At 36.9% G+C, this 102,853-nt stretch overlaps 2 protein-coding genes across 8 annotated transcripts; one reads left to right on the forward strand and one right to left on the reverse strand.

Moving 5' to 3' along the window:
* Positions 1-30,681: 30,681 nt before the first annotated feature.
* Positions 30,682-60,509, reverse strand: PUS7L (pseudouridine synthase 7 like). Of its 4 annotated transcripts, none has more exons than XM_029205309.1 (10): positions 60,451-60,509; positions 58,386-58,513; positions 55,793-56,721; positions 48,722-48,881; positions 46,800-46,992; positions 43,522-43,620; positions 39,627-39,708; positions 37,793-38,073; positions 34,361-34,414; positions 31,854-32,792 (listed from the first exon to the last, which is right to left on the reverse strand). In XM_029205309.1, the coding sequence occupies exons 3-10, from the start codon at positions 56,703-56,705 to the stop codon at positions 32,466-32,468; spliced, it is 2,109 nt and encodes a 702-aa protein (XP_029061142.1). In that variant the 5' UTR covers positions 56,706-56,721; positions 58,386-58,513; positions 60,451-60,509; the 3' UTR covers positions 31,854-32,465. The 4 variants fall into 4 exon arrangements, with proteins under 4 accessions (XP_029061143.1, XP_029061142.1, XP_029061141.1 ...); XM_029205308.1 differs by lacking the exon at positions 60,451-60,509 and adding an exon at positions 59,906-59,922; XM_029205310.1 differs by lacking the exons at positions 58,386-58,513; positions 60,451-60,509 and adding an exon at positions 53,378-53,505 and having other exon boundaries at positions 30,682-32,792; positions 55,793-55,979.
* Positions 60,154-90,066, forward strand: IRAK4 (interleukin 1 receptor associated kinase 4). 4 transcript variants are annotated; one of them, XM_029205312.1, is made up of 12 exons: positions 60,154-60,225; positions 67,263-67,432; positions 69,567-69,712; positions 70,495-70,677; positions 71,167-71,327; positions 72,475-72,539; positions 81,112-81,226; positions 81,652-81,761; positions 85,067-85,250; positions 86,171-86,233; positions 88,632-88,790; positions 88,920-90,066. In XM_029205312.1, exons 2-12 carry the CDS (start codon positions 67,272-67,274, stop codon positions 88,953-88,955), a joined length of 1,383 nt encoding a protein of 460 aa, XP_029061145.1. In that variant the 5' UTR covers positions 60,154-60,225; positions 67,263-67,271; the 3' UTR covers positions 88,956-90,066. The 4 variants fall into 4 exon arrangements, with proteins under 4 accessions (XP_029061145.1, XP_029061147.1, XP_029061148.1 ...); XM_029205314.1 differs by having other exon boundaries at positions 69,570-69,712; XM_029205313.1 differs by having other exon boundaries at positions 60,215-60,364.
* The last annotated feature ends 12,787 nt before the right edge of the window (positions 90,067-102,853 follow it).

Below are 102,853 nucleotides of genomic sequence, written 5' to 3' on the forward strand. Positions count from 1 at the left end.
AAAAGTTGATTTGTGTGTAAGAGAAGAAAGTACAGGGTGTTTGGGTTGCCTAGAAGAGGAGGCTCTCACCGTCCAGGGTTTCAGGGTTTAAACATAAACTGAGGTCCTGAAGAGTAAGGGTTCTGTAGGAAGAGTGAAAACAATACAGTTAATGAAACAGGGGCAAGGTAGGAAATAATTGGATTTCTATATTATAGGAAATAAATGGAGTTGAATATGGCTGCTGTATATGTGACAGATAAAGGTTCATGTTCTCAATACGTGAAGAATTCTTATAAATCAATAAGTGAAAGTCGAACATATCAGGAGAAGCAGACAATTCACCAAAAAAGAAACTAAAATATCAGATATTTTAGAAGTTCAGTCTCATTGGTAATTAAAGAATGCAATTTAAAAAGTGAAAAAAAACTTAAAATATGTTTTGCTTGGTATACCAACAATGCTTTAAAATAACTAGCATCTATAATTGGCAAGGGACACTGTGGGTAACAATGCATGATGCTTAAGAGCTTGGGTTGGGAGCCACATTGCCTAGGTTCAAAACTCGCCTCCACCTATCAACTGTAAGAACTTTGGCAAGTTACTTTATCTCTCTTAGTTTCAACATCTATAAAATAGTCCCAGTACAACCTCACAAGGTTATTGTGAGGTGAGGATTAAATAATATGTGTCAAGTGATTAGAGCAGCACCTGGTATATGATGAATGCCCTGTAAATGCTGTTATTATTTTGTGACCCTGCCCAATGATTTTATGTGTACTGTATCCATATACTGAATCATAACAGATACCTGGGCTCATTTCCCATTGACTTGCCTAGTCTGACACCAATACAATACCACTTAATTACATAATACATATTCATATAATACATTTTAATTGCTGAAGTATTATGTCAATATATTAAAATATATGTTAATGACAGGATAAATTCTCTGGTTATTACTCTAATTTTGAAAATTTTCCTGGCTATTTTTGCATGATTTTTTTTCCTAAATGCACTTTAAAATCTTTTTAAAATTTTCAAATTCCAAAGTAAAATGCTCCAAAACAAGGCTTGGAATTCCACTTAATTAAATGGCATGTTGACAATATTGAGTCTTCCTATCCATGCATATGCTGTTTCTCTTTATTTTACCCTTTCATCTTCCCACATAAATAAATACAACAACAGTTTTGGAAATTTTTTCACATAGGTCATGCAAGAGACAAAACTTTGTGTGTGTGTGTGTTTGTGTACATGTATGTACATATTTATACACAAATACAATGTATTTATAAAACAAATTCTATAGGAAATTCCAAAGCAAGTAATTCAATAATGTAGGAATAAGCATATAACTTCCCAAAATAACTCCACTAAAGGGGAAAAAGATTTATTTTAAAATATGAGTATATTTATCTAAAAATTAATCCCGTTTCTTTATAGTTAAATTATGTATTTTAATAACCTATATATATAAGGTGCTAAGAAATTCTGTTTTTTAAGTGAAAATCCTTGCTGGTTAATCTGACAAAATTATCATATACATCCACACACAGAAACACGCCCAACTTTGTATTTCCTAATCTAGCTGATGGGTGCTCACAGAAGTTGTACACGGATTATAGTCATTACATTTCATGGCATTTGGATTTCTGCTTGAAATATTTTGATTACACCGGATAATCAATGCATACAGAATGAAGGGACAAAATTTATCACGGTTCTTTAAGAGAAGAAAATTCATTAATCATTCTCCTTCCAACAACAAAAAAAAGGAAACTCTAACCCTAACCAAAAACACCTTATGATCTCTTATTAGAGAGAAAACAAAAGGGCAGTTTCTAGGTTCCAACACATGGACCAAAACAGGCTCTGCAGGAACAGTCCTAAGCCTGGGCCAAACTGCCCAACTTCTATTCCGTGAAATAACAAATCCACGAAAAGTCCGTTAGGTCAAATGGGGGACCAGGTGAAATGTAACACAAATCAATGGCAAAAACACCACAAAGTATATATAAACACTGTAGAGCAAGCAGAGGCAAACTTACCAGGAAGCTAAAGACACTTCAGGGCCTCTCGCCACCTCCAAGATCCCGGAAGCGGCCCAATCAACGTGGCCACTTGTTCACTTGTTTTAAGCTTGTAAAGATAATTTTTATTCCAATTCTTAAAGAAGAACCCCCTCCCTCCCATATTACATATCCTTTTTAGGGAATTCCCTGGTGGTCCAGTGGTTAGGACTTGGCGCATTTGGGGAGAAGCCTAATTTTATTGCACAAAATGTTAATGACCAACAAATAATACTTGTGTACTACAAAACACATACCAACATTATAAATTCCTAGCGATGGTAGAGGAAGAGACCAAGAAAGCTCTCTTTGTATTATCATCCCCCCTCGTTCTAAAACACAGCTGTTTCCAGAGGCAAAGAAAGGAAGGGAGTGGGCAGTAGATGCCTCAAACTATCCCTAAAGTTTTATTTTGGTTACATTCTCATAGCATGACAGAGGAGAAAAATGCTAAGATTAATGAGAAAACATAACCATTTAATAAATGACATCTGTTGGAAAGTAACCTTAGAGAATTCAATCTTTTCAAGTGAAAAAGCATTAAGAAAACCTCTAAGCTTCCCTCCACAAAGTAAAATATAAATCGAGCAGAGTGCTTCTGGGGGGGAAAGAAGAGTGTAGCACATTTTTCTATTCTCTTTAAGCTTACATAGAATATAAGGTTCTGGACATTTCTTCCTCATTTTATAATTTATTCAATCACAATATGCAAATAGCAAAGAAATGCAAAATCTAACATTGTTACGTTCAGTATTTATTGCAAAGATTGGTCTGCAACATGTTTATGCCTTCCTAATTCTTTTTGTGTTTTAATTGAGGTATAGTTGATTTACAATATTATATTAGTTTCAGGGGTACAACATAGTGATCCAAAATTTTTAGAGATTATACTCTATTTAAAGTTGTTGTAAAATATTGGCTATATTTCTTGTGATGTACAATATATCCTTGTAGCTTATTTATTTTGTACATAGTAGTCTGTACCTCTTAATCCCCTACCCCTATCTTGCCCCTCCCTGCTTTCTTCTCCCCTCTGGTAACCACTAATTTGTTCTCTATATCTATGAGTCTGTTTCTTTTTTTTTATTCACTAGTTTGTTTTATTTTTTAGATTCCACACATAAGTGATAACTTACAATATTTGTCTTTCTCTGACTTATTTCACTAAGCATAATACCCTCCAGGTCCATCTATGTTGTTGTAAATGGCAAAATTACATTTTTAATGGCTGAATAGTGTTCCACTGTGTATATATATGCAACACCTTCTCCTAATTCTCTTTGATACTAGCCCAACTAGTCCTGACCTTCTGTTAAATGGTGTTCATCAGGATTTCTAGTTCAGCTGATCTGTTTCAAGCAGCTATCCTGTTCTCTTTTTCTTTTCCACACTCAAAGTAATAATGTAGGAATATAAAATTACTAAAATACTACTTTACTAAGAAGGTTTACTTTAACTTCAGATAACCTTGAACAATTCTTTATATTTGACCTGGTTTGGTAAATTAACAGTTAGAACTTATGGCTAATGTTTTACTTTTACTACTTACATTTTTTTTCTATGTCTTATTCCAAGTATATTTCAATTGTAAAATTGGCAAGATGCATAGTAGGTTATAATATGTAAACACATTGTGATTTTTATATTAAAAATTTATGACACCCTTGCAATAATCTCCAGTGACTAATCAAAGTAATTAAATATTTCAATCTTTATTGTTTCCAGGGCATCCTTAACCTAAAGTAACTCACATATGGTGTACCCTTGTTGCCCATTCAATGTCCTCTCCTTCCATAGTTAAAGAGCTTCTGACATTTTAGTTGGACTTATGGATGCCCAGAATATGAACTACATTTCCTGGTCTCCCTTGTTGCTCGATGTGGTATATGACTGAATTCTAGCTAATAACATGTAAGTTTCTTTACAAATACTTGGCCCACACCTTTTGCTCCTTTATTGGTCCTTTTTTCCCTTCTGCCTTAAAAATGTGGGTGAGGCAGCCAATTTGAACCATGAGTAGACCTTGGGAATGGAAATCTGTGTATTACAAAACAAGATAGGAAGAATCTGGTTCCCAAGGACTTTGTGGGATAAATCTCTTCTACAGCATTGTACTGTCCATTTTGGAATTTTACTTGAGAAGTAAATAAATTGCTCACTTATTTAAACCATTGTTATTTTGCGTTTCTGTTACTGGCAACTGAACCTTACCATAACTGATATATAATACTGCACCAGCTAATTTTCTTGGACATTTGTGCCAAGTACTAAGATCTCTCTCTAGCATGTATATCATATTAAAATCTCAGTACAGATAAACAATTTTTGTACACTACTTACAAGGTTTATAATGGTAATGAATTTGTATTTATACCTGATAGTAAATAAGGCATACCTGAATTTACTACTGCTAGACACAGAAAAAGCAGCAAACACATTCAACGTAAAAACTTCCTCAGACCTGTTTTGGGAAGTTAAACTCTGCACATAAATTCCAATCAGATATGAGTTTTTAAAATCACCTTGTTATCAATTGTCCAATAATTTAGCTGCATCATAATTTTGAGGAAAGAAACCAGATATATTGGAATAAATAAAATAATCAGATCCAAAAACAAGCCATGAAAAATAAATAGATGGTTGGTTGACCCATTTATTCATTTATTTGATCAACATGTATTAAAATTCTTCTTTGTATTATTTCCCATGCTGATTTATTCTTATACATATAAATAAGACAATTCTCTACCAGGACATTGCATTTTTATCTTTAAAAAGAAATCTTTGTTTCATTATTGTAATAGAAACTATTACATCTTGCCCTTTTTAACTTATAACTAAAAATAAATCAGCCTTAGCAAGATCTGTTGAAAGCCTGAGGTAATAGTATAGTGAGTCTATTTAAGCCATTTCAATTCATATTTTGAATGAAAATTTCGATAGTTACATTCCTCTTTCATAATTGTAAATAATTTAATGTATTAATTCATTTGACAAAGTGTGTTGACACGTGAGCATTCATCATTCTTTTGATTTACTACTTGGTGTTATATTTGATTACATTGCAAAGCTGTGCTTTGAGAAAGACAGTATTTCTCTGTACACATAATGTGCAAGTTGCAGAATGACTAACTGGGGTATTTAGCCAGAGTTTAGATTGAAATAAAAAAGGATGGAGGTTACAAAGGCAGAATTAGGAATGTGGCCATAAGAGTTGTTAAGGTTGTGACTAGAGAAGATCTAAGCAGGCAAAGATCCAGGTCAAGAAAATTAGCAAAGGCTGGAGTTGGCAAGTACCTTGCACCCTGATTAGAAATCAGTAAATCAGGAATCAGGGTTGATCTGAAACTCTGCTAGAAGACCGAGACCAAAGATTAGAGATTCTGGGCAATACAAGATCAGAAACTCAAGCCAAATAGCTTAGCAGCAAGGGCTTAGGTTCCCATTAGAAGGCTCTGAGCAAACAGGCATGGGTAATCAAAAGTAAAAATGAGGTTTATCATTGAGCCAGGGAGTCTGTAGGTTTAGGGCTCCCCATATGTTTAACCCAGGGCTAGAATATATCTTACAGCAAGAGACTGGCCTGAAACTTCAGATACCCTTGGCTGGGAAGAAGGAGTGAGGGAATTGAAGAATTAGGAAATTCTTGATATAGGGATCCAAACCCCAGATATGTTAGACTTTCTCAAGCTAATTTATGAGCATGATAGAGTTTTATCAAATACAAGATCACATCAGTTGTCAAATTAGGATCCCTTAAAATCAAGGGGTGGGCCAATTTAGTGAAGACCCTGGTACGACATTCTTCATCTGGTAGAATTAAGTATTGCTGACTAGTTTTGTACTTTCTCAAGCATAATGCATAAACTATATATATTATTGGGAACCTGAAATACGACATTTGGTTTCAAATGTGGAGTTTTTTTCAAATATGGAGTTTTTTTCTTTTAGGCTCTAGGCCTGATAGCTAAACCATGAAAGGGAAAACCCAAGAGGCTGAGGCACCTTGGATCATCACATCCACTGTGTTTTCATCCTACTGTGAGAAAAAAGCAATCCGTATACAGAGATAGGCAGTATCATGAGTTTCCTACATCAACAGAGAGAGAGAGAGAGAGAGAGAGACAGAGACAGCAAGAGACAGAGACAGAGAGAGAGAGTCTCAAATCTTTTACAGACACTGAACCACACATTTATGCCAAAATCAGCTTATTTATCCCAATGTAGGATTGTAGTCTATCCAAGTTTTCATAGAAATTTCTATCTTACCCAAATTTTACCTGCTCCTGAAATTCCCTCATCTTTAAAACAAAATAAAATCCTAGTTTTTAAAATTCAGATTGATAAAAAAGAGGCAGAGGTAGGGTTTTTTTTCAATCTACATAGTTACAGAGTGAACTCTAACAATATGTGTGTGATTATGAACAGATAAATTTCAACTCATTCTGCTATAGTGAGCAGAGAAAAATAGTAAAGTTTGAACAAGCAACAGGTAAAGGGACAATACTATAAGAAAATCAATAGAGCAAGATTCCTAAAAGGAAAAAAGAAAGAGAAGAAAAAACTCTAAAGTAAAGGGGTAAAATTACAAATGGGCTTTCGGACAAGCTGTAAGTACTCCAGGCAATGAAGGATGATTGAAGACTGGAATTAAAAACAGATTCAACCAACAAGAAACATATTTTCTAAGGAAGGACAGATGTAATGGCTTGAGGGGAAGAAAGGAAGTAAGCGATGGAGCAGTGAACATAAAAGAGTGACTCAGCTCTGCAGTCACAGCAAGGTGATCAAGAGATGAGGTTGGAAAGTACAAAATGACTTTTCAAGTCAAGCAGGAAATTTCAAATTAATATCAGAGTCTGATTAGACATAGCGAAATGGTAGCTGATACAAAACTAACCCTCTCCTGTTCTTAAAAGTCTTGAGGTAGGAAGAGGGAAGTTTGCAGGGAAATGAACAGGGAGAAATTCAAAGAAATTAACAGCTGTTTACATGTAAGAAAAGCCCAAGTAGGAAAAGATTTTAAGCAAGAGAAAACTCATCCATCACCTAATTTAGTACCATCAATGTGCAAAGAACTGTGGTGTAGATGAACACCCTTAGGTTCAAGCCTTTGTTCCACCTCATACATTATCATCTTATGCAAGATTCTCTCTTCTTTGAGCAAAAGGATCTTTGTCTATAAAGTGAGGATAGTAACACATATTTAATAGAATATTATCAAGATTAAATCCAATACATCGTGCTAAAGTGCTATGTAAATGATACTTATTATTGAAAAATAGGAGTGGACGTTTATTTTACAGTAGTTTCAAGCAGAAGAGGAAACTGCTTAGAAAAGTTTTCTTATGCCCACAGGGAAACAGTAAGAGTGCAGGGATTCACCCAAAGCAATCCACCTAGAAAGTATGTGATCCTAAAATACTTAGCTGTACTGCCTCAGTCCCTGATTTCAGAGAATTTGCAATCTAGTTGAGGGGGAAATATGTGGAATGTTAAATAATAAGACAACAAAAAAATGATCACAAAGGAACCCATGATCCATGTTAGATGAATGTTAGAGATACGGCGGTTTATGCTGGAACATTCTTAGAAGAACTTCTGGAAGAGAAAAGACTTGAGTCATGCTTATTAGATGATTGGAATTGGCTAATCAAAATGAGGAATAAGAATAGAAGAAAACAGCAAAATAATAAGACTAAAAATATAAAGCACAGATATTCAGATTACTTAGTCCATCTATGTTAAAGAGCTAAAAAATTAAAATGTAATAGAAATTTTAAATGCTGCTTACATATCATTGAAACAGAAGAAAATAAGCTGCAAATAATGATACAACTCCAATATATAGAATATACTGGCATACTATTCGCTATTTGAGGGATGTTTAAAATAAATGACTGTAGTACACTACATGCTAACCAGGGACCAAAAAACAATAAAAGAAAATGTAAGCCAAAATAAATACAGGCAAAATAATACTATTAAGAAATAACCTTATTTTAAAATATTGCTTCCTGATTTTAATGCTTATTTTAGATTTAAGGTTTAATAAAATTATATTCAGTTTCATAAATGCTTGTTGTCATTGGCCTTGAAAAAATTTAGAAAGAGAAAAATAAAATCTTAGGACTTTTTTTATACTATTGAAAAAACTGATAAGTCTTTCCACAACATGGTCCGACTAAGTATAAAACTACAGTGTATCATCTACTTATTTTGTGGGAATTTTGAAAACTCTAAGTTGAAACTCAAAGTGGAAACACAAATATAAAATATATAAGAGAAAAGGAAAGTGTGCTTAAGTTACAAGACCTTTAAGGTGCTCTTAGGGAGCACAGGTCTAGAACAATTCCTGCTCTCTTCATCTCTCTTCATCCCTCTTCTTCGCCCTTTTGACTCCTACCAAAAGTGTCAACTGGGAATGCTGTCTATTGTGCTAGAAATGTGAGAAATATTGTTCAAGTCGTCCCTGGACAACTTTGGGGTAACACCCTACCACGTTATTTCCAAAACATTTCTTCCATTAAAGCATTTCTTATGAAAATGCAAACAGTATCTGGCAGGAGTAATACATTCCACTATTAAAACTGTGATGAGCATTTCATTATCAGCTTAGCTATCTATATTCCTAGTGGGACTTATATCCTTAGAGGATTTATTTGAGGGAATGGGAAGTTAAGATAGGCCTTGGCATGATTCATGTATTATTTAGGATTCTTTAGTAACAAGCAACAGAAACCAAACCTGGCTAATTTAAGTCAAAAGAAAACATAATGATATGAGCAGCTTACATGCCCTAAGGGAGAGCTGAACAACAAGGTTGGAAAAAGTGGAACCAGAAAACCCCAGAAGGTCTTCCCAATCCCATGTGACCACAGCTGATCAGATATAAACAACAGTTTCTTCTATCTCTCATTACCTCACTCAAGTGTCAGCGTCCCAGGAGAGCAATTGATTAGTCATATTTAAGTCACTTACCTTACTGTTGACACTACTGGGGAAGGTTAGAGGAAGTATTTGGCAGGAATAGCCAACAAACTTCTCTGGTTTTGGTAGAAGCAAATCAAGCACTTGGATTTCCATCATGTCAATACTGCACACAGCAAAAGATAGCTAATTTGGAAAGAGCAAATCAGAGTGCCATTAGGAAAGGGCAATGGAGTCTCGGCAGCCAAAAAAAAAAAAAATCAAATATCAAATGAGTACAACAGACAGTCTTTATGGAGGGTTCTCAAGTGAAGCAACCCTGTGTACCAAGAAATAACAGCTTCAAATGCATATTCATTCAATACATGGAACATACGTTATTAAAACAACTCATTAGCTACTGTTTGAGCAGTGGCAAAAATGACTGAAATTAGAATGTACTTAACCAGAAACCAAAATCTGATAAAAAACGGTATGCTAAATAAAGACAACAGCATTAAAAAGAAATTTAATGGATAGTCCAAAAAAAATAAAATAAAATAATAGTGGATAAGAACAAACTCTGGAGCTAGCCTGTTTTTGTGACCATAAAGGAGCTACTAAATCTCAAATAATTCATGTAACTTTGCATGCCATAAACTTTTGATCCCACAGACAAGCCAAAATTCTGGTGGCGTATGTAACATTTACAAATTGCCACATAAACTTGGGGTACACATGAGATCACTTCTTTATTTTTCCAGTGAATTGCTTAAGCCCACACCTGCCATTTTAGTAGTAAGTTCAGCATCTCTCTTTGGGCTTCCTATTTCCCCTGATTTCTCCAAGATCCCTGGCTTTACCCACAAACTCAAAAACTCTGATTACATCCTTTTCCTCCTGACAAGAAGTCTTCTCAAAAATTATCCTAAGGAATGATATGCTCAGGTCTCGGTGATTCACTGGTGTAAGGGAAACTCCCCAGCTGATTGTAAGATAATCACTTTCAACTTCTCTACTGAGTCCACATTTTCTTTGAAATCAGGTTTAAGCACAATTTGCTTACTTTATACTTGCTAAGAAATCCTCATCTGTGGGCTTCCCTGGTGGCACAGTGGTTGAGAGTCCGCCTGCCGATGCAGGGGACACGGGTTCATGCCCCCGGTCCGGGAAGATCCCACATGCCCGGAGCGGCTGGGCCCGTGAGCCATGGCTGCTCGGCCCACGCGTCCGGAGCCTGTGCTCTGCAATGGGAGAGGCCACAACAGTGAGAGGCCCGCGTGCCGCAAAAAAAAAAAAAAAAAAAAAAAGAAATCCTCATCTGTGAGTACCCATGCTAAGTAAGTTATATGAATTCCCATTAGCTTCTCAATACATGCAGAATAGAATCCATGGCCTGTAAGGCCCTGTGGGATCTGGCTCATATCGTCCTGAATCTTACCTCATACCCGTAACCCATTGCCCCAATAACACCAGCCTTTTCCCCCCTTGAATATGTCAAGCTCACATCCTGCTCATTGCCTTGGACTTGGCGCTCCCTTTGATGGCTTTCCCATGACCCTTCAAATGTCTGATCTAACTCTTCACTTCTTAATTTCAGTATCACCACCTCAGAGAGTCTTTCCTTAAATTCCCTATCTTCATTCTCTAATTGCATCACTTGATTCATTTCTTCTGTAACACTATTAAAATATACTTTTTTGCTTCTTTATTGTTTGCCACCTCCCACTAAGAAGGGTCCTTCTCTGTCTTATTCATTGTTCTTTCCAGCTCCTAGAAAAGTTCCTGAAACATAGTAGGCACTCAATAAATATTTTTAAATGAAATGAGCTAATCTATACAAAGCATAACTTGTTAGTATCTGTGCTTTGAGAATCAAATAAGAAAAGAGCTTAGGAGAGCTCTCTGATACAGTACTATTACAAATATATAATTACAGTTGTACATAAAATATTAGAAGTAGAGAATTAATAAGTTCTTAAGCAGTTACCAACCAGGCTGTGAGCTCCTCAAGGGCAGGAATTATATTATTATATAATTAAATATAATTATTTAATTATAAATAAAAAATACACCTATTATCACTGTGTATTTCATGCTTGGCATAGTGTCTGCCATGTAAATAAATATTTGTTGAATGAATAGATGAATCCATGAATGAGCACAGCATCTCTCTACTTCCAGAAAGACTTGCATCTAGAAGGAATAAATTTAGCTGGAGTCCTTCAAAAGAAATTATACTGATGTTATGTTCATTTATTCATTCATAAGAATTGTTAAGTACCTACTATGTGCCAGACACTGTGCAAGATGTGGAGGATACAATAATAAAACAAGTAAACCAACCAATCAACAAAAAGTAATGTTCCTGCCTTCATGGATCTCATTGCATGGTGAGAGAGACATTAAGCAAGTAATCACAGAAATAAATTTATAAAGTTTCAACTGAGACAAATGCTAGGAATGGATTTGAATTACTTTGGAAATTATTATCGATAACTACTTAAAAAGATGTTATAAAGTTTCTCAGACAGAACGTATATTTTGGTTAGTAAAGAAAATAACTTTTTGGAGAGCTAGGTACAAGAATATATGAAATAAATTAATATTTTCGGCTCATCCACATAGGTTTACTAAATTAAATTAACTACAGAACGATTCACATGTTCAAATATTTGTTTTCAGGGGAAATTTCCTCTTACCCTCCCATCCTTAAGTTTGTCAGTTGCCTTTAAAGTCATCTGTATCTGAAATGTCACTTCAAGCTGTCAAAATGAATATTTCCTCCTCTTGATGTGTTTTGGCTTAAATTCCTCCTAATTTGATATTAAGACCATGACTTCCACTCTCTGTTTGCATTTGCCTTTATTCACAGCCTTATATTCAACCATTAAATATATTTGTTTTAGGTGAACTTGTTGCATATAGCATAAAGGCATAAAAAGTGATTTCTTTCTGGGAAAAAAAAAACTTTTCTGGAATTAAGCCAGTATAAATGTATTGATATGACATATTTCGGTTCTCATTTCTATCCCAGATTATTTTCTAATTGAAAGTTTGTGTCCAAAGCCAAGATGGAGTTAGACATGCAAGAATCACTAAGAATAATGCCTGTGAAACTAAAGGCAAGAGGAAGCAGCAGGAGGATGGAAAAGCATTTGGACCCTGGTATGGGTGGGAAACTTGAGAAAAGAGAGGAGAAAGCAAGGACAGCTGGGTAGCAAGAGCCTCAGACTAGTGCAGCTCTGAAAACATTATGGCCAGTCTGGAGCAAGAGCTCTAGAGCAAAGACTGCCCATTGAGGGGGCTCTCCTTGGGCAGAATGTCCAGGCTCTGCTACCCATGTCATAACAAGCCACTGGCTGGAGTTGCAGAGAGAACACGTCAGCTCCAGTGCTGCAGCACATTCTGAAGACGCTACAGCTGGAGGCTATAGGTTAACAGCACGCCACGTGGCAGGGTCATTTTTTTTTTTTTTTTTGCGGTACGCAGTCCTCTCACTGTTGTGGCCTCTCCCGTTGCGGAGCACAGGCTCCGGACGCGCAGGCTCAGTGGTCATGGCTCACGGGCCCAGCCGCTCCGCGGCATGTGGGATCTTCCTGAACCAGGGCACGATCCTGTGTCCCCTGCATCGGCAGGCGGACTCTGAACCACTGCGCCACCAGGGAAGCCCCACAGGGTCATTTTTGAAGGAATATCTGAGTGAAAGAGCTCCATGGCTACCACAGACGCATTATAATATTTTACTCAAGTATAATCTACCTACAGTGAAATGTACAGATCTTAAGTGTACACAGTGTAACAAGTTTTAACAAACTTATAAATCCATTTACCCCATCCCAAACAAGACGTAGAATATTTCCTTCGCACAAAAATTTCCCCTCCAGCCCTTAGATCCAACTCCCCTTGCTTCTGCCCCCACCGTACACACATACACACTGAAGCAACAACTGTTCTGATTTTTATAACCACAGTTTATTTTGCTTTCTTTGAATTTCATATAAATGGAATCACAGCACATGTCCTCTTTTTGTTCCTGGCTTCCCTCATGCAATACAATATTTTTGATATTCATCATGCCATTGCATGTATCTAAAATTTTTTCTTTTATTGTCTGAATACACCAACCATCTCTTATTTTTTATTTTTTTTTATTTTTTGACATCTTTATTGGGGTATAATTGCTTTACAATGGTGTGTTAGTTTCTGCTTTATAACAAAGTGAATCAGTTATACATATACATATGTTCCCATATGTCTTCCCTCTTACGTCTCCCTCCCTCCCACTCTCCCTATCCCACCCCTCCAGGCTGTCACAAAGCACCGAGCTAATATCCCTGTGCCATGCGGCTGCTTCCCACTAGCTATCTACCTTACTACGTTTGTTAGTGTGTATATGTCCATGACTCTCTCTCGCCCTGTCAAAGCTCACCCTTCCCCCTCCCCATATCCTCAAGTCCGTTCTCCAGTAGATCTGCGTCTTTATTCCTGTCTTACCCCTAGGTTCTTCATGACATTTTTTTTCCCTTAAATTCCATATATATGTGTTAGCATACGGTATTTGTCTTTTTCTTTCTGACTTACTTCACTCTGTATGACAGACTCTAGGTCTATCCATCTCATTACAAATAGCTCAATTTTGTTTCTTTTTAAGGCTGAGTAATATTCCATTGTATATATGTGCCACATCTTCTTTATCCATTCATCCGATGATGGGCACTTAGGTTGTTTCCATCTCTGGGCTATTGTAAATAGAGCTGCAATGAACATTTTGGTACATGACTCTTTTTGAATTTTGGTTTTCTCAGGGTATATGCCCAGTAGTAGGATTGCTGGGTCATATGGTAATTCTATTTGTAGTTTTTTAAGGAACCTCCATACTGTTCTCCATAGTGGCTGAACCAATTCACATTCCCACCAGCAGTGCAAGAGTGTTCCCTTTTCTCCACACACTCTCCAGCATTTATTGTTTCTAGATTTTTTGATGATGGCCATTCTGACTGGTGTGCGATGATATCTCATTGTAGTTTTGATTTGCATTTCTCTAATGATTAATGATGTTGAGCATTCTTTCATGTGTTTGTTGGCAGTCTGTATATCTTCTTTGGAGAAATGTCTATTTAGGTCTTCTGCCCATTTTTGGATTGGGTTGTTTGTTTTTTTGTTATTGAGCTGCATGAGCTGCTTGTAAATTTTGGAGATTAATCCTTTGTCAGTTGCTTCATTGGCAAATATTTTCTCCCATTCTGAGGGTTGTCTTTTGGTCTTGTTTATGGTTTCCTTTGCTGTGCAAAAGCTTTGAAGTTTCATTAGGTCCCATTGGTTTATTTTTGTTTTTATTTCCATTACTCTAGGAGGTGGGTCAGAAAGGATCTTGCTGTGATTTATGTCATAGAGTTTTCTGCCTATGTTTTCCTCTAAGAGTTTGATAGTGTCTGGCCTTACATTTAGTTCGTTAATCAATTTTGAGCTTATTTTTGTGTATGGTGTTAGGGGGTGATCTAATCTCATACTTTTACATGTACCTGTCCAGTTTTCCCAGCACCATTTATTGAAGAGGCTGTCCTTTCTCCACTGTACAATCCTGCCACCTTTATCAAAGATAAGGTGTCCATATGTGCGTGGGTTTATCTCTAGGCTTTCTATCCTGTTCCATTGATCTATCTTTCTGTTTTTGTGCCAGTACCATACTGTCTTGATTACTGTAGCTTTGTAGTATAGTCTGAAGTCAGGGAGCCTGATTCCTCCAGCTCCTTTTTTCGTTCTCAAGATTGCTTTGGCTATTCGGGGTCTTTTGTGTTTCCATACAAATTGCAAAATTTTTTGTTCTAGTTCTGTGAAAAATGCCAGTGGTAGTTTGATAGGGATTGCATTGAATCTGTAGATTGCTTTGGGTAGTAGAGTCATTTTCACAATGTTGATTCTTCCCATCCAAGAACATGGTATATCTCTCCATCTATTTGTATCATCTTTAATTTCTTTCATCAGTGTCTTATAATTTTCTGCATACAGGTCTTTTGTCTCCTTAGGTAGGTTTATTCCTAGATATTTTATTCTTTTTGTTGCAATGGTAAATGGGAGTGTTTTCTTGATTTCACTTTCAGATTTTTCATCATTAGTATATAGGAATGCCAGAGATTTCTGTGCATTAATTTTGTATCCTGCTACTTTACCAAATTCATTGATTAGCTCTAGTAGTTTTCTGGTAGCATCTTTAGGATTCTCTATGTATAGTATCATGTCATCTGCAAACAGTGACAGCTTTACTTCTTCTTTTCCGATTTGGATTCCTTTTATTTCTTTTTCTTCTCTGATTGCTGTGGCTAAAACTTCCAAAACTATGTTGAATAAGAGTGGTGAGAGTGGGCAACCTTGTCTTGTTCCTGATTTTAGTGGAAATGCTTTCAGTTTTTCACCATTGAGGATGATGTTTGCTGTGGGCTTGTCATATATGGCCTTTATTATGTTGAGGAAAGTTCCCTCTATGCCTACTTTCTGCAGGGTTTTTATCATAAATCGGTGTTGAATTTTGTCGAAAGCTTTCTCTGCATCTATTGAGATGATCATATGGTTTTTCTCTTTCAATTTGTTAATATGGTTTATCACATTGATAGATTTGCGTATACTGAAGAATCCTTGCATTCCTGGAATAAACCCCACTTGATCATCGTGTATGATCCTTTTAATGTGCTGTTGGATTCTGTTTGCTAGTATTTTGTTGAGCATTTTTGCATCTATGTTCATCAGTGATATTGGCCTGTAGTTTTCTTTCTTTGTGACATCCTTGTCTGGTTTTGGTATCAAGGTGATGGTGGCCTCGTAGAAGGAATTTGGGAGTGTTACTCCCTCTGCTATATTTTGGAAGAGTTTGAGAAGGATAGGTGTTAGCTCTTCTCTAAACGTTTGATAGAATTCACCTGTGAAGCCATCTGGTCCTGGGCTTTTGTTTGTTGGAAGATTTTTAATCACAGTTTCAATTTCAGTGCTTGTGATTGGTCTATTCATATTTTCTATTTCTTCCTGATTCAGGCTTGGCAGGTTGTGCATTTCTAAGAATTTGTCCATTTCTTCCGGATTGTCCATTTTATTGGCATAGAGTTGCTTGTAGTAATCTCTCATGATTTTTTTTATTTCTGCAGTGTCAGTTGTTACTTCTCCTTTTTCATTTCTAATTCTGTTGATTTGAGTCTTCTCCCTTTTTTTCTTGATGAGTCTGGCTAGTGGTTTATCTATTTTGTTTATCTTCTCAAAGAACCAGCTTTTAGTTTTATTGATCTTTGCTATTGTTTCCTTCATTTCTTTTTCATTTATTTCTGATCTGATTTTTATGATTTCTTTCCTTCTGCTAGCTTTGAGGTTTTTTGTTCTTCTTTCTCTAATTGCTTGAGGTGCAAGGTTAGGTTGTTTATTCGAGATGTTTCCTGCTTCTTAAGGTGGGCTTGTATTGCTATAAACTTCCCCCTTAGAACTGCTTTTGCTGCATCCCATAGGTTTTGGGTCGTTTTGTCTCCATTGTCATTTGTTTCTAGGTATTTTTTTATTTCCTCTTTGATTTCTTCAGTGATCACTTCATTATTAAGTAGTGTATTGTTTAGCCTCCATGTGTTTGTATTTTTTACAGATCTTTTCCTGTAATTGATATCTAGTCTTATGGCGTTGTGGTCAGAAAAGATACTTGGTACAATTTCAATTTTCTTAAATTTACCAAGGCTTGATTTGTGACCCAAGATACGATCTATCCTGGAGAATGTTCCATGAGCACTTGAGAAAAATGTGTATTCTGTTGTTTTTGGATGGAGTGTCCTATAAATATCAATTAAGTCCATCTTGTTTAATGTATCATTTAAAGCTTGTGTTTCCTTATTTTCATTTTGGATGATCTGTCCATGGGTGAAAGTGGGGTGTTAAAGCCCCCTACTATGAATGTGTTACTGTCGATTTCCCCTTTTATGGCTGTTAGTATTTGCCTTATGTATTGAGGTGCTCCTATGTTGGGTGCATAAATATTTACAATTGTTATATCTTCTTCTTGGATCGATCCCTTGATCATTATGTAGTGTCCTTCTTTGTCTCTTTTAATAGTCCTTATTTTAAAGTCTATTTTGTCTGATATGAGAATTGCTACTCCAGCTTTCTTTTGGTTCCCATTTGCATGGCATATCTTTTTCCATCCCCTTACTTTCAGTCTGTATGTGTCTCTAGGTCTGAAGTGGGTCTCTTGTAGACAGCATATATAAGGGTCTTGTTTTTGTATCCATTCAGCCAATCTGTGTCTTTTGGTGGGAGCATTTAGTCCATTTACATTTAAGGTAATTATTGATATGTATGTTCCTATTCCCATTTTCTAAATTGTTTTGGGTTCGTTATTATAGGTCTTTTCGTTCTCTTGTGTTTCTTGTCTAGAGAAGATCCTTTAGCATTTGTTGTAAAGCTGGTTTGGTGGTGCTGAACTCTCTCAGCTTTTGCTTGTCTGTAAAGGTTTTAATTTCTCCATCAAATCTGAATGAGATCCTTGCTGGGTAGAGTAGTCTTGGTTGCAGGTTTTCCTCCTTCATCACTTTCAGTATGTCCTGCCACTCCCTTCTGGCTTGTCGGGTTTCTGCTGAGAGATCAGCTGTTAACATTATGGGGATTCCCTTGTGTGTTATTTGTTGTTTTTCCCTTGCTGCTTTTAATATGCTTTCTTTGTATTTAATTTTTGACAGTTTGATTAATATGTGTCTTGGCGTATTTCTCCTTGGATTTATCCTGTATGGGACTCTGTGCTTCCTGGACTTGATTAACTATTTCCTTTCCCATATTAGGGAAGTTTTCAACTATAATCTCTTCAAATATTTTCTCAGTCCCTTTCTTTTTCTCTTCTTCTTCTGGAACCCCTATAATTTGAATGTTGGTGCGTTTAATGTTGTCCCAGAAGTCTCTGAGACTGTCCTCAGTTCTTTTCATTCTTTTTTCTTTATTCTGCTCTGCAGTAGTTATTTCTACTATTTTATCTTCCAGGTCACTTATCCGTTCTTCTGCCTCAGTTATTCTGCTATTGATCCCATCTAGAGTACTTTTAATTTCATTTATTGTGTTGTTCATCGTTGCTTGTTTCATCTTTATTTCTTCTAGGTCCTTGTTAACTGCTTCTTGCATTTTGTCCATTCTATTTCCAAGATTTCGGATCATCCTTACTATCATTATTCTGAATTCTTTTTCAGGTGAACTGCCTACTTCCTCTTCATTTGTTAGGTCTGGTGCATTTTTATCTTACTCCTTCGTCTGCTCTGTGTTTTTCTGTCTTCTCATTTTGCTTATCTTACTGTGTTTGGGGTCTCCTTTTTGCAGGCTGCAGGTTTGTAGTTCCCGTTGTTTTTCATGTCTGTCTCCAGTGGCTAAGGTTGTTTCAGTGGGTTGTGTAGGCTTCCTGGTGGAGGGGACTAGTGTGTGTGTTGTGGTGGATGGGGCTGGATCTTGTCTCTCTAGTGGGCAGGTTCACGTCTGGTGGTGTGTTTTGGGGTGTCTGTGGCCTTACTATGATTTTAGGCAGCCTCTCTGCTAATGGGTGGGGTTGTGTTCCTGTTTTGCTAGTTATTTGGCATAGGTTGTCCAGCACTGTGTCTTGCTGGTCGTTGAGTGAAGCTGGGTGCTGGTGTTAAGATGGAGGTCTCTGGGAGATTTTTGCCGTTTGATATTATGTGGAGCTGGGAGGTCTCTTGTTGACCAGTGTCCTGAAGTTGGCTCTCCTACCTCAGAGGCAGAGCCCTGACTCCTGGCTGGAGCACCAAGAGCCTTTCATCCACACGGCTCAGAATAAAAGGGAGAAAAAGTAGAAAGAATTAGAAGTATGAGGAAAGAAAGAAGGAAAGGAGGAAAGGAAGGAAGGAAGAAAGAAGCAAAGAAGGAAAGAAAGGAGGGAGGGAGGGAGGGAGGAAGGAAGGAAGGAGGGAGGGAAAGAAGGAAAAAAGACAGAAAGAAAGAAGATACAGTAAAAATAAAATAAAGTATAATAAAGTTATTGAATTAAAAAATACTTATTTAGAAAAAAAAAAGGGATGGATAGAACCTTAGGACAAATGTTGGAAGCAAAGCTATACAGAGAAAATCTTACACAGAAGCATACACATACACCCTCACAAAAAGAGGTAAAGGGGGAAAAATCATAAATCTTGCTCTCAGAGACCACCTCCTCAATTTGGGGTGATTCGTTGTCTAAAGGAGGGAAGGAAGGAAGGAAAGAAAGAAAGAAAGAACGAAGGTAAAGTATAATAAAGTTATTACAATTAAAATTATTAAGAAAAAAATTTTTTTTAAAAACCATGGACGGATAGAGCCCTAGGACAAATGGTGGAAGCAAGACTATACAGACAAGATCTCACACAGAAGCATACACGTACACATTCACAAAAAGAGGAAAAGGGAAAAAAAAATCATAGATCTCGCTCCTAAAGTCCACCTCTTCAATTTGGGATCATTCCTTGTCTATTCAGGTATTCCACAGATGCAGGGTATATCAAGTTGATTGTGGAGCTTTAATCCACTGCTTCTGAGGCTGCTGGGAGAGATTTCCCTTTCTCTTCTTTGTTCTCACAGCTCACAGGAGCTCAGCTTTGGATTTGGCCCTGCCTCTGCGTGTAGGTCGCTGGAGGGCATCTGTTTTTTGCTCAGACAGGACGGGGTTAAAGGAGCTGCTGATTCGGGGGCTCCGGCTCACTCAGGCCGGGGTTGGGGGGGGGAGGGAGGGGCACTGCATGCGGGGCGGGCCTGCGGCGGCAGAGGCCGGCGTGATGTTGCTCCAGCCTGAGGCCCGCCGTGCGTTCTCCCGGGAAAGTTGTCCCTGGATCCTGGGAACCTGGCAGTGGCGGGCTGCACAGGCTCCGCGGAAGAGGGGTGTGGAGAGTGACCTGTGCTCGCACACAGGCCCCTTGGTGGCGGCAGCAGCAGCCTTAGCGTCTCCCGCCCGTTTCTGGGGTTCGCGCTTTTAGCTGCGGCTCGCACCTGTCTCTGGGGTTCGTGCTTTTATCTGTGGCTCGCGCCCGTCTCTGGAGTTCCTTTAAGCAGCGCTCTTAAACCCCTCTCCTCGCGCACCAGGAAACAAAGAGGGAAGAAAAAGTCTCTTGCCTCTTCGGCAGGCGCAGACTTTTCCCTGGACTCCCTCCCGGCTAGCCGTGGTGCACTAACCCCTTCAGGCTATGTTCAAGCCGCCAACCCCAGTCCTCTCCCTGCGCTCTGTCCAAAACCGAAACCCGGGCCTCAGCTTGCAGCCCCGCCCACCCCGGCGGGTGAGCAGACAAGCCTCTCGGGCTGGTGAGTGCCGGTTGGCACCAATCCTCTGTGCGGGAATCTCTCCGCTTTGCCCTCCGCGCCCGTTGCTGTGCTCTCCTCTGCGGCTCCGAAGCTTCCCCCCTCCGCCTCCCGCAGTCTCCGCCCGCGAAGGGGCTTCCTAGTGTGTGGAAACTTTTCCTCCTTCACAGCTCCCTCCCACTGGTGCAGGTGCCGTCCTTATTCTTTTGTCTCTGTTTTTTCTTTTTTTCTTTTGCCCTACCCAGGTACGTGGGGAGTTTCTTGCCTTTTGGGAGGTCTGAGGTCTTCTGCCCGCCTTCAGTAGGTGTTCTGTAGGAGTTGTTCCACGTGTAGATGTATTTCTGGTGTATGTGTGGCGAGGAAGGTGATCTCCGTGTCTTACTCTTCCGCCATCTTCAAGGTCCCCCCCAACCATCTCTTTATCCATTTTCCTTTTATAGACGTTTGGGTGGTATCCAGTTGCTGAAATAAATTGTCACTGTGAACATTTTTGTACAACATTTTGTACATTTTTTGTGCACGTATTTTTCATTAATCTTTGATAAATAAATACTTAGGAATAGGATTGCTGAGTCATATGGTAGGGTATGTTTAAATATATGAAAAACTGCTAAATAGTTTTCCAAGTCATTTGTACCATTTTTCACACAAACAGTTGGCTGTGTTTTGTTATTTAATTAAATATACATACCGATTTGGGGTGAACTGACTTAACAATATTGAGTCTTCCAGTCAATGAACAGCATATCTGTCTCAATTTTCTTAGGGTTTTTCTTTCCTTCTCCCAGAAATGTTTTAGTGTTAATGGTATAGGGGACATGTAAGCCTTTGTTAAGTATGTTCCTAAATATTTCATGTTTTTATGCTATTGTAAATAGTATTGTTTTTAAAATATCATTGTTCAATTATTCATCCCTATTATACAGAAAGTTGACTTTTGTACATTGACTTTGTAAACTGGCTAAAATCATTTATTAGTTTCAGCTGTTTGTTTTGTTCTTCTTGTAGATTCCTTTGTATTTTCTATGTATAAAATCATATTGTCTTCCAAAGATAAAAATTTAATTTTTCCTTTCTGAACTTTATGCATTTAATTTCTTTTCCTTGCTTACCCTAGTGGCTAGAACCTCTAATATAACAGAATTGATGAGTGCAGACATCATTGCCTGTTTTCTGATCTTAAGAGAAATGGTTCTGTATTTCACTATTAAGTTTACTCTTCATTATGGATCACATTTTCTTGCTTCATTGAATGTTTTATTGTTTTAAATTTCATTGCCAACATTAAGCATAAAGGATCAGTATTATTTTAATTATTTCCCAAACAGTACAAGTGTCTTCCTAATTTGGCTGTTGGAAAGAAAGGTTGTTTATTCTGATTCTCTCTAGGAGTTGAGTTGCTTTGCAGCTGGCCCAGTTTTTAGGGTGGGTTTACCTACCCTCAGATATGGAAGCTAACATGGTTCTCTGCTAACTATGAAGAACCCATCTCACCCCAGTACTCAGTCCATCATGCCTTCCTTGCATCCAAGACTATTTTGTAATTCTATATAAAAGTATAATTTTTATTTTGTCCCAGATTTTCTTGTTTCCACAAACACAAAGGTCTTTTGTATCCTTTTACATCCTAACCATTAATATTTTGTGATTTCTTGTGTGTGTGTGTGTGTGTGTGTTTAAATCTTCAAATATTTAGGAGAGTTCAATTTCGTTCTCCTTACCTTTTTCGTCCCTTGTATTCTTCTCATTGTCTACTGCTTTTTGTGCTTGCTTCAATTTCATCTTCATTTCTCTGATGGTTTTGTTTGTCTTCTGCACCTTTCTTGAAATCTGCTGTCTCAGGTTTCCTCTCCTCCCTCCTTTATCTTGTGTTATATTTCCTACGTTCTTTTCTTTCTTCTTCCATTTCTTTTTTGTCTTCTTTCACAGAAGTGATTTCTTTACCAAAAAATAAAATAAAAGCGTGTCACAATTTTTATCTTCATGGCCACCTTTTTGCAGGCTGTTGGTAAATTTTGCTGCTCTTTTCCACAACTTTATCTTTTTTTCCCACATGTTTATCTTTGTGTTGACACTGTGCCAGTTTCCTTTGCTACTCATTGTTGAATGACTTGAATTTTCCTGGGCCAGCTATTTGCAGGAGGTTCTTGGTTAGGCGGGAGAGGCCAGGATAATCTTCCATGATTTATAACTCAAAGATGCTCTCTTCTGTTTCCTACAAATACATCATCATTATTGGAGATGCTTCGTTTGGCCTCAAACCACGTTTGGCAGTGTTTTTGCCACCAGCCTTACCTACCAAAATTTTCTCTTCAGGGTAGACCTGTCATATTTAGGAAAAGCCTTTCTTGCTGCTTCTGAGATCTGCTGTTACTGAACCCTCTTGCCACTTTTTTCCCCACGTCCTACCATGCAACCTTTTTCCGGTCTCAGCTGCTCTTGGCAGTTCTTACATGCACTTAAAATTTGCTTATCATATTGTTTGCTGGTTTAAAAAAAATGCTGTTTTCCTTATTGCTCTTATATGATTTCCATTCAGGAAAAGGGGTAAAAGCCCACTTGCACAACCACATTCATATCACAAGTCACCTGAAGGTGTTTAGACCAGAGACCTAAGTTTAAGACTTATAAGACTTATTGTCTCTTGGATGACATTAAACTCAATTATAAAAACAGTAACCAAGGATTTAAACGTTAAGTTCTCTAATTTGTCTTATTAAACACATGTGGAATATTTCCTAATAGCTCCTATTAGGAGAAATTCTATTCCACTGCAATTACTAGAGCAATTAAGCTGATTGCCAAAATACTTTACTTGATTTGTCACCTAGAAAGTGACTGTATGATAAAAATAAGCATTCTAACACTCCAGAAATAGGCAGAGAAAATTCTAAGATAGCCCCCCAGTTTTCCTTAGAGCATTAAAACATGGAGAAGAATACCTAGCAGAGTTAGATGAGCAAGGAGTGGGTTATAAGTACAAGGATATATTTCACTGTGAAATTAGAGTAGGCATTGAAGTTGAAGGCTGGCTCCTAGTGAGTTTTCTTCTGGGAACACTAAGAAACCATCAGTACAAAGGTCACAGAAGTATTTTATGAAGCCAACTACTTATGACTTTTTGTGGCTATGGAACTGATCAAGTCAGTTGTCAAATGCAGACTGAGAGCATGGGGGCATGAACAAAGAGAAAGAAAAGTAAAGGAGAAACACACAAGGAAATAAATATGAGTAGTCATATTTATTATGCATGTATTTTCTAATATTTTTTGTTTTTAATATAGCCTTAAAAATGCAGAATGCAGAATGATCATACTCTCCTCCACTCTATCTGGCTCTATATAATGTAGTGTTCTCCAGCCTCTTCCCTCACATGCAGAAAATGATATTTGTATCACACTAATGTAGGCTGGAAAGAATTTAGGGGTATGCGTTAGTGAAAAACAATATTGCTTTTATATAATTATGATAAGAAAAATAAAACAGACCTACTATGGAAGATATTAAATACTGAATACATATGAAGTTTCAAAATAAAGTATTTTCAAAATTTTAATAAGAAATTTGAGCTTGCTTCTCTGACCATAATGTTTTAATCATGGATTTTGTGTGTGAAATAGCAACATCTGCACACCTCCTGGTCAAAACTTATCAAGAGAATAAGTGTTTGTGACAATGCCTAGAAAATAGTAAATACTATATATACATAACTGCATAAAATTTTGTGGTAAAAATTTTAAATCTTTTTTTTACAATCATTCAAAGTTTACAACACCTGAAATTATGTTTGAAGAAGCTAACTCTTCCTATTCTTCTTGAAATATTCAATGTTAAAATTTTTCATGACAATGGAAATGATTCTTGTATTGAATCAAATGTCTGTTATCAAGTATATCAAACTAATCACAAAACTCTAACCTGTAGGGAACACATTGTTAGAGCAATCATCCTGCACCAAGTTTGGATGTTATAACTTTTCATTCTTTTACTATTATAGATATTATACCACACCGTTCCAATTTATCAAAGATTAAAATTAATCAATGTTTATCCTTTTTTACAGCTAATACCACCTTAGATCATTAACCCCTTTCAGTTCCCTCCCAGGTGCTATGTTTCAATTTATCATCCTTATTTAACCCACAAGATATTGTGGATATTATCATTTTATCAAGGCAATGTTTGTTTATATTTAACCACATATTTACCACTTTTCCTGTTCATCATTCATTCCTCCTCCCTAGGCTTTTGATTTGAGATCCTCTACCTTCTGCCTGAAGCTTGTTTTTGTTCTAATTTCCTCTGGTGAGAGTCAGTACTTAGTTGTAAACTTTCTCAGTTATTTCATTATATTCCATTGTTGCTCTGGAGAGTAAGCTATCACACACCCTGAGAATAATCTTTACCCAGCTGCTTTTAAGATTATTCTTTTTATTACTGATGTGCTGCATATTCACTATGATGTATCTCAATCTGGCTTTATTATTATTTACACTACTGGGGATTCATTGGACTTCTGAAATCTGTATTTTAGTGTCTTATTAGTTCTAGATAACTCTCAGCCACTATCTGTTCAACTATTGCCTTTACCTTATTCTTTCTCCTTTCCTTCAGATTCCAATTAAATGTATTTTGAATTTTCTCACTCTATCCTCCATGTCTCATCTCCGTAATTTTTAAAAATCTTATTGCTCCTTTCTGGATTTTTTTGGGCCCAACTTACTAATTTGCTTTCAATTTTGTGTAATGTTATTAAACTCATGAGTTTTAAGTTTTGATTACTACATTTTCACTTCTAGAAAGTCTGTTGGTTCTTTTTCAAATATACTAGATTGTGTTGTAGCTTCTTGTTCCCTGCAGATTTTCAAGGTCATCTCTTACTTCTTTAAAAATAGTTAACATGAAGTCCATGTCTATTATTCTGAAGTCCTGCAGGTCTATTTATATTGTCTTTTGTTTTTGCTGATACTTATTCATGATGCCTTGCTTTTTTTTTTTTTTCTGTGCTGCTTACTGTCTTTGAACGTGTATGGGAAACCTGGGATGAAGGCGACTTCCTCAAGAGAACATTTGTGTTGGCTCTGTGACATGACCAGAGTCACTACCACTTAATTTCAAACCAAGTTCATGGCTTAAGAGTCTCTGGATTCTGTAAGAAAAAGCATCTGAGTTTCAGCTCTGGCTCCATGTTTCACCCTTCTCAAGGTTCTTAATTGTACTCTATCTCTGTGTCCTCATCTATAAAATAAAAGTAATGGTACTTATCCCATAGATAAGTGCTTATTGGTAAGATGTAAAATGCTAAGCACATAGTGCCCAATGATTCACAGCCATTATCATTTTGCCACTTAGTGAGTCTTCCCCCAGGTTGCCTTAATGTCATAAAGTACTAGAAATATACAGGTAAATTCAGAGATGGGCAGAAATTAAATAATCACTAGTTAAGCAAAGTGAACTGAGGCATTTTGCATTAGGAATCAGCAGAGCAAAGTAGTTATCACCATGGGCTTTGAAAACAAAAAGAGCTAGGGTAAACTCTCTTTGCAACCTAGGGTAAGCGCTACTTAACCTCTGCAAGCCCTAGAATCTTCATTTGTAACATGAGAATGGTTATATTCCCTGACAGCTTGTTCTGAGTTGTTAAGTGAAATTCTACAATGCATTTAATATTTAAATCAAAAGTAGGCATTTTACAGGTAGTGATGACAAAGATGAAACCATTAAAATTATTTTGGCAATTCATGTAAAAGTGGAAAGGCATTATAATGAGTCCCAATTCTAATACGCTAAACTTTCTGTGAGGGTAAAAGGCTATTTTAGAACTTTCCTGAGATACATATATTTACCAAGTAACTTTACTAAGGTGTGTTTGTGGTATTCATTCAGCATTTTTGAGCCTACTACATGTCAGGCACTGATGGGTACCTGAGGTATAAAGAAGAATGCCCTTAAATAGTTAGTAGTAGATGAGCCAGATATTCAATCAAATAAGTATAACATGATATGAACAGTATGAGTGTTATGAGAACACAGATTTCACAGACAAGACATTTATTTAACCTAAACAGAGAGGACTTTCTGCCATGGAGAATGGGAGGTTGACGTACAAAACATGGGAAAACTTGCTATATTTGGCAAGGAGCAAACAGAACTTAACCAAAAGGTATGTTTTACAAAGTAAGAGGCAGATGACATTTGAAAGATAATCTGAAACCATGCTGTACATGTCTACATGTGCTGTGTTTAGGAATCTGGACTTTCATTCCATAGGTACTGGGAAGCCCCTGAAATGTTATATGGTCTCAACACAATGACAGGATCAGATTTCTACTTCTTTTTTTTTTGGGGGGGGGGGCGGTAACTGACATGAGTATATATACAAAGATAGACCAGTTAGAGTGAAGAATGAGGGCAGTCAGTTAGAAAATTATCACAACAATCCAAACGAGAGAGAATATGTACATTAAAAACACAATCATCAAATGCTTCACTTTGAAATTAAAGTTTTCTCTTTCAATGCCTTGGAAGAATATTCTCTGAATTCAGAATAACTGCTTCTTGGTTCTTCTATTGGTTCCTAAATGTGAAAAGTGCATTGCTATTATTTATATACCATAAAATCTATTAGATTTCCCTTAAGATATTTTATGGAAAAATTAGTTTCCTTTTGAAAATCATATGCAAAAAAAAAAAACACCACATTTTATTATAACCTAAAGAAACTATAAAGGTTATTTATAGAAAGAGTCTTCACCTTCCCTTTCCAGAAAAGAACACTAGTCCTTTACGACCAGGGGTGGGGATGGGAACAATAATCAGCTAAGATTAACACCCTATTGTAGTGAAAGCTTCAGAATCCTGACATAACCAGTCTAAGAAAATGCCAGTAAGGCTTATCAGAAAAGGGTGACTTGGAATCAAAGCATAAAGAACTAAGTCCCTAACCCTCTCCACTCTCCACCCATCTTGCTGCTCAAACACCCTCAGCTAAGGAGTGACCAGCTCTTTGTTCTCCTCCCTTTAAAAACAACCAAATAGCTCTTGTTTCAACTCCATGATTAAATTTCCTCTTTGTAACAGAAAATATTGGTAATTGAGTTGGGTATTTAGGAAGGAAACTGATACAGAAAAGACAATTTAATGTTTCTTATATTTTGCCACATTTTCCAATGTCTAAATATAAATAATTTCATGGGTATTGTGACTTCTCTCCATGAGTAAAATTTTCTTTTAATAAGACAGGCCTGTGTACACAGGCAGAGTAAATTAGCTCCTGCCTCCCAGTTGCTGAGAAAACGAATTGCTTAAGAAGATTAGAGTCATTTTCTTTACTTAAAGGTATTCCTGACAACGCACACTGAAATTACACAAGATTAACTCTGCTAACACCATTTCCCATTCTTTAAACTATAGCTTTCGAGAAAGCAGCATTTAGACTGAATACTTCAAAGCATATTTTAAGAGGAGATCTCAAAATGCGTGGAGATGCTAATATAGGTATCATTTAAAGATTCAGAATGAGGTGCTGAGAGGTCAAGAAACCTATTATTCGTCATACAGTGAGCCATAAGTGAAATGCAAAGATGCTGCTTGTTTTTCCCTTCGCCACCTAGTGGTCTGTATACTCTTTTTCCAGATGGCATTTCAAATAAAATGATATCTTCAAGGACATAACACTGTTAATCCCTCAAAGTCAGGGATATTATCTGTTTGTCTTTCCCCATAGCATCTTACAGAGTGCCTTTAACTTAGGGGCACTCAAACGTCTGTGGATTATTATGTCATATATTTGGCATTGCTTTGTGGCTTATCAGAAATACGTAAAGCAGAAGGGCTTAGGAAAAAAAAAAGATTAAAACAGTACCATAAGACATCAAGCTATTTGTAAGAATCTTTCTGAATCTGAAAGCAAAATCCATGGCACAGGTAGTAAACTTTACTTATATTAACCGCCATTGTACAATGCAGAAATTTCTCTCTCTGGCAGTACGTTGGCATGACCCACCAGAACCATTCTGAAAAAAATGCAATCATAATCCATCAGTTCCCTTACCTTACCCCCTCTGAAGCTTCAGTATTCTTCAAGTATTCTTTAATTAATTGCAAAATTAATATACAAATGTATTCTTATTTAAATACCCAAACATTTCAGAAGTAAATAAAAAAATGAAAAGTCCTATTTCTCTTACTCCCTATGTCTCCTCCCTCCAACCTCTTCTCCTATCCTGACATTAACACAAGAAAATTCTGCACTGTTATATGCAGCTTCATTTCTTCTTGGTCTCTTAAGGGTAGTTCCCAGGTGGAAAATATTGAGGCACACTGACCTAGATAGTTCTTAAAGATCTAAATTTGAATGAACTGCTGAATTCCCAGATTTAGAAATACATAGTTCTTTCCACTTACAAAAAAATAAATAAAAGTGTGCTGAATTGTAATTACTTTATGCTAAGATAGAGTCAGATCAGATCTCAAGGGAAATTCATTAACCATTCAACTGTAAAACTTTCATCAGAGAGCACAGTAAAGTAATATTAACTATAATAACACAAGCTGACACTTATCGAGAATTTACTAGGTGCTGGGCACTGTTCTTGGTGTTTCATAAGATTTTCTAAAAGAAAATCCCTATCAGTGAAATTTTAAGATATGGCATGTGATCATTAGTACTTGTGTTCATAGTATCTTGCATTTGTGTATTTTTCATTATTTTGTTTGATGCAGTACAGTCCTGGACTGAAAAATGATTACTAACATTACTTCACACCTGAGATCACAACAGAGAAATTCAGTGGGTTACTAAAGGGACACCCTACTGCAGTGGTAGAGGCACTCTCTGAGTTCAGGTACTCTCACTATTTCCCAAACTTCAATCATTCATGTACTGCTGTCATAATTACTGTTATATCTATACTAGTAGTTCCTTATTACCTTTACACTGAGTTCCTCATTTTAAAATTTATTTTTGAAAGAAACATCACATAAGTTGAAAACCAACATTATTTGCCATAAAAAAAGGTAACTAGAAACATAAACTCAATAAAACAAAGCAGTATTATGAAATTCTAGTTAGATATTGTTGCTTGCTGGTATTCCTGAGCCTCAGGCCTGCACAATCTCTGTTAAAAAGGTAAATCCAGCAAGTGATATATGTAAACTTATTTCAGCCAGCTTTCTCCTTGTCTTAAACAGAATGGTTGATTAAAAGATTAAAAGAGTATCGGGGGCAGGGGGAGAGGGGGAATAAACAATCCTCTCACTGAACTTTTTCAGTGATATTTAATATTGTACCAGGTATCATCTAAAGTAACCCTCTATGACCTATAATGATGTTGCCCATCATTGAGATACAAGTCCCAAAATGTTCTGGAAAATACCCCAAAATGCTTTGGAAATGTCCTAAACGATCTCCCTTACTTTTATTTGGTTTCAAAACCTCAAAAAGAATCTCGTTTCTCTCAAGACCTGCTCCAATATGCCTATTAATCAATATCAAGAAATAAGTTGGTAGAAATAGAAATTATTAACCAAAAATTTTGTTTTCAGAAGGCAAATATTAGGTAGATGAAAGCAGTACTGCTCTAGCAAGCATAATCAAGTTCCCAAATAGCATCTTGTTTGACCTTGAATAGGTCAGTAAACCCTCAAATATTTTCTGATTTGCAAAAACAGGGAAAACACTACCCACCTACAGGGTGGGTACATGGATTACAATGAGAGGACTGGCACAACACTCAGAAAAAATGTTACTTGGATCAAAGTTGCATATGACTTCAGTTTATTACAACTTACAAAAATCCAAGTGTTTTTATCTTAATAAAAAGACCTCCATTTGTTTTACCTTAGTAATCCTGAGGCACTATTGCTCAGTTTCAAATGCAACGCTGAAAATTAAAGCTAATCCAAAGATTCTTCTTCTGAAAGCCTGAAATCCTCCAGAAAAACTGCAAAAACTTAGGTGACTGCTCATCATTTGGTCCAAAGTCTATTCAAGTCCTTACTGAAAAAAAAAAAAATTAACGTGGCAAATATTATTAGTATATAAAATAATTTTTCACATGAACAGTATCTGAATACATTTTATGGTGACCTGAAATAACTTTAGTGATCCTTTCTTTACACAGGGCCAAAGTACTAAATTAATAAATTAGAAAGATACCTAAAATTATAGTGCCATCTACAGGCAAAGAAAATACTATCAATGATGGCACATTTTTAATGATTTCATATTTTCTAATTGCTACCCAATGATTAAAAGAAAACTGGGATTTAATTATTTAGTAATTCACTTCCTGATTACATTTATAGGATATAATTTATCATATAAAATAAAGACATCATTTCTAAATTTTTTTACTATTTAATATAGCATCATTTCATTTTCGATAAATATTAAGGCAATAAAAGTAATTTTTAAAATCCATGGTACCACAATCTGAAAGTTTTGTGTCCTGAATTTGTTTATTATTAAAATATATAGAGACAAAAGAGGAACTTTCTAGTATTAAAAAAATTCCAAACATTCTACGATCTTAACAGAATGGCATTTTCATTTTTTTCTGGTCCCTTCCTAACTTGCATCTGTGGACATTGATTTAACAATCACTAAATGCTAGGCACTTTTCTAAGCTGCTTTACATATATTAACTCGGCAAATCATCACAATAATCCTAAGAGGTAGGTTTATTACCATCCCTGTTTTACAGATGTTGAAACTGAAACACACAAAGCTTAAACAACTTGTCCAAGGCCACACTGCTCTAAGTGGCAGAGGCAAGCTTCAAACTAGGGGAGTCTGTCCCCAGTATCTAAGCTTTTAATCACTATGCTCAAGTGCCTCTCCTGTGTAAAAGCTGCATGCAGTGTATATACTGCATTTGTGTTTTATATATATGGTTAAATATAGATATACATGGTTTTGTGGGGCAACATTTTCTCACATACCTAAAACCTTCATCATCAACTTTAATAACTAAATGTTTTGCCATCAAGTTGTTACATCTCATTTTACTTTTAGTTAGCTAATGCTGGACTTCCAAACTGTTTCTAATTTCTTTCTATATATATAGGAATGCTGCACTAAGCAAATTTTGCATTGCATACAGTTTTTTTCCTTCTTTGGAATTTTATTTCCTTATGCTAATATACCCAAAATGGTTTGACTGGCTTAAGTATATAAAAGTGCCACATTACTAATATATAATACTCTTGACAGCTTTTTAAGTCATTATGTAATGCTACCAGCAATAAAAGAATGCTCAGATTTTCCCAATCAGTATATCCCATTTCCCCCCAAATGTACCTGATGTAAAGTAGATAAGGATAGTTTGTGATGTGGGATAGTTAAACCAACAAATACAGAATTTTCAAAATGGGTAAAATGTTTTTCTTCCTCCAGCAACGTAAAAAGGTGGAGATAATTCTATTGTTTGCTGCTTATGAGACTGGTGCTATCTTGATTCCTTAAATGAGCCTCAAAAAGAATCAATAACACTCAGTCACTAGTAAGTGTCAGAGCTGGAGTCTGAGCACAGATCAGCCTGACTCTAAAAATTTATGTTTTAGATGATAGAACAAAAATAACAAAAAAGTGGAGGGTCAATATATGTCAAGGTAAAGAAACTGTAGGAAAAATTTTATTTCAATCTTCATCAAAGATTATTTACCTCATAAAGGGGTAAACTACCCTGGGGTAGCTATCATAAATAGAGGGATTATATTTTCCTAATGTACTGTTCTGATCAATAATTTCAAAAACAGGAGAGAATGGCAATAATTAACAAAATGCTTCATCTATCTTTCCAACCCTGTTTTCATTACAACCTAGTTTCATCTACATTCTAAGCAAGGAGCTTGAGGATATAAACATTACTCCAAAAATGTTTTTCTTTAATGTTATCTTCTTTAATGTCATCCTGCAGTATTATATGCTCCTAACAGTCCAGAAAGACCAACTTTTATACCACAGACTAAAGGTCACCGAGATATTAGATAATAGAAAGAACAAAGGCTTTGGAGTCTTCAACTCAGATGCTGCCACTTACTAGCTATCCGTCCTCTGGAATGTTAGTATCAAATTCCTACTTCATCAGGATGTTGTGTAATTAAAGGAGATAACAGTTATAATGCTCCTAGCACATGGTAGATGCCCAAGAAACTTTAGCTCCCTTTCCTTTAAAAAGTGGCACATACACGATTATATTAAGGGGATCAGTTTTAAAAGTCATGCTTCATTATTTCCCTCAGACAAACGGTAGCATAACACGAAGCGTCAAGATCAAAAGAGATCAAAAGAGATAAAGTTGCTTCATCGATGTGGGAACCTTCCTTCGTGACATCAATATCATGGTCTTCTATTAGCTGGTATGAGAGATTACAGGGATGTTTCAAAATCTTTCTATAGCATCCTGGAACATTCAGTTTCAGAGTAGGTATTTTAAATCTACATGTCTGTAGTCCATCTCTGCTGAGTACTTCCTGGTACCACTTCCCTAGTTTGTTCTTTGGGTACTGAATATTGTATCCAAGCACTGGAAGAACCACCTGTGCAATGAAAGGGAAAATAAAAGATACGTGAAACAGCCTTCGGAAAAATATTTGATCATATTTTAAATTTACTTTTATGACTGGGACCTGGATCTGTAAAAACAGACTCAGGATATCAACATTACAATCAGCCTAAAACATGCTATTGAGTATTACACTACTTTGATTCTTTTTAACGCTGCCCAGAAAAGAGAAGAGCCAACTAAAATCAAGAAGGACTCTTAAAGGACTTCCCTGGTGGTCCAGTGGTTAAGAATCCGCCTTCCAACGTAAGAGACACAGGTTCGATCCCTGGTCGGGGAACTAAGATCCCACATGCCGCAGAGCAACTAAGCCCGCGCCACAACTACCAAGCTTGCATGCCTCAACAAGAGAGCCCTCGTGTCACAAACTACAGAGCCCACACACTCTGGAACCCTCATGCCACAACTAGAGAAGCCCACACACCGCGACAAAGACCCAGCACAGCCAAAAATAAATAAATAATGATAATAAATAAATAAATAAATATTGTGTTTGCGTGGTATATCTAAAAAAAAAAAAAGGACTCAATTACCAAGGCAACCAACTCAAGTCGGATATTATTAGACAAACTGATGTTAATGTAGAAGATATGAAACAAGAAGTTGAGGTACACTTAATTAGCCAACAGACTTCATCTTTGTGCAGTTATAGAATCCTAAAAGCATATTCTTTCCGGAACACAAAGAATAGCCTTTACTACTCAATCACGTAACTGGTATTTTGGCTGATAATTTTACATTTCTCTTACTTATTTAAAAACATGGGGCTTCTCTGGTGGCACAGTGGTTAAGAATCCGCCTGCCAATGCAGGGGACATGGGTTCGAGCCCTGGTCCGGGAAGATCCCACATGCCGTGGAGCAACTAAGCCCATGAGCCACAACTACTGAGCCTGCGCTCTAGAGCCCGCGAACCACAACTACCGAGCCACGTGCCACAACTATTGAAGCCCACGTGCCTTGAGGCTGTGCTCCGCAACGAGAAGCCACTGCAATGAGAAGCCCGTGCACCGCAACGAAGAGTAGACCCCGCTCGCCACAACTAGAGAAAAGCTGTGCACAGCAAGGAAGACCCAACTCAGCCAAAAGGTAGTCAGAAAAAGGAACAAGGTAAAAAACTCAAATACACACAACATGACTGAATTTCATATTCGTTATGCTCACTGAAAGAGGCCAGACACAAAAGGCCATAAACTATATGATTCCATTTCTATGATACTCTTTCAAAGGCAAAACCATAGAACAGAAAAGAGCTGAGTCAGGGCTGGGGCAGGGGTGGGGTGACTACAAAGGGGCACAGGAAGTTTGGGGGAGACATGAAACTGTTCTTTATCTTGATTTTTGTGGTGGTCATATGACTTTATACGTATATCAAAACTTGCAGAACTGTAAACTGAGAAGAGTGAATTTTATTATATAAATTATAACTGAATTAAAAGTGGTAAAAAAAAGGAGCAAGGAAGGGAACTGGTTAATATATATTGTCTTTTGGGCACAATGTGTACATTTAGATCTAAATGATACTAATTTTTAAGCAAGTTTACCTGATGTATTGCATATGTATTAGCTGATTCCTCTTCTTCAGTTACTAGATGAACCTATTGTTTAAAAACATGATGAAAGTACAGATGATTTTCAAATGTTCCAAATTCCCTCAATTTTCCCTAACTCTGTTATGTACAATTTGACTCCTTAGCTGAATATACACATGCCCAAACAAGATCTTTTCACAATTTCTTTCCAGAGGAGTAGACTACTTAAAAATTAGAATGATTCTTCCTGCTTTAAGCCCTGATAACTCCATGGAAATACACAGAGAATGTTGGGCAGCTAACACTCTGAAGCAACACATTCACCTCAGTTACCAACGATCTTTTTCTAAACTGCAAAGTTGTTTTTTCTTACTATGCTGAATCAAGAATCTGCCTCTGTGAGACCACCCAACCTCTGTCCCTAACAAATGTCATAATAATCTATGAGAAGTAGTGCTTCTCAAAATGCATTTCATAGACTAGTAATAGGTGTCACACATACGAGGCAAAAAAAAAAAAAAGAGGTGAGTGATAAGCTACGTTTGAGAAATGTTGCTCTAGGACAGAGAATAATTCTGATTTCTCGGGCACATGAAAGCTCAAGTATAAAGGCAGCTGTCATCATTCCATGAGGATTACAACAGCCTCATTTTCCTAAAGCATTCATCATATAATATAATGTCTAGATCTTCTCTAAACCTGCTTGCTTTCCCAATTCTCCCTACTCTTATCAATAATGTCTCTCCTTTTTTGTTTTTCCATTTTGGGTTTATTTGTTTGTTTACATGTAAATAACCCATTTTAACTGCTGCACTCAGAAATGGACATAACACTCCAGATGTGATCTGACCAAATACATGGGGCTACGATCTCTCTTGCATCATTACTTCCAGCTTTTTGTCTTTCACAAATTCATAAGCATACCTACAATGCTGCAATTTAAGTAATTTATGAAAATACTGAACAAACATGGTCAAGTACAGAGTACCATGTTTTGTCTTTAGAGAACTCCCTCCAGGTTGATATAAATCAATAAATTAACGAACATGATTTTGCTGTATGGCTGCTCTGCAAAGATGAATTCACCATTCTCATTGTCTAACTCACATTTCTCCATCTTGTTCACAAAAAAACGATACGACAATCTGCCAAGTCACTTGAAATTAAGATATATAGGTAGTCCTAGTAATTCTATCAAAAAGGGACTCAGTTTCCTACAATTTTTAATGTAGATGCACAACATGACATGTTCTATATACCATTTATTAGAAATATTAGTTTGTCTTTTTCCTTTTCATATTTTATGTCTTTTTTTGGTTTTATTTTGGTTTTTTTCTTTAACTTTTTATTTTATATTGGAGTAGAGTTGATTAACAATGCTGTGTTAGTTTCAGGTGTACAGCAGTGATTCAGTTATACATATTTTACGTCTTGAGACTCCAGTTCCTGCCTTTTCTTTTCTCAGTGCTAACTAATAAAGTATAAATGATTGATCTTAAAAATATAGACACTTTTTGCTAATAAAAGGAAACTCTGCAAAATGTAAAGGAGAAAATATTCTCTTTTCTACTACATCTCCTGAAAGAAAAGCAGATTCAATCCTGATCACAAAACTATCCGTGCAAATGTTACATGGAACAAAGAAGTCGTATAAGACACATGCATTTCAGAGATTATTGTTATATTTTGTCAAAGTAACCTTTAACTTCTGAAACTCTGAATTAGAAATGGCTGACCTACTAAATAATGTGTTGCCTAGGTAATATTTAAACGGACATGTTTTCTGAAAGGTGTTAAAACTTGTGCTTTCTTCATTATTTATCAAAATGGAATCAACTGACATATCTCTTCTTCCACTCATATGAGGTAAAATAAAACCTACGATGCTGCTAGATTTTTTCTTACACGGTTTCAGAGTCTGTGTCTCAGTTAAATGACCATTCTTAATGATTTATGCTCTTAGTGATCACTTTATCTAAATATTCATAAGCCATTCATTTAATAAAATAGTAAAGCAGACATCTTTGTTCTGGCTCACTCATCACTCAGCCTTTACTCTCTCTTTTCTGGTAGTGCACCTGCGTTTTCCTGGGAGCTTTCCTCCCAGTTCTTAAATGTGGTTTGGATGGGATGGTTCCAGGAAGGAGCCCTTGGAACATAGGTTTTGCCAATCACATACTCCAGTCCACAATAACTGGTCTGGGGACGTGTGACCCAAGCCAAGCCATTCCTAGCCACTGAGGCTCAATTCCATGGCTTTGATTGAAACTGTTGGGAAAGAAAAGCCCTCTTTTCTGGAGAAGAAACTGAGAATGGATCTAACAGAGAGGAAAGCAGAGCTGCAAGATAAAGCAAATGAGATGGATGATTTAGGACACTGCTTAAGCCCCTTGATACAGCTGTGCCTGAATCAATCATGCGCTTTTAGTTATGAGGGCCAAGAAGCTCCTGTCTGTTTTCCTTAAGTTAGTCTGAGGTGGGTTTCCATCACTTGAAACCAAAAAAATCCTTAATTCATACATCTAGAACTCTGCCATTAATTTAGAACAAGCTTCCTTTATGGAAAGTTCAGTCTATTTTTCTCCATTTTTGAAAAACTGGGCCATGCGCAATCTCTAGATGCTGACACCTTTTCTACACTCCACAATTTCTCTAGTAGAGACTAATCTGGGCTAGGAATCATACAACAGATTAAGTGCTACCTATGTCACTTAATCTGTCTCCTCTCCAGCCTGGGTCTCAATTTCATTTCTATAAAATGGGAATTAGAAAAGAGGGTCTCTAAAATCTTTTTGTCCTCTAAAGGTCAATGATTTTATGATGTTATATACAAAAGCACTACTCAAATCCCTTCATTAATTTTTAAAATATATTTGTGAGACTGAATTAAGATAATGATGGAGAATAGTCTGCTCTTTTTGCATTACAATACTATAAAATAAATTTCCTTACATGATTTACGGAATTAAATTTCATTATTTAGTTCAATCCCACAGAGATTAAAATACTATAAAAATACTAGTTGGATGGGGAGGAAATGGATCAATTTTTATAATACAAAATTATATTTCATTAATATAAATGCTTCTAAGATACTGTTAAGAGGGGAAAAAGCAAGTTGTAAAATCGCACCTATATAAAAGAAACGCACATGACATTACATACCCTATATACCATTATTATAAAAATCTTATTCTAAAGAATGTGTTCTTTAAAGGAAGGTTTACTATCTTTGTAACTTTCATTTCATACCACTAACTATTTTTATTTTTCCATTCAATAGATGTTAAGCGTCAGCTGACAGCAGAGTAGAAGCAGGAGATGAGCAAATATAAGTTAAAAAAAGAAGAAGAGCATGTTTAGTTTTAAATTGTTTCTAAAATAAGGGCTTCTGAAAATTAGTATTCCTGGTGTGGTAACTACTCTTGATGAAATGACACTTACTTTACTACTTGGTAAATGCTCATCATCAATATCTTCATCCAAACAGACCAAATCACCCTCCACCACTCTTGATCCATAGGTTGCAAGTCTGTAAGATACTGCCTCATTCCAGATTTTGCTGCTATATGCATGAACATAGAATATGCGCATGGAATGGGGGAAAGAGAACCACGCCTGGATACAGCCCTCCTCTGTCACGCCAAAGCGATGCAAGGACTCCAACAATGCTCTCTCCCGAACTTTGAATTCAGGCATCAGTGAAAGTGTGCCTTTAGCATCCTCTGAATAAAGCGAAGATCAGTTAGTCATTTTTATTTAAAGGCCAGTTATTAAGACCTTTACCACGCTCTCTAAATGAACTGAGCTATCCTGGGAACCTGAATATGAAGATGATGCTCAGCACCAACTATAAACCAGAGCTACACCTGAAGAGGTGTTTTGTTTGTTTGCTTTTAATAAAGATCATTCATCATATGGCTCAATCACTTTCCCTGCTTTAAAAAGAGCACAACATTAGTAACTCCAACTTCAGGATGGAGATAAACTAATTTGCAGTTATTTAGAGGACTTTTTTTTTTTAAAAGCATTACATAAACCCCTGAGCTTAGAGATTTTTAAAGAGCTATTACAGACATTTTACACAGAATTTTTTGAATACGAAAGGGTTGACATCTGGATCCTTTCAAGTGTACTATTAGGTCTTGATAGTAGGAGGCTTTTTAAAACTAGGTTACTGGACTCCATGGCAAAGATGGTCATTCAGGTAGGGCCTTGAATTCCACATTTTAATAAATGCACCAGGTTTCTTAAGCACGCTAAAGTTTAAGAATCATTGCCAAAAGGAAATTATTTTCTCAGGACCCTACAATAGATGCAATTTTGAATTTTCCTTAGTATTACTTAGATTACTCATAACAATTTGAAATGCTCACACTATTTACAGATTCTGGTGCGGCATAAAAATATTTTTCTCCTATGAATCATTACATATAGGTACTATGTACATAATTTAGAACAATGAATGGAGATATTTGAAAACTGATGTCCTTTATTTCAATGTAAGTGAAATTCAATATGCACGTATATATCGATCATATATTTGAATGACTCTAAAATGCTACAGTTGCCGTTATTGTTTAAATACAAGTAATATTTATTCAGTATTCAGAACGTGCCAGGCACTATATTAAAAGCATTATATCTATTATCTTATTTAAATCTCATGACAGTCTTTTAGGTACCATTATTAGCTTCAGTTTGCAGATGAAGAAACTAAAAGAATGAAACTAAATGACTTGCACAAGACTGTACAGCTGTGAAGTACTAAAGTTGAGAGCTAAACCCATGTAGATTGACTCTAGAACCCACACTCGTAACAACTTTCTTTTAGTGCTTCTCATTAAGCATTCTACATATATTGGGCTAAAGTTTTCAAAATCAGCAATCAGGGCTAAATGGCAACTAGATCAAAAACAATGCACAAAGTATCAGATATAACAAATGTACTTTTATTTAGTTTATTTTTTCAGTCTCCTCTGATTGTAGTGAATTATACTTCCATCAATACCTAAATCCTTCGAGGATTTAGGCCAAGAAAAACTCAGCATCTTTTCCCTCACCCCTACCTCCAAGCAAGAATTAGAACAGACAAAAATCCCAGAGATCTGGCCAAAAATGGAGTGCCTAGGGCACGTAATAAAAATGCTTTAATATACAATATATTACAGTCTATTTCTTATCATATTTATGTTGTAATGAATGCCCTCCTGCTGACATAACACTTATATTATGTATCTGCATGGTTATGTATGGGGTAAAGAAACTTTTTAAGTACCAGTCTGAAGAAAATATTTCTTTGCTCTATTTACAGGATCATCCAATTCTTCTGGTGTAAGAAATAATTGTACGGCCTTCACCTTTAAAAACCAAACAAGCAAACGTGTTAAATGAAAATGAAAACTTACTTTTTTTTAAAAAGGTACAAATTGTCTGACATCTAACAAATGCCAGACATTTAACAAAGGAACAAGAATAAGCATTTAACATGATATTTTACGTGGCAATTTTGTCTTTAAGTGTTCAAAAGTTAAACAATGTTAAATTTAGAATTAACCTCCTGTACAAAGCAACCTGATACATAGGTTTAAAATATTATGGACTGGAAAAGTGCTCCCCCACCACTTCCACAGTTCTTCTTCTGTCATTCTTTGCCTCTATCATCGAACTATGAACACAAGTATTAAGTGATGACATAAAACTCAGACTTAGCCAACAAAAATACACAACAAAAATAAGGGAAGGAACAAGCATAGGGGAATGGCAAGCCACTAATTTCATTTGTGTTCTCAAGTCTCAGAATTCTGTGGTCTTAAAACTAATTGCCAGTCATTTTTAAAAATTGCCAACTTTAATGTTTTCTTTTAAAACCCAAATAGATTAAAGGATGCTCCTTTAAAAAAAAAAAAAGGTATCTACTAGTTCCTATATTTTATCACTGTCTCCAGCACAACTTATTTCTAAGTATGTGCCTTAGAGTAGGAAAGGATCTTTTTTTTTTTTTTTTTTTGAGGTATGCGGGCCTCTCACTGTTGTGGCCTCTCCCGTTGCGGAGCACAGGCTCCGGACGTGCAGGCTCAGCGGCCATGGCTCACGGGCCCAGCTGCTCCGTGGCATGTGGGATCCTCCCGGACCGGAGCACGAACCCGTGTCCCCTGCATCGGCAGGCGGACTCTCAACCACTGCGCCACCAGGGAAGCCCGGAAAGGATCTTAAAATAGGTCAAGCAACCAAATCTCCCACTCATTCTTCTGTTAACATTATTCATTCATTCAAACAAATACTATTAAGCATCTGCCATGTGCTAGGCACTGTGGAGATACCAGGGATAGAGTGTTGAGCAAGAGACTTGTGGTCTCTGTTTACTGGAAAAGATTAAATAAGCAATGATTATAAAATGTAATCAAACCTGAAATGGGAAGTCTAGGAGGCTGTGCAGTCACAAGATAAGGGGAATTCACTAATCCTTGGGTAGTGGGATGAAAATTTAAATTGAGACATAAGGAATGTAAAGGTTGGGGAGGGCGTAATTCAAGCAAAAGGAAAAAAAAAAATCTGTCTTTCCAGCTGTGGGAGCCAGCCTCTAAGACAGCCCCAATGGTCTCAAGCACTTGGTGCTCACGCCTGGGCAGTCCTCTCCCACACTCATCAGGGTTGGCATGACCGTGGAATACGGAAGTAGTGAAGGTCTGTCCCTCCCAAGGTTAGGCTATGAAAGACACTGAAGTTTCTTTTTTCTTTTTTTATTCAATGAATATTTATTGAGTATGAATGAATGAAGAAAAGAATAAATGCTCTATTTTTAAAGAACTTTTATGAGGCTAAAAACTGTATCCTCTGAAAAGGAATTACTCCCCTCCATTTTACCAAACTGCAACTTTTTTCTCATTTCATTTCTCTGAAGGAATATTCTATTTCCTTTAGCAAAGAGAGCGTGTCAAGAGATATATGACCGGGCTTCCCTGGTGGCACAGTGGTTGAGAGTCCGCCTGCCGATGCAGGGGACATGGGTTCATGCCCCCGTCCGGGAAGATCCCACATGCCGCGGAGCGGCTGGGCCCGTGAGCCATGGCCGCTAAGCCTGCGCATCCGGAGCCTGTGCTCCGCAACAGCAGAGGCCACAACAGTGAGAGGCCCACGTACCGCAAAAAAAAAAAAAGAGATAGATGACCCTACTTTTTTTAAACTTTTTATTTTATGTCAGAGTACAGTTGACTAACAATGTTGTGATAGTTTCAGGTGTACAGCAAAGTGATACAGCTATACATATACATGTATCTATTCTTTTTCAAATTCTTTCCCCATTTAGGTTATTCCATAATATTGAGCAGAGTTCTCTGTGCTATACAGTAGGTGCTTGTTGGTTATCCATGAGGTTTCTGTTGTGGTCTCCCTCTCTCTCTCTGTTGTGGTCTCTCTCTCTCTCTCTCTCTCTTTTGTGCTCTTGGACTCCTCTCTCTGGGGAAAGCCATGCCACGAGTACCACTATGTCAAGAAACTCAAGGTTCCTGCCAACAACCATGAGAGTGAGCTTGGATGTAGATCCTTGGTACCCACTCAAGTTTTCAGAGACCACCCAGGCTGATAGATAACTGCAAATGCATGAGAGACCCTGATGCAAAAATGCCCAGCTAAGCTGCTCCCAGATTCCTGATCCTCAGAAATAGTGAGATAATAAATGCTTGTGGTTTTAATACACTAAGTTTTGGGGTAATTTGTTCCACAGAAATAATTGATAACCAATAGTCTAGCAAGTTTACAAATAATTAGGAGCATGGAATATGAAGTTTGAAAGAGGTAGCCATTGAGGGGGTAGCCAGCCAGCTTTTGTTTAAATGTCATGATAGCAAGAGGAATTTCCAGTTCTTGGGGTGGGGCGTGGCGGAGGAGGAAGCCCATTTCTTTGGACAACTCTTAGAAAAGTCTTTCTTACACTAGGCTAAAACTTGGCCCCCTGAATTTCTACCACTGTTAAAACCAGACAATTAACAGTCTAATCATATTTTTGAACATTCATCTTACTATGAGCCTGACACTACGCTAGGTGCTTTCACAAAAGTTATCTCATTTACTTCTCACGAACATCTTGTAAAATACGTATTATGTCCATTTTACAGATAAGAAAACTGAGGCTGGGAAAATTAATTAACCTGCCTATAGTGACATATTAGACAACTGGCAGAACTCAAACAGAACACATGATGCATTCTTCAGACCCCTAACTATTAAATTCTTCTTCCATATGACAAAATTTCCAATACTTTATAAGTTAATTTCCTCTTCAGAGTTTTCTAGACTGAAAAAACACTTTTCAGTTAATCATTTCTCATCAATACAGTTTCTAGACCCTTTTATCATATCAGTTATATCCCACTTGCTAAACTCCCTCTGAAATGTTAAGCCCAGACTGACTGCAGTTTTGCAGATGTGGTCTACATCACCAGCTGTCAACCTTATTTCCATGTGTAAGATGATGTTCACATGCACAATGCTTCTCACAAGTGCTTTTACTGTTCCTTTCTCTTCCACTCAAGAAAACATATCAGAACACAAATGAGTAAGCATGACACTATTATATGAATAATACTGCATTTGCTCAAATATATAATTTTCATAGTTTTGTGGGTTTTCTCTATTATGTATACTGTAATCAGTGTGAAAATATATGTGTGTATATATAATATGTAATTATATATATGTAACATACATTTTAAAAATATATAATATAATAATTGGGCAAATGTGGCTTGTGACATGCATTTTTAGTTTCATTTGAAACTAGCCAGATTTTCTTTTTCAAATTTGCTGTTTCTCTTGGTCTCTGCCATTGGGTGAATTCCTATCTTGCATAATATCTGATACCAGATTTCTCGAATCAGGGTTTAACTTTCTCAAAATCCTCTATTCAGCTCACTAAGAATTTGATGAGCGCTGGTCAAGTCCCTGTTAGTCTCAAGCAGGTATTAAATACAAGGGGCATCACATACAGTTTGCTTTGTTATAATGTGATACCAAGAATATAGTGGCTGCTCAATAAACATGATGTAATGTATGGTATATGTATGTGGTGGTATAGCTGCCTTTATATGCTGGGTTAAGAAAGCAAGGAGCAGGCTTATGTAGTAAGGACAACTGACAAAACAGCTAAGTCCATACTTTTAAAGAATCCATACCATTTCACTCTTCAGCAAAGCCAATCCAATTTGGTCTGTGTGAACCTTCCTTCCCATCCCAAATCTCTGTGGTCCATAGTAATTCACAAACCCTTTATTCTATAAATACAAAAAAAAATCAATTAATTAAAAGTATATTGTTATGGACCGCATGCCTGTGAGCCACCAAGTGTCATATGTTGAAATCCTAACCTCCAATCTGATGGTGTTTGGAGGTGGGGATTTGGGGAGGTAATTAGGTCATGAGGATAGAGCCCTCATGAATAGGATTAGTGCCCTTATAAGACATGGTGGTAGAACTAGCCCACTCTATTTCTGCAGTGTGTGAATACAATAAGAAGACTGGGCAGGAACCTTGATCTTAGGCTTCCAGCCTCCAGAACTATGAGAAGTAATTTTCTCTTGTTTAAAAATCACCCAGTCTATGGTTCTTTGTTATAGCCCCAAACTAAGATAAATAAATACAATTATTGTGTCGGAATATGTAATCAAGTCTTTCTTGTATTTATTTCAATAAAAGAATCTTGTAATTGGCAATACGCACATGGATGCCAAATGGGCTGAGAAATACTATACAGTTAAAATATAGAAAGGAAAAGAACAAATGATTAGAAGTTAGAAATAAGTGAAAAATCTTTAAAAATATGTCAGCTTTTCATTCACATTACTGAGGAGTTTTCTGGAATGTGGGACTCTTGGTGCTAAACTCATGAAAGTTCTGGGAAAACTGGGATGTACTGGTTACCTAGTACTGGATCTGCACTTTGCCCTCAAGCTCTGATTTTGAGACTTCTGCTGTCTGGAGATGCTTGAAATACAAAGCAGATTTCTTTTCAAACCCAGCAAGTCTTGGCTTCTTTATATATAATGGTTCGTTTTTCGATTATCTCAGTTTCTGAAAGCCTGCGCCAAGGCAATGGCATGGAGTCACTTCAGCAGGAATAGAAAATTGTAATTTACCACTGCAACCATTAAAGACATTGGTCAGTGGTTAAACATGTTCTCACAAAGCAAACCCCAGGCCCAGATGGTTTCTTGAAAGACAAAAGAGTTCTCTACACTCACTTTATGGGGGAATATATATTCATTCAACAATGATTATCAAGCATCAACTCCAGGACTGTTCAATAAAAGATGCTAAGATAATTTGTAATCAGCATGGTGCACAAGGAACTGCGTCCTGACCTCATGCCACAAAGATCAACTGCAGATAGAATAAGTACTCCCTGTATTAAATCTCACAGTTAAATACTTCTAATTATTTCAAATTTGGAAAAATAACATTACACAATATCCTCCAAACACCAGAAGAGTTTTAAGTACCCCTCCAAATTACTTAGGGTTGGTTACATAACAAAAGGTTTATAACCCTTTAAAACAAAACTCCAAAAACTTCTTATTTTCAGGACTTCTCAACCTCCTTCCCCTCATCATGAGAGCTAAAGGAAAGTTGGCTAAATCTAAGATTATTCCTAGTGGGGATTTTAAAATGTATATGCATAAATACCAAATGAAAGTCTGGCAATAAATGCTATCAGAGTTCGGAAAACCCCACTCCCTTTTCTAAGGGATATCTTTTTAATAGTTTATCAGGGGAAAAAAAAAAAAAAAAGAATCTTAGGTAGGTCTAGAAGAAAAGGAAAAAACAACCATATAAAAAGTATATAATCAGGGAATGCCTGTATATTTTAAAGATTTTAAAAATCTTTAGTTGGAAGATATTTTCCTGTTAGGCATGACATTGATTAAAACCTGATTTCTGTTTGTTTGTTTTCCTGCTGGAGAGGCATAAAATTGTGTAAAAAGGTCTTTGTGGTCAGAAACTTAGATCTGTGTTTCTCAGTGTTAGCTGTAGAGAAGAATCACTTATGGAGTTTTTTTTTAAATGCTAATGCCTAAGCTGCATCCTCAAATGTATTTTTTTTTTTTTTTTTGCAGTACGTGGGCCTCTCACAGTTGTGGCCTCTCCCGTTGCAGAGCACAGGCTCCGGACGCGCAGGCTCAGTGGCCATGGCTCACGGGCCCAGCTGCTCCGCGGCATGTGGGATCTTCCCAGACCGGGGCACGAACCCGTGTCCCCTGCATCGGAAGGCGGACTCTCAACCACTGCGCCATCAGGGAAGCCCCCAAATGTTCTTATTTAATTGGTTTGGGAGAAGAGACAGACTGCTGAAATGTTTTAAAAGCACCCCAGGTTGAGCATTATGGGTCTAGATCAGGAGTTAGCAAGCTATTAACTGGCCCACAAGTCAAATCTGGCCCAACACCTGTTTTTGTAAACAAGGTTTTTATTAGAACATGGCCATGCTCATTCATTTACATATTGTCCATGGATGCTTCCACACAACAGCAGTAGAGTACCTGCAACAGAGACCATATGCTTACAAAACCACAAATATTTATTATCTGGCCCTTTACAGAAAAAAGTTTGCTGAACCCATAGTCTACATGATCAGAATGAAGGCTATGGTTGTATGTGCATATTTAGATGCCTGGCAAATGTCATTTAAAAACTTATGGTAAGTAATTTTTTTACTGTAAGACAATATGTATATGATTTATCATTTGTATACACTGAAACAAAATTCAAAATTAGACTGAAGAGAAAAAAGATTCTGAAAAGTAATATAAAAACTATTTGCCAAAGATTTCTGAAAAGAATTACTAGACAAAGTTTCCCCCAAAATTAATCTCTTTGCCTGAAATACTACTCTATATGACAGATACTAAAAAAAAAAAAAATCTGTCTTTTTATACAGATAGTTTTTACCCCCACACTGAGGAACACTATACAATTTTTTTTTATTACACTAAAGTTGTGTTTTTCAATACAAAAATGTGTACTAAGAAGAAAAATAAAAAAATAAGTCAAATGGCCCTAATTATCATTTTAAAAAATAATTATACATGCAATAAAAAGGTACAAAAGAAAAAGAAAAATTTCCCTTCTTATCTCAATGTAAAGGAAGGGACTATAAGGATTTTCCTATAGTACTCTATTTTAAAGTGCAGTTTGGGGACATCCTTGGTAGTCCAGTGGTTAAGAATCCGCCTTCCAATGCACGGGACACGGGTCTGATCCCTGGTTGGGGAACTAAGGTCCCACCTGCTGTGGGGCAACTAAGCCCGCTCACCACAACTAGAGAGCCCGTGCACTCTAGAGCTCACGCGCCACAACTAGAGAGAAGCCCACATGCCGCAATGAAAGATCCCGCGTACAGCAACTAAGACCCAACTAAGCCAAAAATAAATTTTTTTAAAAAGTGCAGTTTTCTTACCTTAACATTTTCTACTGCCTCCAAAATTCTCTCTCTCAGGTTTGCAGAATCATTTATTTGATTTTTTAAATTTCTGATGACAATATCAAAGTGATTTCCTTTGAGCTGACCAAGTCTAAGGGAATCATCTACAGACCGAATATTAAACACATTCATTCTTTTCTTTTCAATTTCTTTTTCAATATTTTTCAACCTATAAATGATAAATCATATAGACTCAGTTAAATCTTACATTTAAAAAATTAGTTTAAATGCTTAAACATTAAAAAATTATGTTAAAAATGTCAAAAAATTAGTTTAAATGACAGTTGGCAGACAACCACTTGTATCAGAATACTAAAACAAAAATTGGGGGAACTATTTCAAAAACACATCTTTCATTTATTTCAACAAATGTACACTAAAAACCCTTTATCATAGGAACATATTAAGAGTTATTTTAAGAACTGGAACACATATACCTAATGCTACTACTCTATCTATGTAGCCTTCTGACTTCTTAGTTCAAGGGATAGAACCTCTTAACTGTTCTCTGCTCTTCCTGTCCTTAGACTTTGCTCCTTTCCTCCTCAGTCTCTCTTTCTCCAATGTTACCAAAAAACCACTAGTGCCAGAGGATTTTCCTAAAATTCTGCTCTGAACACTTCCTTATTCAAATTTTCAATTTTTCACCAACATCTAAATAATAGATTCCAATTGTCTTAGCCTAACTTTTAAGATCCTGTAAGAACTGATGCAAATTCTTCTTTACATCTTATTTTCTGTAGTCCTTACAGGAACTCTCTGCTTTATTAGGCAGACTTTTTAGCTTACTGCCCCTCTAAACTATCTTCAGATTTTCTGCATCTGCTAAAATCTTACTGTTAGTTGATGGATAATTAAAATCCCCTACCCATAAGCCAAATCAAAGTACCTGCTCCTCCTAGAAACTAATAACTTGTTTTGTCTTTGATGGTTAAAAACTAATTTTTAACATCTAAATACCTTTTAACATCTAAAGTCATTCTCTCTTACTATACTGCACTTCTTGACCACAAAGACAAAATCATAAACAATTTTTTTTGTCCCACATATAAGAACTTAGAAACATCTACCTGCAAGTAGTGAATACTTAAACATCTGATGACTAAAGATTAATATATCAATATTATATCAAGTTAGGCAGAATTCTGGTTCAATGATTCAACTTTCTGAACTTTATCTTGAGGAAAGTATCCACAAGGCACAGATTTAAGTACAATCGTATTAATCACAGTAGTATTTACAGTGAAAAACTGGAACAAATTTCTATGTCCTAAAACAGAGGAATGTTAAATAAATTAGTCTGTATAATGAACATGACTCTGAAATATTTCATGACATAAATTTTCATTAAGAATACTAATTATTTTTATAAGTAAAATATAAATTACACACACAGGGCGATTTTCACATATGTAAAAAATGGCTTTGTAGCATCTGTATGTAGCACAGTATTTGAAAAAAGACTGGAAGGAAATGGATCAAAATGTTATTGTGGTTATTTCTGAGTAAGATAACTTTTTGTGACATTTAATTTCTTTTTTATTTTAGTTTCTAAATCTTCTATAATAAACATGTATTTCTTCTAAATACACGTATTATCTTCTAAATAATACATGTACTATCTTCTAAATAAACATGTATTATCTTCTAAATAGAGTTTTGTTTTGTTGTTCAATAGAGTTTTGTTTCTAAATAGAGTTTAGAGTTCTAAATAGACTTTTGTTTTGTTCAACAACAAAACTCTATTTAGAAGATAATTATACTATTAACGCAGAATATGTGCTGAGTAAGCCTGTAATCAATTACTATTGATAGTGAGATTAATATGCTCCCTGTAATTCTGAGTTTTTGATGCAATAAGAAAATAAAGTCTGTCCTTTAAAGTAACATCTTATTACCTCTCTGGTGTCACTTTTCTAACAACCATTGCTTGATAAGTGATGGCTTTCTTGTCTTTAAGTCCTGCATAACTAAAATCCGAAGGAATCACTCCAAGTTTGATAGCTAAAAAACCAACTGCTTCAAACATTTCCAGATTTTCTTTTCGTAGGGTAAAGGCTGAAACAAAAACAATCCCCGATTACAAAAAAAACAGCTAACATACATCAATTACATTCTTAGCAGATTGACAGATCATTATAATGAATCAAATCACTAATTTAAATAATGAGTACTTTTAAATCAAAATACAACCAGTAAAATACAAAACCTCATGGATTTCAGCGCTCATTTTTAAAATGCCAGTGGGCTCATTAAAGGCTTACAGAAAAACAAAAATCCAAATTCCCTGATCTGACGTTCATACTGGCCCCAGTCACATTAGCCCTAATCTACCCTTCCAGTCTCCGCATGTGCCACTCCCATTCATATAACCTATAATCCTAACACAGAGAACTCCTCACAATCCTTGGATGGACTAGAGACTTCATGTGCTCCCTCCATTTACTATTTGCCATACTTCTATTCATGCTTCAAGACCCAATGGCCACAGCAGCAATCACGTTTGTCTTGTTTTTGTTTTTGTTTTTGCGGTACGCGGGCCTCTCACTGCCTTGGCCTCTCCCGTTGCGGAGCACAGGCTCCGGACACGCAGGTTCAGCGGCCATGGCTCACGGGCCCAGCCGCTCTGTGGCATGTGGGATCCTCCCGGACCGAGGCACAAACCCGTGTCCCCTGCATCGGCAGGCGAACTCTCAACCACTGCGCCACCAGGGAAGCCCTATCTTATTGACCATTATATCTTCAGCCTAACACATAGTAAGTATTCAAGTATTTATTGAATGAATGAATAAATGAACTTTACAGGAAGTTAATTACTTAAATCTGCATGTCTCCACTAGCTGTCATTATCTATATTGTGACACTGAACACCATGTTATAATTTATCTCTTGAAGTTGTGCACCCCACGGACTGGGAGTTCCAGGCCAGCAAACCAGGAAATAAAACCATACTTGCTTCGTGCTAGCTGCTTCAAATGTCTACTAGATGAGAGAGCAGGAGTGAGGCTGCAGAAGAGGAAGGAGGAACAAGCACAGTAACGGCCACCAAAACAGCCCCCCAACTTGTTGGCCTATATAACCTGCCAACATTGACAGTAACAAAATACCTCAATCCTCAGTTCACCATATACATATAAGATGCTTCAAAGTACTGCCCTTTTCCCTCAAATCATGAAAAGGAAATTCAAAGTTTTCTGCAGAATAATTTCTATTTTGTGCACCTCTTGTAAGTGTCAGCAGCAGCTACATGGGTCTCTGAGGAGAGCGCTAAGAAAAATGAACGTTGAACGTACATGTGACTCAGGAAGTAGAAGGATGTGAAATTTACCTATCTATCTACCTCTGAACATATGAAATAGCTAAACAAAAGCTTGTAATATCTACACTTTAGAAATCATGCTGTTTAAAAGAAAGGGAAAGATCTGTATGTTCTTTAGATCTCTATATAAATAACCTCAAAAAACATGAAAATAGCAAGTCCCAAAAATATGAAGAAAAACATGCATTTATGAAAAAGTTTTTAAAATCAGCAATAATGCTTCAATATTTGTACATATTGTGAAATGATCACTACAAAATTTTTTTCCTTGTGATGAGAACTGTTAAGATCTACTCCTTTAGCAACTTTCAAATATACAACACAGTATTATTAACCGTAGTCACCATGCTGTACATTATATCCCAGGACTTATTTATTTTATCACTGGGAGTTTGTACCTTTTGACCACCTTCATCGATGAATAAAATAGATTATTTTAAATAAATTCATATCTTTTAAAATTCATTTTAAATTGCTAATAGGTTAAATACAATTAACACATAAACAAAAGCGGTTTGGGGTTCACAGTAATTTATAAGAGCTATACTAGTCCTGGAACCAAACATTTGAGAATCAATTAGTAATAATGTGAAAAAATATAGTAGTCTTTCAAATATACCAAATCAACGGAATTAGACACCACTAAAATATCTTAAAAGTGTTGCGGCAGCCTGGCTAGGAGGTACAAACTGTGAAAAACAGACCAAGAAAGTGTATTATATAAAGTAAGAAGGCTAGGAGAGCAACACTTAAAGTTTTAAAGTACATGTGTTTGATAACGAGAGTTCAATGTGTCAGATCTGTCCCTGACAATCTAGGCAGGTCACTCACAGGTCATTAGGCAAGCTCAGCCATCTAAGGAGCCTCCAAATTGTTTGAGATTGTATCAGTTTGCTGCTGATTAGCCTTAGTGCATAGGTATATTTTATCCATGAAGATACAGAATTTAGAATAGAAATATTTAAGACGATCAAATTCACGGTTTTTAGTATTTGTGTTAATGAATGTCTTATGCACTTGGAATGCTTAAGGTAATGAAACTCAAGTAATTCCAATTAAAAATGTCTAATTGATTTAAACTTGTCTTTCTTACACTGAAATCTCATTAAGTTAGTAAATAATATTGGCGCATATAAGAAAATGTAAACATCACCAAATTTATGTTGAATTTATAAGATTTATAACATTTTCTTAATTACTTGGAATAAATGAAGTATTGGAAAAGAAAATCAACTATGCTAAATTTTAAAATTCAATTTTAGAGACTTCCACTTCTAGCACCATGTTGGAATAATTGGTACCAACCTTGAACTCCCACTGTAAACAAACAGAAAACTAGACAAAACATATGAAACACCTGTCTTTGGACCCCGGACTAAAAGCATCACAGAACTGTGATCCAAAAGGAAACGCAAAACAAACGAGGTGAGTCTTAAAATACCATGGTTTTGGGCTTCCCTGGTGGCGCAGTGGTTGAGAGTCCGCCTGCCGACACGGGCTCGTTCCCTGGTCCGGGAGGATCCCACATGCCGCGGAGCGGCTGGGCCCGTGAGCCATGGCTGCTGAGTCTGCGCGTCCGGAGCCTGTGCTCCGCAACGGGAGAGGCCACAACAGTGAGAGGCCGCGTACCGCAAAAAGAAAAAAAAAAACACATGGTTTTCTAACTAGGGGTACTTTCTGGGCCAGGGAGGAGGAATCCAAGTAGAGCACAGTGGTCTTGCTGAGGCTGGAGTTCAAGAAGGCCCAGTGGGCTGGAATTCATAGTGCAGAGTAAGAGAACGTGTTCCAGAAATCTGCATAGGTGACCCCTCGAGTTCCTTGCTGAGTAGTAATCTGCATGCCTAGAATTAAATGTTACATATCATTTATCTAGTGTTGTGTAACAAGTTGCCCCAAACCCTACTGGCTTACAATGTTCACTTATCTCTCAGAACTTCTCTGGAGCAGGAATTCAAGAGCACCGTGGTTTGGTGGGTTCTAGCTCAGGCTCTCTCAGGAGGTTGCAGCACAATGTGGCTAGGGCTGCAGTTACTCAAAACTCCTGACAGGAGTTGGAGGATCCATTTCCAAGGGGATCACTCACTCACATGGCTGGCAAGTTGGTACTGGCTATTGGCGGAAGGCCTCAGTTCCTCTCCAAAGAGCTGCTTTAATAGCCCTAAAGTCTGGTAGCTAGCTTACCCCAAAGTGAGCCATCCAAGAACTGTGCGCAAAAAGTGCAATACCTTTTATGACCTAGCCTTAGACATTACACACCGTCACTTCTGTCATGTTCCATTCGTCACACCAGCCACTGAGAGTCTTCTCAGATACTGAGAATCTACCTTCTGGCTCTAATACTTTATGTCCCACCCCCATTCAAAATATACTCGTTCTTTCCCAATGCCCCAAAGACTCATCCCATTAAAACATCAGCTCAAATTCTAGTAGTTTTCATCTCTATCAGGTCCAGTGTGGATAGGCTCCTTAAATACATAGTAGAGCTATATGACAGGACTAGCGTAAACCCTACTCTGGACCTCCGTTAATAAAATTCAAGATGAAATCTCAGATGGATCTGCAAACTACTTCCTACCTGCTAGAGCATGTTCAACACTCTCTAAAACAAGACAACAAAATCCAGACACTCAACAAGATAACACTCACGATGTCTGACCTCCAAAAAATAGTACTGGACATGCAAAGAAGCAGGAAAATATGACCCATGAACCAAATAAAAGTCAGTCAATAGAAACAGACCCAGAAACAACAGAGATGAAATTAGCAGACAAATATTTTTAAAGACCCATTAAAAATAGGCTCAAACTGCGCTCTAGAGCCCGTGAGCCACAACTACTGAGCCCACGTGCCACAACTACTGAAGCCCATGTGCCTAGAGCCCATGCTCCACAACAAGAGAAGCCACCACAATAAGAAGCCCACCCACTGCAAGGAAGAGTAGCCCCCGCTCGCAGCAACTAGAGAAAGCTCGTGCACAGCGACAAAGACTCAACGCAGACAAAAATAAATTTAAAAACTTAAAAAAATAAAAAGGCTCAAAGATTATAGGAAAACATGAACGTAACAGGAAATTGAGGACCTAAGAAAGAACCAAATAAAACTTCTAGAGCTGATAAATGCAATACCTAAAATGAAAATGTCATTGGACGCTTAAATATTTCATACAATTCCTTCTTCAAAAAAGTGTCTAAGAAAACAGTATACCACTACCTCAAAAAATTAAACATAGAATTACCTTATTATCCAGCAATTCCATTTTTGGGTATATACCCAAAAGAACTGAAAACAGGAACTTAAACCAATATAGCCATGTTCATAGCCGCATTATTCACGATAGCCAGAAGATGGAAGCAACTGTGTCCACTGGCAGATGAATGGATAAACAAAATAACAAGATGTATGTATACATACAACAGAATATTATTCAGCCTTAAAAAGTAAAGAAATTCTAACACAGTAAAGAAATTCTAACACACACACACAAGTAAACCTTAAAAAACCATAAGCTAAGTGAAATAAGCCAATCACAAAAGGACAAAAGTTGTATGATTCCACTTATATGAGATACCTAGAGGAGAGGCTAGGGGAGAAGGGAATACAGAGTTATTGTCTAACAGACATAGAGTTTCAGTCTGAGGAGATGAAAAGAGTCTGGAGATGGATGGCAGTGATAGTTGTACAACAACATGAATGTACTTAATGCCATTAAACATGGTTAAAATGGTAAAGTTTATGTTATGTATATTTTATAACAATTAAAAATAAAAGGTTTTTTTAAGTGTTCTATTTTTTAGGTAGGTCTACTTATTAAGGAATTTTTTTATATGAACTATTTTTGTTCTTACAAAAGGCTGGCCTAAGCAAAATCTGGGATAAGCAAAGTTTATCTTTGTCTTTTTCTTTGTTCTTGTACTTATAGGTATCCCAGTATCTTCATACTATCTTCTGGTGAACCATCAATTCCTCTCTTGAACATGTCTCTCCAATTATTCATAGTTTTGGTAAAACTAATTTAAACTAATATATAAAAGTTTCCACAATTTTTTGGCTCATTAATTCAAATACTGTTAGAATTTCAAGTCGTACAAAATCTACACCTGCTTAAAACACTGATCAGCAATTCTCTCCCCACGTGTAAAACTAGTTTTGTTTTTCCTTCAAAGCAGATTTATCTGTTAACATTTATTGCATGCCTCACGTGTCAACTCCTATACTAGCAGCTTTTTCATGAAAAGGTAAGTCATACAACTGGACAAATTTCCAAGACAGAAGACACCAACATTTGAAAAACGATTACATACTAAACATTTGCATTCATTATTTCATCTAATCCTTAGAGTATCATTGTGAATTAGGCTTTACTACTACCCCATTTTTAAAGTACAACCAAAAGTTATGAATTGTTAAGTAACTTGCCCATGGTATTATTCTTTCCAGTTTTACATTTATGGAAACTAAGTCCTAAAGATATTAAAAAGTTCATAGATCTTTTTATGAACTAAAGTCATAACGTAAAATAAAACCCACATAGCTCCAAGGTCCAAACTCTTTTCACTTACATCACAGAGTTCCCTACATAGTACAACCTTGTTTCTGTGCCAGATACACACATCTGTGCAAATCTGAGTTGCTGTTTATATTTTAAATGCTGTGCTGTTTACTTATAAAACAGGACCATCTGAAACACTTGCCATCCTTCACGTAGGATACAGGCCAATTAAACCTGATCAGCCAAACTTGCAGAGTGAGATTTCATCAGTTCCACTCCATCCTAGAAAGTGAATATATTCCCTAAGACAGTGATTCTCAAAATGTGGTCCCCAGACCAGCAGAAAAAGGATCACCTAGGAATTTGTGAAAGACCTACCCCAAACATTCTAAATCAGAAAATCTGAGAAAAGGGCTCAGAGATCTCTCTCAACAAGCCCTTTTGGTGATTATAATGCATGCTAAAATCTGAGAATCTCTTCTCTAAATGACTGACAGCCAAAGGAAGTAAGTTTGCAGGTTCCCTACCTTGGGCAGTTAAGTCCAGCTGTTTTAGATTACAAGGTATTCTCTTCACTTCCCCAAGCACAGCAAACATATTCTACTTCTCTCCAAATACTTAATTTTAATTAAGATAACTCTCAAAATATGAAATCAAGATTCATCCCCACAACACTTACTTCAATGCAAAGTAACTGCTTCAACTTTATACATTTGTGACTACGTTAACTATAAGTATCTGTGTTAACGACACTTTCATCAATAAGGTTAGTTTGTTTTTTTTTTTGCGGTACACGGGCCTCTCACTGTTGTGGCCTCTCCTGTCGCGGAGCACAGGCTCCGGATGCGCAGGCTCAGCGGCCATGGCTCACGGGCCTAGCCGCTCCACGGCATGTGGGATCTTCCCAGACCGGGGCATGAACCCGTGTCCCCTGCGTCGGCAGGCTGACTCTCAACCACTGGGCCACCAGGGAAGCCCCAATAAGGTTAATTTTTACAACCAGTGTATTTTGAAAGACTTTCCCTTCCATTAAAAAACAGGACCCATATATTGTTTCCAATATCTCTCTGGACAAGGCTATTTAATTCATTTGAAATTATTCAGCTTTCACGCAACTTTAACTAATTTATCTAAGAAAATAATAATGATGTATTAAATTACCTGTGTATATAACTTTTCTTTCCTGGCATTCATGAAGAGATCTTTTCCTGTGCTTGTGTGCCTTTTCCCGAAATCTTACTGTTATCACTACCTTTGGATTATCAGCACTATAATTCGGTTCAGGAAAAGATTTGGTTTCCACAAGATTTCCAAACTTTTTGTTGATAAAATGGTGGACAGCCTTTCGGTGATCTTTGTTTATATTAGGTTTAAAGGTAAATTTGGAATTTTCTTTCTTTGCATCCAAATATTTAAAAAAGTCAAATGCTTCTTCTTCAGATACCAAGTGACAGAGTTCTTTATACTCAAGATTTGGTTTTACAACAATTTCACTGTTTTTTCCTACAGTTATTAAAAAAGGAAATTTCTGCCTAATAGCACTATGCAAAATAGCCCTCTGGTTTTTGTCAAGGATTCTGCCTAATGAGAATTCAGAAGATGGTCCAATTAGTTCAGTTTTAGAATTCCACTTCTCTTTTACATCACAGGCAAACTGATTCAGTAATTCATTAGTTTTTTCATCTAACAAGGATCCTAATACATCAATGTTTTCTTCTTCACTTTTGGAAGTTCCATCTTCGATAGTATCTTCCTTTTCTGAACCAGGCTCATAATTTTGGTCATCACCAGAGCACCCAGCCAAAGTATTGACTTCTTGATTGCTTCTCTCTTCAAAGGATAAATTTTGAGGATCTAGGTTTGTTTTTTTAGCCAAATTATTTGGCCCAGGTAGTATTTTATTAACCTTGTAAATAGGTTCATCACTGGCTTTATTAACTAACTGTCCCTGTTCATCAATCTCAATAACAACAAAGTCACTTGGTGAGCTTTTTATGGTGCCATGAAATCCAACGTGATCTGTAATGAAACACAGAGAACTAAACCTGATTCTAAAATCTGTATCCTCTTCCATTCTCAAATAACAATGCCTATAAAAGAAACAAAGAGGTGGTCAATTACCAGAAAGAAAAATTCTGGATAACAAAAAAAGAAATAGGTTTGAAAGATTTATTTAATTCTCCTTCTCCCTCTCCCTTCCAATCCGGAGTCCCCTTAAAAGACATTACTAATCTAATTTATTTCTATATATCATGTGTATTTTGACTGTCTTATACCGAGATATCTGGTGATTTGCACCTTGACTCTTCACCTACTCCAGGCTTCCATCTATTAAAATTCCAGGATTAAAATGGGTTAAGTTTCAAGTTCACTTTTAAAATACCATCTGTAGGCTTACAAAGAAGAGACTAGAACATACACCTGTTTACAATGATTTGTCTGAACTCCATCCCTGAAAACTAAAATTTCCAGCTAATTCCAGAGAATCTGTAGCTAGATATTTATATATGAAGAGATAGGGGTGGAAGAAGGGATGAGGAGAAGACAGGAAGAAATAGTCCAAATTGATAGATAAATGAAGTTCTAAAACCAACTTGCAATGTGATTAGGTTTCTAGGTAGGCTTAAATTAACCCTGGACCTTAAACCTTCTTGAAAGCCAGATACAAACTTTTACAGATACAAACTTTTGCGGCTAACCCAAAGAAAAATTCCAACCATCTCTCTCTGGCATTAGAGAGAAAAAAACCTTTACAAACCTTCTTGAAGCCAACTTCACTCATTCTTCACACAACCCATGGCTACCAGATGGAGATTCAGGAAAAATAAAATGCTCAGGGGACCAGTACTACTCCGTTCTTTGTGTTAACCACACTCTCCAGGAAATTCATCATCTGGACCTTCACCCCATTTCTACAGTGTATTCTACTAATCTGAACCAATTTAGAAAACCACCTCCACACCATCCTTTCTAATATGTCATGTAGAAATCACAGCAAATTCTCTATATCCTAAATTCCTAGGGAATATATAGGATATATTTATTTTCCCTCATTCCTTTATTTCCTGCACAGTCTCCCCAGTTTCTTGCCCTAATGAAACCTGGCTATTTTCCCCAAGCTGCTTCTTCTGTAGCCCTCTCATGTGAAGGCTATTTTTCCTTTCATACCCACCTTGGGATCTGGAGGTTGTAAATATTTTCTATGTTTGCCACTGCTACTTCCAAACCATTTCTTCCTCCTCTACCTCCCCAAATCCCATTTCCTTTGAAGTTCATGCCATCAGGCTCTACTATTTGCTGCCATACTCTCTCTGGTCCCAGCACAATTCTTCTTCATTCACTGATGACTTTAATACCAGGCTTAAAATCTACTATCCAGCATGACCTCCATGACCATCCATATGGATCATCCATTTAACATCACAGTCCCTCAGTTCCTCAATCTCAACCTCACACCACTTCCACTTCATCTCGGTCATAGCTTTGACTTTCTCATCACCAAAAGTTGCATCACCTTTAAGCATCCGGCTCTCTGATTATTCCTGCTGTCCTTTTGTCACCTCTACTTTAGGACTTCCATTCCAGAAATTCTTATACACTGTGAAGGTCTCTAATCTCTGCTTCTATTACTAGTCCACTATAGTCTGCTCTCCACAGAGTAGCCAGAATGATGATTTAAAAGGTAAATTAAATCATATCACAACCCCTTTTTAAACCCTCTAATCACATTTATAATAAAATCCAAATTACTTACCCTGGCTTCCGAAGACTTCTAAGATCCTGTACTCTGTCTATTCTCCAAATTTATCTTGTACCTTTTTCCCATTATCCACTATACTCCAGCTTCACTGGCCTTCTTCAGTTCCTTTCTGCCAACTGTTCCTGTTGATTAAATCAGTACTTCCTCAATAACATCCTCAAAGAGGTCTTCCTTGACCAGTAATCCAGAGGAACCAGCAAGCCACTATTTTTCACAAAATCCTATTTAATTTTCTGCATAGCATTTCTGTCTAATAATTTTCTTCACTATTTATTGTATACCTCCCCCAACTAGAATGTTTGCTCCATGAGAACAAGAACCCTGTCAGCCTTATTCACTGATTATCTCACAATTAGAACAGTGTCAAGCACATAGTAGGCACATAATCAATACTGACTGTTGAATAAACGAAACAGCTAGTACAAATAAAGAGCTGTAAGAGTGAAAAGGAAGAAAGAAAAAATCACTTTTGTCTAGAATAATCAGTAAAGGCATACGCAAGAAGTGGCCAAGTCTTCAAAACAGTTCAGGAGGCAGAAATGAGTCAAAGACCTATCATAAGTGATGCACAAACAACATATGCAATGTGTTAGAGAAAACTGAAGAGCCCAGATACAGAGCAGTAGGAGAAAGTGTTTTCTAGTACAGTTCTGGAAAATACAGCTGGATTAGTGCCGAACAAGGTAAGATACTGAACACCTTGTCAGGGACTTAGAATCCACTGAGTGGTCAATGGATGGCCACTGGAGGTGTTTGAATAGGAAAATGACACAATCCAAAAAGATGTTTTAGTAAGATGACTGATAGCACTGCACAGGATGAATCTGATGAAGAGTTTGAAGAGTTGGAAAGCAATGAGACGTGATCAAAAGCTCAGCTGCTGGATTGGTCTTGGAAAGAAAAATGACCTACTCTTTACCCAGTAAAAGGAAGAAGATATGAAGACATTCTAAGCTAGTGGCATAGGTAGAACAACCTGAGGAGAATACAATGATGAGGGAATTATTACAACCAAGCATCTCAGTAAGAGTGGAACCGTGCTGAAAGGCCGCCAAGGAACCCACGTGGAGTTAAGCACACACGTGCAGTGTTCCCAGGCAACAGAGACGTTGAAGAGCTTGCGGGGCAGAAAGGGAGTAGCCTGGCTGACCTGAAGCTGGGGAAGTGCTGGCTAAGGGCAGAGTCTGGGAGGGTGTTTAAAAAAAGGCCAGTAGCGCCTCCAGTTCCTTCCACTGCCGTTGCTCCGCCTAACTCACTCCTACTTCCTACTTCTGCCACCAACCAGCAGCACTAACGTCCCCTGCTGCGTAGCCTTCAGGCGCATTGAAAAGTACCCCGGACACAGCCAGCAGCTCCACCGGCTTCTTCTCCTCCCCCAGCCCCGCCTACCCCAAGACGCGATACTAGCTCAGGTCGCCCTCCTGTTGGGGACAAAGGGGCAGGGTCCCAATGCCTATCTTGTCATTGACCCATACACAAGCCCCACTTGGCGCAAGAAACTCAACCCGGCCTACCTCATGTCCAGGTGAAGGCATTCCTCTGCACTACGCTGTGCGCATGACCGGAAGCCTTAAAATAGCCTCCGACACGGACTATTTAAAGGGCCAGGCTCCCACTTAAAGAAGAGCCTTAAAAGAGGCCCGGAATTTCTCACGCTGTGGAGCCGCCTAGAGGCACAAAGAGGAAGAGGGCGGGACGGGGATGGGGACGGGGCGGGCCTGGGCGGGGCCTGACGGGTTGAGCCTGCCCCAGCCGTCCCTAGGGCCCGGGTTCCTCGACCGCTGGCTCAGCCCCGCGGCGCCCCGCCCGCCCCCCGCTCCCCGCGTCTGGGCAGGTAAGGGATTCCGGCCGTGCGCGCCACCTTCTCCGCGAAGTGTCCGAGGTCCGCGTCCCGGCCTCGGCCCCTCTGCCCCAGGGTTGTGGAGGGACGGTTCGGAAGGAAAATCGCCTATCTTCAGCCCAAGTGAGAAAAGGTAGAGAGGAAGTAGGTTGCGTGGGCAGCAGTTGCTCCAGGATGAAGACGTGGGTGGGTCCCTGGGGATCAGAAAGTTAGTTGTACCTGTGGAGGACCGTGGGGCAAGAAGAGACGTCACCTGGTGGCTCGGTCAGACCGCGCCTGGAATTTCTCAACTCCCGGGCGGTGTGTTCCGAGAACCCGTTTACGAAATGAAATATCTTTTCCTGAGAACCAGGAAGTAAGACCAGCACCCGGCGGAGATGCTCGCCGCGTGGAAAGCATTACGAAGCCCCCCCAAGATTCTCCGTCAGGCTTCCAGGAACTTGGAAAGTGGAGCGGGGTTGTCAGTATCTTATCAGATAGGAAAAGTGTACAGACAGCCTGGAAACAAGAGAGGGAACGAAGGGATGAAAAGCAGACCTCAGAAAGCATTTTAGCCATTTAGAATGGGAACAAATGGCTCTCTTAGTGCCTCAAAAACGTGTCTGCCCAAGGAGCCCTAAGCGGAGAATATTAAGAATTGCCCTTTCCCTTTCTGGGGGTAATCCTTGAAGAGATATGTCAGAAAGTTCAGATTTCCTTAATTCTGTTTGCACACTAAACATTCATTTGAAGTTTGCTTCCGACCTGTCCAAACAGAGCTCCTGAGCTTCCAGGCTAAACTCGCTCCTGCCACAGGCTTCTCCATCTCAGTAAAGGTGCCATCTTCTCACCCTTCACATCAGCACACAGGATCCTGTGTGCTTTACCTCAGAAAATATCCATCATCCTAGGACTTCTACCTTCTTTGCTACCTCTCCGATCCAAGCCTCCAGCACCTCCATCTGGATTATTGATGTACTGAACTAATTGGTCTCTTCCTGCTTCTCTGCCCTTACTTTAATATCCTTTATTCTCAGCAGCAGTCCCCGGTGTCCTTTTAAGACATGAGTAGAGAGTGTGTCTCTCCACTTCTCAAAACCTCCACTGTCTTTTCATCTCCCTCAGAAGATAAAGTCAATCCAAAGGCTATGAGGGCCCGAGGAGACCTGGCCCCATTACCTCTCTCATCTATTCTACTTTCCTGCCCCCTCTTCTCCAGTCTTACTGTCTCCTTGCTGTTTTTCAGTGGACCCACTCCAGACCCTTGCATTTACGATTTCTTTTGCCCAGAAACCTTTCCCACAGATATCCCAGTGGCTAGCTTTCTCATTCCTTCAAACCTTTAATCAAACGGCACCTTCTTATTGAGGGCTACTTTGACTACCCTATTTAAAATTAAAACCCTTTCTCAGTTTATTTATTTCCATTCCACTTGGCACCATCTAATGCACTGTAAAGCAAATGCTTATTACCTGTCTTTCTCTATTAGAATATAAGCTCCATGAATTCAGTTTTTTTTTTTTCTTACTTAACTTATGCTTTATCTCCAGGGACCTGGATCAATATCCAGCACAAAATAGAGACTCAGTAAATATTTGATGAATGTATAATATTTTGGCTTTTAAAAAATATATCCAAAATGTTTAAATACTTACTATTGAGATAAATCAATGTTTGAGAATGGTATGTGATGTTTAATTTATGGAATACCAGCACATATCCTATTTAAGAAGGGCAGCCCTATATAATTTATTAGGTCTAGAAGGTATCATGAGCTTTTGTTCTTAATGATGATATTGAGTTGTCCAAAAATATCTAGAATATTTTGCTTAAGAAAGCATGCGTAGATGATGTATTTTAGGAAGGTTATAAGCATTTTAAAGATACTATGCTTGATAAAATAACACTCACCATGAAAAGCTTAGCTATGTTCTCAGACCTATTAGTTCCATTCTTTCAGTTGTCCTTCACTGCTATTCTGAAAATTGAGCTTAAATACAATTCTGCACATTTCTTTTTTTTTTAAATGTGACATAAGAATAACTTCTGCCATACAATAGTCATTGCTACATTTTCTTTGATCACTTATTATTGATAGGATTAGGCATTTGTTAATTTAAAATCTATACAGCAACTCTTAGGTAAGACCATCTCTGTTTTTCAGATGAAGAAACCAAAGTCCAGAGAAACTGAGTTACTGACCCTGGTCACAGTTGGCTTGTGGAAGAGCTACATTAGAACCCAGGCCCAGGCAACCTCAAAGTCCATCTTCCATCCACCCCTCTACACTCTCTTCCTCTGATCAGACTGTTAGTGAAGCACAACCTTAAAACTTTATTAATGCATTTCATATGAATATTTTGAATTTCTATTTTGAACTGTACTTTGTTAGAGAATGTGCATGCAGGTGGGAAGGCACTGGGTTCCACAAGCAGATACTCGTTTTAGTATCATTTCTCAATGATCACCTTACCTCGTATTCTTGGCTGAGTTGTCTAGTGTGAAGATATGAGTGGTTTTTCTTTACCATGAGGATTAATGGTATGAGAAAATAATCATGAATATATTTATTTATTTGTAAGCAGTATATCCTGTTCCACTTCTATTAATCCTAAATGTACTACAGTAAAATCTTGAATACTTTGAAAGAGGTGACACTTTTTAATTTTTTCTGCCCATATCATTTATTTTCATTATAGAAAATGCAGAAAGTAAATGAAAACAAAACCACCATATAAATCACCATCAAGAGTTAACCACGGTTAATATTTTGGTGTATGTTCTTCCAAACGTGTTGGTGGTGATAGATGGATGTATGTTTTAAGTAACATTTTAAATTCTGAAGTTTAGAACTTCCAGACTTAAATATAAGGAGGAGTTGTTAGAAGGCCTTCCTTTTCTGGCATCCCTACGCTATCACCTTTGTTAGAAATCTGGATGCAGGAGAGTTACAGAATTTATCCCTGGTCTTCAGATAGACTGCTTTTATTCTCAATTCTTTGTATTTTAGCTCTAGCTTTTAGGATTACTAAGCAGTTCTACCTTTACTAGCTTTGTCAATCACTTTGTACTTCTTAACAATGGAGAGAAATATAAGTAAATAGGAAAAAGTAGTGTGAATGTAGCAACTGTAAAATCTATAGGCAGATGTGATTTCTTAATTTAAAAAATCAGCCTTCTGGCATTCAGCACAAATATTCTGAGTAGCTGCTAAAGCTGAATTTGGTTGGGTCCCTGCCCAGGAGAGCACACCATCCAGGAGAGAAGGCAGACCAATAAATAATAAAATATGATAATTGTTATACTAGAAGAATAACCAGGTGACAGTTTGGAGCAAAAGAGATGACTGTCAGGAAAAGCCAATAGTGCCTTTTGTGTTGAGCTCGAAGGAATAGTAGGCATTTACCAGGTGGTCCTCAAGGTGCTTGAGCGATTCTTAACCTAGCCCTGGATGACCTCACCTCCTGCTTCACAGAGAAAATAACATTGTATAGGAATTCTCCCTCTTGCTTCAAATATATCTGTATCCAAACCTCTGCTTCCCTCCTGTTAGATTCGGAAGAGGTTTTCTTCTATTCAGGGTTGACCCCTTCATCTCTGTTTACTATCCATTTCATATCTTCAACCAAGTTTTGTCTTAAACCTTAAACCAGCAGTTCCCAGAGGGTGGTTGGGGTCTCTGAGTCTCTTTCAAGAGGTTCGTAAGGTCGAAATCATGTATGGGTAAAAGATTCATTCAGAGTGCAATGGATTTTAATGTGACAAAGTTCATTGATATGGTTTCAGATTCCACACGGCAGCTAACTTTCAGGAAATTGTCACTTATCAAGTTTTAGTATAGCATCAAAGAAAAATACTGCTTTGTGAAATGGCTGCTAAAATACTGCTCCCTTTCCAACTGTATGTCTGTGTGAACCTGGACTTCCTTCATATACATTAACCCAAATGATATATTGCCGCAGACTGAATGCAGAAGCAGATATTAGAATCCAGCTGTCTTCTATTAAGCTAAAAATTAAAGAGATTTGCAAAACTGTAAAAAAAATTCACTCATATTTTTGGGGGAAATATAGTTTTTATTAAAATATGTATGCTAACATGTAGTACATTTATTATTATTTAAAATGAATTAATGAATAAGTAATTTTTCAATTTCTCAGTGTCAGTTTCTAATATGGTAAATATTGGCAATATAACCAACATAAACTAAAGCTCTTTGGAGTCCACAGCAATTTTTAAGCGTGTAAAGGGTACATAGTTTGAGAGCTGCTCCTTTTCTTTGCTTTTTTTTTTTCTTTCTTTCATCCTTTCTTCCTTTCTCCTTCCCTTCATAGCCAGGCTTCCTGGAAAATGCATTTCTACCATGCACTCATTGCTCCACTAAAACAGTTCTTAAGTCACCCAAAGGCCTTCTGGTTACCCATCAGTATTTTTTCGACCTCTCTGGGTCTTTTATACCAACCTATGGCTAATTCTAGAAATCTCTGGTATTCTACTGCCCTGGTTCTCTACTTACCTCCATGACACATCAGTACTTTTAAAAGTTTCTTTTTTTCCTTTGTTCCTTCACATTCTATATATTCCTAATAGGCAGGCTTATATTTCTTGTTGTTTCAACCAACTATTCATGTATGAATATATGAGTATTCCTGAACCTGTCTCCTAAGCTCCAGACCATATATTGAGCTACTTAGTGCCAACTCCCCTAGGTGGTGCCAGAGGTAGATATTTCACATTTAACATGACCAGGACTGAACACGTTATTTCCTCTATCATCTACATAATTACCCAAGCTGAAAAAGCCAGGAATCAGCTTCTTTGTTTCCCTCAGTCTCCTTTCCCTCTAATATCCTGAAATTACTTTGATTTGGCCTCCTAAACCTTTGGAGTTTTTTTCTTCCCCATTACCCATTTTCTAGATTATTGTAAAATTTTCAAACTGTTCTCTTTGCCTTAATATACAGTCCTTTAATGTTTCATCCAGAGGAATCCACTTAACCACATCGGATCACATACCACCTTTCCTTAAAATCCTGCATTGGCTCCCCTGTAACTTTTAGTATAAAGTTTAAACCCCTTGTCATAGAATATGAGGCACATGATGACTTGGTCCTGCCTACCTCTCCAATCTCATCTTTTAATGACATGCGTCCTGTGGTCCAGCCCTAACAAACTACTTGCCTTAGCCTAACCCATGCTCTCCCATGCTATTCCTCCTGCCTGGAATTTCCTTTTGGGTTTATCCCCATTGCTTTTCACTCATCCTTCCAACCTCTCACCCCCCCAAATCTGTCTTGGCATACCTCCTTCAGACTGCCTCCCTTGGTGCTCCTTCTCTGGACCCCATTAACACTCTGCTCACCCTTCTTGTAACATTTATTCTCATTGTAATTGTTTGCACCCCCTGCTAGACTGAGAAGCTTGAAAACAAAGATTTTTCTCTTCTTTGTAGCTCCCATCACTTAGCACAAAGCCTGACATATATGTTTATTGAGTTTATGAATGAATGAAAGGACTGGTCTTTCTAGAAAAGAGAATGACATGAACAATGCATCGAGTTAGAGAAACAGGGACATATGGCATGAATTTTGGAGTCAGATATGGTTCAAGACCTAGCTCTTTCACTTACGACCTTTGTGAAATAGAGATGATAAAATGGCCTTAGTCACTGTGAGGATTAAGTGAAATATATAAACCACCTAGCATGGTCCTGGGCAAGAAATTCATTCATTCCTAACCCTTAACAACACCAATATCTACAAAGCGCTAGTAATTAGTTACATATTAGTGAATAAAATGAGCATAGACCCTGAATTCATGGAGCTTGTAGTCTAATGGGGTAGACCATTAGTAAACAACTAAACAAATAAATATATGATTACAAATACATTGTGCAGTGATGAAAGATAATTAAGTTGAGAGTAGATGGACCTACCTAGCTGTGGTCAAAGAAGGCCAAAGAGAAGAGAATGCTAATATAAGAGACACAAGACACAGGGAGACTTTTTTTGCTTCTTACTCTTCTGTAACGTCTGAATTTCATACCACATGAATCTATTCTTTATTCCAAAAATTAATTATATTACACTTTAAAAATAAAGATATGTAGGGGAGCAGGAGAGTAATTGACAGAAGAATATCTAAATCTATTTGTTTTGATTAATTAGAAGGAAAAGTGACCACCTGCTGAGAATGAGGGAGATGGAGATCAAATAAAACCACGTAGACAGAGCTAAAGGTGTGAAATAGTCACCAGGGAGGATGAGCAAAGACAAGTGAAAGGACTAACAGCAGTGTTGAAGGCCCGATGGAAAAGGGTCCCCTAAATTTGTGTTTATACCAGTCTGCTCAGTTACCTGGTTCTCCACAGCTATATTCAGCAGTGCTGGTGTACAAGGAAAACTGTGAGATTTATCCCCGGCTACAGCTCTCCAGGGTGGAGTAGCAGAAGAAAAGGGGGACTGAGGAAATAAAAGTTCTGTCTAGAGAGTAGTTAGGTGGTAAACCACAGGGTTTGCCTTAGTAGGGAATGAATTGTCATCAGGCAGATCTGATGGATTCAGAAATTGTGGCTGCACCAAGAAAGAACATGTTATGTAAAAAGTCAGTGGATACACCATATCTTTTAATGCTGTACAAATTATTTCAAGACATTTGTTTTTACTTCCACCAAAGAGTGTTGTATAAATGTTTAATAGTAAATAAATATGGACTGAGAAAAATATTTTAAATTGAAAACTTTTTTCTTAATAGATTTGATCCCTGAATATGTTTACATAAATTTTTCTGAAAAAGTAAACTTTTTGCTCCCTTGTGTAAATTTCACTTGGAAAATGTTAGTGCCGGAACAAAAATAATCCTGTAATTTTTTTATTGATATTTAGAGATGGAGAAAGATGAAAATAGCAACTACCTGGCTTCGGAGTGTTCCTTTATTATGGTGTAATGAGTTCCCAACATTTCATAAGTGAGAGCAAAGTGTGATGTATAAGCTTACAGATGTCATCGCTAAAGCTACTGTAAAATTTTAATGAGAATTTTCCGTATTTTAGGAATAAAAGATGAACAAACCCATAACAGCATCAACATATGTGCGCTGCCTCAATCTTGGACTAATTAGAAAGCTGTCAGATTTTATTGATCCTCAAGAAGGATGGAAGAAGTTAGCAGTTGCTATTAAAAAACCATCTGGTGATGATAGATACAATCAGTTTCACATAAGGTAACGTAAAATTCCTTTTGAATTCTTACATCACAATCTAGAATGATTAATAGGTACAAATACTGTCTACTGCTGCAGTTCAGAAAATAAACCTCTCTCTAGGGGAGATAATGGTAATAAATCACACAACCCCTTTTTTTTTTGCAATTTTTGCTTCATTCTCCAGCATATCAGCTAGGTCAATACTGTGATATTGAAAATAAGTTTTTGAAGTTAAAATCAAGATTCCAACTTTTACTCTAAATTTCTGTTTGGCAAGCTGAGCCTAGTTCACTCTGCCTCATACCTGTCATTTCCAGATTGAAGTAACATAAGAATATTTTAAGAATCTGTAGTAAAATTCTGGAGCCTAAAAGTGTGTGAGTCTCTAATTCACTTTAACAGTATATTTTAGGAATTCTTCAAATGTGACATTTTAAAGTTGCTTGTACATGTACACATCTATGAATAGACTTCTTAGTTCTTAGCCAGGATTTTTCAACACTACCTTCAGATAATTTCCATCTTTCTATTTGTCTCTGCTTGATTAAGTGTAAGATATAATTACACATGTTATTTTTGCCAGTTATTTCAGCCCAAACCTATGTCAAAATCTGTCTTTGGAAGCAAGGGGAAAAGAAATTTATTTGTGATTTTCAGCATTAACCTGAAAAAAACCTGAAGCCTTAGCTCCCATACTAGTCCTTTCAGGAAACGTTTTCTCGTATGAAGGATGAGCATCTTAAATTACTTGGAAGAAACTTAAGTTTAAACCTTGAAAACCATTTTTATAGACAGTTTGTTGATATTAACTATCTAACACTTTGAGAGCATAGTCGAGGGAGTGGTAGTGAGGAGAAAAGACTCTCCTTTACAGAATAATGGCAGCAAATAATTATTGAAAGAATGATAGAACTAAAAAGTTACCAATTTACAACTACCAGTGAGTAATTGATTACGGAGGGCTCATCAGCGAGTGCTAAAATCACAAGGCGAAAGGGTGTTGGTGAACAAGATACGCACACGATTTCAAAGTATTATCCACAGCTTATTTATGAATTGCAAAGGGGAAAGGTAGTTTTATAGAGAAAAAATCTGAAGTACCCCTCCTTAACCAGGTAATCAAACTGGTGTCGTCAGTAATGGTACAAACTGCAATTATGTGCCTCCAGATGTGATGCAGTGCAAAGGACACATTGTCATCTCTGTACTGTTCTTACCAACAGGTTTTCACCTGAATTTAATCGTGAGAGAGTAGTCAGGCAAATCTAGACTGTGTGAATTCTACAAGGCATCTGACCTACGCTCTGTAAAGTGAGCACACAGACACAGAGATGGAGAGGGTGAGAGCACAAACATGGCAAAATGTTATCCATTGGTCATTTGGTGAATCTAGATGAAGAGCAGATGGCTGTTCATGGTATTATTCTTTCAACTTTTCTGTAGGTTTGAACTTTTTTGAAATAAAAAAATTTCAGGAAAAGCCAAGTTGTTCAAGTTTTTAAATGTTACTTTCAAAACTAGTTATTAAAGAAATTTTGAATGAAAAACTGCTCTGTGTTTTTCCCTCAATTTAACTGAAATATAGTTAAGAACTATATTTCTTAACTATAGAAATAAAACTATTTCTTAACTTGGGATAATTCTCCAAGTTTGTGTATATTCTATTTCTTTAAGCAGGCTGGTTTATTAAAAATCATATGGCTAACAGAGTGAGTATGTCATGTAGGGAAGTAATATAGCTTAGTAGGTTGAGAGTATACCCTTCTGTCAAGTGAGATCTGAATTTGAATCTCAATTTGTATACAGTTTATGGACAGTGTGGCTGTAGGCTGCTTACTTTACCTCTCACGCTTCCTGTTTGGTAAATTAGTATGATTTTCATAGTGTTTTCGAGAGCTAAATGGGTTCCTGTGTGTGCACCCTGTAGCCCACTGTAAGTACACAGTGTCTGTCAACTTATCATCATCTCCAGCATCTTTTTTCCTTCTGCCTATCTTTCCTGTTCTCTGTAATCCTTGCTGATTCTCTTGCTGTATTGTAGGAAGTGCTTGGGACTAGACGGGGCGGGGGGGTGCTGCTGGAGGGATTAATTCCTATTTACATGTTAACTCTGTTTACATACTAATCTTGTTTCTCTTTTGCTTACTTTAAGGAGATTTGAAGCATTACTTCAAACTGGAAAAAGTCCCACTTGTGAATTACTGTTTGACTGGGGCACCACAAATTGCACAGTTGGTGATCTTGTGGATCTTTTGGTCCAAAATGAGTTTTTTGCCCCTGCAAGTCTTTTGCTACCAGGTAAACTGAGCATGTCTAGGGTATCAATAATTAGGGTGGAAAGACAAGTAGCAGAAATAGGAACATTTCTTCTGACTCTTACTTTTTTCTCATAGTAGATGAGCCTTACATTTAAGACTCCTTTTCATTCTTTCAACTCTCCCCAACTCTTTAGCAAGCACGCCAGACAGTGCAGACTTGCTGCTAAGGAAATGGAGGCTTCAGGATTGAGTCTCATCCCACCATTAAAGTCAGGTGGTTTTGTGCCAATAAGAAGTTTAGAATGATGAGAAAAAACTCTTGCTTTTTTTCACCCTCAACTTCCACTCTGATGGGACTCTGTGATCGTGAATTCCTTACATTGTGTTCCAGTGGGCTGGTGTCTAGTTGCCTTCTTCATAAGCTACTTTTTCTCCCTTTGATGCCATGTACACCAGTGGTACTCACCCTTCAGAGGGCATAAGAATCGCCTGGAGTTCTTGTTAAACATGTAGCTTCCCAGGCTCTACTCTAGACCTTATTATCAGAATTCTTGAATTAGGTTCAAGATCTAAGTTTTTAAACAACTACTTCAGTGCTTCTGTTGCAGGTGGCTTATAAACCACTTTTTGGAAACACTGCCTTACCCATCCTTATCAAAATTTACAAATTCTTACTAGGTAGCTTCTTGTGTAGTGCTGTGAAAATGTGGGGCTAATGTGTAGAAACTGGAATGATGTTAAGTGAACCAAGTTCCTAATTTACCTTTTTCACAAACACTTTTTCTAATGGAATGACAACTTGTATCTTATTTCATTTGTTAGATGCTGTTCCCAAAACTGTTAATACACTGCCTTCTAAAGTTACTGTAACAGTTCAGCAGAAACATATGCCCCTCTATGGCAAAGACAGGACATCTGTGATATCTGATGAGAATACTGAACAAAACTATACACCACCTGACTCCTCGTGTCCAGAAAATAGAAGATTAGAAGTTACTGATACACGTAAGTAACATTTGCAGTGCTTTACACTAGTGGGTTTGTTATTAAGACCATTACTGCTTTAAAATCAATCTCTCCTTTTGTTTGTGCACTCTGGTAATAGCTCTTTTGTGGTTGTTTTTTTCCCCTCATTTATTAAGCGCCATCTTCATTGTATTAGTCAGTGTTATAAGTGAGCAGAGGCAATAGGATATATGAACAACCACAGAAGCTATGAAAAAAAAAAGTAAATATTTACATAACTTAAAAGGGTCATTTTATAAAGAAAATAAGTGACTAGAGTTTTAAGTGGAGGACCACCAAACAGAATTCTCAAGGTAAACCTTAAAATTTGTATTTTAAAAATGGTTTTACTCTCTTCCACTGTACCTAATACAAAATTGTAAATATTTGCATATGTATGAAATATCCAAATTGAGAAAATACTGAAGTTATTAAAACCAGTTTCTTTTTTACTGAAGCCCTTTTTTTCTTATTCTATTGACATTATAGGTTTTCACAGTTTTTCATATTATGAATTGAAGGATGTCACAAATAACTTTGATGAACGACCCCTTTCTGTCGGTGGTAACAAGATGGGAGAGGGAGGATTTGGAGTTGTGTATAAAGGCTATGTGGACAACAGGACTGTAGCAGTGAAGAAGCTTGCAGCAGTAAGTTATACTTTCAGGAAGACAAAGGATTAGAGAAGAGTTGCTTCTTAGTGTGTTATATAATAAATTTTAAATTAATCTTTAGGAAATATATGATTTCAGTGTGTATTTTCTTTAAATAAACATCATTCTAAGCTGGCAGTTCTTAACATTTAAAAATTTGTTGAAAGCTACGGACTCTGTCCCTATAAAAAATGTAGTTATATACACATACATACAATTATACATATAATTTGGGGAGATTCACAAAATAGAGAAGCTGAACTCTACACAGTGCTTCATGCATGATCAATATTAAAATGGTAAGATTCTAAAAAATTTTTATAAAAATAGCTTCCTTGTATTACTCTTCTCATTTAAAAATGAAGTTTAGAAAATATACAATGGGCTTCCCTGGTGGCGCAGTGGTTGAGAGTCCGCCTGCCTTTACAGGGGACACGGGTTCGTGCCCTGGTCCGGGAAGATCCCACATGCCGCAGAGCGGCTGGGCCCGTGAGCCATGGCCACTGAGCCTGCATGTCCGGAGCCTGTGCTCCGCAGCGGGAGAGGCCACAACAGTGAGAGGCCCGCGTACCGCAAAAAAAAAAAAAAAAAAAAAGAAAATATACAATAAGAAAACCTTTTCCTAATTCTTATCTATGTCCTTTGTTCCCATTTCTATTAGAGTGTTTACCATTTACTTATTGATTTGTTATATTTTAAATCTATTATTATATTCTAAAAATACCAATACAATACATATTTTTACAATAGTCACCCTTTGTCATATATGTTGCAAATACTTTTGCAGGTCTTGTTTTTCTTTTTGCCTTCAAATTTGCTTATGTTTTCTATTACATTTAATTTTTTTTCCAGAATGTTTATGCAGTTAAGTCTCATATTATTTCATTTTGTTCCCACAATGACTCAGTGAGGTTTATGTAGTTACATAGTTTATAAGGTTTTCTTCCTTCCACTCACCAGCCGTGAGACCTTGAGCAAATTGATAATATTTCTAGTTCTCAGTTGTTCTATAAAATGGGGAAAATGATGCCTTACTGTTTTAAAGAAAGCAGAATCAGCCAGACGATCTCATGTGCCCCTTTTAGCTTTAGGAGACTTGGGGTTATTGTATTGTATTATACTGTGTATTATTTTATTTTTTCAGATGGTTGACATTAGTACTGAAGAACTGAAACAACAGTTTGATCAAGAAATAAAAGTAATGGCAAAGTAAGTTAATCTGGCAGTGTGGTACTGTGGAAAAAAGCAGGACAAGGAGTAAGGGACCTGTTTCTTACCTAGAGTGTGTCATGAACTAGTGATATTTTCAAATATGTAAATTAAAATAGTTTAGAGAACTTGAAAGGACTTTGACTCTACAATTCTGTGACTGCATATACTCTTTCATATGTGTGTGGATTAAACAGCTATCGTTATTCTAAATCATGGGAAAATTACATGGAATTTCAACTAACTTCCATTATTGTGTTTTCTACTCCCAAAGCTCACAAGAGATAAATTGTAGATATAATATGTATGTGCATATATGTGTAAATACATATATGTGTAAATATATATATATATATGACAAATAGTCCCTTTGATATAAGTTAACACCATAAGCCAGGGAAGTGTTATATGTAAGAATGTTTAGAAGGCATTGACTCAGTATGTTTGAAAATTGTTGGATATTATCAGGAAGATAAGGAGAAATAAATTAGGAAATTTATTCAATAATTATAGTGATTGATACTTGAGTATGTACAATAGACCAGAAACTGCAATGTATTAACCAACAATTGTTATAACACCACCCACACACTTTTTTCCACTGAGATTTAGAAACATTAAAAACTTTGCCCAAGGCCACATAAACAATAAATATGTGGATTTCAAATCCGGATCTGTCTGACTCCAGAACTTGAGCTTTTGATCTAAATCCTTAATGGGATTTACCAATTTATTCTCATTAGACCCATTGCTATAAATCACCAATTCTAGTTGCTTAACTTCAAGAAAGAAAGAATAGACTGGAATTAATTCATTCACAGTAAAAATAATGCACACTGAAAAAACTAAAAAGCCTTCTGTTCAGGATTTGTTCTTCGTACCCCTAACCCCTCCTGAAAGTAACTTGTTCAAAATAGATAATCAGGAAAATATTTTTAAATAATAAAAGTCATCTCTTAAATATATCACTCAGAGATAACCACTGCTAGTATTTTGATGTACTTGCTTCATGAGGAGTGTGTAGCATTTTCCCCATGTCATTAAAAATAATTGTAAAACATTTAAAATTATTGTATAACATTCTAGTATATATAAGGATTATATTTTATTTAACATTACCCTTCTAGGTTTGTTTCTAATTTTCAATATTACCTATTAAAGCTCCTTTAAATCTCTTTGTACATAAACCTTTAAATACAAATCTGCTTATTTCATCTGGAGACAGTCCTAGAAGAAGAATTACTGGTTCCGAATGCATGAACTTTATAAAGACTTTCTAAGTATTTGTCCAAATGGCTTTGTAGATAAGTTATGATAATTTATACTTCTACCACCAATTTATTACAATTTCAGACTTCACTGCTATCTCACCACCATTAAATATTACTGCTATTTTTTGATAAGTACCAATCTCTGGACCTTGCTAGCAGAATAACCTTGGCCAAGTTTCTTACCTGTCTATTCATTCTTTTTTTTTAAATTTAATTTTATTTATTTTTTTATACAGCAGTTCTTATTAGTTATCTATTTTATGCATATTAGTGTATATATGTCAATCCGAATCTCCCAATTCATCCCACCACCACTACCCACCCCCCTCCACTTTCCCCTCCTTGGTGTCCATACGTTTGTTCTCTACATCTGTATCTCTATTTCTGTCCTGCAAACCAGTTCATCTGTACCATTTTTCTAGGCTCCACATATATGCGTTAATATACGATATTTGTTCTTCAATTTCTGACTTACTTCAATCTGTATGACAGTCTCTAGATCCATCTCACATCTCTACATCCACATCTCTTCCTTTTTATGGCTGAGTAATATTCCATTGTATATATGTACCACCTCTTCTTTATCCATTCGTCTGTCAATGGGAATTTAGGTTGCTTCCATGACGTGGCTATTGTAAATAGTGCTGCAATGAACACTGGGGTGCATGTTTCTTTTTGAATTATGGTTTTCTCTGGGTATATGCCCAGTAGTGGGATTGCTGTGTCATATGATAATTCTATTTTTAGTTTTTTAAGGAACCTCCATACTGTTCTCCATAGTGGCTGTATCAATTTACATTCCCACCAACAGTGCAAGAGGGTTCCCTTTTCTCCACACCCTCTCCAGCATTTGTTGTTTGTAGATTTTCTGATGTTGCCCATTCTAACTGGTGTGAGGTGATACCTCATTGTAGTTTTGATTTGCATTTCTCTAATAATTAGTGATGTTGAGCAGCTTTTCATGTGCTTCTTGGCCATCTGTATGTCTTCTTTGGAGAAATGTCTCTTTAGGTCTTCTGACCATTTTTGGATTAGGTTGTTTGTTTTTTTTAATATTGAGCTGCATGAGCTGTTTATATATTTTGGAGATTAATCCTTTGTCGGTTGATTCATTTGCAAATATTTGCTCCCATTCTGAGGGTTGTCTTTTCGTCTTGTTTGTAGTTTCCTTTGCTTTGCAAAAGCTTTTAAGTTTCACTAGGTCCCATTTGTTTATTTTTGTTTTAATTTCCATTACTCTAGGAGGTGGGTCAAAAAAGATCTTGCTGTGATTTATGTCAGAGTGTTCTTCGTATGTTTTCCTCCAAGAGTTTTATAATGTCCGGTCTTACATTTAGATCTCGAATTCATTTTGAGTTTATTTTTGTGTATGGTGTTAGGGAGTGTTCCAATTTCATTCTTTTACATGTAGCTGTCCAGTTTTCCCAGCACCACTTATTGAAGAGACTGTCTTTTCTCCATTGTATATTGTTGCCTCCTTTGTCATAGAGTGTGTGACCATAGGTGCGTGGGTTTATCTCTGGGCTTTCTATCCTGTATGATTGATCTATATTTCTGTTTTTGTGCCAGTACCATATTGTATTGATTACTGTAGCTTTGTAGTAAAGTCTGAAGTCAGGGGGTCTGATTCCCTTTTTTCCCTCAAGACTGCTTTGGCTTTTCAGGGTCCTTTGTGTCTCCATACAAATTTTAAGATTTTTTGTTCTAGTTATGTAAAAAATGCCACTGGTAATTTGATAGGGATTGTATTGAATCTGTAAATTGCTTTGGGTAGTATACTCATCTTCACAATATTGATTCTTCCAATCCAAGAACATGGTATATCTCTCCATCTGTTTTTGTCATCTTTGATTTCTTTCATCAGTGTCTTATAGTTTTCTGCCTACAGGTCTTTTGTCTCCTTAGGTAGGTTTATTCCTAGGTATTTTATTCTTTTTGTTGCAATGGTAACTGGGAGTGTTTCCTCAATTCTTTCTGATCTTTTGTTGTTAGTGTATAGGAAAGGAAGAGATTACTGTGCATTAATTGTGTATCCTGCAACTTTACCAAATTCATTGATTAGCTCTAGTAGTTTTCTAGTGGCATCTTTAGGAGTCTCTATGTATAGTATCATGTCATCTGCAAACAGTGACAGTTTTACTTCTTCTTTTCCAATTTGTATTCCATTTACTTCTTTTTCTTCTCTGATTGCTATGGCTAGGACTTCCAAAACTATGTTGAACAACAGTGGTGAGAGTAGATGTCCTTGTCTTGTTCCTGATCTTAGAGGAAATGCTTTCAGTTTTTCACCATTGAGAATGATGTTTGCTATGGGTTTGTCATATACAGCCTTTATTATGTTGCGGTAGGTTCCCTCTATTCCCACTTTCTGGACAGTTTTTATCATAAATGGGTGTTGAATTTTTTCAGAAGCTTTTTCTGCATCTATTGAGAGATCATATGATTTTTCTTCTTCAATTAGTTAATATGGTGTATCACATTCATTGATTTGCATATATTGAAGAATCCTTTCATCCCTGGGATAAATCCCACTTGATCATGGTGTATGATCCTTTTAATGTGTTGTTGGATTCTGTTTGCTAGTATTTTGTTGAGGATTTTTGCATCTATATTCATCAGTGATATTAGTCTGTAATTTTCTTTTTTTGTGGTATCTTTGTCTGGTTTTGGTATCATGGTGATGGTGGCCTCATAGAATGAGTTTGGGAGTGTTCCTTCCTCTGCAATTTTTTGGAAGAGTTTGAGAAGGATGGGTGTTAGCTCTTCTTTAAATGTTTGATGGCATTCACCTGTGAAGCCATCTGGTCCTGAACTTTTGTTTGTTGGAAGACTTTTAATTACAGTTTTAATTTCATTACTTGAGATTGGTCTGTTCATATTTTCTGTTTCCTCCTGGTTCAGTCTTGGAAGGTTATACATTTCTAAGAATTTGTCCATTTCTTCCAGGTTGTCCATTTTATTGGCCTAGAGTTGCTTGTAGTAGTCTCTTATGATGCTTTGTATTTCTGCAGTGTTCTTTGCAACTTCTCCTTTTTCATTTCTAATTTTGTTGATTTGAGTCCTCTCCCTCTTTTTCTTGATCAGTCTGGCTAAAGGTTTATCAATTTTGTTTATCTTCTCAAAGAATCAGTTTTTAGTTTCATTGATCTTTGCTGTTGTTTTCTTTGTTTCTATTTCATTTATTTCTGCTCTGATCTTTATGATTTCTTTCCTTTTACTAACTTTGGGATTTGCTTGTTATTTTTTCTCTAGTTCCTTTAGGTATAAGGTTAGACTCTTTATTTGAAATTTTTCTTGCTTCTTGAGGTAGACTTGTATTGCTATAAACTTCTTTCTTAGAACTGCTTTTGCTGCATCCCACAGGTTTTGGATCATAGTGTTTTCATTGTAATTTGTCTCTAGGTATTTTTTTATTTCCGTGTTGATTTCTTCAGTGATCTCTTGGTTATTTAGTAACATATTGTTTAGCCTCCATGTTTTACACTTTTACATTTTTTTCCCTGTAATTGATTTCTAATCTAATAGCATTGTGGTTGGAAAAGATGCTTGATATCATTTCAATTTTCTTAAATTTACTGAGGCTTGATTTGTGACCCAAGATGTGATCTATTTTGGAGAATATTCTGTGTGCACTTGAGAAGAAAGTGTATTCTGCTCTTTTTAGATGGAATGTCCTATAAATATCAAGTAAATCTATCTGTTCTATTTTGTCATTTAAAGCTTGTGCTTCCTTATTAATTTTCTGTCTGGATGATCTGTCCATTGGTGTATGTGAGATGTTAAAGTCCCCCATTATTATTGTGTTACTGTCGATTTCCTCTTTTATAGCTGTTAGCAGTTGCCTTATGTATTGAGGTGCTCCTAGGTTGGATGCATATATACTTATAATTGTTATATCTTCTTCTTGGATTGATCCCTTGATCATTATGTTGTGTCCTTCCTTGTTTCTTGTAACATTCTTTATTTTAAAGTCTATTTTATCTGATATGAGTATTGCTACACCAGCTTTCTTTTGATTTCCACTTGCATGGAATATCTTCCTCCATCCCCTCACTTTCAGTCTGTATGTGTCCCTAGGTCTGAAGAGCATCTCTTGTAGACAGCATATATATGGGTCTTGTTTTTGTATACATTCTTCGAGCCTGTGTCTTTTGGTTGGAGCATTTAATCCATTCACGTTTAAGGTAATTATCGATATGTATGTTCCTATTACCATCTTCGTAATTGTTATGGTTTGTTTTTGTAGGTCCTTTTCCTGTCTTGTGTTTCCCACTTAGAGAAATTCCTTTAGCATTTTTTGTAGAGCTGGTTTGGTGGTGCTGAATTCTGTTAGCTTTTGCTTGTCTGTAAAGCTTTTGATTTCTCCATCGAATCTGAATGAGATCCTTGCCGGGTGGAGTAATCTTGGTTGTAGATTCTTCCCTTTCATCACTTTAAATATATTGTGCTACTCCCTTCTGGTTTGTAGAGTTTCTGCTGAGAAGTCAGCTGTTAACCTTATGGGAGTTCCCTTGTATGTTATTTGTCATTTTTCCCTTGTTGCTTTGAATAATTTTTCTTTGTCTTTACTTTTTGTCAGTTTGATTACTATGTGTCTCGGCATGTTTCTCCTTGGGTTTATCCTGTCTGGGACTGTCTGTGCTTCCTGGACTTAGGTGGCTATTTCCTTTCCCGTGTTAGGGAAGTTTTCAACTATAATCTCTTCAAACATTTTCTCAGGTCCTTTCTCTCTCTCTTCTTCTTCTGGGACCCCTATAATGCGAATGTTGTTGCATTTAATATTGTCCCAAATGTCTCTTAGGCTGTCTTCATTTCTTTTCATTCTTTTTTCTTTATTCTGTTCCATGGCAATGAATTCCACCATTCTGTCTTCCAGGTCACTTATCTGTTCTTCTGCCTCAGTTATTCTGCTATTGATTCCTTCAAGTGTAGTTTTCATTTCAGTTATTGTATTGTTCATCTCTGTTTGTTTGTTCTTTAATTCTTCTAGGTGTTTGTTCTTTAATTTTTCTATGTGTTTGTTAAACATTTCTTGCATCTTCTCGATCTTTGCCTCCATTCTTTTTCCAAGGTCCTGGATCATCTTCACTATCATTATTGTGAATTTTTTTTCTGGAAGGTTGCCTATCTCCACTTCATTTAGTTGTTTTTCTGGGGTTTTATCTTGTTCCTTCATCTGGTACAAAGTCCTCTGCCTTTTGATTTTGTCTGTCTTTCTGTGAATGTGGTTTTCCTTCCACAGGCTGCAGAATTGTAGTTCTTCTTGCTTCTGCTGTCTGCCCTCTGGTGGATGAAGCTATCTAAGAGGCTTGTGCAGGCTTCCTAATGGGAGGGACTGGTGGTGGATAGAGCTCAGTAAAACTTTAATCCGCTTTTCTGCTGATGTGTGGGGCTGGATTCCCTCCCTTTTGGTTGTTTGGCCTGCAGCGACCCAGCACTAGAGCCTACCCAGCTCTTTGGTGGGGCTAATGGCAGACTCTGGGAGGGCTCACATCAAGTACTTCCCAGAACTCCTGCTGCCAGTGTCCTTGTCCTCGTGGTGAGCCACAGTCACCCCCTGCCTCTGCAGGAGACCCTCCAACACTAGCAGGTAGGTTTTGTTCAGTCTCCTATGGGGGTCACTGCTCCTTCCCCCTGGGTCCTGATGCACACACTACTTTTTGTGTGCCCTCCAAGAGTGGAGTCTCTGTTTCCTCCAGTCCTGTTGAAGTCCTGAGTCAAATCCCGCTAGCCTTCAAAGTCTGATTCTCTAGGAATTCCTTCTCCTGTTGCCAGACCCCCAGGTTGGGAAACCTGACATGGGGCTCAGAACCTTCACTCCAGTGGGTGGATCTGTGCTACAAGTGTTCTCCAGTTTGTGAGTCACCCACCCAGCAGTTATGGGATTTGATATTATTGTGATTGCGCCCCTCCTACCATCTCATTGCAGCTTCTCCTTTGTCTTTGGACATGGGGTATCTCTTTTCGTGAGTTCCAGTGTCTTCCTGTCATTGATTGTTCAGCAGTTAGTTGTGATTCCAGTGGTCTCGCAAGACGAAGTCTATTCATTCTTAACTTAACCAAGTTTCTTAACTGTCTATTCATTAGTTTTCTCATCTGTAAAATGGGATAATTATTTTAATAATGAAATACTTCATTAAGTTATTGTAAGGATTAAATAAAACAAAGCAGGTAAATCACTTACCGCAGTGCCTTGTTAGTATAAATTCAGCAAATGTTATCTACTCTTTTTTTTTTTTTTTTTTTTTTTTTGCGGTACGCAGGCCTCTCACTGTTGTGGCCTCTCCCGTTGCGGAGCACAGGCTCTGGATGCACAGGCTCAGCAGCCGTGGCTCACGGGCCCAGCCGCTCCGCGGCATGTGGGATTCTCCCGGACCAGGACACGGACCCATGTCCCTGCATTGGCAGGCGGACTCTCAACCACTGCGCCACCAAAGAAGCCCTACTTATTTTTAAAATGTGCTAATTTTGTGGAAAATGGAGCACTTACTATCTTAATTTGCACCTCATAAAATATTTCTGGGCTCTCATATATATTTGCTCATTTAATTCTCACAGCATTCATGTTACATAATATGTATTATTATCCACATTTACCAGGTAAAGTTGCTGAGGCTCAGTGAGACTGTTAACTTGTGAGAGGTCACATTTCCAGGAGGTGGCAGAACTGGACTTTAAACTTAGGACTTTGAACCCAGGTTTCTTTCTACTGTGCCACAGATGCCTGCAGTTTTGTTATACTTCAGCTCTATTTAGTTTTATTACTCTCAAGTATATAAAGAAACTCAAATTAGGTTGTAAATAATCAGACATGATTAAAGATCAAAAATATATAAATTAGATGTAATTAAAAATCAGATGTCTATAAATCAGTGCTTTGGATGTGTTAAAGAATTCTTGAAAGGATTGTCATACAAGTTTCAACACACTTCTTGAAATCTTGTTTGTGCTATCATTGAAAATTATACAAAACAAAGGTAAACTTCAGCCTAGTTCTTAACCAAACTATTACAAGTGCCAATGATCTGAATTATTGAGCTTTTGCTATAAAATCAAAAGCAGCTTTGCTTCTAATGTTGATTAATATTGACTGAAAGGAGAACTGTTTGCAGAAAATTATAAGCAGTTATAATAAACATATATAAAGATGTTAGAAACATATGTATCATATTACAGTGATATATAGCATATAATTATTTCTTGCTTATTTTTTTTAAAGCTCTAAATTGAATAACTTATAACCTACAGCTAAATGTATGTATGTATCATAATAATTTTGAGTGGAAAATTATTTGTCACAGGTGTCAACATGAAAACTTAGTAGAACTACTTGGTTTCTCAAGTGATGGAGATGACCTCTGCTTAGTGTATGTTTACATGCCCAATGGTTCATTGCTAGACAGACTGTCTTGCTTGGTAAGATGTTTGTTCATCACATTGTTAGGCTTTATGTTTCTGTGTTGGAATACTGATATTTACTTTGTGACAGGATCATTTAAAGTGTATTAGTCTTAATATTTTTCCTGGTCTGTGAAAACTATACAGTTGGTATGTAAATAACTGGAATTGCCTAGCAGGTGATAATCTAAAATGTAAAAATATCAGTCAAGGCTAGACTTTGAAGATGCTCTTATATATTTTTATTGTTAAATAAGAAATACTAATCCCCATTTGATCTTATTTAGAGATTATTTTTTAACAACTTAAAAAGTGATATTTGTAAATTCTTAGCAATGTAATATAATTGTCAGTAGCTGCTTAGAAAAAATCTTATTATATATTTTCATAGATTTTCTTAATCCCCCTCTTTTTTTTAATTGGTTTGTTTCTTACTTCATAAGGATGATACTCCACCACTCTCTTGGTGCATAAGATGCAAGATTGCTCAGGGTGCGTCTAATGGCCTCAGTTATTTACATGAAAACCATCATATTCATAGAGATATTAAAAGGTAAATGCTACCTTTACAAAGCTTTAGGAAAACTGTCTTAAAGAATAATTTTCTCTCACTCTTTCTATTCACTATTCACATGCACGTCTTAACCTGGAGCACTCCATGAAAGCTCTCCTCACTAAGGATGTCTGTAATCTGCCTTATTTCAAACCCAGTGACCTATTTCCAGCATTCATCCTAATTTACCTTTTTAAAAAGAATAGTATGTTTTTCTGTTCTTCTTGACCACTTTTGCCATGTCAAGATTATTTTCCTTCTTATTTTCTGGATCACTGCTCTTTTCTGAATCACTTTTATCCTCCACGGGTGCATTTCAGTTATCTTTCTTGTTATGTATTTAGTTAGTTAACAAATATTAGTTGAACACTTATGACATGATAGGTACTGTAGATGGTATAGTTAGCAAAAGTAGCATTTGTAGCATCTGACAGCAATCAAATAATCACAAAATAATAACAGAACTTTAGTGTATAGTCTATAGTATTAGTATAAAGAAGAGTTCCCTGAGGAAATGATATTTAAGCTGAGATCCAAAGAATGAACAGGAAATAAGTAGGCACAATTTGAGGGCAGCCATAGAAAATGGGGAAAGAGCATTCTAGGAAGAAGGAACCACATATGTGAGACCAGTGTTGAAAGGGAACGTGGGAGCATGAAGAATTACAGGAAGTGGAATAAATGACTGAAGTGTGGAAATTCAAGGGGCGATTGATGTAAGATAAAATTATGGAAGTAGGCAGAGAGCTAAGCCCTGTAGGACTTAATAGACCAAAATAAGGACGTAATCAGATGCCATTGAAAAAGTGTAAGTAAGAATGTGGCACCACATTTAAGTTTTGAGAAGATCACTTTGACCTGAGTGTAGAGAACAGTTTGTAAGAAGGGGTGTCTTGGAGCCTATCATAGAAGGCTTGGTGGTAGCAGTTCATATGAAGAGACGTGAACAGATTTGAGAGCTTCAGATGGCAAGTCTTGCTGATTCTTGGCTGCAGGGGCATCAGGGAGAGTGACATATCAGGAGTGACACCAGGATTTATGGCTTCCAGAACTGAATTCTGGAATGACTGTGACATGATTCACTTACAGAGAAAGCACTGAAAGAGGACCAGGCTGGGGGTGGAAAATGTGAGTTCTCTTTTGTACGTGTTGTGTTAGAGGTTCCTTTAAGATATAGAAGTGAGTAGAGGTGTTAATCAGTGTGATGTACATGTTGGAGCTGAAAGAAGTCTGAGCTGAAGACATCAATTTGTGTATTACTTGCATATGGGTGTTAATTGAAGAGCTATCATATGGTTGTCTTCACTTTAAGAGAGAACTAGATTAGGAAAAATTCCCAAGATTTAGTCCTGAGGAACTTCAAGACTTAATGGCCAAGTAGAAGAGAATGAGTCTAGAAAGGAATCTAAGAAAGTATTGCAAGTAAGCTGAAAACCAGGAGAGTGTGGTATCCCTGAGAACAAGGAAAGAGAGTTTCCCTAGAAGAACTAGTCAAAAGTGTCAATTGCTTTTTTGGTCATTAATGACTTTATGGAGACCTACTTCCATGTAGTAATTGGGTCAGAATTCAGGTTGTAGTTGAGCAGAGAATGGGAGCGAGAGAAATGAGAGGTGAGTATAGACAGTCTGATAAGACGTTTAGCCCATGAAGAGGGATAACTGGAAATTAGTGTGTCATTCAGGAAGCTTTTTTTTAAGATGGCAGAGACTAAAGCATGTTTTTGTGTCTATGGGAAGAAGGAGGTGATAGAACAGAAGAGAGAAATGAGATAATTTATAGCATAAGGTTCCTGAGAATGTAGAAAGGAGTCCAAGTAGAGGGACTAGCCTCAGATAAGAGAAGAGACACCATCTCCCATCCCTTACACATTGGTGTATTCCAGTTGGTGTGTTCTTACCTCATCGTCTCTTTGGTTCATCCTACATATTCTTGCTGAGTGATATATTGACTTTAACTTCTACCTCTATGTGGGCAACTCTCAAATTGGTATCATTAGCCTCCAGTCCTATATTTTCAGTGTTTACAGACCAAATCACCCCACCGAGATGTCCCACAGCAACCTGTAAGTCAACATGTCAGAAATCACTCATTCCTCTTCCAACCCAAGTTCTTCCTTCTGTATTTCTTTCCTAATCAAATGAAGTCAGTATTCATCCTGTCTCCCAAGCTAAAGACTTTCTCATTCCCCATATCATACAAATTACAAAGTTCTATTGAGTGTGCCTCAAAATTTGCACCTCCTTTTTCTCCCCAGCCTTTATTTACACTCTATCTCTTGTTTGCTTTATTACAAACTTTCCTGGTCATCCTTTAACCAGTCTGTACCAGTTCTCATCTATGCAGTACTATACTGACAGGTTGTGGTCCTAAAAATCAAGTCTGATAACATCAATTCCCTACTATGAACCCATTAGCTGGTATCCTGCTGCTCACAGGATAAAGTTCAAGCTCTCCTCATGTTCCACTGACACCAGTTTCTTCAAATTGATCATATGTTTTTTGTTTTCATCACTGTGTTCATGTTGCTCCATTTGTCTGAGATGCCTTTCTTTCCTTCTTTTAACCTCAACTTGTAACAATCCTTCAAGACTATGCACTCTTTTCACCTTCTACTTGGAATTTTCTGCGGTTCTTCCAGACACATGGTTGTTCTCTCAGCATTTTGTGCCTAATATCACCATTATGAATACTTACTGGATTTTAAAAAATTATTCCTATACCTTTGTTACAGATAAGATTCAAAGATAGCCCCGATGCCCAGCCCTGAGCTTAAATACTATAAAACATTGGGGGTCCTCAATAAAGTTTTGTTGAATGAAAGTATGAGTGTAGGAGCACATGCATAAAATGAATGAATGAAGATCTTTTAGCCATATTCTTTCCTCTTCAAAAGATTTCAGATAATACCCCCCAAGAAATGAAATAAATAATTAAGAAACTTTAGTTGAAAATTTGTTTTAAAATGAATTGGGATATTTTAGGAAAGGAATTAAGAAGGGTGCTTTAGGACACTTCGAGGGAAGTTACCTTGTAATAAATTATTTGTGAAATAATAAAAATATCTCTCACTAATATCAACAGCTTTATTTCACTTTTATTCTCCTTAGATTTCCCCTCAAGAAACAATAAGGAAAAGAAGACAATTTTATTTCTCTTTAGCTTTAATCTGAAATTCTCATTTATTTACACAAATTTCAGGCTTTTATGATGTATATTATAAAGTGGGATACTGTATAAATACAAACATTCATACACCTACCTAAGGAACTATTTGATTTGCTTGAAAAGAAAAACTTTTTTTCAGTGCAAATATCTTACTAGACGAAGACTTTACAGCCAAAATATCTGACTTTGGGCTTGCACGGGCTTCTGAGAAGTTTGCCCAAACTGTCCTGACAAGCAGAATTGTGGGAACAACAGCTTATATGGCACCAGAAGCTTTGCGAGGAGAAATAACAGCCAAATCTGACATCTACAGCTTTGGTGTGGTAAGTTTCATATATATATATGTACACACACACACACACACACACACACACACACACACGCATAAAATAATATATATATAATTAGTAACAATAATCATTCTGGCTGTATCTGTGAAATTGAAATAGAATATTTTGAATACACCTGTGTTGCTTAGCTCTCTTACATAAAGATTAAAATTGTTCACTTTAACCTCTAGTTAAATGAGAAAGTTATAAAAACTACTCTGAATTTGTAAAACTTTTAAATTGATTTCTGAAATTACTGCAAGAAATAATTTTTTGCCACATGAATTAATATGAAACTTGAATTAATGCGTAAAACAAATTGTGTCATACAGTATGCACTTTAATGTCATGTTTTAAAAATGAAATATTTTTTGAAGGAAATATGCTTTGGCATTTTCTGATCTACCAGTCTGTTCCTAATAACTTTTATGATGGTATGAGGAGTGGATGGGAGTGGTTGGAGAAATTGGGTGCTTCTTTATCTTATTTATTCATATGTGTTTCATTTATGGATATTTATCTTCATAGTACTGTGAAGTTAAGGCACAGGGTTCTAGGATATGCCTGAGGTTTAGAAAATAATATTCTCCTAAGAACCAGAGAAAATTATTCTTGTGAAAAATCCTCTGCAAGACAGGAAAAGCAGTGTCCAGAACACATGTTGAGGGGGTGCTGATTGTTTAGTAAGTTGCCAGTAGAAAAGAACTGCTTGTGGGTATGGGTGGGATCCGAGGTGTCCGGGAAGAAAGAGTGGTCAGAAATGACCACAGCTCGTGTTCTTTCCGCTTTCATGCCTAAAGGGCATAATGCAGTGTGTGGAAATTGTTCATCAGATTTCATAATCAAGAGTTATGTTCCTTCTAGTTTCTATATGTTGTCTTGAGTCATATTAATGGATTTTACTTTCTTCTTAGGTTTTACTAGAAATAATAACTGGACTTCCAGCTGTGGATGAACACCGTGAACCTCAGTTATTAGTAATTGAAAGATTTCATTTTTTCCAGTTCTTTTCTATATGCATTTAGAATCTAAATTTCTGTGGGTAAATTTGGTATCTAGAAATGTCATTTTCTATTGGCAGTCTTTCTGTTGGCAATTACATAGTGGCATATGGAAAGAGCATCAAATATTTCTAATCTCAGCTCTGCCTTGAAATATTTGTGAAGCTTGGAAAAGACACATATATTCTATGTTCTAGTTTCTTTGTGTCTAAAATCACAACAGGGCTATATGATTTATGAGGTCTCCTCCAGTATATGTTTATTTTGTTACTTTCATGGTGATTACTAATAGCAGAGAGGAAAAGCAACATTTGCTTCCTTTGAAATTTATATCAGAATAGAATTGCTAATAAAATTCTTTATCCATTTCTATTATGGAGTATTTTTTAATAAAGTTATCATAGAAAATTTTACCTGTGTGTTATATTAGGCATTCATTGACAATTATATAAATAGACTAACTGAATGCTAAAACTATAGGAAAATTATGCCATGCCTTTTTTTTCCTATATATTAAATTTTAAGAACTTGGAGAGTCTTCTAATAAAATTAAAGACTTACAGAAATACCTAGTACTATATATAAGTTTTTCTTAAAATTAGTTAAATAACTACACTGACTTTATTCTAATTTATGTGTTCTAATGGAACAAACCAGTGTGACAAATTCAGACAACATGTGTATACCAGATTATTCCCCTAGAATGAGGATTAGAAAGTCAAAGGTATAATATATTTGCTCAAAGGCTTGGTGCCATACTTTTAAGAAATACCATAAGTATAATATCTCTATATTACAACATTGCTACAAGTTTCCCTTATAAAACTATATATTACAAAGCTCTCCATGGGTTCCTGGATATGTAGTAATGAATATTACATGCTATATAGTATTTCACATTAAAATATATTTATAAAACATAGTTGTGAAAAGTTAATATTCTTGTAATATTTCATAATATTTTACAGTAGCACATAGTGAAATTTTGTCTTATCAAAGAAATAAAATTCTCTGTCCCATTGGTTCTTGGAGGTCAGGAAAGAAGCCTGGGCTGGAGTTACAATTTTTGAGCTGTTCGTGTACAGGCATGCCAAAGCTTTGTGTGTTGATTGGATTATACAGAGAAAGTGTGTAGGTGAAAAATATAGGAGGAAAAAATTACCGCAAAGTAGGGTTTTAAATGACAAATTCATTCTCTCATAGTTCTGGAAGCCAGAAGTCTGAAATAAAAATTTTGTCAGGGCTACATTCCCTCTGCAGACTCTAGGGGAGAGTCTTCCCTTGCCTCTTCCAGCTTCCAGGAGCTGTTGACATTCCTTGACTTGTATGCACATCCCTCCAATTTCTGCCTCTGTGATCACATTGTCTTCTCCTTTGTGTCTTTTTTTTTTCTTCTTTCTGTCTCTTAAACAGATGCTTGTCATTGGATTTAGGGCCCACCTGGGTAATCCAGGATGATCTCATCTCAAAATGCTTAGCTTAATTACATCTGCAAAGACCTTTTCTCCAAATACAGTCACATTCACAGGTTCTGGGGATTAGGACTTGGACATATCTCTTGGGGGCTACCGCTCAACCCACTACACCATCCTAGTCCTCCACCTCTCTCCCGATTGATTACCTTTTCATCGTGGCCCTGCCCCCTTTCTCTTCCTCCCTCTTTCTCTTTGATTCAACAGTGTGAGTACGCATAGAGAAGTGTGCCTGTGCAGGGAGGGGGTCTGCATTCAGAAGCTGGAATTGCATCATCAGAAGCACAGCAAAGAAGCAGACCTCCTTGTGCTGGCCGCCAGTAAATACTGCTGAGTACATGAGAGCAATTAGCTCAGTCGCATAAATACAAAAACCAATAGGCGGGTTTCCCTGGTGGCACAGTGGTTGAGAGTCAGCCTGACGATGCAGGGGACACGGGTTCGTGCCCCGGTCCGGGAAGATCCCACATGCCGCGGAGCGGCTGGGCCCATGAGCCATGGCCGCTGAGCCTGCGTGTCCAGAGCCTGTGCTCCGCAACGTGAGAGGCCACAACACTGAGAGACCCGCGCACCGCAAAAAAAAAAAAAAAACAATAGGCAAATGGCTGAAAGTTTCTAGGAGGGAGGTATATATGTATGCATAAGTAAGTAAGTAAATAAATAGAGATTCTCCTAGATGTCTTCAATTCTTAATAAGGTTACAACGGTAGATAGTAAACTAAGAGTAAATGTTATTATGATGTAGATTAAATAATTTAAATGTATTCTTTTATAATATAATTGATAATATAGGTTAATTATAATATAAATATAATTTATATTTATCTATAAATACATTTATAAATTTATCTGATTTGTTTCCCTTTTATTTGACACTCAAAGTTTTAACATTTGTCTTAAAGCTGGATATTAAAGAAGAAATTGAAGATGAAGAAAAGACAATTGAAGATTATATTGATACGAAGATGAATGACATTGATCCCACTTCCATTGAAAATATGTACTCTGTTGCCAGTCAATGTCTGCATGAAAAGAAAAATAAAAGACCAGACATTAAGAAGGTAATTTTTTTTAACATATAGTTAAAAAGTGAAGGAGGTGGGGTTTGTCATTTTTTCCTTAGTGTACATTTCAAACCAACTATTTAATGTGGTTCTTTTGTTTTTTCTATCTTTCTTTCTTTATAAAAGGTTCAACAACTGCTGCAAGAAATCACAGCTTCTTAAAACTTTACTGGAATAGACTCTTGGGTTTTTATATACAGCTATCTAAATCATTTTTTAAACTAAGATTTTTTTGTAAGCATTCTTCTTTACCTTTGACAAGGCAGCATGATGAAGTGCAGTGGTTATTAAAGCTTGTGTAGAACCCCCAATATATAGAACAAACAAAAGTAGAGCCACCGTAGCAACACTTAGCCCTGCTTTCACTCTGAGGTCTTACCGTAATCCCTGAGATCTCCTTGGAACTTTACCAAACACAGTATGAAAACTCAGAATTAACAAAAAAGAGGACTGAACTATAGGGTGAAAAGACCCTGGGCTGAAGCCTGACTCCACTACTAATTTTCTGTAAAGCTTTGGGCAACCTCTTAGCTGCTTTGAACCTTGGTTTTTTCACCTGTAACGTTGGACTAATTATCTACTGTGCCTCTCTGACAGGTAGTCATGAAAATCAAATGATGCAAAATATGTACAGGCACTTTGTAACTTGTAAAGTGATATAAAATTTAATGTTTACATAAATGATTATAAAATGCTATTACAGCCATGTGTTTATAGGGTCATGTTCACAGTGTGCTATTTTAAGCAATCATTCACCATAAGCCAGTTATGCCCTGATGATACTCCCATGATGATATGGCCATTGTTAGATTATGTTATATGGGAAATTTGAAAGCATTTTGCAGATGCAGTTATAGTCCCTCATCAGCTGACTTTGACTGTCAATAAGGAGATGCTGCTTTGGGGGCTGGACCTAATAAGGTGAGCTTAGAAGAGCTTACAAGAAGTCCAAGAGATTCTCCTGTAGGCCTTGAGGTAAGCTACCATGTTGTAGGAAGGCCACATTGGCTAAGATCTATGGGTGGCCTTTAGGAGATGAAAGCTACCTTCCGGCTATCAGCCAGCAAGAAAAAATTGGAATCTTCGTTGTACAGCCTCAAGAAACTGAATTCTTCCAACAACCTAAATTAGCTTAAAAGAGTGCTCCAAACTTCAGATGATACCATAGCCCCCACTGACACCTAAATTTCGGCCTTGTGAGACCCTCAGTAGAAAACATGGACTTCTGTGCCTGGACATGCAGAATTGTGAGATAATAAATAAGTTGCTATAAGCCACCAAGTTCGTGGTAATTTTTTATGCAGCAATAGAAAATGAATACAGATATTCTCATGATGATTCTCCCACAGGGCTACCCCATCATGTTCACAGGTTCTGTCCACAATACCAAATATCTGCAATTATTCATTCATTCAATACACTGGGTATCATTAGTTCTTTCATTAACACACTCAAAACAAGAGTATGTAGCGTGAGCTATAGTAGAAGATGATCATCCTCTATATTGTACTGTTTAGACCTTCCTAAATGCTTTCTTGGGAAACAGAGAGAGTACTGTTTTCAAATCAATCACCTTTATAAACTAAGCATTTAAGCAAAAAACATTTGCTAGTTGAAAAGCAAAATAAATAAAATGACTTGGTCACATTAATCTCAACAGGAACTCACATAATTTGAGGCACGGTATGGCTTATAACCCTGAAAATAATAATGTTATTTTAAAATATAATGAGAGACTTCCCTGGTGGTCCAGTGGTTAAGACTCCATGCTCCCAATGCAGGGGACACGGGTTCGATCCCTGGTTGGGGAACTAAGATCCCTCATGCCCCGTGGCATGGCCAAATAAAATAAATTAAAATTTTTTTTAAAAATAAAATATAATGAGTTAACTATTACTTGAAATAAAAGCATATACGTAAAATGCCATGGATGTAGCTGTGGTTATGGGCTGTGACCAAACCATATTAAAAATGTTTTAATGAGTAACCTGTTTCATTGATTTTGAAAATTTCACAGTATAATTTGGTAGATGTTTCCATTCCAATCAAATGGAATTGATATCAGACTTTCCAAAATTAGGCATGGCTTCTCTCTCAGGATAAGACTGTACCTTAACTCTTTTGAGAGCCACAATACAGTCAATCCAAGATTCCAAAGCAAGATTCCACATGGTTTCATGCCTGATGGTGTGTGATGCATCGTGGACCCTTGAACTTGTGTGACTCACTTAACTCTAGGAATGAACAGCAGGGGGGTTGCCCTCAGCTTGCAGCTGAGCAGGACTTGACTAAAGTTCTGAGGAGAATAATGTACAGGCTCTTTTCACTGTTTCCTCAAGGCAGAATTTAATGGCCTGTGGTGACATCTAGTTGAAGCATTTTCTTAACTGCATTTGGAATATACTTCCCCCTAATCTTTTATAGAAACAGAAAAAAATAGATTTTTGAAAAAAATGTTTGACAGAGGTTTTGATGTGAACTTGTAACGTTGCCTCCAACAACTGATGATTGTGCAAACCAATAAGTAATGAGACCACAGTAGAGAACCACTGGCCTACCCCATTTCCAGAAAGAACAACTGCCTTTCCCCCCATATTTCTAACCCATTGATTTGCGAGCTAGCCAACTAAAAGTTTTTAATTCTGAATTTCTCTCAATATGTTCTATGAGGAACAAGCAGATAATAGGAACAATTAGTCAATGTTTTGCTTTACTTTTCTGACATATAATTAAGACAAATTTAAGACATTCTAAAGCATTTATTGCTCTGATCACTTTTTCTTCTATAACTATATAAAATGGCTATAGATCCCAGCTACCTATGATCCCATTTTTCACTTTCAAAACAAGCGTATATTTTATTTTTTCCAACTTTATGGCAGTATAATTGACAAATAAAAATTGTATGTACTTAAGGTGTTCAAAGTGATAGTTTGATATATATCCCTCAGTATCCCCAGGGCATTGGTTCCTGGACCCCTGTGGATACCAAAATCTATAGATTCTCAAGTCCCTTATATAAAATGATATAGTATTTGCATATAACCTATGCACATCCTCCTGTATGCTTTAAATCATCTTTAGATTACTTATAACATCCAGTACAATGTAAATGTGATGTAAATAGTTGTAAATACAATGTAAATATGTAAATAGTTGCCAATGTGGCAAATTCATTTTGCTTTTTTGAACTTACTGGAATATTTTTTCAAATATTTTCAATCCACACTTGGTTGAATCCACAGATGCAGAACCCATGGATACAGGGGGCTGACTGTACATTGTGAAATGATTACCACAGTCAAGCTAACTAACACATCCACCACCTAACATAGTTACTTTTTTAGTTATTTTGATGTGGTGAGGCTACTTAAGATCTACTGTCTTAGCAAATTTCAAGTATACAATGCAGTGTTACTAACTATAGTCACCATGCTGTACTTTAGATCCCCAATATTTACTTATTTTGTAACCAAAAGTTTAACCCTTTGACCAACCTCTCCCCATACTCCTTTAAAGTTTGTACTATTCCACTATATGAATGGACACAGATAGGACTGGCTTTTTAATCATTCAAATTCTAGTCTCAAAAATAGTATGGAGGCAACAACAGTGAATCTCCAAAATTAATACTAAGATTTCATTTCTCAGATGAAATTAGGAAAAATCATTTTATGAAATATTCTCACCTAAAACAAAAATCAGTAAATTAATTCATCAAATATTTATTGATTGTTTTCTGTGGTCCAGACACTTGTAAAAGTAATGTACATATCCAAAGTCCCTGTTCTCCAGGAGCTTGTTCTCAAGAGAAAGTCTCTGTTCAGATGGAGATGATAATATACAAGTAAATAAGTAAGACAACATCAGGTAGTGAGAAGTGTTAAGGAAATGTTAAAACTATGTATTGTGATAGATTCCCTTGGCTAAGAAGGTTTAACAACACCCAAGCTAAAAAAAAAAAAAAAAAAAAAAAGGCAAGAAAGAAAAGAAAAAGGGAAGGAGGGAAAGGAGGAAGGAAGGAAGGGAGGGAGGAAGAAGGAGAGAAAGCAAGAGAGAGAGAGAGAGAAAGAAAGAAAGAGGAAGGAAGGAAGAAGAAAGAAAAGGAAGAAACAAAACAGGAAGGAAAGAAGGAAGGGAAGGAAGGAAGAAAAGAAGAAAGAAAGAAAGGAAGAAAGAAGGAAAAGAAAGAAAAAGAAAGAGAAAGAAAAGAAAGAAAGGAAGAAAGAAAGAGAAAAGAAAGAAAGAAGGCAGGCTACCAGTGTGTAGTCTCAGAAATGACTAGAATGTACTGTAACTTAAAAAATAATAAAAAATCCTAAACTGAATCAAGTTTTATTTACATGTTAGACTGTGTTATTCGAGACCTTTGGGTCAGCAATGAGCCAAGAAGAAGACGCTGTCACAAAGTTTCTACTACTATCCTGGGAAAAGGAATACTGTGTTTCAGATTATGTCAGATATTTTCCTCTACTGGCTATTTATACATCAGGGTAATTTGGTGAAGATAGTGGTTAAAATCATCTAATCTGTTTGGCTCACACTAATGCCATGTTTATCTGGCAGTCTTTTCTTTTCATTTTGATTTTTTGTCTGGATTTGCCTTTTGGAAGATAATGCACAGTGGCAAAGACTGTTACAACCTACATATCAGTTTCTATTGCAGAATATATTTTTATGAATAGTAAGATCACATTCTGGTTTATACTGAAGTCTTTTGAAAGTTTAGGTAGTATGAATTAAATCATCAGAGATTGATCATCTCAGGCTGTCCCACAATGATGATATCTAAACCCTAGACTGTGACTGGCCCCTTCTTCTGCGACAGCCTTTCTAATTGCCAGATGGTGTCTTCACCTCTTTTAAGAATTAGAATGGAGGTAATGCTACAGTGGTAATCATTTTGCAGTATATAAGTGTATCAAATCAACATGTTGTACACCTTAAATTTACACAGTATTATAATGTGGACAGACCTAGGGTCTGTCATACAGAGTGAAGTAAGAAAGAGAAAAACGAATATTATATGTTAATGCATATATGTGGAATCTAGAAAAATGGTACAGATGAACCCATTTGCAGGGCAGGAATAGAGACACAGACATAGAGAACAGACGGGTGGACACAGAGGGGGAAGGGGAGGGTGGCATGAATTGGGAGATTAGGATTCACATATATACACTACCATGTGTAAAATAGATAGCTGGTGGGAACCTGCTGTATAGCATAGGGAGCTCAGCTCAGTGCTCTGTGATGACCTAGATAGGTGGGTTGGAGGGGGGGTAGGAGGGAGTTCCAAGAGGGAGGGGATATATATACACATATAGCTGATTCACTTCGTTGTACAGAAGAAATTAACACAACATTGTAAAGCAATTATACTCCAATTAAAATAAAATAAAAGGTTAAATGAGGACTACCTTCTTAGCCCATCTTCCCCTTTATAAAATATCTAAATAATGATAGAACTTTTATAGAAAAGAGATGCATATCACCATTATATATCTTAGAGAAAGACTAGAATCCTTTAGAGCAATAACAGAGTTTGACTATTATAAATTAATGAGTGGCCTTAAAACTGTTGACATACTGACCAATATCTGTTTAAAAATAAATTCAATGTCACTTCCATTAGTGGCATGCATTGGTCAAATATTCTTAAATCAATTCATAAGTTAGTGGAGGGAACATGCTATATCTTACTCTGTTAAACATATTAGAAAGCCCTGCCATACCAAGATTCTTTTTTTGCCAAGAAAGATCAATAATAGCACCTGCCCTTAAATATACAGGCCTGGAAAATGGCAAAGGAGCTCTAAAAATTCTCCTCCCCATGAAAAAATAAGAAAAGGCTAGCAAAAATTGTCAAAATTGACTTTTTCAGAACTGAAAACCAATCGAAGGTTTGCAGCATCTCCAAGAGCATTTATTCAAGAAAAACAGCTGAATCTCAGTAAGAACAACAAGCTTTGTGGCATTTTAACTTACACTAGTCCTATCTGCTGCTTCCTAGCTCAGCAGTAGCCTTGAAAATAACAGCCCACATTTTTGGTACCAGAGGGAACAGAACAGAGCTGGAGCTCTTCAAAGCCTGGTTCTGAAAGAACTGTAATTATTTGACCTGTCTGGAGGTTCCCTGGAAGACCCCATTCAAAGGCTTATATTTTCTGACCTGACTAAAGCTAACCTAGCACTAAAAGCCTCTATATGGAGTCATTTTTCAAAACCATTTACTGGCAAATGTTTTAATCATAGCTGCCTGAGGTGATGAATAACCACTGGGACAAACAATAGGCTAAAGAGCTTAAATGGAAAAGCTGAGGGAGAAGATGTGCATTATGGCTTTGAAAGTCTCCAATGCATTTGGAGCCATGCACATATGTAAGGCCGTGTGCATGCTCAAAAAACCTGAGAAGGTCCTAAGCTCTCACCTCTGGCTGATCTTCAGGCTCTGTACAAGTAGGTAGTGAAAGCTAAGGCAGAGTCTAAGCTGCCTGACTGAGTGTGGATGGTGTGTCTCAACATGAACACAGAGCCTGTAGCAAAAACTGGAGCATTTATTGGTTTCAGATGTTTAAGGAATCTCTGTCCATTCATTAGCTGATGACTAAGCTGAGTTGAGATTTCAGTGGCCACACATCACAAAGAATACAGACTTTACAAAATTAGCTCATAAAGTCACTAAATAAACAAAAACTAAAACAATTAGCAACAGCAACAAACCTTGGGGAGGGGGCAGTCTGATGCCCAGAGTTTCCGCATTATATTATTTTAAATTCCCAGCTTTCAGTAAAAATATACTAGACATGCAAGGAACAGCAAAGTATGGCTTATACCCAGGAAAAAAGAAAGCCCATAGAAGCTGTACCTAAGGAAGCCCAGATGTTGTGCTTACTAGACAAAGACTTTAAATCAGCTATTTTAAATATGTACAAGAGTTAAAGGAAATTGTGGATAAAGAATTAAAGGAGACTGTGAGAACAGTGTCTTACCCAATAGATGATATCAATAAAGAGAGATAAATTTAGAGAAGTCCCAAAGTTGAAAAGTACAATAACTGGAATGACAGATTCATCAGAGGGCCTAACTAGCAAATTTGAGCAGGCAAAAAACAAAGAGTTATCAATCTTGAATAAATCAATTGAGGAACAGAAAGAAAAAAGAAAGAAGAAAACTGAGCAGATCCTCAGAGACCTGCATGGTAGCTTCAAGGTAACCACCATATGTATAATGGCAGTTCCAGAGGAGAGGTGAGAAAGTACTAGAAAGAGTATTTGAAGAGTGAATGGCCAAAAACTTACAAAATTTTATGAAAAATATTAAGTCACACTACCAGGAAAGTAAGAACCGCAAGTAGAATCAACTCAAAGAGATCTTACTCCTAGACACAGCAAAATCAAAGACAATCTTGAAAGAAGCAAGAAACAAGAGATTTAGCAGGTATAAGGGATCCTCAATAGGATTATTATCTGATTCTCCATCAGAAACCATGGAGGTCAGAAGGCATGATATATTCAAGTGCTGAAAGAAAAAGAATTTCAACGAGTAATTCTAACAAAACAATCCTAAAATATTGAAGGAGAAAATAAGACATTCACAGATAAATAAAAGTTGAGAGAACCTGTCACAAGAAAATCTGCTCTTTGAGAAAAGAGGAAGTCCTTCAAGCTGAAATGAGAGAACACTAGAGACTAAATAAAATCCACAGGAAGAAATAAAAAGCACCAGTAAAGATACTACAAAGGTAAACATAAAAGACATTAAAATGTATTTTTTGTTTCTGACTAAAGCAAATAATTATGCCATGAAGCAATAATTAAAAATCTGTGTTGGCAGACACACAATGTGTAAAGATATAAATTGTATGACAGTAATGGTTCAAAGGAGGGGGCTGGGCACAGAGCTACACAGGAACAAATTTTCTGTATATTACTGAAATTAAGTTTATATTACTCCAAACTATATTTTTTATAAGTTAAGATGTTAATTGTAATCCCCAGGACAGCACTAAGAGAATAACTCAGAAAACATGGAAAAAGAAAGGACAAGAAAATTAAAATACATGGAATATATATAAATATATATATATAAATTTGCCCCTCACTTCCTGCATTACTGCCTTCTTTTGTGTTAAATATACATATTTTTATACATAATAATATATATTATAAAGTAATATATTTATTATATTTATATATTATTTATATATAAGTTTATAATATATAATATATAACATGTTATACTTAATATATTACATATTGCATTATATTGTATTATAATATACATTATATTAATATTATGTATAAAATATATTAATATTATGTATAAATATATACTATATTACATATTATTATATTATATATAAAATATATTTTATAATAGATATATAATATATAAAAGTATATATTACACATAATATATTGCATATTACATATATTAATAAATATATTGTATTATACTATATTACATACAATAATATATGTATTATATTATACTACATTATATATATAATATGTAATATATTATAACATGCATATATTATATATGTACTTTATATACAATAATATGTAATATATCATATATTATATATTATATATATTAAATATGTAATATACTGGGGCAGAGTCAAGATGGCAGAGTAGGAGGATGTGGAGTTCGTGTCTTCTCACAACTAGGGCACCTACTAGGTGCTGGTGGGGGACCTCAGACACCTAAGGGGATGGGAGGAATCCCTGCGCAACCAGGTAAGAAGTGGGAGGGAAGTGGGGGAGGGAAAGCAGAGGTGGGATGGGACCAGTGCCCCTGAGGGTGTGCTGGGGGAGGGGAGAGGTTCCCACGAGTGGAACAGTCCACTCACAGCAAGGAGGTCAGCAAGGACAGAGAGGGACCTATGCAAGATCAGGGCATCAGAGGGTAATGTGGCCAACATCTCCCTTGCCTGCTCAGGCCCTGGCGAGCCTGCTGGAGTCCTGAGCCTTAACCCTCACCCTTTGGGGCCCCTCCAGCCACGCAGGTCCTGGGCCTGAGCCCAGGACCTACACAGGACCTGGCAGCCCAAGTGTGGCCCCTGACAGGGCCTCCTCTGGCCAAGTGGATCCAGGCAGACCGAACAGGCCTCCTGGCTGCGCCAGCCCCTGTGGGTGTGCTTGTGGAGGACTATGTCCCAGTTGGCTTGCACGGGCACATGTGCTCTGGGCCAGTTTCAGGAAGAGATGTTGGTGAGAGGAACACACAGAGGTGGGACTGACACAGCAGGTCCAGAGACCTACCTAGAGATCTTGGAGGCCTACCACGGAGGCAGGGGGAGGCTGTAGCTCACCACTGGGGCAAGGACACTGATAGAGGAGATACCAGCGTACTACTTTTTTAAAACTTTTATTCTTATTTTATTTATTTATTATTTTATTTTTCTTTCTTTCTTTCTTTCTTTCTTCCTTCCTTCCTTTCTTCCTTTGTTTCTTTCTTTCTTTCTTTATTGCTGTTGTGGTTCTGTTTTGCTTTGTTTCATTCTTATTGTTATTTTTCCTAATATATTTTTTATTTTTATAATTTTATATTATTCTTTATTCTTTGTTATTTTTCTGCTCTTTTCTATTTGTTGCTTTTTCTCTCTCTCTCTTTTTTTTTTTTTGCTGTGCCACATGGTTTGCAGGGTCTTGGTTCCCAGTCCAGTGGTTAGGCCTGAGCTCCTGTAGTAGGAGCACTGAGTCCAAGCTGCTGGACTAACAGAGAACGTCAGGTCCCAGTGATATTAATCAGTGTGAGGTCTCCCGAAGGTCCTCATCTCAGCACCAAGACCCGGCTCCACCCAACTGCCTGCAAACACAAATGCTGGACACCATAGGCCAAACAACCAGCAAGACAGGAACACAGCCCCACCCATCAAAAAAAAAAAAATGAGAAGACAAAAAACTATGTCACAGACGAAGGAGCAAGGTAAAAACCTACAAGACCAAATAAGTGAAAAGAAAATAGGCAAACTACCTGAAAAAGAATTCAGAATAATCATAGTAAAGATGATCCAAAATCTCGAAATAGAATGTAGGCATGGATCAAGAAAATATGAGAAATGATTAACAAGGACCTAGAAGAACTAAAAAACAAACAGTGATGGACAACACAATGAATGAAATGAAAAATACACTAGAAGGAATCAATAGCAAAATAACTGAGACAGAAGAATTAATAAGTGAGCTGGAAGATAGAATGGTGGAAATGACTGCCAAGGAGCAGAATAATGAAAAAAGAATGAAAAGTAATGAGGACAGTCTCAGAGACCTCTGAGACAACATTAAATGAACCAACATTTGAATTATGTGTCTCAGAAGAAGAAGACAAAGAGAAAGGGTCTGAGAAAATATCTGATGAGATTACAGTCAAAAACCCCATAACGTGGGAAAGGAAATAGCCATCCAAGCTCAGGAAGCACAGAGAGTCCCATACAGGATAAATGCAAGGAGAAACACACCAAAGCACATATTAATTAAACTAACAAAAATTAAATTCAAAGAAAAACATTGAAAGCAGCAAGGAAAAAGGAAAAAATAACATACAAGGGAATCCCCATAAAGTTATCAGCTGATCTTTCAGCAGAAACTCTGCAGGCCAGAAGGGAGTGGCAGGATATAATTAAAGGAATGAAAGGGAAAAACCTATAACCAAGATTACTCCACCCAGCAAGGATCTCATTCAGATCTGACAGAGAAATCAAAAGCTTTACAAGCAAGCAAAAGCTAAGAGAATTCAGCACCACCAAATCAGCCTTACAACAAATGCTAAAGGAACTTCTCTAGGTAGGAAACACAAGAGAAAGAAAAAGACCTACAAAAACAAACCCAAAACAATAAAGAAAATGGTAATAGGAACATACATATCGATAATTACCTTAAATGCAAATGGCTTAAGTGTTCCAACCAACAGACACAGACTGATTGAATAGAAACAAAAACATGACTCATATATATGCTATCTACAAGAGACCCACTTCAGACCTAGAGACACATATAGACTGAAAGTGAAGGGATGGAAGAATATATTCCATGCAAATGGAAATGAAAAGTAAGCTGGAGTAGCAATACTTATATCAGACAAAATAGACTTTAAAATAAAGAATGTTACAAGAGATAAGGAAGGACACTATGTAATGATCAAGGGATCAACCAAGAAGAAGATATAACAATTGTAAGTATTTATGCACCCAACATAGGGAACCTCAATATATAAGGCAAATGCTAACAGCCATAAAAGGGGAAATCGACCGTAACACAATCATAGTAGGGGACTTTAACACCCCACTTTCACCAATGGACAGATCATCCAAACTGAAAATATATAAGGAAACACAAGCTTTAAATGACATTAAACAAGATGCACTTAATTGATATTTGTAGGACATTCCATCCAAAAACAACAGAATACACTTTCTTCTCAAGTGCTCATGGAACATTCTCCAGGATAGATCACATCTTGGGTCACAAATCAAGCCTCAGTAAACTTAAGAAAATTTAAATTGTATCAAGCATCTTTTCTGACCACAATGCTATGAGATTAGAAAGCAATTACAGGAAAAATACTGTAAAAAACACAAACAGTGGGCTTCCCTGGTGGCACAGTGGTTGAGAGTCTGCCTGCCGATGCAAGGGACACGGGTTCATGCCCCGGTCCGGGAAGATCACACATGCCACGGAGCAGCTGGGCCCGTGAGCCATGGCTGCTGAGCCTGCACGTCCGGAGCCTGTGCTCCGCAACGGGAGAGGCCACAACAGTGAGAGGCCTGCGTACCACAAAAAAAAAAACAAAAAAGAGCAAACAAAAAAACCCACAAATACATGCAGACTAAACAATATGCTACTAAATAACGAAAAGATCACTGAGGAAATCAAAAACACATAGAAACAAATGACAATGAGAATACATGACCCAAAACCTATGGGATGCACCAAAAGCTGTCCTAAGAAAGTTTACAGCAAATTAATCCTACCTCAAGAAAAAAGAAAAATCTCAAAACAACCTAACCTTACACCTAAAGCGACTGGAGAAAGAACAAACAAAACCCAAAGCTAGTAGAAGGAAAGAAATCACAAAAATCAGAGCAGAAATAAATGAAATAGAAGTGAAGAAAACAGTAGCAAAAATTAATGAGACTAAAAGCTGGTTCTTTGAAAAGATAAACAAAATAGGTAAACCTTTAGCCAGACTCATCAAGAAAAAGAGAAGACTCAAATCAATAAAATTGGAAATTAAAAAGGAGAAGTTACAACTGACACCGCAGAAATACAAAAAATCATGAGACTACTACAAGCAACTCTATGCCAATAAAATGAACAACCTGGAAGAAATGGAAAAATTTCCTTCCAAGACTGAACCAGAAAGAAGTAGAAAATATAAACAGACCAATCACAAGTAATGAAATTGAAACTGCGATTAAAAATCTTCCAAAACGGGCTTCCCTGGTGGTGCAGTGGTTGAGAGTCCGCCTGCCGATGCAGGGGACACGGGTTCGTGCCCCAGTCCGGGAAGATCCCACATGTCACGGAGCGGCTGGGCCCGTGAGCCACGGCCACTGAGCCTGCACGTCCAGAGCATTTACAGGTTCCAGAAAACAGGACAAATCTCAATGAATTTCAAAGTATTTAAATCGTACAAAGCATGTATTCCAACCGCAGGAGAATGAAATTAGAAATTAGTAACAGAAGGAAATTTGGGGAATTCACCAATATGTGTAAATTAAACAAAACACTCTTAAATAGCCAATGAGTAAAGAAGAAATCATGAGGCAAATTATAAAATACTTTGAGAGGAATGAAAAACACACAACAAAACTCATGCAGCAAAAGCAGTGCCCAAAGTAGACACAAAAATTTCCCCCCAAAATTCTAGCAAGCTGAATCCAGCAACATATAAATAGGATTACATATCAAAACCAAGTAGAATGTATCCCAGAAATGCAAAGTTGGTTCAGCATACAAAAATCAGTGACTATAAAACACCATTTAAATAGAATAAAAGACAAAACCCACATGATTATATCAATAGAGAAAGCATTTGACAAAATCCAACACTCACCAATTAAGAATAGAAGGTAACTTCCTCAATCTGATAAAGGCCATCTAAAACAAACACCCCGCTCTCCCCCCCCAGTTAGTATCATATAGAATAGCCAAGAATAGCCAAAATATTATTTTTTTAAAAAGTACAAAGTTGAGGACTCACATTTCCCAGTTATGAAAATACAGTAATCAAAACAGTGTGATGCTGACATAAGGACAGACATATAGATCAATGACATAGAATTGAAAGTCCAGAACTAAACTCTTACATATATGGTCAATCGTTTGCCAAGACCATTCCATGGAGGAAAGAATGGTTTTTTCAATAGATGGTGCTGGGACAATTGGATATCTACCTGGAAAAGAATGAGTAGGACCCTTACCTCACATCATATACAAAAATTAACTCAAAATGGGTGAAATACCTAAAGGTAAGAGCTAAAATTACAAAACTCTTAAAAGAAAACAGGTGTAAATATTTGTGACCCTGGATTAGGCAACTGTTTCTTAAATCTGACACCAAGAGTACAGAAAAAACAGAAAGAAAAAAAAAGGATAAATTGAACTTCACCAAAATTCTAAACTTTTGTGTATCAAAGGACGTCACCCAAGAAAGTGAAAAGACAATCAATAGAATGGCATATGTGAAAATAATATGTGATTAGAATCTACTATCCAGAATATACAAAACACTCTTACAGGCAATAATAAAAATAAAAATAATTTCAAAATAGGCAAAGGGTCTGAATAGAAATTTCTCCAAGGAAGATATACAAATGGCCAATGAGCACATGAAAAGGTGCTCAGCAGCATTAGTCATTAGGGAAATACAAATCAAAACCACAATGAGATACCCCTATAGCTATTACAAATATTGGTGAGGATGTGGGGAAATTGGGAACTTTGTACATTGCTGATGGGAATATAAATGGTGCAGCCATTGTGGAAAATAGATTGGTAGCTCTTCACAAAGTTAAACATAGAATTACCAATGACACAGCAATTCCACTC

Source organism: Monodon monoceros, unplaced genomic scaffold (assembly GCF_005190385.1).
Source record: "Monodon monoceros isolate NGI ecotype Baffin Bay Population unplaced genomic scaffold, NGI_Narwhal_1 Super_Scaffold_6, whole genome shotgun sequence".
In the NCBI taxonomy this organism is placed as follows: domain Eukaryota; kingdom Metazoa; phylum Chordata; class Mammalia; order Artiodactyla; family Monodontidae; genus Monodon; species Monodon monoceros.

Coding starts and splice junctions, on each gene's coding strand:
- PUS7L (XM_029205307.1), bottom strand. Junction 48,882..55,792: donor AAGAAAAGTTATATACACAG/GTAATTTAATAC, acceptor TTTTTGTTTCAG/CCTTTACCCTACGAAAAGAA. Junction 39,709..43,521: donor CTTTGCTGAAGAGTGAAATG/GTATGGATTCTT, acceptor TGGTTTTTAAAG/GTGAAGGCCGTACAATTATT.
- IRAK4 (XM_029205312.1), top strand. CDS start 67,272: ATGAACAAACCCATAACAGCATCAACATATGTGCGCTGCCTCAATCTT. Junction 81,762..85,066: donor ATTCATAGAGATATTAAAAG/GTAAATGCTACC, acceptor ACTTTTTTTCAG/TGCAAATATCTTACTAGACG. Junction 85,251..86,170: donor ACATCTACAGCTTTGGTGTG/GTAAGTTTCATA, acceptor CTTTCTTCTTAG/GTTTTACTAGAAATAATAAC.